Source organism: Peromyscus californicus, unplaced genomic scaffold (genome assembly GCF_007827085.1).
Source record: "Peromyscus californicus insignis strain IS unplaced genomic scaffold, ASM782708v3 Scaffold_4__1_contigs__length_199733344, whole genome shotgun sequence".
NCBI lineage: Eukaryota > Metazoa > Chordata > Mammalia > Rodentia > Cricetidae > Peromyscus > Peromyscus californicus.
Genome location: NW_026294562.1, coordinates 62,994,830 through 63,134,426, shown reverse-complemented (window position 1 = coordinate 63,134,426; position 139,597 = coordinate 62,994,830). Strand labels below are relative to the sequence as shown.

Sequence of the window (139,597 nt, the reverse complement as noted above, 5' to 3'; positions counted from 1 at the left end):
CGGGAAAGGGCAGGTGTTGCTTCTGAAAATGGAAAAGCATTAGAAATAGTCAGCTAAAAGTGATTATTAAACCATTACTGTTGTGGTTAAAAGAAGACAAAGAGGAGACATTTGCCAGATAAAAGGTAAAGCTCATATCAGTTTCACAGAAAGCCTGCAAGGAGGTAGAAAATGATGGGCTGGGAAACAGGTACTTCCCATGGAAAGTGTCTCCCAGGAGCTCAGGCTGCTCAGAAGAAGGCTGGGAGGATGGACAGCTAGGTGCCAGCCATCACTAGAGGTGACATCTGGGTAGGATTGATCTCTCTTGTCCCTAGGAGATCCAAGTGGGACCCAACCAGGCAAGCAAGACCTGAATTGCTCATCTAGCCTCTCCCCTGCTCTAACTTCCCACAGTGAGGGGTAACATACTTACTCTGCGTCCTTCCTCTGTTTGGCAGGCCAGCCTTTGACCCTCCAAATCTGCAAACTTCTTTGGCTGGTCTGAGGAGGTAAGCTGATAGTCTGTCTGTGTTTTGATGACCACCTAAAGGAAGAGACAATGTGGCATTGCTGGACAGCCGGCAGGGACCCAGGAAAGCCCTGAATTGAGGGGTTGGGGAGTTCCTCACTCTACAGGCGCCTTCCATCCAGGGTGCTGGCTCTCCTACATGAACTTCCCTCTCTGCTGCTCCATAGTCTGGCTCCTCTCCTTCAGGAGGTCTGACCTGACTTCTCTGATGGCTTCCAGAGTCTTGTGCCTCCAACTACATGGGGCTCAGACATGGGCAATTCTAGGCTGTCTGTATTCTTGAGGGCAAAGGATAGATCTTCCCTCAGCATTCATTGTTACAGTAAATGCAGCTGAAGCCCACCCAGATCATTGAAGAGCTATCCTGGGATCCTGAAGGGTCAGGCTAGGCCAGCCTGTGCTACTTTTTGCTTCTCACGACTTCTGCTGAAGGTCACCTATCCCCGCCCCCGTTCAGTCACCTGCCTATTTTGTGCCCTAACCTAGAGCCCTGCCCAGAAAAGAAAGAATGGTGTCTTAGTTTGGGTTACTATTGCTGTGATGAAATACCATGACCAAAAACAAGAAGGGGAAGAAAGAGTTTATGTGGCTTACACTTCCACATCATTGTCTATCATTGAAGGAAGTCAGGACAGGAACTCAAATGTCTGGAATCCGGAGGCAGAAGCTGATGCAGAAGCCATGGAGGAGAGCTGCTTCCTAGCTTGTTCCCCATGGCTTGCTCCTCATACTTTCTTATAGAACCCAGGACTGCTAGCCCAGGGATGGCACCACCCACCATGGGCTTAGCCTGCCCCATCAGTCATTAAGAAAATGCTCTGTAGGCTTGCCTACAGCCGGATCTTATGAAGCATTTTCTCAATGGAGCTTTCCCCCTCTCAGATGACTATAACTGCTATCAAGTTGACATCAAACCAGCCCACACGAGTGGCAACTGCAACTTGCTGGTCCCTGTTAGATTACATCACAGTCTGAGTGCTTAAATTCTGAGGAATCCAGTGGTTAGTTTACCCTGTTTCAGATGAGGTAGGAGCTCTGGATATGAGAGAGCTAGCCATGAGGTCACACTTGTCAGTGGTTAGTTTGGATTTTTGCCCAGCTTGGCCTATTCTCAGGGCACTTTGGAGGAGGCAACATCTGCATAAACCTTACCCACACCTCTTTGTCCCTAGGCAGTCTGAGAAAGCCTCCCGCACTGACTCAGGCTACTCACCTGGTCAGAGAATGATGGCTGGAGCTGGCTGACATCCAGGGGACTGATAAGAGGGACACTGTCCATGGCAGCCCCATCCTGGCCTCCTGTCTCCTTGCCTGAATTCCCAGAGAAGCTGAAGCCCAGCTTCACCATGGTGGATGGTGGTCCTTGTCCCAGCCTAGAAACAGCGTTAGAGTCACCACTTATGAGTCATCCTATGGACAGCCACATAGATAGATCTGGAGTAAGGACCCAAAATGGTCCCAACACTCCTCATACAAAATCCAGGGATTTGCTCAAGGTTTTACATCCCTTCCTGACCTCCCAGCAGTGCAGAATGGTGCCTCTGGCCAGAGACTATCTCAAAATAGAACTGAGGCATCTTCCTCCAGCCAGCCTGCTCTGGCATGTGCTTTAAGGACACATATTCCACTGGGAGGAAAAGATTCAGGGAGCAGTTGAGAGAGCTGGACTGCCAGACTAAGCAGGAGGCCCAGGTTAATGTGAATTTGTTAACTGTTGATATTTTAAAACAGAACAAAACACAACAAAGAACATCTATCCCATGCAATATGGGATATGTCCATATTAATTCCCATTGGTTGTCTATGTGAAATTCAAAGGAAGGTATCAAAAGTATGCAGTCTGGTGGTGCAGGAAGACCAGGCCTTTGGTGAGCTGAGCTTGCATCCTGCCAGTCAGGTAGTGATTGCAGTCTGGAGGAGGGTGCAGGTCCCACTGACTCCGGGTAAGTGCAGAATAAACATGTTCAAGGCTGGAGAGATGGCTCAGCAGTTAAGAATGCTTGCTGCTCTTGCAGAGGACCTAGGCTGGGTTTCTAGCATCCATACAAAGTGAGGACATAGGCTGGGTGGTGGTGGCACATGCCTTTAATCCCAGCACTTGGGAGGCAGAGCCAGGCGGATCTCTATGAGTTCAAGGCCAGCCTGGTCTACAGAGTAAGATCCAGGACAGGCACCAAAACTACACCGAGAAACCCTGTCTTGAAAAACAAAACAAAACAAAACAAAAATGCCTTCACAACTTCCTGTAACTCTGGTTCCAGGGGATCTGCTGCCCTCTTCTGGCCTCCACATGTTTCTGAATGCATGTAGTATACATACACACAGACATACAAATGTAAACATAATAAATAAACAAATATTTTTTTTGTTTTGTTTTGGTTTGTTTTTTTTTGAGACAGGGTTTCTCTGTGTAGTTTTAGTGCCTGTCCTGGATCTCGCTCTGTAGAGCAGGCTGGTCTCGAACTCACAGAGATCCACTTGGCTCTGCCTCCCAAGTGCTGGGATTAAAGGCATGCGCCACCACTGTCCGGCAAATAAATATTTTTTAAAAAGGAGTGTACACTCTGATCTTGTGGCTGCTCTCTGTGGGGAAAGGATCTCTAAGCTGACAGATGGAAAGTGAAACATTCCATTATTAAAACCCTCTCGGAACTGTGTGTGGTGGTGCTTGCTTTTATTCCTGGCTCTTGGGAGGCAGAGGAAGGTAGATCTCTGAGTTCGAGGCCAGCCTGTTCTATACAGCAAGCTCCAGGCCAGCTAGTGATGCACAGTGAGACCTTGTCTCAAAAAATAAAATAAAATACTACAAAACAAAACAACCTCCCATCTTACATAGAACTCCAATCTCAGACAAAGTCATGCCAAAAAAGGTAACCATTTTAAAAAGGAAATGCTGCCAATGTGTTGCAAAATTTCCAGAGAAAGAACAAAGGAGCCCTCATCAGCTCCTGAGGTAACCCCTCCTGGCCCCTTCACAGCTCTCAAGCACATTGGGAGGGAGGAAATCACAGGTCAGCCCCACCCACAAACGGTGGAGACTTTAAGTGAAACCTAAGCAAGCTGAGTTCAGCAAAAAAAAAATAAGTTGTGTGTAAGAACCAGGGAGGCTCTATAGCAGGGGGGACCCTAGGATGACTGTGGCTTATAATAAGTTTTGGTTTTACTCAATTACTGGGCAAGCCTCCATGAAACATTTCACAATTAGGATAAGAATTTATACTGTATCAAGCTGATAATAGAAAAATAAATAAAAAGGTGAAAAACAAAACAAAGCAAAACGTTGTGTGTATTCTGGTGCGAAATTTTGAAGACAATTCCATGGGGCTGGGAGATGGCTTAGTCGGTAAAGCACTTGCTATGCAAGCACGAGGACCTTGTTCCGACCCCCGGCACCCACAGAGAAGCTGGGCCAGTGGCTTGCGTCTGTAACCACAGGGCTGGGAGGAAATGGGCAGAGACATGTGGATTTGGTGGCCCAACACAGCCAGCTTGCCAGCATAGCTGAAACGGAGAGCTTGAAGTTCAGTGAGAGACACTGTCTCAAAAAATAAGGTGCAGAGTCATAGGGGAAAACACCCAAAGTGACCTACATACACACGGGTGAGTGTACTTGAACACACAGGCACATATCACACACACACACACACACACTGGAGCTGGAGAGATGGTTCAGTAGTGAAGAGCACTTGTTGCTCTTGCAGAAGACCTGGGTTCAGTTCCCAGCACCAACGTGGTGGCTCAAAATAGTTTATAAAACCAGTTCCGGAGAGCTGACACCCTCTTCTGACCCCTACAGGCACCAGACACATAAGTGGTGCACATACATACATGTAGGCAAAACGTTTACTCTGACACACAAAATAAGATAAATCTAAATTAAACAAAATAAGAAGGGAGCCGGGCGGTGGTGGCGCACGCCTTTAATCCCAGCACTCGGGAGGCAGAGCCAGGCGGATCTCTGTGAGTTCGAGGCCAGCCTGGTCTCCAAAGCGAGTTCCAGGAAAGGCGCAAAGCTACACAGAGAAACCCTGTCTCGAAAAACCAAAAAAAAAAAAAAAAAAAAAAAAAACAAAATAAGAAGGGATTGGAGAGATGGCTTAGCCGTTGAAAGCACTGGCTGCTTTTACAGAGGTCCTGGGTTCAGTTCCTAGCATCCACATAGTGACTCACAACCATCCATAATTCCAGTTTGAGAGGATCTGATGCCCTCTTCTGACCTCCACAAGCATGAGACACCCACATGGTACTCAGACATACATTCAGGTAAAATACCTATACAAATAAAAGAAAAAATTTTAAAAATAAGAAAAGCTGGTTGTGGTGGCATATGCCTTTAATTCTAGCACCTGGGAGGCAGAGTTCCAGGACAGCCAGGGCTACAAAGAGAAATCCTATTTCAAAAAACAAAACAAAACAAAAACCCAAACCAAACCAACCAACCAACAAACAAAAAACAACAAAAACCCAAAAAATCAACCCCTCCAAAACCAAATAAATAAGTAAATATAAAAAATAAAGTCAGACAGCGGTGGTTCATGCCTTTAATCCCAGCATTTGGGAGGCAGAGGCTGGAAGATCTCTTTGAGTTTGAGGCCAGTCTGGTCTACATATTGAGTTCCAGGACAGTCAAGGCTACACAGAGAAACCCTGTCTTGATATTCCCCAATCCCCCCATGTCCCCCTCCCCCAGAAAAAAAAGAAAAGAAAGAAAAAAAAAAAGAAAAGCTATCTCTTCATTAACAGCCTAAAGGAGATAATCATCTGGGTGGTTTTATCAGGAGTCAAAAAGATATTTGGTTTGACTTGAAGTTCATTCACAAATTAAAAAAATTTGTTTGCACAATGAGGGCAGAGGGAGAATGTTCTGAAACTCCATGAAGGTTAGACACACAAAAAACCCAACAGATTAATGAACATAAGTTTTGTTATTATTTTTTTTTTTTATTTTGTCTTTTGAAACAGAGTCTCATATAGTCCAGGCTGACTTTGAATTTCTAATCCTCCTTCCTCAGATTCCTGAGTCCTGGATTACAGCTGTGCATCATCACATATGGCTTGAATTTGGGCCTTCTGTTTTGGAGACCATGGAGATGTAGATGACCTGGGCTGATGTGGTGATTTGCATAAGAATGGCCTGCATAGGCTCATATAGTTGAATTCTTAGTCACTAGGGAGTGTCACTATTTAAAAGGATTAGAAGGATTAGGGGCTGTGACCTTGGTGGAGGAAGTGTGTCACTGGGAGTGAGCTTTGAGGTTTCAAAAGCCCAAGCCAGGCCCTGTGTCTCTCTCTCTGCCTGTGAATCAGGATGTAGCTCTCAGCTGCTTCTTCACTACCATGCCTGCCATTCCTGCTGCCATGCTCCTCTTCATGATGATAATAGACTAAACCTCCAAAACTGTAAGCAAGCCTTCAATTGAATGCTTTCTTTTGTAAGAGTTGCCTTGGTCATGGTGTCTCTTCACAGTAATAGAACAGTGACTAACACAGCTGATGAAGTCCCAGAAACTGTGGTCCTGCGTGCTCAGCCAGCACAGTTTCACCAGGCGAAGGAACCAGGCCAGAGGTCCAGAGGGCAGTGCAGAGTATTCATGGGTGAAATAGCTTTTGTGTTTAAATGCAAAGACAAATCCTCCACATAAAAAATGAAAGAGTCCAGGGTCAGTGAGATGGCTGAGTGGGTAAGAGCACTTGCTGCCAAGTCGGAAAACCTGAGTTCAATCCCCAGGACTCTCCTGGTAGAAGGAGAAAACTGCCTCATGCAGTTGTGCTCTGACTTCCACATGTGTGCTATGCTCACTCACACACAATAAATAAATGCAATAAAAAATTTGAAGGGCTCAGTGGTTAAGAGTACTGGCTATTCTTCCAGAGGACCTCTGTTTAGTTCCTAGCACCCACAAAGCAGCTCACAGCTGTCTCTAACACCAGTTCTAGGGGATCCAATGGTCTCTTCTGAACTCCAAGGGTACCAGAAATACATGTGGTGCACACACAAACATACATGTAAAACACTCATACACACAAAAATTTTAAAATGACAAAGTCCAGTTAAACTTAAGTTCTTAGAAAGCAGATATATTTCTATGTCAGTGGCAAAAATATTTTTGAGAAAAAAGTGTGTTAAAAATTTTTTATTATTTTTAATTATATGTGTCTATGTGCAAATTTATTTTATTATGTTTTGCCTGAGTGTATGTCTGTGTCCACTTGCAGAGGTCAAAAGAAGGCGACACATTCCCCCCGAACTGGAGTTTGTGTGTATCTATCTATTCATGCAGTTGTCCTCAGAAGCTAAAGGTATCAGATTCTCTGGAACTGAAGTTACAGGAAGCTGGGAGCTGCCTGATGTGGGTGCTTAGAATGCAACTTAGGTCCTCTCTGCTCTCAACCACTGAACTATCTCACTAGATCCAGTTTTTTTTTTTTTTAAATGAAGTTGGGTCTCACTATACAGTCCTCTATAGTTCAAGGCTGATCTTGAACTCAAGAGCATCTTGCCTCAGCCTCCCCATGGTAAGCCAGCTAAGATTCTATTTAAATGGTTTCAAAGCCCAGGACAGAGATTATGGGCAAGTGCTCCACATAGAAAGCCATGAAATATTGACTGGGGGCCAAGGAACATCGGAATCTTCCATCAGATAGGGAAGACTCTCTAGGGCAGACTTTGGAGGTCTTTATGCTTAAACATCTCTGACTGTATTTGTAGAATCAACAACTCCCAATCAAAATTTCCAACAAATTTGTTTATGAATTGCTAATAATAAAGCTGATTGGCCAACAGCAGGGCAGAAAGAGATTGGGCAGGGCAGTCTGACACAGGGAGAATGCTGGGAGAGAAAGGCCGAGTCAGGGCAGTCAAGAGAGATGCAAGCCAGCGCCCAGAAAGCAAGATATGCTAGAGGACAGGTAAAACCACGAGCCACATGGCCATACATAGATTAATAGAAATGGGTTAATTTAAATGTAAGAGTTAGCTAGTAACAAGCCTGAGCTATCTATCAGCTGAGCATTTATAGTTCATATTCAGTCTTTGAGTTGGTTATTTGGGATCGGGCGTTAGGACAGGAAATCCCACTTACAATGAACTTGAAACATCAAAATTTTATGTATAAGGTAGAAAGACAGGAACACACAGATGTCTTGACAAAAGAAATCTATCTGCTTGGTGCTTGCCTTGAACACAGCAATGTACATTAGTGCTGCTGATGCCTTGTGGAGAGAAACACATTTGACACATTCTGTATATTAACCTCAGTTAATAGCAGAGAGGCTGCTTGCGTCTTAAAGTCCACTTGGAGTGAAGCAGATTTCATCACTACATGCATATTTGGACACACATAATGAGCACACATGTGTGTACATACAATGCACACATGAACACAAGAATTTACTCTGGGTGCGTGAATATGGAAAACTGAGACAACAAAGCACTTCCGAGACAATGCAGGAGAATGTTTCCAATCTCAGGAAGAGAGAGATTTCACCAGCAACATCCAGATTTCACCGGATTTCCTTTCATACGAGGAAATCTCAATAAAATTATCTTCCATGTTGAAATTAAAAACCCCTGCCTATCAAGACAAGACCTTTAAAGAGGAGAAACAGAAACCTTAACTGGGCAATATTTACAATGCACAAGTGACAACAGGATGTTGTGGGTCAACTGATGTCCCCACAAAGAGGACACCAAGTTTTAACTCTTACTATCTGTGAAAGAGACTTTATTTGAAACAGTCCTTAGAGTTGTAATGGAGTTAAGATGAAGTCTTATTAGAACTGGTAGGGGCGGGCGGGTTATTCCACTGTGGGCAGATGGAGGCAGGCTGTAGTGACGCAGATGCTATCCAAAGACTGCTCAGGACAGCAGAGACTGGAAGGAGCAAAGGAAGACCCTCTGGAAGCTTCAGCAGAAGCAGGGCTCTGCTGAAATCTGCTTTTGGACTTCTTGCCTCCAGGATGGTAAAAGTTGTAGTTATTTTGGACAGCCACCCTCGGAAGGCCAGCTGCCCTCCAGACCTGCAGATAACCACTGCTGCTCCCTCTCTACTGGCGGGGCCACATAGATGTGACAGCCCCGAGGAACACAGAGGAGATGGTGTTTCAGAGCTGTCCAGTGTTAGGGACAGCTGGGTGCAGAACTTCCCAGGGCAAGAAAGTAGAGAAGGAAGGCTGGGTAGGGGATGAGGGAGGTATGGCTACGAGGAGGAGGGGAAAAAATAGCATCTACACTCTCTCCCCCATCTCAGGCGGGCCCTCGAAGACACTGGTCCCTCTGATGTGTGTTACACCTGTGACCTTCCGCCTGGCCCAGCCTTTACAGAGATCAGGCAGTTGTCAACAAAGAACCTCTTTAAGAGGTGGATCCAGTCCTAAGGAGGGAGCTGGCTCTATCTACGTTGGCCCTGGGTACGTGGGAAATCGGATGGCTTAGGGGCAACCCGATGGGCATTGTGATAGAGATGGACCGGAAATTATTATAAAGAACATAAACGGCTGGCCAGGTGATACACGGAGGCAAAAGAGCCAGGAAAATGGAAACCGACAGAAGATGGCGTCCTCCCCACGCATTCCAGTCTCTACTACCATCAGCAAGAGACCCCTCCCTCCCTTCCTTCAAAATCCGCCTTCGGTTGCCACGGTGACGCAGCCGAGGGCTAGTTTACGTCACCGTGGGTTCCCATGGCAACGGAGGCAGTCCCCCCCCCCCCAGCACCATGTCAAGTTTCTAGTCCTCCATAGCTAGGCAGAACATCGCAAACCAAGGGCTCTGTGTAGAAAACTCTCCCCTCCTCTCAGCACACCAAAAGAGTCCATTCTGGATCTTGGGGACACCCGCTGGGAGATGGCAGGGGTCATAAAGCTTTAGAATCAGGAAGGCGTCCCAACACCACCCGCGGGTCCTTCCTCCATCCTACTCTGTCATTTTGTCTCCTAAGGATTTGCTGCTCATTCGCAGTGCTCTCTGGGGGGCGGGGCGGGGCATCTCTGGTCACGATCTAGGGGTTGCGCACAGACAGGATGTTGACGGACAAACGATGAGGGATGCGGACTCTTATTTGAAAGCCCATAAAAGCTGGGCTAGAGGTCACAGACTCACTTTCACACGCACTCTTTCATGCTGCGTCACACGGAAGGGCATGTTGGTGCAGACTCCTGCCCTCGTCCTGCTCCCCAACCAACCCCACGCCACAGCCCTGCCGCAGCGCCCACCCTGGTCTGCTTGCATCCCAGTCCTGTAGGTAGTGGTTTGCCTCTAGTTTTAAGGGCTGTTGTTCTGCGGGGGCCCAAGCAAAGGGGGACAGAGAGGAGGTACACGGTTACTCGCAGTTCCCCACACTCACCAGCCACCTGTGGCCCAGCATCCGGAGCCAGCCGAGCCGCGGCAGGTGGTTTGAGACAAGTGGCTGCCCTACCTCCTACCCTCCTCGAACCTTCACGCAGCGACCCCCATCATGCCCTCCTATGCGCAGACAGCAGACAGACTCAATGCTCTGGTCAACACCCCTTCTGCTGACCTCTTTCTCCCCATCCGGCTGTTTCCCCTTTTCTTCACCCCACCCCCACAGCAGATGGAACCGAACAGGAGCTGAGATTCGTGCCCCTGGGCCACCTTGGGGATGTACAGCTCCCACTGGCTCTCCCGGACCTGCAGAGGTGGAGCCAGCCCACAGGGAGGGGGCTGCAGTCACCATGAACTGGGTGGGCTGAGGTCCAACTGTCCCACTGCCTCTGCTACCCTACTGTGCCCAGGATGGGGAATTCCAGCCTCATATGAGATTTGTGCTGTCTGAGTAGCCATAATTCTTTATAATGTCCAGGCTGCCATTGACCTGTAGGGGTTTCTCGACATACCTCGAGGTCTAGGGACCACTCCACCTCAAGTCAGCAGAGCTTCCCCCAACTGTCCCGAGAGGTCTAATGATCATCCTCCACCCAAGCCAGCAGGGCCAGCCCGATTTCTAGTGGAGACGGGGAGGAGATGGCTGTGCTCCATCGCTCTGGCAGCCATCAGGTTAGCCAAATTACTCCCACATAGACTCTCATCCCCTACACCCATATCCTTGCACATACATCCCACACGCGCACACTCGCACACTCTTGCACCCGCTCCCCCATCTTCACACCTCTCACATCCCTGCACCCTTGCACACCCACGCACACATTCTGGCCCCCTCGTCCCCATTCCAAAAGGAGAAACGTGGAAATGGCTCACAGGCAGCTCACAGGCAGTTGCTGCAGGACGCAGTCGCGGGAGGACGGGGATGCGGTGTGGATGCGGAGGATGCAGTTCCAGACGCTTCACCACCAGGCGGGGCGGGCAAGGGGCTGGAGCCTGAGAACGAGGCTGTGGTTGCCATGGAGATGCAGGCTGGAGGAGGGACCACTGTGACTCAGGTGGCCTCACACCCCCTCCCACAGCAGGACTCTGCACTGTCTTTAATCACAATCACACACCTGACACACACACTTCACACACCTCTGACACGCATTTCACATATCTGATACACACTTCACCTCTCTCCATCTCACATCCTGCTAAGACACACCTCACACACACTTTGCACCCCTGACACAAAGCATGTGGAGTCATACACCACACCAGATCTCACACTTCATCACTTTGCTGCAGGGTGCAGACACCAAACCAGAGGAGCCCTGGCTGCTCCTCTAGCTGAGATTCCTGGATTTAAGGAGGATCCAGAACCTTCCCCTGACCATCTCACAGTAGAGCCTGGGGTCAGGACAGCTGAGGTTGGCCTCTTGCCTGGAGGGTACTCCTCTAGGTGCCAGTGTCTGAACTCCTGGGCTGGAAGCTTTCCTAGGACTGGCCTTGTCTATTTTGGTCACTGTTGTCTGTGTATAATATACTGTACATAATGCCAGTATGCAGAAGGCACTGGACAGATGTTTGGTTGAGTGTATGCCATGCGTCACCCAGGACATCTCTAGTGGACATGCTTCTCCATGAATGGTGGTGAACAGTGAGTGCACTCTGTACCCAGAGCTCAGTCTTGCTGTTAACTGGAATATTGTTGCAGTCATGCATCGTGATTTGTTCATGGACAGATGTCTGGGTTGTTCTCCTTTGTGTCTGTTGCTTGAAATGTAACAACATCCCTGACCAAGTCTTTGTTAGTTATTACTCTTGGGTAGATGCTGGGAACTGTTGTGAGCTGCCAATGTGGGTGCTGGGAACTGAGCTCTGGCTCTCTCTGAGAGTGCCAAGTGCCATCTCTCCAGGCCCAACACTATTTTACACTCTTGTCAGCGGTGTAGAGGAGCCCTATTTGTCCATAGCCACCATTTATTATTGTCTTATAATAGACACTGACACCAGCCTGCCAGCTGGCCAGAACAAACTACCGCAGATGGTTAGTCTTATTATTCTGGAGGCCAAAGCTCTGAGATCAAGGTGCTGGTGCGGGTCCTGCTGATACCCTGTTCCTTGACTTGTGTAGACAGTGTCTCTGTCACTGTCCCAATTTCTTCTAAATAGGACACCAACCATACTGGATTAGGGCCTACCCCACTTACCCCATTTTAAATTAACTACTTATCCACTTCCTCCTTCTCCTCCTCTTCTTCATCTTCCTGTTCCTCTTCCCCTTCTCCTCATCCTTCTTCTTGAGACAGCATCTCATGTAGCCTTGTTGGCCTTGAATTCTCTGTGTATCCTAGAATAATGATGAATTCCTGGTCTTCTTGACTCCACTTCTTGAGTGCTGGGATTACAGCTATGCACCACCATACCCATTTATGTGGTCCTCATAAATGACTGGGACTCAGGTCTCTGTGCATGTTTGGCAAGCATTCTACCAACTGAGCTACATCCTTGCACTAGTCAGTGTTCTCGAAAGGAACAGAGCTGATAGAAGGAATATACACGTATGTATGAGATTTATAAGATTGGCTGGGAGTATGTGATCCTGGTAGTCCAACAATGTTGTCTCACATCGGAGGCTGAGAATCCAGTGATTTTTCAATCCGTGCGGCTGGATGTCTCAGCAGTCCCAAGTTGGTTCTGGAAGCCTGGAGGACTCCTGAAGAGCTGCTGATATCCAGTCTGTGTTGGAATCCAGAAGTTGCTTCTGACGCCAAAGCAACAGGATAGACGAACTTGTCAGTGAGTTAGGGCAAACAAGCAAAAGGTGAAGTTTCTTTCTTCCATGTCCTTTTACTTGGACTGCTACCAAGATTTAGGGCTTTTCTTCTTGTACTCAGCAGCTTGGGTTTTAATTGATCCCAGATGCAGTCAAATTGATGACCAAGATTATTCATCAAAATCCTCAACTCTTGTGCTGGCTAAATTTATGACACCTTGACACAAACTTCTGAGAGGAGGAAACCTTGATTAAGGAAATGCTTCCACAAGATCGGGCTGTGGCCGGCCTGTAGAGCATTTTCTTAATTAGTGATTAATGGGGAGGGGCCAGCTCATTGTGGGTGGGGTCACCCTTGAGCTGGTGGTCCTGGGTTCTATAAGAAAATGGACTGATAATGCCATGTGGAGCAAGCCAGTAAGCAGCACCCCTCCAAGGCCTCTGCCTCAGCTCTGGTCTTCAGGTTCCTGCCCTGTTTGAGTGCCTGTCCTGACTTCCTTCAGTGATGAACTACAATGTGGAAGCTTATATAAGCCCATTAAACCCTTTCCTCTCCATCTTGCTTTTTGGTCATGGTGTTTCATCACAGCGGAAGAAACCCTAACTTAAGATAGCCCTGAACAGCCTTTTAAAAAGATCCTGTCTGCAAATACAGTCGCATTCTAAATGTTTAGGACTTCAGTGTAGGACTTTAGGGGAGACACAGTCCAGGCAGGAGCAATATCCTCCCAGGCATGCGTGGTGCACTTTGCCGTTTGCATCCATATTACTCTAACGACAGAAGCTCAGCACCTTCTCATGGGGCCGTTAGTCATCTGCATGTCTTCTTTAGTGAGAGATCAACTGAGATGTTCTAAATATTTTTCGGTGGGGCTGTTTGAGTTTTTAAGAGTTTTTTTTATTTTTATTTTTTTTTTGAGATAAAACAGTTTTACTGGCCATTGTCAGGCTATGCAAAAATCTAGAAATGATAAATTTTGCACAAAAACCCTCCAAATAAATAGTAAGCGGGAATGTAACAGCAATATGTAAATTTGCTGCTTTTCCCATGATATGAGGTTAGTAACATTTCTAAGGGTCTATCTGGTGTGAGGGTTGGTTTGGCTCACTGGCAAAAACCTTTGGAACCTTCAGCATGCCCGGGAGCTCTATAGACTCTGGCCAAATCCTTTGAGATTGCCAAGGAAGGTGTCCTTATGGCACTTGACTGTGCTGAGCCCCATCCACTCAGCTGTGAAAGCACTGTCCAGCTCCTAGTCCCAAAGGAAGTCTGCTAAGTGATCATAGGAGGTCCAGTCCAGATCCCTGTTGAGTGTGTATCTTAGTATCCTTCCACTCAGTCACCAGTGGCCTAAAAACTAACTTCTCTCATAGAGAAAATATCACAGCCTTTGTCCAACCTTGTCTTCTCAAAAAAAAAAAAAAAAAAAAAAAAAAAAAAAAGAGTTAAACAGGCTCCCTGGTAGGCAGACAGGGAGAGAGGCCATACCTCGCAGCTTCTTCCCCCTTCTGACCTGAGACAAAAGCCTTCCAATTTAAAACTTGTAGGCTTTTTCTCCCTTCAGCAGGCCCTGCCAATGGTCTGGTTCAACAAGTTCAAGGCCCCAGGACATGTTTACATAACAGTTACAGACCGATCAACCACCCTATCTTTCTTCAAACTTAGCAACCAACCATAACTTAGGGGAGGAAGACTCTCCAGAGACTTTAAAAATCCCAGTTCTAGAGAAGAGACTGCATTTTTGGCTTCCCAAGTCCTCCCTCTGCTTTGCTGAGGGTCTTGTTTTCTGTGTGTCTGCTGTATACGTGTGTGTCTCCTCACCCCCAATAACCATCTTTCTACAGCTGATGGTTCTCTCTGCTGCCGCCTGTGATGTTTGAGTTTCTCAGCTGCTACCTGCTACCTGCTGTGCTCAAGATTTTTTCCTGCCTCTCATTTCTTTTTGGGGGGGCAGGGAGTTCACAACAGGGTTTTTCTGTGTGTAGCCCTGGCTGTCCTGGACCTCGCTCTGTAGACCAGGCTGGCCTCCAACTCACAGAGATCCCCCTGCTTCTGTCTCCCGAGTGATGAGATTAAAGGCATGCACCACCACACCCAGCTGCCTTTCAATTCTTTAACTGGCAGAGAAGACCCCTAGACCTCTCAACAGTGGCAGTTCAGTACAAAGGTCTTCCTGCTCATTCTTTCCTGCTACAGCCATGAAATGAGGAGTCGGCCTTTGACCAGGCTCGTGTGCTTCAACCTCTGTCCTGGTCATCGGATGTTGATGGAATATTAATGTTGTTAATTATTAATTATTAGAAGTAGTTATTAATGTTGAAAGCAAAGGTGTCTCTCTCCCCAAGCAACTGCACTGATTTGTTTTCTGTCTTGTTCATTTCCAGCTCTCTGCGTCTGGCATCTTGGCAGGGAACTCAAGCTTCTGGATTTTCTTTTTCTCATTTCAGGAGTCAGGAGTTCATCAAAAGCCTTGTCTCTCTCTTCCATTTTTGGATAGGTATGCTTTGCTTGCACGACAATTTTCACCCCTCCCAAAGTTACATTATTAAGAGATTAAGGATAAAGATACCTTGGGGTATAATCTTATCTATGTAGACCAGGCTAGCCTTGAACTTGTTATTCTCTTGGCCTCGCCTCCTGAGTGTTGGGATTACAAATATTCTCCACAATGCCCAGTTCTTTCCTTTCTTTTTCTATCTATCTATCTATCTATCTATCTATCTATCTATCTATCTATCTATTTTTATGTAGTTGGAATTTTCTTTGGACTGCCAACCAGCTCCCAGATAAAGACACAGAGACATATTACTAATTTTGAATGCCTGGCCTTAACTTAGGCTTGTCTCAATGGCTCTTTTAACTTAATTTAACTTGCTTTTATTCATCTACATTTTGCCTCGGAGCATTTTTCTTATTATTCCTAGCCACTTCTGGAGTCACATGACTGAATGTGCTGTCACCAGTCAGGCAAAATGCTTAGTTATTCCAGGGCCTCATGTTTTACATAATCCGTGTGCAGTGTGGTCACATAATCTGCACACAGCGTGATCACATAATCTATGTGCATGTGTGGTTTAGCTATGTAAGCCCATATATACATGTGCCAGGTGACCTATAAAAGCAGGCTCTATCCACTCCCTGCTCTCTCTCCTTCTTGCTAGAAGTAGCGCACCCCCCCTCCCTGCACCTTTCTTTTCTGTAGGCCTATCCACCTCCATCCTTTCCCTTTCTTAATAAAAACTCTTATAGTGGGTTCTGTTATACCTTGTTTTCTCATGCCTGGTAAATAATGTTGCCAAATAAATAACAATTTTACTTTCCTTTCAGTCTGTATGTCCCACTTTCCTGCTTCCTCCGTGTCTGTCTGTCTGGCCCCTGGCATCTCCTTTTCTCTCTTCTTTTTCAAGCCTAAATTCCGCCTCCTACTTACTTTCCCTGCCTGGAAGTTCCACCTATACCTCCTCTCTCACTATTGGTCATTCAGGTTTTTATTAGGCCAATCAGACAGGCAAGGCAAAAACAGCAACACGCTGGGCAGTGGTGGCGCACGCCTTTAATCCCAGCACTCGGGAGGCAAAGCCAGGCAGATCTCTGTGAGTTCGAGGCCAGCCTGGTCTACAAAGTGAGTTCCAGGAAAGGCGCAAAGCTACACAGAGAAACCCTGTCTCAAAAAACAAACAAACAAACAAACAAACAAACAAAAGCAACACATCTTTACATAGTTAAACAAGTATTCTGCAACATTTTTATTTATTTTTTTATTCCTATGTAGCCCCAGCTGTCCTGGAACTTGCTATGTAGTGTTAATCCCATCGATCAAGAATAAGACCACTACCACAGTTAAAGCCAAATTTGAAACAAGCTTTAATTAAATACTAGCCAGGTGGATGGGCTCTGGCCAGTCCATACCCAGGTTTCTGGGAAAGGACTACAAATCAAGTTTTGCAGCAGCTTAAGTATTTCCCATCAGGTCCAATCAGGGGCAAGCATACTTCCTGATGTACCTCTAGCCTACATCCAATCAGGGGTAAGAGTACATCCTGACCTATTTCCTGCCTGTGAACCTTCGACCCACATGTGATCAAGCACATCCAATGGAGATGGGTCAAACAAGCTTGTTTAAGGGAGTGAAAACACGTGGCTTGTTATCTCCCATAAACAACAGCCTCCAGCATTTCAGGAACTATCTGTCCTTGGGCCAGGGGCTTGTGGATCAAAGGCATTTTTGTTTCATGGATCTCTAAGGGATAGCAACTAAAACTTAAAAATGTAACTTTGGCTCCTACAGTAGACCAGGCTGGCTTCAAACTCAGATCCACCTGCCTCTTCCTCCCCAGTGCTGGGATTAAAGGCAAGTACTGCCACACCTGGCCATTTATTTTAAAATAACTGGTTGAAAGAGGTGAAAATGTAGCTCAGTGATAGAAAGCTTCTCTAGAAAGTCTCTAATAATAATAAACTATAAACTATAATAAACAGCTAGTTGATGAAGACTGTATACATTCAAGAAACAAGCACTACATTTCATATATGCAGGCATTGTTTAATGATCTCCACAGTCCTACAAACTAATGCATACATCACTACCCACACTGTTCATTGACTCCCCCATCATAAATTGTTCATCTTTTCCACTTGTAGTTAGTGCCCTGTGACAACACCTTCCTACTCCATAGCCCTGGCAAGCACCCTTCAACTTTCTTCCTGATCCCCACATTCTCCATTCCAAATTAAATTGGGTTTATCCAGTATGTGTCTTCCTGTGTCTGTGTTATTTGATTTGGCCTAATGTTCTTGAGATTCATTGCTGAAGCTCCTGCACATACAGAGTGGAGAGAAAGCAGTGTTCCCGTCCTGCTCACAGTCTAAGGTGAGCTCTGTCAGTCATTCACCACTAAATCAGTGTTCTCATCCTGCTCACAGTCTAAGGTGAGCTCTGTCAGTCCTTCACCACTAAAGCAGTGTTCCCATCCTGCTCACAGTCTAAGGTGAGCTCTGTCAGTCATTCACCACTAAAGCAGTGTTCCCGTCCTGCTCACAGTCTAAGGTGAGCTCTGTCAGTCCTTCACCACTAAATCAGTGTTCTCATCCTGCTCACAGTCTAAGGTGAGCTCTGTCAGTCCTTCACCACTAAAGCAGTGTTCCCGTCCTGCTCACAGTCTAAGGTGAGATCTGTCAGTCATTCACCACTAAAGCAGTGTTCCCGTCCTGCTCACAGTCTAAGGTGAGCTCTGTCAGTCCTTCACCACTAAATTTGATGTTTTCAGCACATGAATGTACACACCTATATTCCCAGTACTCAGGAGGTTAATCAAGGAAGATCATGAGTTTAAGGACAGTCTGGGTTACATAGCAAGACACACTGTTCCAATTAAAAAAAAAAGCAAGCACAAATAGTAAGTAAGAAAGATGCTTGCTGTGTGTTTCTTGGGGGAAAGTTTTTTTTATTTCATTAGGTTTAGGAAGCTCTCTTCCTAGTCTCCTCACTTTCAGTGCTGAGAATTAAAAATATAGCCTAGCCCTAGTTAAATGTCTTTTCTTTAAAAAAAATTTACTTTTAAATTTATGCATGTATATATATGTGTGTGCACGTATGTATTTACCTGTGTAGGTAGCCATGGAGGACAAAAGTGTATTAGATCCCCTAAAGATGGAGTTACCAGAAGTTACAGGTGAGTGTTAGCTGCCCAGGATGGATGCCCGGAACTGAATTGTGGTCCTCTGCAAGAGCTGTACACCCTCTTAACTGCCGAGTCGTATATCCACCCTGTAGGCAGAAGTTTCTGTCCTGTCAGCAACTCCCAAGTACCCGGCGGCCACTTCCTGAATAATTGACTCAGGGGCTAATATTAATTATAAATGCTCGTCCGGTTGCTCAGGCTCATTACTAACTAGCTCCTACACTTAAATTAATCCATTATTCTTATCTATGTTTATCCACATGGTTTGGTACTTTTTCTCAGTATAATATTCTCATCTTTCTTCCTCTACATCTGGCTGGTGACTCATGACTCTGCCCTTCCTCTTAGTTTGGTTGCCCTGCCTCTACTTCCTGCCTGGCTACTGGTCAATCAGTGTTTTATCAAACCGATTAGAGTGACAAATCTTTACAGTGTACAAGAGGATTATTCCACAGCACCACCCCACCCTCATTTCAAGCATAAGTGGATACTGGATTTTGTCAAATGCTATTTTGTCAAATGCATGAGGCACACACACACACACACACACACACACACACACACACACACACGCACACACACACAGAGAGAGAGAGAGAGAGAGAGAGAGAGAGAGAGAGAGAGAGAGAGAGAGAGAGAGGTCAAGTGTTCTGTGTTGTGTGGGTTGGTCGAAGAAAGAGGTCACTCCGAGATGAATTCTTCAGACAGCAGGGAGGGGAGAGCCTCTGATGGACTGAACCTCAAGCAGCCGTTCAAAGGCATATTTATTGATTGTCACACAAAGTTGCTTTTTGGGTAAACAAGTTCTTCATACCAAAGCCCCTGATCTAATCTTTCTGTTTTCTGAAGGAAAACATCACATCCCTGACACTTCAGTCCTTACTGTGTACGTTTACAGTACCAAATAACCCAAGAGCTTCAGGTGTGCTACAAGTGTCTTATGGCCATTGTCATGCAAAGGCTGTAAAGCTCGCTCAGAAAAATAATTCTATAAATCATGGAAAACAATCACTGTTTTTGTTGTTGTTGTTGTTTTGTTTTTTGTTTTTCAAGACGAGGTTTCTCTGTGTAGTTTTGGTAGCTGTCCTAGATCCCGCCTGGCTAACCATCACTGTTTTACACAATGATTTCTTCAAAGTACTTCTAGAAAACAACTACTCATTCTAATGTTTACCCTAGATACAGTGACTCTGCTAGACTCACTCCTACAACATTTCCCCCTTTTGTTTAAGCTATATTAATTACATTGAAGATTATACTGCCACACAGTGAAGACAGCCTTTTTTCTTTTGTGGTCTCATGGTCTTACATAAATAAGCCAGAGAACATTTTAAAGCCAGTAAAGTTATCACAGCAAAAACAACTAAAACAATCGCTAGGATAAGAAATCTATTAAAATGATTTATAGGATTAAAGGAAGCTATGGTATCTGTAAGGCTTTCCATAACAATAATCCCAGATACATCAGGCAACTTATTTGAAAAAGCTTCCTTAATTCCTTGTTGTAAATCATAAATCATTTGAGAAGAATTAGGGTGACTCAACAAATGCATTTTAATATTTTCCCAATTGTATTTGCTTTCATTAAACCTTAAAGGTATAATATAGTAAGATATAATATTCCAATCACATTTTACTTTAATTTGTTCTTTCAAAGTCACTAACTGATCCCCCAAAAGTAACACAGCTTGTTTCAAGTCTATTTTATTCTGTTGAGTCCAAAGTTCTGCAGAGTGCTGATGCCAGTCTCTAACAAAATCAGCAGTGTGAATTTCCTTACGAAGGGCCAATCCAGCTGGTGCCGCAGGAGCCGTCAATGCAATAATTCCCATAACTACAGCAATAACCAGTCCAATCATCCAATGTGTCCTTCCTAATATTCTTTCAGAAAGTTTCTGGATTAGAATCAGCACAGGTGAATATTGCCATGGCCTCAACAGCTTCACCAGCATCCAGACTGCTGGCCTTGGCTCTAAGAATATATAAACTTTCAGAAGTGACATCTAATAACATACTAGCATTAATACATGTATGAACATGTATGAACAGTAGAGCTAATTTTTCTAGTTCCATTCAAACTATATCATTACCATTTCAGCTTTGAGTGAGAATGTTTTCCTCCAAGGAAGCCATAAGAACTTCAATCAATGACTTCCCCTTAGGAGATATTAACAAGCTCCTGAGGGTGTTCTCACTTTTACATTGTTGCCAATGTATCTAGTCAGATTCCTTGGTGATAACCTACGTCTTCCAAAACATCAGATTTATGGAACTAGTAGCATTAATCTACAGTCCTCTAAAACTAGATGCATGAAGCATATAAAATTTATTATGGAAATCCTTGGTAGGATAAACTATAAATAACCAAATTTGAAAAGTTATATTTAGACAGTGAGTTCCATTACCAATACAAATAGGAATTCCTTGCACTTCCACAGCATAATTTTTAATTTCCTTACCCTCTTCCTCAGGCTTATCAGGTCCTCTGTGGTCATGAGAACCAGGTAGCTGCCAGTGGCCATGTCAGAAGAGCAGCAGGTGGCAATTGAAGTTTGAGGTGTCAGCCCACCAGGAGGAAAATCCTTGATGGATGGATGAATCTCATAGGCAAGTCCCCGAGTCCACAGACTCTAGAATGTCTTTTGCTTTTGCTGTGTCTTTACATGTTTGCTGCTTCCATCTTTCTCTGGTATCTGGCATGGTGTGAATGGGTGTGTTTTGCCTATATGTAGTGTGTTATCTCATGGAAATATCCCATTCTACTGGGTATGTTTACCTGTGGATTATTATGAAGATGATTTCTTCTTAAACTGTACTGTCGAATTGATAACAATAATGTTAGTTTAAATAGAGTTTTGATGATTAAAAATATAAATAAGGAAGTGTTACACAGCTCGAACACATGAGTTTCTATTGAGGAGCCTTATAGACTGTGGCTTAGGTTAATGATTAAGAAAAATGATTGATTCCCAGTAGCCCAGCTAGTTTAAATTCTTTTAATCTTAAAGTTGGGAGATGTGTTCACAGGTTTCATAGTGCATCATAAGTGAAACAAATCTTTGAAAGTAACTTAAAGTAAGACTAATATGTTTCTGTCAAATAGCTTTGAGGTGGAAAACCCAAGAAGACAATCTAAAGTTTTAGAAAGGCACATAGTTGAGTGAGGAACTCTTTAAGATCAGGGAACAAGAACAAAGCAGCCCAATTATCATTAACTGACGTGCCTTTCTTGCTAAGATTGGTTGATGACCAAAGGTGATGATTAATTCCTTGTATCCATTTCTGCCCTCAATCTTCTGATATAAAAACTATTGATGAATGGGTATGCACCCTAAAGATTTAAAGTAGAGCTGACTGATTGTTTTTCATGTATAAAAGTTTAGGTTTGTGATTCCTTTAAAATTCTTTGTAAGATTACCTTTCAAGATAAGTAGTAAAGTGATTTAGTCCTTTCTTTTTAACTGCAAAATGCAGCCTGCCAGTAAAAGAATACCTTGCTTGCTCACACTCTGTTAATCTATAACAAGTTGCTTGGGTATGAATGTATGTGGGTTCTTGGGATAATTTGTTTTTCACCTATAATACATAAAATGTTTAATCACATTAAGGGATATGGAAAACATGCTGTTTTTTTACTTGTGTTCATTGCAATCATTCACTTGAAAAATAGGCTGTAACCACATTGTAATTTTTATATTGCCTGAAAGATTTTGCTGTGGTATATAAGCTGTAAGGGAAAGAATAAAGACAGAATTAGAAGGACTTACAAGGAAAACATCAAGAATAAGAAATAAAAGCTGGCTGGTGGCGGCGGCAGCGGCGGCGCACACCTTTAATCTCAGCACTCAGGAGGCAGAGGCAGGCGGATTTCTGTGAGTTCGAGGCCAGCCTGGTCTGCAGAGTGAATTCCAGGACAGCCAGGACTGTTTCACAGAGAAACCCTGTCTCGAAAAACAAAACAAAACAAAACAAAAATGAGAAATAAGGAAGAATAAAGATAGAGTTAGAAAGAAAACATCAAGAATGAGAAAATTAGGGGGAAAACATCAAGAGAGTTAGAAGGAATACAGCAAGAGAGACAGAGGGACATTTCTGGATAGAGATAAGAAAAGAGAAAGGAGAATACAGATGAATAAAGGAAACCATCAAGAGAGCGTGTATGTCTTTCCCCTAAGCCCCTCAGATAAAAAAGTCACAGTAGGCCGACTCTGGATTTCCCTTCAAATTCTGCGCTGCTGGAGGCTGACCCCAGGCAACAAAAGGTAGCTGAGAGGATTCATTGAGCACAACAGGAATATCTCTATCTCCCCAACTTACCCCTTGTTAATTGGTGGATTCTGAATATAAGCACAGTAAGTACGATTCGTCCCTGTTACCTGTACAGTTACCACAGACAACAGAGCAAGGCACCAAGTTGTAGCATTCAAAGGTTTGCTAGCCAGCTCAACTGTTGCTTCCCCTTGTTCAGTCAATTTCTTAAGCTGTCCCATGTAGGAGGACCAGCTGTCTGCTTTAAGGGCTTCCTGTATCTCTTTCTTCCACAACTTTTTGTCTCTATAGAAACATAAGCATAACCTCAAACTCCATCATAACACCTTCCCTGGTTTCCATTCTGATGTTAAAACATCCATGTAATACACAGGCTGACTCAGTCCAGCAGATTTTTATGATTCAATGCCTTTCAGCAGCTGTTGTCTCTGCTTCATTAGTATTTAAAAAATTTAAAGTTAGTAAAGCATTATGTAATCTATCCCTGGGAACCCTCGCATCCCCCTTCTGCGTACAAAGCATCTCTTTTAGAGTGTGAGTGATTAGATACTTTGACAATTGTTTGTCCTGTAGGATTATACGATATTCCTGTAATGTGTTTTATGTTACAATGTGTAAAAAATTGTTTCATTTTACTGGATGATAAGAAGGAGCATTATCAGTTTTAATTTTTATCAGTGTGTCCATTATAGTCATTGTCTTCAATAGATGTGTAATTATACAATCAGCCTTTTCAGAACCTAAGTCAGATGTCCATTGAGATCCAGAGTGTATATCAATAGTATGATGAATATATTTTAATTAAAAAAATTTGTTAAGTGAAATACATCCATTTGTCAAACTTTATTTTTTTAGTGTCCTTAGGATTACTTCCTACAGGTAAAGGAATTTGATTATGTAAAGAACAAGTAGGACAGTTTTTTAATAATTTTTTTAGTTTATCATCAGGTTATGAAATAATTTTCAAGCCTTTACTATTAACATGATGTTTTAATGAAAATTTGAAGCTTTTAATACATTTTTTATTAATAGTTAATTTAATTAAAATTAAATTAAAATAAGTTAATTTCATTTCCTTTTGTTAATACAGTATGAGATGAATGAGTAATATAAAGTGGGTAATGTCTTTCTGAGATTGCCTGTTGCAGTTGTATAAATAATAAAGTTAATTCCAAATTATCAGGAATAAGTTCAGCCATTTCTATATGTGACACAACTCCTTCTGCATGTTGAAAATCAGTAATTATATTAAGATATTCATTTGGGTGCCAAATATTGGGCGTTCTGTGTTGTGTGCGTTGGCAGAAGAAGGAGATCACTCCAAGATGAATTCTTTAGGCTTGTGTGGCAACAGGGAGGAACAGCCTCAAACAGTGATGCAAAGGCATATTTATGTATTGTCACACGAAGTTGCTTTTTGGGTAAACAAGTTCTTCATACTAAAGTCCCTGATCTAATCTATCCGTTAAAGTTCTTCATACCAAAGTCGTGATCTAATATTTCTGTTTTTCTGAAGGAAAACATCACATCCCTGACACTTCAGTCCTTACTGTGTACATTTGCAGTACCCAATAACCCAAGAGCTTCAGGTGTGCCACAAGTGTATTATGGCCATTGTCACACAAAGGCTGTAAAGCTCGCTCAGAAAAGTAATTCTATAAATCATGGAAAACAATCACTGTTTTCCACAATGATTTCTTCAAGGTCAAAATACTTCTAGAAACAACTATATATTCTAATGTTTACCCTAGATACAGTGACTTTGTTAGATTCCTACAACAGAGAGAAAGAGTTGGGGCGGGGGTAGGAAAAGGAAGAGAGAGATAACTGGGAATGGCATAGGCATTATAAACCTTAAAGCCTACCCTCAGTGACACAGCTCCCCCAACAAGGCCACACCTCTTAATCCTTCCTAAACAGTTCCACCCACTGGGGCCAAAGTATTAAAATATACAAGCCAATGCAGGGGGCATTCTCATTGAAATCACCACACAAGGTAACCTTGGACTCACAGAGGGAGCGTTGGACTGTGGTGGGATGGCGCGTGCCTTCTTCCAGTGCTGCTGCCTGTCCCCATTACTCTGAGGAAGATTGTTATAAATGGATCTCTGTTACTGTGAATTCAAGTGGTTTCTCAATATTGTCTCTTCGAATTTCAACAGTCTGGGGCATACCCAGGCCAGATGGCTTCCTTGCTTTTGGGTGTCCCTGAAGCTCTACTTGCAGTGACTGCCTTATCGCCACCAGGGGACACCAGTTCCCTGAGTCTTTCTGAAGGTGATGTGCCCACTTATCCATGATTTGGTGGGAGCGTCCCAAGGGGCAGCTCTTTCTTGGAGTGACAACTGCTTTATCCTGAAGTCCCAAAAGAAAGGGGTGGGGCCAAGAAGCCTTGCAGAGCCTGGCGTTTTTATGATCTTTACTCTATCCTGTAGAATCCCCACCCTGAGCCAGCCCTGGGGACACTCAGCTACAGTGGTATTGTGGCTGTCAGTCTGAAGCTTAGCCCCATAGGGGGCTGAGGGGTAACATTTGAAGGCACAGAGCCAAGTGTCTACCTATGCAGAAGACTTCAGCTGTGGTGGCCAGAGGGAACAGGAGCCAGTGGTGCTGTGGTGGGAGATCTGGTGCTAAAGTGGGCAGGTCATGGTAGAACTGACAGGTAAGAAGAGATCAAAAGTCTCCCGGTGGCTCAGTCTGTGCTCACGGCTCAAGTTATATGGTGGGGCAGGGCGGCCTTTGGCTAAGCCATTGCTGGCCCCTGACCTCTGGTCAGACACACCCACGTAGCGGCAATAAAATCCTAAGCAGCCAGGGTTGGGAGAAAGAGGACCAGGCACCTGGACACTGGAATCCGCAGCTTCTCTACTCGCCTAGAGCTCCTCAGCACCGAGAGGGAGCCCCAGTCATGAAGAGGTGATGCCATGGCCCCTGGGTCCTAACTTTCCTACCCATAAAAGTTGGCAGCTGGGCATTGGCCAGGGTGGGGCTGGCTGTGTGGTTAAGGTCACACTGGGTCTGAATCCAGGAGCTCTGGCTTAGAGATAGGCCCTGGGTGTTAGTCCATCCCCATCTGAAGCTTGATTACAGGGGAGTATCTTAGGGGAAGAAAGGGAGGAAGGAGAGAGGGAGGGAAAGACCCTCTCTTTTCTGTAAAACACCCACCCTCAGGTCTGAAATCCAGGATTTATCTATAATAGCAGCCCAAGTGGCCTCCAGATATGCATGCGGGTGAGTTGTTCCATGGGGTCCCTAGGCCAGTAGAACATTAGATACTAAAGGCCCCCTGGCAAGAGGCAACAATTTGAGGCTGTGATGGCCCAAAAGAAAGGGGACAGTGGCAGGGGAGGGGAGGCAGGGGAATATGTAGCAGGCCTTTGAGGACTGGCGGGAGTATAGGCAGGGCAGGAATCAGGCTAGAGCTTAATTTTCAGGGAGACCTTGGACCCCTGTAGGACCTGAATTATCATGGAGGTAGAGGGGAGAGAGGACAAAAGGCTAGCACGAGGTTCTCCATGTTCATCTCTCTCTGCCCAGCATACAAATAGGCCTCTGTCTAGTGGTTCTAAGGTAAGACAGGGCTACTCAACCCTATCTGGCCAGATCCCCACCTGCTGTCTTTTGACCCCTATTGTAGTAGGAAGTTTTCTCAGGTCCTGCCCGGCCCTGCGGTCCCTCAGTCATTTATAAAATAATCATTCAGAGGCTTAATATTTATTACCAATTATATGGCCTATGGCAGGCCTCTTGCTAGCTAGTTCTTATATCATAAATTAACCCATTTCTGTTAATCTATATTTTGCCATGTGTTCCGTGGCTTTACCAGTCTGCTGGCATCTTGCTGCTCCTTTGGCTGTGGCTGGCATCTCTCTTCCTGCCTGTCTCTTTCCTGTCTCTTTGCTTGGATTTCCCTCCTGCCTCTAAGCTGCCTTGCCGTAAGCCAATGCAGCTTTATTTATCAACCAATCAGAGCAACACATATTCACAGCATACAGAAAGACATTTCTCAGCACCTATCACAAAGTGCTGAATCACAGAGAAGAGAGAAGGATTCTTTGAGGCTTTAGTACACACACACACACACACACACACACACACACACACACACACCATGCACATGATGCATACACATGCATATCATATAACATAAACACATGCATACTTCACACACATGAATATCTTTCTACAATCACATGTTCAGAAATACCTGCCATTCCTTCTGTTCTGCATGATGGGGCTGGGGCTACTGGCCACCTGAAAGCCTACTAGAAGTTACCCCCAATACCATGGGTTGTGGCCTCAGGGGTGTTGTGGCATGGCATTGTGCTAGGGCCTCCATCCATCCTGTCGATGCTGTCATGCATAGGTGTGTGCAGGCCCACATGTGTGTCCTTGTATGGCCTCTGGAATCCTCAGCACTGACTGCCAGTGTCCTGTCACAGTAGGATCTGCCCAGGACATGGGTATCTTGGCCACAGGTGGAGAACTTGGCCTCAAGACATGGAGCAGGAGTGCCCTGAGCATCTTGCTTGCTTATCCTGCCTGCAGGTTCTTTCTTGTGAGATCAAAGTCAAAGTCTACCAATGGATTATCAGGGACCTACCCTTGGTCTCACTCTCCAAGACACATGCCACCAGCCCCAGTAGGTCTTGACTGGAGCGTCAGGAGTTGAGGTGACCCCTCACCACCTCACATTCCTTCTCTGGTCCCTCAGGTTTCTCCTGGCCACCTGTCTGGTGGCTGTGCTGCTGCAGGAGGCAGGTGCAATTCCAGCACTACAGGTATGCAGGGGCCCCTCTACCTCGCCCCATCTCTGGCTGCCAACCTCTGCCCAGTTAGCATGGAGTATTGGAAAGGGCCTCTTTTTCTCCACCCCAAGCTGGGCAAGGAGAGGGGAGGCAGGGCAGAGGCCATGTGGTGAATGTGGTAGCTGCACCATGTGAGCATTGAGGAGGGGCCTCAGGAAGAGAAGGGCATGGACCCTTCTGGGGTCTAGTGGACAAATCTCCATGACACTCAAGGTTACTAGGTGAGGATATGGGCTTCCATAACATCCAAGTGACCCGAAGGACATGGGTCTCCATCACACCCATGTAACCACATGGGGATGTGAATCTCCACGACACCCAGGTGATCCCAGGATGAGGGAACATGGTCCTCCATGGCACCCATGTTACCAGGTAGGGACATGGGTCTCTATGACACTCAGATGACCCCAGGATGGGAGGATATGGGCTTCATGACACAGATTAGAGGTGGGGACATGGACGTTGAAACACCTAGGAAGACCCTGTATGAGGTGAGTCTTCTTCATACTTACCCTGGCATACTCACTGAGGGTGTGGTCTAAACTGGTGACAGAGGGCCCAGTATGAAGAACTGAGCTTGCTCTGGGCCAAGTCCACTCAGTCTGCACACGTGGCTATGAAGGAGGATGGGGAAGGCACACCCTTCTCAGCCATCCACGGTTTCTTAGAGCTGGTCACTTCCGCAGGGTCATCCTTTGCGTCACTTCCCCTGGTACTTTGTCTCAAAGGTGTTAAATTCAGAGGAGCTGACTACCTTCTGGGCCACTAGCCAGGATTTGGGAGGGGCAAGCACAGCTTTAACTAGTGCAAAAATCCGGGGTGTAGTGAGGGTGCAGAGTCCAAGGTGAGCCCCAGGTACCTGCTAAAGAACTCTACTTTCTCCTAAGCTGGCCAGGTTTTCAGGTAGGCTGGCCATTTGGGGACAGGCTGGGGTCCTAAATTCCTTACCTGTAATCCTGATAGCCACAGTGACCTTTATCCCCCTAGAATTAAACACAGGTTGAGCTGAAGCCCTGCCTGTATGTGGGTCTGAGAGTGGCCTCTCCCTGGGTGTCTTCCAACCTTGGGCTACTAACTGGCAAAATCTCCACCTGTGACTTACTCTCCTAGGTCCCTGTCAAGACCAAAGGCAAACATGTGATCCTTGAGCAGGAAACAGAGAAGTAAGTACCCCAGAAAGCAAGTGTGGCCTGGTGCAGTGGGGGATGGAGAACATGGCTGTTCAGAAGCTTTTAGGAGGTGATACTCAAATCCTACAGATGTCTCCTTGGGAGTTCCCTCCCAGGAGCCCCAGGCCATCTCCCACGGCCCCCAAGCCATCTCTCAGGAACTCCTGGTCATCTCCCCGGGACCCCTGGCCATCTCCCAGACTCAGTTCTCCCTGCAGCCTCCAATGAACTAAGTTTTAGAACAGCACAATATATTACCTCCCTTGCCCTTGAGGACCCTGCCCAGGGAAGGCTCTGATCTTCTCAGACCCCACCTCTGCACCCAGTGCTTTAGAGATGCTAGGGGCACAAAGCCATGTACTCGTCCCGGGTCTTACAGGGCAGTTGATAAAGTGGGTGGGTATGGAGTAGCTTCCCAGGTCCATCAGCTGCCGGGGGGTGGGGGGGCAGAGAATGTCTTCTGAAGTGGGGCTGGCCATGTCTAATTCTTCCCACCTGTGTGTGAACCTTACCCTACTCGTGGTGGCAGGGCCTTGGGTGCCAGAGCTGTGGAACCCCTGGAGAAGGACCGCCAGCTGGGGGCACTGCTGCCTGTGTCCAAGGAGAAGCTTGCAGCTGCTGAGGAAAAGCGTTCAGGTCAGAGTGGGACCAAGGCCACATCATGGGGGCCATTTGGACAGAAGGCCAGTGAGGAGGAACTTGTGAGGGAGACTGAGGCTACATCTATTTCTGCCTCTCCCCAGATGCCATGACCTGGGTGGAGACTGAAGACATCCTGAGTCGCTTTCGGAACCCTCACTACGGTCCAGAACTAGATCTTGACAGCCTCCACCATCCGACGTATGAGGAGGTCCAAGAGGAGGAAGTGCCCCAGCCGTGGCCCGTGATGTATCGTCAGGTGCTCCAGGGGCCAGAGGAGGACCTTGACCACATCTTCCACTCTCTGGAGGACTCCGAATAGCTCTAACCACTCTCCCACTCCTGTTCTGAGGCCCAGACTGTTGTGACCACTGACTCCCCAGCTAGCAAAAAATAAACACCTGCAAACAGGTAGAAGCCTTGAGTATCTTTAAGGTCAGCAGTCCTGGGGCACAGCAGCTGTGTCTAGGAGGAAGCAGTATCACTGCCCTACTTATGGCTCACTAAAAGCTTTCTATGGGGCACAGGGTCTAGCTGACATTCAACTCATGAACAGTTCTCCTCCTTGGGCCCATCTCTCTGAATGTGGAGATGAAGTGATATTACATCAGCAGTCAAGTGTGTGGGAACCAGTTGGCAGCAGCCGCCTCAGCAGGGAAGTGAAACCTCTCTGGGAATTCGCACAGAAGAGCCTGAGAAAGGAAATGTCTGATGAATGGGCAAGAGGTTAGGTGGGACTCAGGTTGATGACTGTATATGGTATCACATGTGTATAGGTACACACGTGCACAAACGCACAGCGAAATGTTCAGACACATAGGTACAGGCATGAACAGGTACATAGTTACAAAGATGTATATAGGTGGTGCCCATGTGTAGTTCCATAGAGTATGTAGGTAGTTACACAAGCACAGAGGTATGGGGTGGCAGGTACATAGCTGCATGTGTGCACAGGTATAGAGGTGTGTGGCTGCGCATATGCATATAGATACGTAGGTAAACAGGTCCACACAGATGTAGGTGCTCAGAAGAGTGAGTCAGGACACATACTTTCTGTCCTAGTTTTCTGGGCAGCACTTGGATCTTTCTGGGGTGCCTGTCCACATGGCCTCACTCAGGCCTAAGCACCTAAGATGAATTACTTCACACATGGCATATAGGTACCAGGGTGACTACCAATCCCACCCTTGCAGTGGGAGGGAGGCACTAGGGGCCGCAGAGCCCCACATTTTTCAGCTTAAGAGAGGCCATCAGCTCTCCATCCCAATGCACCCAAACCCCAAGCAGCCATGTAGGTTATTTATTGATCTCACGCACCCGAGAACTCGATGTGTGTCTCATGTCCCCACTCCTCCAAGGACATGAGTGGGAGGAGTGACGGCTCACATGCACCCTGGCCTCTAAGCCCCATGAAGCAGGAGCCAATGCTCCATCTCCTAGATGAATCAGGGGTCTTCATATTACTTGAGTCCACTGCCCCCACACTACAGGTGAGTCCACGTTATAGATAAATCTAGCGTCTCCACATTACAGTCCAGCGTTCCAAGTCCAGGGTCCTGAAGATGAATAGCAAGGCTCTGACAGTGACCTCAGGCACAGTTCTCATCTCAGGGTACTCCGCCTGCCATCCTGGTAAGAATCCGAATCTAAATAAATCTATTCATGGTCCCTTCTCAGCAAAGCAGAGGTGCCAAAATCTTACCCAGGTCCCAGGTAGCACCAAATCCCACATAAGGACACCACGGGTGCTCTACTTTCCCACTTTATCACTTCTGGCCCCTAGCCTAGTCCTGGAAACATGCAGGTCTTCCCATGCACAGCAAATCCTCTCTGGAGACACTCTAGACCGACCCTGGGGTGCTTTATTAATTTTCCAGGCACTTCTTCACCCAGTAGTGTTGACAATAGAGATTATTACCAAACCTTTCAATGGCATTCCTCCATCAAGTTAGAGATTCAGGTGCAGGTGGTCAGGAAGCAGTTCCCAGTGAGCACTCGGTCCAGTGCCCGTGAGGTCAGATCCATGGTTAAAATTTGAGCTATCCCACCTTCACATTCCCCGGATCTAAGCAGAGGACCTGCAGATGCTGGGGTTCCAAGTGCCCGGTGTCTCATTGGGACCAAAAGCATCTACCTGCCCAGGGTATTATTGTGGCCAAGTTCCTTTCCAGCTTTGCCTGAGCCAGGAAGCTCTGTGGGCATTTCCTCCTAAAGGAGAACTGGGGCTGGAGAGAGAGCTCAACCGTTAAGAGCGCTTGCTTCATCACAGGGCCTGTCTACTCACCTGCTCGACTCTTGGTTGTCTGCAGCGTTTGGCTAGTACAGACAAAGCCACTATGAACATTCACCAAGAGTCGGCAGACATGTGGTGCAGACACATCCAAGCACTCAGTAGGGAAACTGTTTCAGGCCCTCCTAAGTTCCTCCCCTCCAATCTTACTATTTCCTTTTGCAATTATGAGCCCCAATTGATCCTTTACCACCTGGGACAACTGAGGATTCAAAGCTGGAAGCAGCCAGGTTGCATCTGAGTTCCAGGGCTTAACAGCTGCTCATGCATACATAGGTAGTGGGTGCTCAACCTGCCAAACATAGGCATGGTGGGACCCAGACCTCTCTGACCTTGAACCAGGGAGGTCAGCATCACCCTCTCTAGCAGCTGAGCAGTCATATCTGAGTGTCAGCACCCTCCCATCTAAAGTGTCCAGCTCAGCTCTGCCCTCTGGCCTAGAACTCAGATTGGCCCTCCCTAGTCAAGAGTCATTGTGTGTTGCAACCCAAGTGGGTAATGCAGAAATTCTCAACCCCCACAAGCACCCAGTGCAGCCACATCCAGCTCCCTGCTGTGCATCTCACCCAACACCAATGACCAGCCTAGCCCTTTGCCTAGGCCCAGGCCACAGCCACAGACCCAATCCAGCTCTCAGGTTCCTACCCAGGCCTAGCTCCTGCCCAGCTCCCAGCCCTCAAAACCAGCCCCATGCTTTATTCCCCATGCGGATTTTCCACCTGAGGATTCAGCAAGGATGGGGAGGGGGTGCTTATTTGGAAGCTAATGGCCTCCCAGAAACTCACCACAAGACAGGTTTCCGAGTACAAAACCTTTAAAGATTGACAGTGATTGCTCTCCCCTCCCCTCTCAATTTCACAAATCAGGGAAGGGGAAATCTCTGTCAGGGTCAGCAGAGTCTCTCAAGATCTGCCAACCTCTTGAACCCCAGGCTGGGGTCCAGGTCTGGGTGCTGTCAAGGGGTAGCTTGCTGATTGGGTTCAGGTGGTCTCTATCAGGGTCCGAGGTCAAGAGTCCCCTTCTTGAGGATGATGTTTCCATAGAGTGCCGTCTCCCTGCGGGAGGGTCAGGGTGCCGAGATTCTAACTTTGCCCTTTTCTGCTTCTGTCCCTCCTGCTCAACAATGTCCTGGAACTCTGCCACCCAAATCCCTCTTGTCTTTCTGGGGAAAGCAGAAGTGGAGGCAGTTCCCAGGGACCTGGATAAGGACTTGCCCAGGTCACCTGGATGCAGCAGAAACTCACCCAGTTGCAACAACAGCAAATGCCTTTTTTGCACGTTCATAAAATTCAAATCTCTCTATCTTCATCAGAGCTTTCTGGAAGACAAAATGGCAAGGTTGGAGGGACCTTGCCTGAAAGTCCTCTGGGTGGACTCCTGAGTTGAGTACCCTATCAGGAAATAGTTAGGAGGTAGCAGCAATGGAACCCTCTGGTCCTCTAAGCGCCATTCCTCTGGTTCTCCTGATGCTGGGGTCTCAGGGAACCAGGGACGAGGGGGCATCTTTCATATCTCTGTCTGAGTCTGTGATGGACAAGGTGCCTGCCAGATGTGGACTCAGCTCAGCCAGGCTCTAGAGCAGCGGTTCTCAACCTTCCTAACGCTGCGACCCTTTAATATAGTTCCTCATGTTGAAGTGACTCCCAACCATAAAATTATTTTCGTTGCTACTTCATACCACTGTTATGAATCCTAATGTAAATATCTCTGTTTTCTGATGACCCACATGTTGAGAACTGCTGTCTAGACCCTCTAAACTGCCCTGGAAGTCCCCTGCCCAGGACAGGAATCCTCAAGTTGGTCCTGCTCAGGCCTGCCAATGGCTCCTTAGGGAGAATGGGTGTGTCTTCTGCCATCTCCATGCCCATAGTTCCTTCTTCCTGAGCCTCCGGGGAGACAGAGGGTCCCATGACTGGGGCTGCGCTCACCTTGCAGTCAGCTTTGAGCAGCAGGGATTCATAACGGTTCCATATTGGGGTCTGCAGGCCCCTCTCCTTGTCACTGGGCACTAGTTCCATGACAGCAACCTGGGGAGAGAGGGATCAGCTCTGTGGCCCTAGGCACCTCCGGGGCTCCTCTGAGGGAGGGTGCCCTTAGGGGACACGTGAAGTCTGGCAAAGAGGAAAGTGAGGCCCAGATCAGCAGCACAGCTTTTGCTCCTCACCGGGCTTTCCACATAGGTGTCCAGGGGCAGCAGCTCCAGCACAGCCTCCAGGAGCTGTGGGATGTCCAGGCCTAGGAGGGCAGAGCAGGGGTCAGGCTTCTGCTCTCACCCTGACCTGTAACCCTACCTGTCTAAAACTGTCATTTGTCAGTCAGCAGCCAGTCCACAGGAAGGAGGGGCCAGGACAGAGAGGTCACAGAATCAGGACGGTGTCCGCCTATGGTGCTCACCATCTGCTCGGATCTCCACAGGCCCGCACTGGCAGATGGAGGAAGTAGGGAAGTTCGCATCTGCAAGAACTGAAGGGAGAGGAGGGGAAAAACGGTTTCCAGTCAGTGCGGTTCTCCCTCCCAGATGGTCAGCTCACATGTCACAAAGCCACAAATCCTTGTGTATTATCAGCACAGTCCACCATGTGGGATGTCCACACGCCCGGCCAGTATATCCCTTCCACTCCAGTTAGTGGGGACAGATCATGGGTCACCCCATTATCCCCCTTCAGAGCAGTAGAAAAAAAAAACCGAGACAATGAAACTAGTGTCTGGGAGGAGGAACCAGTAGTTTCACTCCAGCCTCTGGCTGTCCTGCCTTGCCCTAGGGCACCAAGCCAGGGACAGAGAACAAGGCAGACCTCAGGGCAGTCTGGGAACTACCCTGCTGCTGAACTGGGAACCTGATTTGCCCTTTTCAGAGTTCTGTGGCCTGGGCCAATGGTAGGCCTCAGCTCAGCTCTTTCCTGAATCAGCTGGATGGCTTCCTGTTCTCAAGGGCAAGGTGACTACGGCAGTGTCCCCAGCCTTTCCTGGACCCTGCCGGTCAAACGCTCCCGGTGCGGATCGCACCCCTGCTAAGAAGTCCGCACTGCGGGCTCTCTACAAGCTCACCAATCTCGTCTCCATGCCCCATCCGCGCAAGCGCAAATAGCAGCTCCGGGGACAGCACTTTCGGGATGCCCTTGAGCGCAACCATGGCTGCAGAACGGGTGGTGGGCGGGAGTTGTGGGCAGGGCGGTGCCACATGGATTGGGGCGGGGCCAGAGGAGAGGTGGTTCCAACAGCTGGAGAGCCCTTAGGCGCTTGGTTCTGGGGTGACACGCAAATCTCTGGGGCCTGACAGATTGTGGGAAAGTTCAGGAAGTAAGTCCGTGTGGGAAGGACAAAAATGCCAGATAAGCACCTTCGAAAACAGGTCAGGCACAGCCTTGGCCCTAGGATCTCTGATGCCCCAGCCCAGATGGCCCTGGTATGGCCACTGCTGCCCAACTTGGTGGCAGTGATGGGTGAAGGGTGAGAAGTAAGCTTTCTGCTTCAGTTTGTGAGTGGCTTCATGGGATTAGGGCCTGTACAGGAGGCCAGCCCGTATAGAGGCAAAACCAAACCAGAACTCCTAAATGGTGCTGGGGCCAGAGACCAAATAGTTTAAAATGGCTGGGAGCTTCACCAGGGCTTGGAGGAGCTCCTTTTTGGGGGCAGTCTGTATACATCCCATTGTCTTGAACTCTCTGAAGCCAAGGGCTGTGGGTTCCTGTCCTACCAGGATGAAACCAATGAGAACCCAGCACACACAGGTCTGGGTGTGCTACGCTAGGCCCAGGACTGAGACAGATCTCCCATAGAGCATCTTAAACCCTGTTCCAGCTTTCAGAACAAATGGCTGCAGTATGTGCTCAGTGCACCCACAAAAATGAAACCAACAAGAGGTTGGAGAGACGACTCCTGGGGTTTGGTGGCTCACAACCATCTGTAATTCCAGTTCCAAGGGACCCATTGCCCTCTTCTGGCTTCTGAGTCACCAGGTACATGCATGGTACACAGACATAAACACAGAGAAAACACTCATACATTTTTTTTCTTTTTCTTTTTTTGGTTTTTTGAGACAGGGTTTCTCTGTGCAGCTTTGGAGCCTGTCCTGGAACTCACTCTGTATCCCAGGCTGGCCTCGAACTCACAGAGATCCTCCTGCCTCTGCCTCCCGAGTGCTGGGATTAAAGGCGTGCGCCACCATCGCCCGGCCATTTATACATTTTTTAAAAGTTAAAAACAAATAACCAATGAATCGATTGCCTCAGTTTCAAGATTTCCCCTACTGAGTGGTCACCTCCTCTGCTTGTTCCTTCTAGAACGTGGGTGAAGCAATGGCTAACACACACTTCCCTGTGTTTCCACATTTAATAAGTGAACATTGGGACTGGAGAGATGGTTCAATGGCTAAGAGCACCAGAGGACCCAGGTTTGATCCCCAGCACATGGTGGCTCACAACTCTCTGTAACTCTAGTCTCAGGGAGTCCAGTGCCCTCTTCTTGGGGGGACTGGGCTTCACCAGGAGAAAGGCCCTGAGACTTTGCTTCCAGAATAGGGAACTTTGGTTGAGCAGTGGGTAGTGACCATGCCAGTTACCATGGTCTGGGCTGTGTGTTAACAACATAAAACAAACTTTGAATACTTGGATATGATGTATGTGTTCATCTGGAGTTTAGACAGGCCTCAGCTGTCACCCCTCAAGCCCTCCAACCCCTTGTTTGTTTGAGTCAGGATCTCACTATGTAGCCCCAGCTGGCCTGAAACTTGCTCTGTAGACCAGACTGGCCATGAACTCAGAGATCTGCTGGCCTCTGCCTTCTGAGTCCTGGGATTAAAGACTTTCCTCACTAGGTGCATTTTACCCAAATGCCCTGAGGTTCAGATGGAAACTGCTTCCCTATAGATCTCCATTCTCACACTGACAGGTGCTGAGGGTGCTGCGGAACAGCCCTGACGTCATACTGCCACAGCAAATAGGCAGTCATTTCCCCACACCGAAGCTCTGAACAGAGCAGATTTTGGGATCCTGGGTACATCCCACTGAAATGCTAGGGCTAGTGTGGATGGTCAGCTGTCCTACTCACTGTCCATTGTAGCCCAGACAATGAAAACCTGGGCATGGTCATACGTATTACCTGGCTGGGGGTGGTGGCATACAACCGTAGTCACAGTTATCTGGAAGGCTGAAGCAGGACTGTCTGCACCCAGGAGCTCAAGACAAATATATATTGAGCAATATATTGAGATGGCTTCCAAAAGAGAGATCTATCACATTACTGTGAGAATGGCATGTCCTCATCTCAGCATAAAGCATCAGGCTTTTTCTGTTTTTGTTTTGTTTTGTTTTCAAGACAGAATTCCTCTGTGTAGCCCCAGCTGTCCTGGAACACAGTCTGTAGACCAGGCTGGCCTCGGAACTCACAGAGATAAGTCTGCCTTTGCCTCCCATACTGGGATTAAAGGTGTGAGCGACCACTGCCCAGCAAACATCAGGCTTTAAACAAACGTACTACAGCCTGAACGAACTCAGAGGGTATTTGTCTTAGTTTAGGCTTCAATACACTACAACTTAACGGCTTGCTTCTCGCAGTTCCAGAGGCTAGAAGTTGAAGCAAGGCAGATTTGCTGTCTGGTGAAGACAGACTTCCTGGCTCATCCTCATGCCTTCTCATTTCATCCTCACAGGGAAGGGCTTGCAAGCACTCCCTTGGGGTCTTACAGACCCACTTATGACCCCACTCACCTTCTAGCATTTTAAGACCACCACTTTTAGGATGTCAACATAGGAACTTGGTGGGGGATGTTATTCATTTCCTTGTGCTGGTGAAATAACAAACACACAAAAGAACAAATACTCTAATTCTAGTCATGAGGAGCCTGGAGTCATCACCTTGTCATAGAAAGTAAAAATGCTGGTGCCAGGGGCTGGGGAGCAGGGGAGGGAGTCAGTGTCTGTTGGAGAAGTTTTAGCTTAGGAAGATGAAGTCCTGGAGATTGATGGTGGGATGGCTGCACTCTGATGCGAAAGTGCTTGATGGTGTACTCAGATGTGGTTAAGAGGGTAAAGTTAAAAAACACACAAACATCTGGGCAGTGGTGGCCCACACCTTTAATCCCAGCACCAGGAAGCAAAGGCAGGTGGATCTCTGAGAGTTCGAGGCCAGCCTGGTCTATATAGTAAGTTCCAGGCAGCCAGGGTTACACAGTGAGACCCTATCTATAAGAAAATAACAGCAATAATAATTAGAAAACACATTCATTCTTTAGAGACTACTACAGGTGAGTTGAAACTAAACTGAAGTAGTCACTTTGAATTGAATTATTCTGCACTTGGAAACAGCAGACAGGGCCACTTCCCACTTGAAGCCACACCCTGAGCTGTGCACTGTGGACACTGTGGACAGGGGTATGGGTGGTCCAAGCATGCACCTGTCCCTGAAGTGAAGTAAAAAAAATAAAAAATCAAGACACCTTGAAAGCTTCCCAGATTTCTGATTTAGAAGCCTGTGAAAGATTGACTTCCAACAGTGGTGAAGGTAGCAGGCCACACCACGAGTACCTGAGCTGTGGCCACAGCCCCAAAGCCTGCGGTAGGAACCTCGGCTTACGCTACCCTTCAGGAGAATTTATTTGCCTCTCAATTGACAGGCTGAGCGTTCCTCTCCAGGGTGGCACAAAGCTCAGCTGCCAGCTCTCAGTGGTCTTTGAAGTTGGCCTTCCTCTTCTCCACAAATGCGGCCATTCCTTCTCTCCGGTCATTCTGGCAGGAAAAGGAAGAAGGGAGGTGAAGTTTACGTCTTCCTGGTAAGCCCCTCGGCTGATAGCCTGCATCTTGAGGTAGTCTTCCGTCCTCCTCCTTGCCTGCTTTCCAAGTTCATCGATAGGACGTTTTGATTTTGCAGTGGGTCCACCAGCAGCCCGTGAAAGATGGGATTCCCCACAAACAGTGCTATGCTTGGGGATGGGGGATGTATACCACCCAGGATACAGTCCATTGGGAGCCATGACACGCGCACCAGTTAACTCGTGTTCACAACACCTCTGTATCTGGCAGGGTCTGAGTTGGGAAACTGTCAGAGCTGTGGGGCAGCAACAGAACTCTGCTTTACACCTGCCTCTTCCTTAGCCTGTGGACACACTATGTGCACACACCTTCGATTCTTCCCTAGGGGCCCAAACCATTTAAAAGCTTTTTTAAAATTTTAAGTGTGTGTGTGTGTGTGTGTGTGTGTGTGTGTGATGAGTGTGTGCAGATACGTGCAGGTGCAGCACAGAGAGCAAAGGTGTGATATCATTCTGGATCTGGAGTTGCAGGTGACTGTGAGCCATCTGATGTGGGTGCTGGGAAGTGAACTCGGGTCCTTTGGAAGAGTAGTACATGCTCTTAAATGCTGAGCCAGTTCTCCAGCTTCTTAACTTTTTTTTTTAAAATAAAACACTTAGCACTGGACCAGTGGTACAATGGATAATGCATCTGATGATCAGAAGACTCTTTAAAACACCTAGATATGAGCTTTTGATAAAAGGTGAACTGTAGTCAAACATGGTGGCACACTCCTTTAATCTCAGCATTCAGGAGGCTGGGGCAGGTAGAGTTCTATATGTTCAAGGCCAGTGTGATTTACACAGTGAGTTCCAGGCTAGCCAAGTCTACATAATGAGACCCCGTCTCAAAAACAAGCAAACAAATAAATAAAATAAAATAAATAGGGTTGTGGGATAGTAGTTAGAGATGGCCCAGCAGTTCAAAGTACTTGTTACTCTTGAATAGGATCTGGGTTTGGTTCCCTACACTTCTATGGTGGCTCACCATAGTCTGTAACTTCAGTTCCAAGGTATCCAGTGCCCTTTTCTGGTCTCTGCATGCACCAGACATGCATACAGTATTTTACATACATGTAGGCAAAACACGTATACATAAAGGATAAACAATATTTAGAGATGGTTTCTCTGTGTTGCACAGGCTGGTCTCAAACTCCTGGGTTCAAGCAATTCTCCTTGTCCCCTGGCTCCTAAGTTTTGGGACTACTGTGCCCAGCTATGAATTCCACTTTAAATACAGAAGCTGCTGTTTAGTGGTGTAATTCACGGGGCCCTTTTGCAGTAAGAAATTCTCTACAGCTTCTGCAACAGAAACGAACTCGAATCCTAAGCAGGATATTTGTTACTCACAGTGGCAAAGGTGGAATAGAAGAGCTTCTTCTCCAGCTTATTTCCTTCTGTTAAGGTCATTTCAAAGGCTGAAAAAGAAGCCCTGGAGTTACAAACTGAAGTGCTGAATGTTGGGGCACCCATGCCGGACTGACTGTGATCCACAGAGAGGGCTGCAGGCTATGTGGCCCCCATGCTGATTTAGCTCTCCCCACTTCTCACATGCACGGCCCATATTGAGGTAGCCATGGAAACAAACAGCTCTCTTAGGCCTCCTAAACACCTTCGTGGTAGTCCAGGGCCCTCAGAAGGGAAAAACACCAGAAATGAACAAAGGACAAATAGTAGAATCTATCCAGCTATGAGGACCTGAGGTGGCTGATAAAACTGAACACAGAAGCCCAGTAAAGCATGAATAATGGAGGAGAATGGCTAGGCAGCAGGGACAGCATCTGCTCTGGGCCTTCTTTTCCAATGCAGAACACTGGATGGCTCTTTAAACACCAGCACATCTAATCATGGCCAGCAGCAACCCCGAAGGGCTGGTGGCCCTTCTGGAAGTAGCAGCAACCTTTCTAGGTCACATCTTTTGCCCCTAAGCTGGCTCTACATGTGACACTGAGCAGAAACACAGTGCCGTTCCAAATGCTGAGATAAACTATTACATTAAGACTCCATTCCTGGGGCTGGAGAGATGATTCAGTGGCTAAGAGCACTTGCGCTCTTGCAGAGAACCCAGGTTCCCTTCCTAGAACCCACAGGGAAGTGCACAGCTGTCTGTAGCTCCAGTTCCAAGGGGTCCCATATCTTCCGCTGCACCATGCACACATGTGATATACATACATATATGCAGCCAAACACTCATACACATAAAATAAAAATAAGTAAAATCTTTGAAACAACCACAAAAACTCCATTCAGGTCTTTGTACCTATTTGACAAGCTGGGTATCCCACAAATCCTTGTAACTCCCCCTCTGTTATTACCCTGTAGGTCTTGTACCTGTTGGTCACAAGGTTAAACAGGCTAACTGCTAAGTTCTGCTTTTGTATGAAATACTTGCTTGCTTGGACAGCTGAGGCACCTGCTGGATGTCTGTTACAAAATCAGGTCTCACCTAGAGGAGTCACAGGAGCCAGGTTTGGTCCTGGCCAGTCTCTTTTTAATAAAAAGCCTCTAATTTACTAAAACCAAAACTTGAGTCAGACTGGTGACTCTCTGAACAACCCCAGGCCCTCCAAAGTGAAAGGTACACACACCCACATACATACACACATGTATATAAATTCACACACATGTTAATAAATAACTAAATGTATTTTTTTAAAAAAGACTCCAAACTTGGTGTGGTGATACATATGTCCAATCCTAGCAACTGAGGCAGGTGGATCCAGAGTTTGAGGACAGCTGCAGTTATAGAGTAAGACCTTGCCTCACAATCCAAACAAAGGACTCAGCCAGATGGTTCAGTGGATAAAAGTCCTCATTGCCAAGTCTAATAACAACTGGAATTCAATCTCTGGAACCCATATGGTGAAGGAGACAATTGACTCCTCAAATTATTCCCTGACCTCCACATGTGCACCATGGGATAACCCCTCAATAAATTAAAATGTGAAATAAAGAAATAAATGAGTACGTTTAAAGAGAAGAAGAAAGAAAAGGATGAGGCAGCTCTGAGGAATGAGCTGAGAGCTGATAAAGATGCTTCATATAAGCTGTGCCACTGCAGACACCAGGCTACAGCCCATTTGCATAACCAGAGCATGGGCTCCAGGTCCTCGGAGGCGCTTTCCCTTGAACCACAGACCAGTGACTTCAGGGGCTGTGGCTCTATTCTTGGTCTTGCCTGACACTGCATCGCCATTATGTCCTAGGCCTGGCCTAGTCTTGGGTCTTGGTATAAAGAGATACACAGAGTATCTTGACAGACGTTTGAGTGACCAAAACCTGGAACACTATGGCAAACTACAATTCCGAAAACTTTCCCATTGCTGCCTGGGACAAGGTGGGGTAATCTGGAACCTCACAACTTCATCTATGCAGTCATGTGGACTCTTCCCATTTTCTTTTCCCAGCAGACCCCCTACCTGCATTCACCGATTCTTTCGCCATGGTTACTATAATTTTGGAATTGCTGGCAATTTTTTCTGCACATTGGATGGCCTCTTCAACCAGTGTTTCAACAGGAAAAATCTTGCTTACAAGACCTAAAATATGAAAAGTATGAATAGCATGCAGGAATAGCATCGTCCACTTCCTCTGGAACCCAATGACAACTGAGAGGCAAGTCCTCTGGGGCCTAAACAAGGGATGGCTATCCCTAATAGCGGGTGACTGTGCTCTCCACTGCTAGGTTCCAGTCCCTGAACTCTAAATTACACAGGCCATGCTCTCTACAGGATCAAATGGCACAGAGAACCTGAGGTTTATGGTCACTGCCAAGGGCAGGGGAAGGGCTGGCCTTTAAGGGCCTTCAAAGGGCAGTGGGAAGAGATGTTTTGTTTTGTTTTCTTTTTGGTTTTTTGAGACAGGTTTTCTCTTTAGCTTTGGAGCCTGTCCTGGAACTCACTCTGTAGACCAGGCTGGCCTTGAACTCACAGAGATCCACCAGCCTTTGCCTCCCAAGTGCTGGGATTAAAGGCGTGTGCCACCATCGCCCATCAGGAAGAGATGTTATTATTTCTAACCTAAACATATGTTGCCACTCTCTTGTGCATAACATATTTCAAGATATAAAACCCAATGCCAGAACCTTAGGGCTCTAAGGCCAGTTACCCATGGGGACACCAAATACAGCCCAAGTCTCCCCCAGCTCACAACATTAGACATCACCTGCTTGCTTGGCATCCTGGGCTGAAATGCGGTCACCAGTGAGGACCATCTCCATTGCTAGTGACTTGCCAACTGCACGCGTAAGTCTCTGAGTGCCCCCTGCACCTACAGGGAGAGATTTGTGGTCTTAGTGGCTCTTTGTCAAGTGACATTGAGAAGAAACTCAGGTCTGGAATGCAGCCCAGTGACAGAGGTTTAGAATGCACGAGGTCCTGGGTTCCTTCTCAGCATTAAGAAGGAAGAAATAAAAATTAGATTAGCTCTTTCCCCACCATCCTAGAAGGTTCTAGGTCTCCCTGAAAGCATGTGCTGGACGAAATCCCAGCATCAGTCATCTTCTCTACAGACCTGAATCAAGATATTGAATCCACTGTCCAGGATCTCAGAACAAGCCTGGTCAAACCCAGAGAGCAGTGGAGGCCTCCTCTCTGAGTGCGGTCTCTTTCCTGAGGGCTCAAGTCTTTTCTCTTTGAGTGTTCACCTTCTCCTGCCAGGTCTAGCAGGTGGCCCTCTCTGCTATCCGCCCCCCCCCCCCCCCCCCCAGAGCAATGGGATGCTTTCTCAACATCTCAGAGCTTTCCCAGGCAGTGGGGATTGAGATTCCACAGTCTGATGTGCTGAACTCAGGAAGGCCAGCGACATAGGAGTGTACAGAGCCAGAGTCATATGGGACAGAGTTTTTGGTGCAAGCCCATGGCTACTCATCTTTCTCCCAAGCTCTGGGTGTACAAAACTCTTAAGGGTATATGAATCATGAGCAGGAAAGAACCGCCGTGGCTAAAAGCCAGTGCCCACTCGGTGTGATATTGTCAGATTTAGGATCTGTATATTCATAAGAGCTGGACATGGCCTGAAGCTCTCAGACTGTGCTGAGCTTCATCTGCTCTGTCTTTCGGGTTCTAGTTGGCAGAGAGAAACCTCAACAGACAAGAGCTGTCCATCTGGGGCCTGTGTTTGGATGCAAGCCTTGGTGCTGAGACTCAGGCTTGCCTTGTTACAGCTGACACATTCTCACCTGGGATGGTCCCCAGCAGGATTTCTGGCTGTCCAAACTGGGCTTTCTCACCAGCATAGATGATATCACACATCATGGCAAGTTCACAGCCCCCACCAAGCTGAAAAAAAAAGAAAAATTGTTCATAAGCCGGGGGATTTTACCAGAGGAGCCCAGGCAGAAAAATCATTCTATTTGCTTAAGGAACTTTTCTAAAACCATGAAACAGAGTCAGATAACAGCAAATGTTAACCTAGCAGGACAAAACTAGATTAAAGTGGTAGAATAAATATAAGAGAGATGTTGCTTACCAGGGGCTTGTAGACTTTTATGCAAAGGGCCAGGCAGTAAAGACTTTTGGCTTTGTGGTGAATAACTCAGCCTAACACAGTGACTCCAAATCAGCTAGACAGGACAAGGGCGTGAATGTGGGTAGCTGACCACCCCTAGGGACGGGTTTCACTAAATAATCAGCATGTGTAATAATCACAGGTTTTTTTCCACTAGCCCTGCATTTCTCAATGGCCTAGTGAAGCAGGAACCCTAGTGTGCACACAGACAAAGTACTCACAGCCTTCACACGAGTAGTATAGCCACTGTAGCAATTGAACAGAAACAGAAAAGCTCATTAACACACCTGGGAATTAGTCAATGAGCCTCCATCAAACAAAGCAGTTACCAAAAGACACCATGGGCCTTTTAAAGACACACATCTTTGCTATACTTTATTTACACAAGCATAGTTCCTTCCACCTTGCACAGGAGACCTCTGGGACTGATACTTACAGCATAACCATTGACAGCTGCAATGACCGGCTTCTTGACCCGGGTGATCTGGTCCCAGTGGCTCAGGAACTTGCTGCTGTAACAGTCCTGGAATGTCTGGTTCTGCATTTCCTTGATGTCTGCTCCAGCTTGAGGCAGACAGAAGTAAGGTTCTAATTACCAGACATCAAAGAACTTCTCAGTCCTGTATCCCCATGCACAGGGCCTGGAGGCACTTCCCACAATAGTGGGAATAGCTGATACATGGACCAACAACTCACCAGGCTGTCTGTTATAGGAAGGTAATGTTGGGGATTGCGGCAGGCAGTGGATGCCAGGTACACTCAGAGGAGGCTGGGCTTATGCTGGTTATTTCACCTTACCAGTGAGGACCTGAACATCCCTGAACGTTCAACACACAGAACTGCTCTTCCACACAGCTTACTTTACATGTTAGTATATCCTAAGCCACCCCTCCCATCACTGAGAAACTGGTCCATTTTGCTGCTTTCCACAGGCCACAGCATCCCCCTACCCTCTACCACCATGGCTGCCCAGCACACCTGCAAATGCCTTCTCCCCACCAGTGAGCACAATGGCCCCCACAGCAGGATCTTTCTCAAAGGTCTCCAGTGCTTGGTTGACCTCCTCCATCAGGCCATTGCAAAGTGCGTTGAGTGCTTTGGGGCGGTTTAACTGGATCAGCCCCACGCTGCTATTCTTTCCTTTCTTTTCTATGATGATGTACTGAAAGTTAGCACCTGGGTCGAGAGGACAAAAGTGGATTGTCATCATAAAGATATTAAAGGCACTGTGGTGGCCAATCGTGGTTGTCAACTTGACCACATCTGGAATCAACTAAAACCCAAGCAGTTCAAGCTACCTGTGGAGGATTTCCTTATCTGGATCATTTGAGATAAGAAGACCGGACCCTAAATCTGGTCCACACCTCTGGTGGCAGCCTACATAAAAGTACGTGGAAGGAAGCTTTCTTTTACTTTTTGCCCTCACTCTCAATGGCAAGCTCATCTAATCTATTCTTTTTCCCCCCAAAGATTTATTTATTTATTTATTATATATACAATGTTCTGCCTGCATGTATGCCTTTATGTTAGAAGAGGGCACGAGATCTCATTACAGGTGGTTGTGAGCCACCATGTGGCTGTTGGGAATTGAACTCAGGATCTCTGGCAGAGCCGCCAGTGCTCTTAACCACTGAGCCATTTCTCTCCAGGCTCAATCCAATCTATTCTTAGGCATTCCTTCTCTGGTGTTGGAACCTATTTCTTTGGGATTCCAGTGTACACTGAAGACCCTCAGCTCTCTAGGACTTCCCTGGGCTCCAAAACCAGATTGAGACTGCTGAAATATCCAGTATGTTGGACTGAACACCTACTGAATCCTTGGCCTTTTCGTCAGAGGACAGCCATTGTTGGACTACTCAGACTGAAGCCTGTAAGCCACTCTAATAACCCACTATTAATATATATGTATATTATACATTAGCAAATATAATATATATTCATTCTATCAGTTCTGCTCTTTTACAGAACCCTGGCTGATACAGGTACAGACCGGGGACTCAGTACCATCCTTACTGTGTCAGCCTGGAGCTCCGGCTATGATCTGCCTAGGCATGATGGCAATGGCACACACCTTTAATCCTAGCACTCAGGAGGCAGATGCAGGTGTATCTTTGTGAGTTCCAGGCTAGCCTGGTCTAGTTCCAGGCCAGCTGGAGAGCTACATAGTAAGATCCTGTCTCAAAAAACAAACAAAAATAACAAAAAAGAAAACCCTAGCACAGTCGTCCCCCCCCCCCCCCACACACATCCACACCCCATATGCCAGCACTTTCCAGACCATGACACCAGGTGAGAGCAGGACAGAGCCTAGGCCCTGCTAGAGCAATAAGTCTGGTGGGACAGAGGCTCATGTAAAGCACCATTAGGTGACCTGGAGGAGCAGCCAATTCAGACTTGGGGGGTGCAGGCCATGGATTTAGGAGGAGGAAGATAGGCCTGAAAGTGAGGGTCTGTGTTCTGGGTGTTTTGTTCCTTAACACAGTGCTTGTGTGAAGTAACTTAAGTGAGGTGCACTGTTGAACAGTAGGATGCCTGCCATTCAGTGGAGCCAGGACAGGACAGCCAATCCAGGTTGAGGTGCAGAAGCCCTAGCTAGCCTCAGGGCATGGCCAAGAATTCCTGGTAACACTGGAACACCAGATGGCTGCAGGAGAGTCCAGCCAAGGAGAGAGAAGGCAGGGACTATCTGGCTGGCTGGGAAGGAAAGTGGGTGTGTCAGTATGGTCTTCGCTGATTGGACGGTTCGAAGGACAGGATCAGGCGAGGGCAGTGGACCAAGAGGCACTGGACAGGAGGCCCTGTAGGCAAACCTTCCCCAATACTCAGATTGCCTTGCTTAACCTACCTTCATAGTCTCTTAAAGCTACCTAAATGCACATGGAGTTCCCAGCTGGCTAGAGGTCCTGGCCCTTAATGAAGTTCTAGGGTTGAGAAGCTGCCATTACAGCCAAGACCCTCCCGACAGACAGGGCTTCTAGGTGCTAAGCTCGGGTTGGACTTGTTAGGTGAGACTAAGATCAGATTAAGGGGGGTCAGGAATTGAGTGGGGTATGGAATTGGGTAGGGGTCAGGCGAGCAGTGGAGGTGGGGGCTCCGAAGGAGGGGCAAGGGTGGGAGGAGCTTCAAGTTAGGAATCTGGGTTTAGGTGTGGGGATTGAGTACTCGAATCCAGGGTCTAGGTACTTCCGAGTCAAGCGTCGGGAGTGCATGCTTGTGGAAGTGGAGGTCAGACAAATGATCTGGAGTCAGGAGAGACGGTCCAGGATCAAGTGAGGGTGCGTGGAGGCTGGGGTTTAAGAAACCAGCCGGAGGCTCCGAGGAGAGAGTCCACCCAAAGTGGGGTGACGGATCCCGCCGGCGTGCGCACTCACCCGAGGCGAAGCGCCGAAGTTCTGGGTAGCGGACCGAGGACAACAACGAGCTGCAAGCTCGGGGCAGCAGAGCACGCAGGGCCGCCATGGCGTAGAGACACTAGTCCCGCCTGCAGAATCGCCCCGCCTGCAGAATCGCTCCGCCCCAGATCCCAAGCTAGCCGGAGACGGAAGCCGAAGGGGACAGACGGGTGATGCCGTAGGCAGGGTGGGGCGGGGTGGGGAGGATGGTCGCCGATGCAGGGCTGCAGTTCTTTGAGAAGGCTGCTAATTGCTCCGCGTTGGTGTTGTGCCCAGTACCAAGGGACAGGCTGGAAGAGGCAGCTGTGTCTTTTCCCCTGCGCTGGCCGTGTGCTGTCGGTCTTGACCGCTGGAAGGCGTGATTGTAGATGGAGCCGTAGAGCGTAAAGCGGTAAAGTGAGAGGCGGTTTTGTTTAGTTTTGTGACAGGGTTTCACTACATAGCCCTGCCTGGCCATGTGGGCCAGGCTGTCTGCTGGTCTCACAGAGATCCGCCTGCTTCTGCCTCTCAAGTGGGGGGGATTAAAGGCGTGTGCCACCATACTCCGCTTGAGAGGAATTCTTTACGTGGCAGCTAACTAGCTTCATAACACCAGGTTAGGAATAGCTGTGTTTTTACAAGATGGGAAGATTCGCATACATTTAAAAGAAAGCAGAGGTTTTGTTCACGTAAATTATCTTGAATTATAACTTTGAAATATTTAGCAAGTCTTAATTAGGTCTTTATTTGTATTCTTGCCCTGGTCCTGCAAACACTGGGATAGCATCTACAGACAAAAGCAAAATTGATAATGTAAAGAAAACAGTTCAAACCAAGAGAAAGTCAGCAAACTTTATTTCAAGACTAAGGTAGAATAGAAACAGAAACAGATCACCAACAAACTTTTGCTGATGAGGGGCTTTATACAGGCATAGGCCAAGCTACTGTGACAGTAGTTCCAAAATGAAGTGGCTCAAACACAGGGGTTATCTAGCAACGCAGGGCTGGTGTTAAGATCTGTCCTCTGAGTTTAGGGACAGAAGAAGAGTGAGAGTATTGTATTTGTCAGGGTTCTCTAGAGGAATAGAACTGATAGAAGGTATTTCCCCTGGCTTCTTACATGCATGGGCATACCTGGCCTGAGAGGAGAGATGCGGTATCATATGTGAGGGTCACTGGCTGGGTGGGGCCTGAGATGACTTCTAGACACAGATCGACCCCAGTATCCAGGTACTTGGCACCTGCCTATAAAACCCTTGGTGGTTCTGTGGGCTTGGAACCCCTGATCACAAGGGGTCTGCTGCATATGACCCCAGGTTAAAGAGGCAAAATGAAACAGTCTTTCTTCAGCAGGAGGCAGGATGATCACACTGCTTCTGCCTGTTCCTGGGGGAGATTCCCATGAGAGAAAGGGGAACAGTTTCTGGGGTACCTGCCTGGAGGAAGGGATGCCCCCCATGTCTCTCAGGGTTCCCTGTGCATTCTGGGGCTTGCAGGCTGTGGTCCAGTTAGTCCAACAAAGACTGTCTCCTGAAGAAAAGTTCAAGAATGCAGTACGTGTTCAGTCCATAAGACTGGAGGGCTCAGCTGGTCAGCATAGTCAGAATCCAGAAGAAGTAGGCTCTAATATCAGTGAGGGAATGCCTCAACAGCAGGATATATGAACTGGCCAGTGAGAGTGAGGGTGAGCAGGCCAAAAGCAAAAGCTTCTTTCTTCTATGTCCTTTACATTAGGCTGCCACAAGAGGGTGTGGCCCAGATTTAGGGTGGTCTTCCTACTCAAATCATCCAGTCAAGGAAAATCCCTAACAGATGTGCCCTGTGATGTAGTCACATTGGCAAACAAGAAGAGCCATCACAAGTATAAACTGGATTCCACCAAAAACTCTGTTTCAAAGGAAACCATCAAGACTGGGGACACAAGACACGAGCAGGATGAGAGAAAACTCTCTGCAAGTCTTACATCTGGTGAAGGCCTTGTGTCTAGAATATCCAACACACTCTCACAACCCAATAGTAAGAGTCAATTGAACTGTAAAGAATGAAGGATGAACATGCATTTCTTCAATAAAGATGTACTGTCTGAGGGATATGAGAAGATACTCAACACCATTAGTCATTAGGGAAATACAAATCAAACCCACTTCATACCTATAAGGCTGACTGTAACAAAAAGTTAACAGTAAGTGTGGGAAAGCATGTGGAAAAGTTGGAGCCTTCAACATTGGTGGTGGTGTGGGGAATCTTTCTGGAATAAGCACTCAGACACCAATGAAAGTGGAAGAGAGGAGATGTCACCGGTGGACTGAAGCCAGGACGGCTCCTGAAAGGCTTAGAGCCAGGTCCAGTTTGTTTTCGTTTTATACTCTAAGACCACGGGGGGGGGGGGGGGCGGGGGTGCAGGCAAGCAATCGAGCTTTTACAGAAGCCTATGTGGCAGTCAGCAGGTTGTTAAGGGGAATGACCCATTGTTTCAGCGATTTCTCTAGGTCATTCTGTTCCAGACAGCAATTGAAGCATGCTTGGCAAATAGGCAATACAAGCAATGCTTTATGTAAATCAATAAATAAATCACTATATCTAATAGTTGGTCTTTCCTACCTCATTCAACTTCAGTGGTGGGAGTACAAATTGGTGTGGTCACTTTGCTTTTGTGAGGTGTATGTGTGTACATGTTGTTGGAGATTGAACTCTGGCCTTGCACAACATAGCCACAAGAATGGCCACTTTGGAAGCCTGCCATTGTCTCAAAAGTTAAAACATCAAACCAACTTCTAGGTGAATACCCAAGAGAAATAAAAACACAGCCTCATAGCAGCTTGTAGGTACATAAGCAGCATTAGTCACAAGGACCAAAAAGTGGAAATAGCCTAAATGTCCATCAAAGATCCTATGTCTGTATAGTGGACACCTTAGATTTTTTTTTTTAAGACAGGGTCTTCTATATAACCCTTGCTGGCCTGGAATCTGCCTATCTTTTGTAGGTGGATTTTTTTTCCCTGTCCCTCCTGCAAGCTCCCAAATCACCACATGGAGACTTATTATTCATTATGAAAGCTTGGCTAATTATGAAAGCTTGGCTGATAGCTTAGGCTTGTTACTAACTAGCTCTTACAACTTAAATTAACCATTTTTATCACTCTACTTTTTGTCTCGTGGCTTTACTCTGTACTGCCCATGTTGCTTCTCTGTCTGTCTGTCTACTCCCCCTTTCTTCTTCCTAGTGTTCTCTGTGCCTGGAAATCCTAGGTACTGGATGTTCAGCTTTTTATTAAACTAGTCACAGTGACATTTCTTCACACAGTGCAAAGGAATATTTCACAACAGTCTTTGTCTCACAAATGCTGGCATTAAAGGCATGTGGTACCACACTGGGCCAATGGATGCCTTTTAATATGTTAGAATATACTGTGGAAACTGAAGGTACAGCTCAGTGGTAACATTCTTGCCTAGCGTGCCCAAAGGCTTGAATTCCACCCCAATATATGATGAAAAGGAATAAGTACTGATACGCAATGTAATGTGGAAAAACCTTGAAAGCATCATGATCAATGACGGCCATTCACAAAGGCCTCATCCTGTCTACCTAACTCTTCATATGAACCATCCAGAATAGGGCGATGAAAACATTTTGGACTTTGTTGTGGCTGTACAACTCTGCCAGTATGCTAAAAGCCACTGGCTTATACACATCATGTGGGGGAAGTACATGCAAATTCTATATTGATAAGTCTTGCTTTGAAACAAAAATGAACAAGCCTGATTTGGTTAAGTCACATAGGAGGTATCATCTGTGGTGTCAGACATGGCCCTCCTGCCTTCGGACGGACAAGCACGTGACTGTATCTGCCTAGTCTCCAGTGGTCTGTTTATGAGTATGTGACTACCCCAGCTGCAGGGCAGCCTTTAGATTAAGACTGTGGTGCTACATCTAGGAGACAAGAAACACTACTGTCCCTGCCCTGTACCTCTGGAGGCCCAAAGTGTTATCACCCGGCACTTCATTCAAAATTTCTACTACGCCGGGCAGTGGTGGCGCATGCCTTTAATCCCAGCACTTGGGAGGCAGAGTCAGGCGGATCTCCGTGAGTTCAAGGCCAGCTTGGTCTACAGAGCGAGATCCAGGACAGGCACCAAAGCTACACAGAGAAACCTGTCTCAAAAAACAAAACAAAGTTTCCACCTCAATTTTCCTGTATCCCAAAGAAATTAACATAGGAATTGGAAAATGAAAAATAGATGTATTTGCAGACTATGCCTCTCCTGTAGCAGGGTTACAATTGCATAGGAAAGGTCAGGCATGGTGGGGTACACAGCAGCCCCACTAGGGAAGTTCAGGAAGGAGGGTCAGGAGTTCAAGATCAGTCATGCTGACATAGCAAGTCTGAGGCCAGCCTGGACTATATAAGCTCCCCCTTTAATCCCGCCCAAACAAAAAAAAAAAAAACCAATTTTATAGAAAAGATGAAAGAGAAACCAAAAATATACATACCAGCTGAGACAGGCTAACTACTCAGTCTGTGCTTGAAGGCAAGGGCACTGGGTCCCAGGCTGCTCTGTTCACAGAATTTTTAAAGATCTTTTATTTATCTGTTAACAGTTTCATAGTATAAATGATGTATCTTGATGATATCAATCCCTAACTATCTTTCCCACTTCCCCAAGCACCTTCAACGCATCCCCCTTCATGGCACCTCCTCCTTTTTGCAATACACTGTGTCCAATTAGTGCTACCTGTTAGAATGTTGATAGATATTGGCTTGATCTTGTGTAGGTCATCATTGCTGCAGCCTGTTCATGAATACAGTGGCCATATAATGTCCAGAAGACAGTGTTTCATAGCATGCCTCTGGTTGTTACATTTTTTTTAATTTCAAAAATTTTATTAGCTTTTAATTCATGTGTGTATGTATACCATGTATGCATGGGTGCCCACAGAGGCTAGAAGGGAGAATCAGATCCCCGAAGCTAGAGTTACAGGTGCTTGGGAACCACCTGATGTGGGTGCTGGCCTGGGAACTGAACGCCAGTCCTCTGGAAGAGCAATATGTGATCTCTGGCCCCCAGGGCTCATATGTTCTTTTCCTTCCCTCTCCTTGATGTTCCCTGAGCCGTGGGGGTGGAGGATGATACAGATGCTCTATTCAATGTTGTCACTTATTCTCAGCACTTGGACTGGTTGTGAGTCTCTGCATTAATTGCTGCCCACAGCAGAAGAAACATCTCTGGTCAAGGTTGAGAGCAGCACTAACCTGTGAGTAAAAACATAAACACAAGCCAGGCAGTGGTGGTGCACACCTTTAATTCCAGCACTTGGGAGGCAGAGCAGGCAGATCTCCAAGTTTAAGGCCAGCCTGGTCTACAGAGTGAGTTCCAGGACAGCTAGGGCTATACAGAGAAATCATGTCTTGAAAAAACAAAAACAAAACAAATAAAAAAAAACCCCAGACCAACCAACCAAACAACAGAAAAAAACAACAACAAACAACCAAACAGAAACATTTAGAAGGCAGTTTGACAACATGGAGATTAAGCAAGATGGCAGTAGGTCCCTCCTTCCCACCTAGGGCCCAAGACCTGCTAAACTTTAGATCTGGTTTACCGTAATAAGCATGAATTCTCTCCTTTGGAGCAGGTCTTTAATCTAATCCAGTTGGTTATCTTTATAACCTTTGTGCTCCTATTGGGCCAGTGGGCACATCTTGGCAGTCAGTGTTGTAGTATGTGGGAACTGACACTGTAATACCATTGATGACTTTTCTCCTACAGCAGCAAGCACAGCAACTTTTGACACTATGAAAACCAGCCAGCAGGAAGGACGTTTTCGCATCAGTTCCAACTCGATTTTCTATGTCCAGTGAAACCAAGTTGTTAACAGAAGTTTTAAGACTGGGTAGAGGAAAATGGTGGGTATTAAAGACTGGCATTTTGAGTGAACCAGGCCTGGTAGAGTTCTTTGTCTCTAGGTCCATTTCTTTGATAGATGTAGGGTGGGATGCCTTTGCTATCTTTTCTTTGGAGGTCAGCTTCAGCTCCTGACTCCCAAGAGCCTGTTAAACACACTAACTGTGCAAGTGAACAAGGGTGATGTTCTAAGAGCTGAGTGGAGAGCACATACCACCTGCTTTTTAGAATATACCTTCTCCAGAAAGGGATTCACGCATAGGATCACGATTCCCATCCCTGTCAGAGCCATCACCCCTTATCCGTAGCATACAACTGGTTTTATTTCCCTATACCACTTCTACTTGCTCTCAGTGGGCGGACTGAGTGAATGGGGCAAAGACATTTTGCCCCTCTGTTGTTTGCTTGTTTTTTACTCTTTTGGGCGGCCCAACACCCAGCTCTAAATAATAAATCACGCATGGAGGCTTATTCTTAATTATAAACACTTGGACTTAACTTGGCTTGTTTCTTGTCAGCTTTCCTTAATTTTAAATTATCCTATCTTTTGCCTCTGGGATTTTCCCGATCTCTTACTTCTGTAAATCTTACCATGGCTTGCTGTGTACCTGGGTGGCTGCCCCCTGATGTCCTCCTCTTTCTCTGGCTCTTTCTTCTTTCCTCCCAGATTTCTCCTTCTATTAATCCTCTCTGCCTACCAGCCCCACCCATTTCTCTCCCCTGCCTCACTATTGGCCGTTCAGTTCTTCATTAGACCATTAGTTGTTTTAGAAAAGTAACACAGTTTCACAGAGTAAACAAATGCAACATAAACAAAAGTAACACACCTTAATATTCTATAATACCCCTTAGCCTGTGAGTGCTGCTCTAGCAGAGCTTGGCCAGATCAGTGTTCTCAGCTTAAAGGATCCCTGTCTTCACGCAGCAGGTTCCTGTGAGCAGATACTCCAGTAGAAAGGTGACTAGAGCTATGGTGCACTCTCTGCTTATAGGAGCCTGGAAGGATGCCTCTGGAAGACCAAGTACCCTTGTAGGGATGCTGGCTCACATTGACCCATGGCAGCCACACCCACACCCCTCTTAAGGCGACTGTGGGCGGATCCAAACAGGAAGGGCGCGGCTCAGAGCACCTGGAGCTTGGGCGCATCCGGGAGCCACTAGCCTACGTGGATCACACAGTGCTGACACAGTGCAGGCCACGGGACATCCACCTCCCTCTCTTCGGGTCCAGTTCCGAATGTTCATCAAGGCTGCCCGGACCTCGCCTGCCGTCCGCCTGGTCCCTCTGGCTCCCCATAGGCCCCACCCCTCACCCCACCTCCAGTCCCACGCACACTCTCTTGCTCCTTCTCTACATAGCTCCACCTAGTTCCCCGCCTCTGGCCCCGCCCCGCCCGCCTCCGCTGGGGCGGCCTAGGGCCACCGGTCGCTGGAGGACCCTGAGCAAGCTATGGCTACCGGCGGCCCGCGGGTGCTGGTGGTGGGAGGCGGCATCGCTGGACTGGGCGCTGCGCAGAGACTCTGCAGCCATCCGGCTGCTCCACACCTGCGGGTCCTGGAGGCCACTGCCGGCGCTGGGGGCCGCATCCGCTCGGAACGCTGCTTCGGTAACCGCCCCTTGGGCCCCTTGACCGACCCCGGACCCCATCGGACTGGTACTGATCCAGGAAGCTTTTTCAGTCTCTTGGGGTAAAGGAACACACACCCACGTTCACCGGACCCCGAAAGTGAACTGCCCAAAGCTAGGAGAGTACACACCAGAGAAGGCAACTCTGCAGTTTCCTTGCTCAGCCCTGGGGGTTCCTCTCGGTTTCTCTTTGAGTGTCCTCCGAAGCCGGTACAGGCCGACTTGCCTCTCCCCAGGATTTCCCTAAGTTTGATCTGGCCAAGCTTTGCCTTTGGGAACCACTTGACCCTGAGGGCTCCTGAGGTCCTGGTATACAATGGGACCGTGTGACTCTCAAGATGTCCTCGAGAGTATGCTTGGGAAAGGGTGGGGCTGATTTTTCTGGAGAGGGAACTTACAGGTAGCATTTCCTGTGCCCTCCTAGGTGGTGTAGTGGAGCTGGGTGCACACTGGATCCATGGGCCCTCCCAGGGCAATCCTGTCTTCCAGCTGGCTGCGAAGTTCGGGCTCCTGGGGGAGAAAGAGTTATCAGAGGAGAACCAGCTGGTGGAGACAGGAGGGCACGTGGCCCTGCCCTCTGTGAGCTATACCAGCTCTGGAACATGTGTGATCCCGGAGCTGGTGACAGAGATGGGCAATCTGTACTATGAACTAATAGACCGAACCAGAGAGTTCCTGAATGCTCCTGAGACCCCAGTGGCCAGCGTTGGAGAGTTTCTGAAGAAGGAGCTAAGTCAGCAGGTGGCTAACTGGATTGAGGATGAGGACACGAAGAAACTCAAGCTGGCTATCCTGAATGCCTTCTTCAATATAGAGTGTTGCGTGAGCGGCACCCACAGCATGGACCTGGTGGCCCTTGCGCCATTCGGGGAGTATACAGTGCTGCCGGGACTGGATTGCACCTTGGCTGGGTATGGGTCACAGCTCTGCCCACTCTGCCCATCCTGTCTGGGCAGAGGCACTAGGCTGGAGAAAGGAGGGAAAAAGGAGAGAGAGGAGGCCCGGAGTGGGCAGGTGAGGGAACTGCCCTCCCCATTCAGAGAAATTGGTTGCTTTTTCTCCTAGTTCTGTTTGTTTAAGCAAGAATGTTTCTAGGAAATTGAGAAGGAAATATCTCGAATGCTCATTTCTTCTGATTTCCTGGGGCCTCTAATGTGCCAGGTGTTACACAAGGGGGCTTCAGGTACAGAGGAGCTAGAAGGTTCCTCCCCTATGGTAGACAGGGCTGTGCCTGTTGCCAGGCACATAAGCATTTGGCAGGGCTGGTCCCCACTCCCCCCATCAAGCCCAAGGCTTCTTCTGTTCAGCTGGTAGGCATTTGTGACTCAGGAAGTGCACAAACATCGGGCTGGTGTGGTAGTGGGGAGCTCTAATTCTTATGTGACCCAGTCACTTTTGTGACCCTCATTAGCCAGGAAGTAGATGTTAAATGGTCTTGTGTTTTAAGGGATTGCCCCACCAAGGCACTCTGCCTCTGCCTCCCTTTCTGGCTCTGAGTGATGCTCCCATTGAGACTGGTGGGTGGCACCTTGGATGGCTTATTTCTGCCATGGCTACCCTTCCAGGGCCTGGTTCGCCACATATCGACTTCTGTCTCTTCTAGTGGTTACCAAGGACTTACCAACTGCATACTGGCTTCCCTGCCCAAGGATTCGATGGTTTTTGACAAGCCGGTGAAGACCATTCACTGGAATGGGTCCTTCCAGGAAGCTGCTTTTCCAGGGGAGACCTTCCCTGTGTTGGTGGAGTGTGAAGATGGTACCCGCCTGCCTGCTCATCATGTCATCGTCACCGTGCCCTTAGGTAGAACTCACTTTTTCTGATCAAGTTTTCTGTCTCTATCCCTACCCCAGGCACCCGTGGCCCCTGGTTTTTCCTACCCTCCCCTGGCTCTGGGTATTTGCTCAGCTGTTGACTTCATGTTTTCATCTAAGGATTTTCAGATGGATGAAAGTACTCTATTACATTTTGTAGCACTGAGTGCTGGGGTTACAGGCATGAGCTGCCACACCTGGCTAATAGTTTCTTGTGTAGAGATGTCATTATTAATAAATACTGGTGGGAGTTTAGGAGTTCTCACTTCCCTGTTTCACATGGTGTTTACATGTAAATTTCCAAGTGCTTCTGTGGCTACATCTTCATAGATTGAGGAACAGTTTGTTCTTGAAAACCTAGATAGAATGCCTCCTCTCCCATGCCCGCTGTGTATGGGGAAATTGTCCCTGTGCCTGCTCGTGGCCTTGCTGGCTTCCTGTTCTACTGATTTCCTTCCTTCCTTTTTTAAGTTTTAATTTTTATTTTGAGACAGGGTCTCACCATGTAGCCCTGGATGGCTTGGAACTCACTGTGTAAACCAGGCTGGTGTCAAAAACTCAGCTCTACCTGCTTATGCCTCCCACATGCTGGGATTAAAGGCCTTGCCCTTCCTTTCTTACTGGCTTCAAGCAAATGTTCTCTCCTCTGCTTTGACTGTTGTTTGACTGTGGGCTAATTTTTTTTTTCTATTTAGACTCATCTAAGTGTGTTCAGTGACAGAGTGCTTGCATGTATGAGGCCCCGGGTTCAATTTCTACCACAGTAAAAGGCAAAACAAGCCTTCTGGGTGAAATTTGTGTGGTGACTACTACAGACTGACCCTGAGCAGTGTGACTGGCAGTTAGAAGTGGAAGGTCAGGAGTGAGATGTCCCCACAGAGTCTGTAACGAGGGGTCTGTAGTACCCCTCCAGTATTTGGTAGCAGTCAACCTTGAGTCCTGATGGTCTAGCTTTTGGAATTTGTCTCCAGGGACCTGAATGAATGTATGAGATGCTTAGAAGCCCTTTGTATAATCAAGTCAGGTTCCTGTTGATGGAGATTCTAGTTAAAACGTAACTTTTTGCTGTCCTGGAACTCACTCTATAGATCAGGGCAGCCTCTAACTCACAGAGATCCTCCTGCCTCTGCCTCCCGAGTGCTGGGATTAAAGGCATATACCACAGGACCTGTATCTTAAACCACATCCAATTCTGAATTGCAGGTTTTCTCAAAGAACATCAAGATACCTTCTTTGAGCCACCACTGCCTGCCCAAAAGGCAGAAGCCATCAAAAAATTAGGCTTTGGTACCAACAACAAAATCTTTTTGGAGTTTGAGGAGCCCTTCTGGGAGCCCGACTGCCAGTTCATCCAGGTGGTATGGGAGGACACATCACCCCTACAGGACACAGCCCTCTCACTCCAAGACACCTGGTTCAAGAAACTCATTGGCTTTGTGGTCCTGCCTCCTTTTGAGTATGTATGCATCAAGGAGCTCTAGGGAAGCTCTCACCTGCTTACTCACCTTAGCCTGTCGGAGGACCCAGCTGTGTGTGCTTCATTACCGGTGTTTCTGAGGGCTTCACTGGAGGAGGGACAACAACCAAGTGTTGGTTACGTACTGCAGCCTGGCTCTCTGAGAGACCAACGGGGGCCTAGAATGTGTTCTTGGATTCCTGGAATGTCTGTTCTTAAAAAAAAATTGAAATTCTGTAGGAAGTTGTGATTTGTAGATAGAAAGAAATTTGAAGTATGGATCTGTCTATACCTGGAGAAGTAGTACTTAAATGGGATGGAAAGACCCTTCTACATACGGAAGCAGAGACCCACAGTTAACCAGGCATGGTGATATACTCCTGTAATCCTTATACTAGGTAGGCTGAGGCAGGAGAACATGAGTTTGAGGCTAGTCTGGGCCATATAGTGAAATCCTATCTACAAAAGATAGACAAGCCCCACAGATGAAGGTCTCAACTTATGACTCAGCCATCCTATAAAGCAGTGTATGTGGACTAGGTACTAATTCAGGAAGTACCACCATGCATGGTCTCAGATGGGACTGATTCTGATAGCATCAGAACACACTGAACTAATGTGGTGTGGAGGAAGAAGTCCACATTCCACTTAGAGACCTGGCAGGAAAGGGCCGTGTTCTTAGCCTAAAAGACTAAGTGGCAGCAGGATCCCACAGCTGCAGAGCAGCCTTCTTCCTGGGAGGGAAGGAGGGAAAGAGGGAGCCATTTCACATGAGTGTGACTGACTTTCAAGGAGTGTGGAAACAGGCCATGGCTGCCGTGGACTTAGACTCCGCGTCCCACTAGCATTGAAAAACAACATTTTTTGAAAAATTACATGAATGTTATTCCCTTTTTCTTAATATTTGTTGTGTGTGTGTGGAGGTGTTTTCTCTGCATGTATGTCTGTGCACCACATTCTTGCAGAGCTTGAGGAGGCCAACAGAGGGCAACTCCCTGGAACTGGAGTTAGAGTTGTTAGCCACGATGTGGGAGCTAGGAATTGAACCCTGGTCCTCTGGAAGAGAAGCCAGTGCTCCTTTACCGTTAAGCCTTCTCTCTCACCCCACTGTTCCTTTTTCCTAACCCCAGATCTGTCTAGATAAAGTTCAGTATAAATGAGGACGGAAGCAGCTGAGACTCTTGTGTCTTCTGTTAGGCCAGGTATCAGGGAGAATTGAAGACAAGCAAAACTCTGCCACCTTTTAAATTCAACTTGTTTGAGAAAATATGCTCCCCCCACCATGTGTGTTTGTATATATGTGTGTATGCTTACTATGTGTGGAGGCCAGAGGTTGACTTCAGGGATTTTTCTCTGTCACTCTCTACCCAGTTTTTCAAGACAGGGTCTCTCATGGAGCCTGTAGCTAATTCACTGGCTTTTACCTTGGCATAATTTGTGTCATTCAGAAAATGTTGGTTCATGCAGTAATGTCCAAAGTTAAGTTTATCAATATCACCCCTGACATTTGAAGACTGTCAGTAACATGAAGCTGTTACACTGTTGGCAACATGTACAATTTTGCTGAAATTCCAGGTTTTGCTTGAGAGCTTAGATTTCATTGTTATCAATATATACTGTGCACCTTTTTTTCCCCTGAGAAAATATATGCTCAGTATCATGTTTGATGAGGTGTCCCTGTATATAAAGAAGAGGTATGGGCTGGAGAGATGGCTCAGAGGTTAAGAACACTGGCTGTTCTCCCAGAGGTCTTGAGTTCAATTCCCAGCAACCACATGGTGGCTCACAACCATCTATAATGAGATCTGGTGCCCTCTTCTGACCTGCAGTCATACATGCAGGAAGAACACTGTATACATAATAAATAAATCTTTAAAAAAAATAAAAATAAAGAAGAGGTGTGTGGAGGAAGTGCTAGGTCTGCTGGCCCCAGACTCACTGACGGCATTCTAAACGTTCTTTATGCCTCTTCTATTTCTTCACACAGATATAGGGAAATGCAGCCAAGGGTCAAAATTTAATAAAACCAGCAGCTTTTCCTATTTCATCAAGGACCTTTTCAGGTGAAATCAGAACCCTTCACCCTCCTCCCCCAGTGTGCCTGGTGGTGACGAACATGGAGCCTACTGGTATGGCTCGCTGAGACTTCCATTCTCTGAGGGACAGTTTACCCCCTCTTCTCTTGCACATTGGTACAAGTGACGTAGTGGAAGCGGCACATGCTGCCTTAGTGTTGTGTAAATAGCTGAGACCCTGGGAGAACTCTAGGGACTCTTCTGGGTGGTGCTGGCCCTGGCATAGTGTGGGTTGTGGCCAGCTGATCCATCTCTGTCTTTCTGTGCATTCAGGTCTTCACATGTGCTCTGTGGGTTTATTGCTGGCCTTGAGTCGGAGTTTATGGAGACGCTGTCAGATGAAGAAGTGCTTCTTTCTCTAACCGAAGTACTCCGAAGAATGACAGGTACTCCCCAGCCATATGTTCTTATTGGCCAGTCTCTAAAGAGTAAGTAAACCCAGAACGGAGAAGAATAGATTCTGCTCTGCACATTTCCAAGACAGCCTTTTTCCTCGGCAGTGGGCTAGTAACGGTTTGCAAACACTTGCTAGTTTTATTTTCTAAAATCTTCCACCCAAAACACATGCCGTTGTCCCTAGTCAGGTGCTTTCAGGTAGGGAAAGTGAGGCTCAGAAGAGCATGTCAGTTCACTTTCAGGAGGCATCTCATGGTGTTGCTTATTGGCACCAGCTGTCCCTGTGTGGTGCTGGAAGAGCAGCTGAGACAGGATGCCTTAGGAAAACACACACTGGCTTGGTTTTCTTCCAGGTTAGTGAGAGTTCTAGGTTAACATGCCACATCTCTGTGTTTCAGGAAACCCACAAATGCCAGCGGCCAAGAGTGTGCTGAGGTCTCGTTGGCACAGTGCCCCATACACCCGAGGTTCCTACAGCTATGTGGCTGTTGGCAGTACTGGCGATGACCTAGATCTGCTGGCTCAGCCCCTCCCTGCTGATGAAACTGGTACCCAGGTATAGTGGCCTGCCTTGGTGTGAGCCACTGGGGATCCTGCTGCTAAGGCCTAAACATGATGTGGTGTGAGTGATGGGTGGGGCAGTGATCTCAAAGACTCAGAGCCATTTTCTTTTTGAAAATAGAAGTAACGTAAAGTTGAATGTGCTGGCATATACTCATAATCTCAGCACTCAGGAGGCAGAGGCAGGAGGACTGTTTCGAGTCTACAGCCAGCCTGGTCTATAGAACAAGTTTTGGACTAGCCAAGGCTAGTAAGACAGTCTCAACAAATTCAGACCCAAATGAAAAATGTGTTATTCATATCAGAATCACACATACCCATGGTTTAAGGACTTTTACAGTGCTTGCTACAGAAATAAAATGAAACAAAGGTAGCTGGTAGGAATACCATCTTCTCCCCAGACTCTGCTTCTGGCTGTTTTAGTTCTTTTTCTTTGTGTTGGGGATGAAGCCCTGAGCATGCCAGGCAGGTACTCTGCCATTTACTGCCACTTCCCACAGCTCTCTGTCTGATTCTAATATTGAAAGCACATGTTCACACTGTCACTTTAAGACATTTAGCTGGGCATGGTGGCTCAAGCCTTTGTAATCCCAGCTAGAAAAGTCACCACAGGTTCTAGGCTAGCCCGGTATACAAAGTGAGAGTCAAGTCAAGCCAGCCAGAGCCACATAGTGAGACCCTGTTTCAGAACAATTTAATTATGGAAGTCATCAATTGTAGAGCAGTAGGTGCTCCACCCCCAGCAGTAGGTGCTCCACCCCCAGCTCCACCCCACGCACCCCAGGGTCTGCCCATTGTCCCTTAACTTATTGAGTATGCCGCCATTCAGATATCCCGGTGCGTATCTCTAAGACAGCTAATCAGTATCACCTGGTAGTCACTGTTCAGTTTTCAGGTGTCTCATGGTCCTTTTCAGCTTGCTGTTGCCATGTCACTTTTAGTTGTAGGCAGTGACTTCTCACCACTGTGTGGTGTATTTGGTTTAGCCCCACTCTCCCATGGTAGTTCAGCAACCCTTCTGATGATGGTTCAGGGCCCTACCACCTGGGCATCTCTTAGTACTCACACCTGCCTGGTGCGGGCAGTGATGTCTTCTGCACATTTGCAGATGGGTGGCCAGGGTCTCTGTTTTCGGTGTAGTTCTCCACAGCTGTCCTGCTCACATCCCTGTTCTAATTTGGTCTGTTTTCTGCAGCTCCAGATACTCTTCGCTGGGGAAGCCACACATCGGACATTTTATTCCACCACACACGGGGCCCTCCTGTCTGGCTGGAGGGAAGCTGATCGCCTCATTGGTCTGTGGGACTCACAGGTGCAGCAGCCCTGGCCCAGGCTGTGAGTGCCTGCTGCTCTGCTCTGCTCGTCATGGGGGCTGACCGAACTCCTCCGTCTGTTGGGTACATGATTTTCAGTCTGGTTTGAGCTTTGGGGATCTTACTGGTAGCTTTAATTTTGGGGAAGTGGTCTCATTTCTCATATCTGTGGTTGGAGTCTGGCTTGGTCTGATCATGGATGCCTCACAGTGTTGTTGCACACATAAAGCACTGAATACCGCCTGTGTCTAGAGTACTTCCCATGCTGCATCCAGTTCTCAGCCTGTTCCCACCCAAGTCCAGGTCCTGTCTGCCCCTTCTATTGCCAGTTCATGGCTTTCCCCTCTGGGTTCTTTGGGCCTTAGGTTCTGTGGTTACCCTTTGTTCTGTTTTTGAAGGTGTTTCCACTACTTTTGTCCAGTACCACAGTATGGCTAATGAACCTCCCTTTGATCGTTCAAAATGGATCTGTGTCAGGTATCCTAGAGGGGTGTGCTGAATGAACGTGTAGAACTGAGAAGACTGGGTAGGGCAGGGAAAGGCATCCTATCCTGGCCTGGCTTGGGGTTTTTTGGAGGTGAAGAAAAAAATTCTTTAGAGATTATTGGGGGAGCAGATTGACCAAGCACAGGGAGGTTATTGGGGAAACAGAATATGGAGGTGGGGTTAGGAAGGGTGCTGGGGAGCCACGAGTGTTGGAGTAGACATGGGGAGTGTGCTGGGGAGCTAGGCAGTGTTGGGTAGGTCTCTTGGATATTTGCAGTCTGTCTCACTGCATCTTCCCAGCAGTTCGAGGACAGGTCTCTTGCTCCCGCTTACAGAGGAGACAGAACACTTAGACTTGTTAACTCCCCGTGCGGCATCTGTCACAAGAGCTTGCACATCTCCTCTGGATGGTAGAGCTGGAGAGGCTGGTGCAGCCACTGGGGTGGTGCTCCAGAGGGAGCTATGGGAACTGCAGAGACCCTTGTCCCACCCTTGCACAGTTCAGTCCAGCTCTCTGCTTGGCTCCTTGTCCTTCAGGTCCAGGCTTGCCCTTACTCCACAAGTCTGTCAGGAAGCATGTTACATCATCAAGAGCACTTCCTGCTTTATGTCACCAGACTGTCCTTCATGGGATACCATGGAAGAAAGCCAGAATCCAGTGGGTTTTTAATTGTAGGCTATAGCCTGAGGATTGTGAAAGAATACAGATCCTTCAAGGGCAAAAGTCTTTGCTGTTGACATGGAGGGAGGCATTTCAGTTTTCAGAGACAGACCCAGGTGACTTTGTGGGAGAAACAGGCTTGCCAAGGAGGGAGCCAGGAGGATTTGAGCTGCTGGGGATGGGGCTCCTCCATGGTGGAGAACTGGCCTGACATTTCTCCTAGAGCTTTAAATTTAAAATGTGGCACATTCCCCGCCCCCTTTTTCTTTTGAGACAATATTTCACTCTGAAATATTTGAGACAATATTTCACTCTGAAAGTACAGGCTGGCCTTGGACTTTCTATTCTGCCTTAGTCTCACAAGTGCTGGAGTTCCAGTGTGTGTGTGTGTGTGTTACCAGGATTAAACCCAAGGCTTCCTGCATTCAAGGCAACGATTATAACATTGAGTTAAATGTCAGCCCTTTTGAGATAGGGCTCTTTTAAGGTAGCACCCTCAATCATTAGCTGGTATCACAGGCCTGTTCTAGGAGCAGTTATGTTTATATTTGGTCTTGTATCGATGAAGAACACTTCAGTTTCACTGTATTAATGGGATTGTAGTCAATACTTGGAACAGTTACATTAAAATGTGTCACACTTGAAAAGAAAATGAAGGCATTACATATATAAAGTGAAACATGTGAAAGTTCTAAGAAAGGCCCAAGAACTGATAGGGGACAACTAAATTTCATTACATTGATTTATATGAGGGAAAAAATAGGACTTTATTTTTTTAGAGAGGGTCTCATGTAGTCCAGACTGACCTTGAACATCTGACCTCCTGGCTTCCAGCTCTCATGTGCTAGGATTACTGGCGTGTCTATCATCCCTGGCAGAGACTTCTAATCTAAAGTTTTCTTTTTAGTTTTTGTAGAGCAGGCTACAAAGTGAGATATGGCCTTAAAAGGAAAAAAAGAAAAAAATGTGCCCAGATTTTAAAGTTTAAATTCCTAGGCTTGTCAGGCCAACTTCCCACTGTGGAGGAACCCCATCCCTACTGCCAGCAGCCCCAATCCTCCTGGCTTCTCCATAAAAACCTAGAATTTGGGGCATGCTAGGCAAGCTGTCAGTCCTATATCCTCAAACCTGAAGTATTTGAATGTAGTGAAAAATCTCCAGATTGGGACTGGAGAGACGGCTTGGAGGTTAAAAATGCTTGCTGCTATTACAGAGGACTCAAGTTCCGTTCCCAGCACCCAGTCAAACGACTCAAAACCACCTGCAATTCCAGGTCCCGAGGATCCACTGTCCTCTGGCCTCTCGGGGGACCTGAATACGTGTGGCATACACGGACACTTCAAATAAATATAAACAAAATTAAGTCTTGTTGCTGCTGTTTTTCCGGTCTCACCATGTATCTCTGGCTGACCTGGGATCCACTATGTAGACCAGGCTGGTCTCAAGCGCAGAGAGCCACTTGCCTGCCTTTGCCTCTCCCGTGCTGGAATAAAAGGTGTGCGCCACCACATCCGATGTAAAAACAAATATTACAAAAACGCAATAATGTCTCCTAATAAAAAAAAAAAATCTTCAAATTACTCAAAAGAACCTCACGTAACCTCAGGAATCCAGAGAATGGGACAGCACGGGACTACCTAGACACACGGGTCCCGCCCACCCTACGAGCTCCGACTCAAGCGCATGCGTAGTCGCGCACGGAACTCTAGCGCTCCGGAACTCTGAGAGCTGATTCAGGTTTTTGCGGTGTCGGTCCGTCAGGGAGCGCTTCCGACACCAGCGCTACCAGCACTATGAGGTTGTGGCCGCAGGCATGGGGTGCCGTCCGCGCCGCGTGGCGCGAGTGTTTCCCTCTGCAAGGTCACGACGTAGCACGCTGGTTCCCCGGCCACATGGCCAAGGGTGAGGCCAGCGGGAGGCGCGGGCGGCCAGGACGCTGGCTTTGGGGCCTCTTTGGTCGCCTTCCTGGCCTCGGGTTGGAGAGTTGTTCTGTGATCATTTGAATCGCACCGAGTGGTATGCGAAGGCACATGCAAGCCGTTACACCCGAGTAATGTCTGAGTTTAGAGGTCACAACGTGGCCCCAGACAGACACCTGGCATAGTGCGTCCCTGGGCTGCTGGTTGCTGTGGTCTTGCTACCGCTGCCATGCGAGCTGGTAGTGTGGCAGGAAGGCGCCGGGAGTGTGACCAGGCGGGTGGCTGTTGTGGGGCGGAGCCTCTGTGTTTTTATGTGTTGAGGTCATTAAGTCAGCAAAGTATCAAAGGCCTCCAGATCAATACCCAAGACCCTTATATGTGAAGGGTTCTGCTCAGAGCCATCTAGGGCACCCCAAGGCTCAGTATGCTGCTTTTTTAGCTCTGTGTGCCCTGATGGGTTTTCAGATGTATTTCCTTAGGAACACTTAAATCTGCCACCGTGGGCTATTTCCTTAGTGCCCTTCTACCTTCCAGGACTAAAGAAGATGCAGAGCAGTCTGAAGCTGGTTGATTGTGTTATCGAGGTTCATGATGCTCGGATATCCTTTCATGCAGTAGGAGAGCACTTCTGCTAGGCTGTAGAGGCAGCAGGAAGATTTCCTGCTCTTCTTCATCCATCTCTTTTGGGCAATCTAGTCTGTTCTGCCTCTGGTCCATTCATATGTCTACAGCTGCCAACAGCGTCTTTTGTAATTACTGACACCTAAAGGGGTGCTTTCTGACTCTAATTACACATCAGAATTACTGGGAGGCTTTTACATCAATCACTAGGCCTCCTTTTAAATCAGAATCCCTGGGATGGGGTCCAGGCTGTGTATTTTTATTTTTAAGTCCCCGTTTGATACATTATTTGTCTCAGCCTCTGTCTGGTTTACTTTGGTATTTTTAGGAATAAATTATGAAACCTGAGATTAAATGGTCCTGCCAACCTGGGCTTTTCTCCTGTCCTTAAGAATTGGCAAATCATTATCATGTCCATTGACACTTGCTTCTTGGACCATTTTGTTGCATTTGAGCTGTGTTTAGTTTCTGTGATGCAGTCGTTGGCATGCGAGTTCTTCCTCATCCTACTTACTCAGCCTGAGGAGAGCATGGGGATGCCAGGCAGAGGCCCAGGCCCTTGGAACAGCTGGTGGTGGGTGTGAGGCCCTGCTGCCACTGGTGGGAGTCTCTGGAAATAGTAGTGGAGTATGAGGGACTATTTCAGCTTTCAGAGTTGGGACTTTAGCAATACTACATCTAGTGTATTTGTTTTAGGCTATAAATATCTATTAATTCACCTAATATCACATACTGCCAGATGTGACTATTATTATTATTATTATTATTATTTTGAGACAGAGTCTTGCATTATAGCCTTGACTGGCCTGGACTCACTATGTAGACCAGGATGGCCTGGAACTCACATAGATCTGCTAGGTGGGATTAAAGGTGTGCACTTCCATTCCTGGCTATATTTGATTATTAAAAAAGTAAAACATGGTTATTTTTCAGCATAGATAATGAGAAGACTGTTCTCCCTTTAGTCTCTGGAACATTCAACTGTATCTAGGAGGTGGCAGCAAGTCTGTGCTGCACAGTGGTTTCTGTAGCATTTTAGGAGAGGAGCCTGGAGACTTGGGTTTATGAATGGATTGGTCAGCCATGAGAGGACTGTTTGGGTGGAGATAGCAGCTTACCCAGGTGCCCAAATGGGGAAGGTGGAGGCCTTGGGACTCTTGTACTAGATCCTACTGGGAGGGCTGAAGGGGCAGCCTATGTTAATGTCACATGATGTAGCCCCATATCTGCTGGGGTAGCTGAGGATATCTGGAAGAAGTGGCATCTTCAGAAGCCGGGATGGGTGGTGTTCAAGGTAATTCAGTTAGGATTTCACTGGAATCACATTTTAAGTGTTTAGGTCATTTTATTTTAAATTTAAATTCCTTGGCATCTAAACAGTGGCTTTTCTTTTTTTTTCAATTTATTCATTCTTTCTTTCTTTCTTTCTTTCTTTCTTTCTTTCTTTCTTTCTTTCTTTCTTTCTTCCTTCCTTCCTTCCTTCCTTCCTTCCTTCCTTCCTTCCTTCCTTCCTTCTTTCTTTCTTTCTTTTCTTTCTTTCTTTCTTATGTATACAGCGTTTTGCCTGCATGTATGCCTGCAGGCCAGAAGAGGGCACCAGATCTCATTATGGATAGTTGTGAGCCACCATGTGGTTGCTGGGAATTGAACTCAGGACCTCTGGAAGAGCAGCCTATGTTCTTAACCACTGAGCCATTTCTCTAGCCCCCAACAGTGGCTTTTCTTAGAACTTTGCTTTTATTCTTCCCACCATCTGTTTGGGCCACAAGGGCAACATCAGGGTTGGCCTCCCAAGTCTGGGGGCAGGAAGATGGGTTGTATGGTTGTACTTGCTCTGAGATGGGGCTTCTTTGGTTTTGGCTCCTGGCTGAATGACAACTGGGAAAGCTCGATAGGGATTTTGCCTTAACATCAGCACATCCCACTTTCGGGTCGAAACCCTCTGTTCCAAGAGCTACTTGGTCTGAAGCCTCATTTGCTTGTCCTTAACAAAATGGACTTGGCGGATCTTACAGAGCAGCAGGTGAGTGCCATCTCACAGATGCTAGCAGCAGTGTGACAGAGCCACTGACACGGGAGTTCTGGTGTGTCTCTGGGTAGGCTATACTTAAAACAGCTCCTGGCTTTGCAGGATTCTTCTGGCCTGGCTTCTCAGCAACAGCTGTTTCCCTCAAACATGAACTTATGGCCCAAATGCTCAAGATGGACATACCTTAAGTGGGGAGTGATTTGGTGTGAGTGGGAGCCCTGGTGACCACCGTAGCCACTTTGCACCCTGAGTCTTTCTGGTGGAGACTCTGTCTATTGTGTCCCATGTGGTAGCCTTTGGCCACATGTGACCACCAAAGCAAAGGGACTGATTACATTTATTTAGCTTTAACTATTTGGGAGATTCACAAGGCTAAGGCTTGTAGCCCTGGTCATCTTTGGTGTAGCCAAAGTTCCCTTGTGGTGGCTGCAGTGCCCCCAGCTGGCTATGCATCCAGCCTGACCCCAGGGTTTCTGCTGCTAGTTGCTTTCTGCACACCCTGTGATCCAGAAATTGGAAGGGCTAAGTGTGGGACTGGGATATGAAAAGCCCAAAGTACCTGACAGTCTCTCTAGAGCAGTGCTTCTCAACCTTCCTGATGCTGTGACCCTTTAATACAGTTCCTCATGTTGTGGTGACCCCCAGCCATAAAATTATTTTGTTGCTACTTCATGACTATAATTTTGCTACTGTTATGAATTGTAATGTAAATATCTGTGTTTTCCGATGATCTTAGGGGACCCCTGTGAAAGGGTTGTTCAGCCTTGGAAGGGGTTGTGACTCACAGGTTGAGAATCATTGCTCTAAAGCCAGGCAGAATTGGGTCCCAGGGCAGTATATTTTCTATGTGGCCTAGAAGTAGAAAGTAATGGCAGGAAATGTTATTTGAAGTCTTGACTCTACTTTTATGGCTATGTTGTCAAATTCTTTGGAAAGAGGAATATCAGGGTCTTGAATTCAAGCCAGTTTTAAAAAAGCTGTTAATGATACAGAAACTTTTCCTTTACTGAAGAACAACAGAACTTGCATGGAAGGTCAGAAGGATAGCCAAGGCGGTGGATGTCCAGTAGCAGCACCTGCCGCGAAGTCTAGGGAACTGGTCCCGAGCTCCACTTGCTGTGCAAGCTTCTGGGCTTTGCCCCGTTTGGTTGTTTATCTGCAAGTGCCTTCCAGTTTTCATTAGTTGAGACTTGATCTGTTAGAGATTGCTTCTCCACTTCAAAGGCTAGCCACAGGCTGGTGGACACTGCCCTCTACTGGGCAGGCACAGGAGGTGAGAGAAGTACCCAGCTTCTGAAGGACCTTGGGCTCCACCCCCATGGCCTATATCAGAGGGACACCTGAGAGAATCTTCACGGAAACCAGAGATCATTGTGTCTCTGTCTTGACTAGTAACTTTTCTTCCCTCAAAGATTTATTTTATTTTATGTGTATGAGTGTTTGGCCTGTGTATGTGTGTGTTTGTACAACACGTGTGTGCCTGGTGCTCACAGGGGTCAAAAGAGGGTGTTGGATCCCCTGGAATTGGAATTGAGAGTTGTGTGGGTGCTGGAAACCAAACTTGCAAGAGCATCAAGGGCCTTTAACCTTTCCATTGTCCTTCCAGCCCCCAAGGCAAGTGTCTTAATGGTATCATATTAATGATGTGTAGTATAGTAACAAATAACTGGAAGTAACAAAAACTGACTGCACTAATGAATTACTGTTCGTTTATTTAAGCATTGACTACATTTTGTGGCCAATAATGACCAAACACAATATTGATTTTCAACATGTATTGATAGATACGGATATAAATAAAATATGTATACTGATTATACTGAATGTTAAGTCTAATGACTTTATGTCAACTTTAGTTTATTTTGGGTTTATGGTACTACTTATTCTCTGTAATCAGACTGGGTTCAATACCATTTCAGTTTAAAATGAAGTCTCATGCTTGGTGTGGTGGTACACACCTTTTATCCCAAAATGTGGGAGGCAGAGGCAGGCAGATCTCTATGAGTTCCAGGACAGCTTGGTCTACCTGGTGAATTCCAGGCCAGCCAAGGCTACAAAGTGAAAGCCTGTCTCAGCTTTCCCTCCTCCCCCAAAGGGAGTCTCATATGACAGGGCACATGAAAGTGATGGCATTCCTCAGAGAAGCCAGCACCCGGGACCTCAGTGCTGAGGCTTCAGAGTGACTTGGTTCAGTCCCATTTTATCTCCAGAAGCTTGGAAGTCCCTGTGAGCAGGCTGCGCCTCCTCATCTTCACTCTGGCAGAGCTTGAGGTACACAGGCAGCACAGCTGTGTCTGCCCTAGGGCTCTTCCCTCTTGCTCTCCAAGGGGCTCTTTAGAGCCCCTTGTCCTCAGAGGCTCTTCACTGTGTCTGCATCCAATCCAGAGTTCAAGTTGACTCTGAGCAGACGAGTCCACCTGTAGTGTCTGTTCAAGCTTAGATTCTTACTTAATTTTTTTATTTATTTTTGAGACAGGCTCTCACTCACTCACTGTAGTCCTTGCTGGTCTGGAACTTGCTGTGTTGAGCTAAGGGTAGCCTCAGACTCACAGAGATCCACCTCTGTCAGCCTTCTGAGTGCTGAGAGTAAAGGAAAGTAACACCAGGGTCAACCATATTCCTTTTTTAAAAGCATATTTTTTACGTTTATTACTTATTTACTCTGTATATGGGGGTGTGTATGTTCCATGGCATACATTTGGAGGTCAGAGGACATCTTGGGGGTGTCAGCCCTTTCCTTCTATTGTATAGGTCCCGGGGACTGAACTCAGATTGTTAGGCTTGGCATCCAGTACCTTTCCAGCTGAACTGTCTCCCTGTCCCCAAGTTCAGATTCTTGAGTTTTAGTATCACACTGTGTGTGTGTGTGTGTGTGTGTGTGTGTGTGTGTGTGTGTGTGTGTGTGTGAGAGAGAGAGAGAGAGAGAGAGAGAGAGAGAGAGAGAGAGAGAGAGAGAGCATTTTTTTTGTTATTTGCTTGTTAACCTTTTTTTAAATTTTATGTGTATGGGTGTTTTGCCTGCACGTATGTCTGTACACCACACTTATGCAGTGCCTATGGAAGCCAGAAGGCGGCATTGAATCCCCTGGGACTGGAGTTATAGGCTATTGTCAGTTGCTATGTGGGTGCTAGGAATCAAACTCTGGAAGAGTAACCAGTGCTCTTAACCATCTCTCTGGCGCTGATATGTACACACAAACACATAAACATACACACATACCTACATACCTGCCTACACACACACACATACACACACACACACACACACACACACACACACACACACACATTTAAAAATTTTATTTTATTTTAGACAGGGTCTTTGTGTAGTATTGAGTTTAAAGGCATGTACTACCTACCATTCCTGGCATACCATCCATATTTTAATTTAGTGTTTAAAATAGAAACTAAAATTCTCTTTCAGAAAATTGTCCATCACTTAGAAGGAAAAGGCCTGAAAAATGTCATTTTTACGAACTGTGTAAAGGATGAAAACATCAAGCAGGTGAGCTTGCTTGATAAATAAGTGGAATAAAATCCTGGAATTGTCTTTAGCTGCCCAGGGGTGCAGGATCTCCTGGGCCACCTGTGTGGTTTTGAGGGAGTATTCTGGGATTCTAAGTAATAAGAGCCTCTTGCAGAACCCAGTAACTCATTTTCCCAGTTGTTTTGATGGAACTCCATGAGTTGATGTGTGTACTGTCTAGTAGGTGGTTACAGTTGCTGTAGAAGCCCTCCTGAGGTAGCCACCCTACTGTTTCATGGTGTGTGTGGTCAGTTGGGTTGAGTTGAGTTGGGAGTACGTGGGTAAATCCAGTTAGCTGTGGCTCAGGTGGACAGTTGGATACCTGTGATCTGGATGTCCAAGTTTTTGTTTCTGCTCCCAAGTGAGGTATGTATGAGATCTTTGCCCTTCTAATCAAAGGCTAAGTATAAAGACAGAGTCCCTGACCCTGTTGTTTGGAAGTGGGTCAGTGAGGGGTGTGTGACCAGAAGATGTGGCTTGTTTGTTGCAGATCATCCCGAAAGTCACGGAACTGATCAGGTGCAGCTACCGATACCATCGAGCAGAGGTTGGTTGGATGGAGAGCTGGGTGGGGGTGGGTATGTGGAGTTACCCAGTCCCTTCCTGCTTGTCCATTCCAAGCCTTCTTCAATACAGAGGACTGGGCTGTGTCCCAGCCAGGACCCAGGCTTTGTTCTTGCTTTCCTTTAACGGGAAAAGCTGGGCCAACCCTGTTGGTCAGCACAGGGCCTCTGTGTTGATGTCCCCTTCCCCTGGGCTGTGGGTTCACAGCCTGGGTGGGATGGTGTTGAAGCTCTTCTGCCTCCACAGAATCTGGAGTACTGCGTCATGGTGGTTGGTGTCCCCAACGTAGGCAAATCCTCCCTCATCAACTCCCTGAGACGGCAGCACCTCAGGACAGGTAGGCAGTCACTGGTGTACTGACTTCCGCTCCTAAAAGGCAGTGTAGGAGAGCGTGGCCAGCCGTATGTTGCTCTGAGGCATTCCTTCCATAGCTCATGTCCTGTTCTGTTTGTTAAAAGGACAGTTAATGGTCTGAAGGAGGTCTGTGTGGTGAATAGCCATTGATTACACAGTGTATACTTACCACACTTTTTTTTCCAGACTTATTTATTTATTATGTATACAGTGTTCTGTCTGCATGTCTGCCTGCAGGCCAGAAGAGGGCACCAGATCTCATTACAGATGGTTGTGAGCTACCATGTGGTTGCTGGGAATTGAACTCAGGACCTCTGGAAGAGCAGCCAGTGCTCTTAACCACTGAGCCATCTCTCCAGCCCAACTTACCACACTTTCACATGCTCTTGGCTTTTATGCATTTTAGACTTTGGGATAAATTTATATTGGCTTCATTTTTCACAGCAACAGTACAGTGTTTATTTAAAAAATTTACAAATCGGGATGTGTTGGTACATGCCTTTAATCCAAGCACTTGGGAAGCAAAGGTGAGGCAGGTGGATCTGAGTTTGAGGTCAACCTGATCTAGAGAGAGAGTTCCAGGACAGCCCGGATTACAATAAAAACCATTTATAGCTGGGTGTGGTGGTGAACGCCTTTAATCCCAGCACTTGGGAGACAGAGGCAGGAGTATCTCTGTGAATTCAAGGCCCGCCTGTTCTACATAGCAAGTTCTAGGCTAACCAAAGCTACATAGTGAGATCCTGTCTCCAAAACAAAACTACAAAACAACAGTACCACCCATTTGTACTGTAAAGGCTGAGAGTTTGAAATCATGTTGTACCTTATTTTAGAAAGCGGGTGTTTTGGGCATTAATTGGAGAACTGTCAAAATCATCTAATTTTTTAAGTTTATTTTCCTTTAAAGTGTGTATCTTCTTGTTTAGGGATAGTAAGTTGTTTATAGGGTTGTGCAGGCATCCCACTATCCAAACTTAAATTACCCGAGACTGAAGCTTCAAACATCTCCTCTTGTTCTGTGCCCCAGTGCCTGTCAGCCCTGTCCTGTTTCTGTCCACCTGTGTCAGCAAAGCTTGCTGGGACTGGCTTGTCTCACTTACTATAATGTTTCAGGTTTGTCCATGTTGGAACAGTTCCCTCCTCCGTAGGTCCAAGTTATTCCACTGTCTATTCCTCTGGTCATCTGTGATGGACACTTTGACTCCTGTGGTGTTTAGCAGTGAATAGGTAGCCTCTCTGGGGTCCCCTGGGCTGGGTCCCATGCCAGGCAGCACAGTGCCGAGATCAAGGGTGGTGCTGGCCTGCCTGCTGTGGAGTAGGTGAGTCTAGGAGAGACTCTGAGGTGGAGGAGCAGGTATGGTATGACCTTTGCACCAGGGGGCACCTTTCTGCACTGGGAAGTGAGCTCTGGGCATTTGTTAGCCCTTGGCCACTGTGCCTAGCTTTTGAAAACCCTTGCCATGTGTTCTTCGGGACTCAGTAAGGAACAGATTATAATATGACGGCTTATTGACCTCTGGTTTCCGTTCTGCTTGCTGGATATGTTAGTTAAGTACATTCCATTACTTGTTCTGTGGCTGTGTAAATATTGGATGGCCTCTCGCCCGTCTTTTCAGGAAAAGCTGCCAGAGTGGGCGGTGAGCCAGGGATCACCAGAGCTGTAACATCCAGAATCCAGGTAAGACCCTTGGTTGCTGAGGCCAGAGCTCTGCTGGCTCCACTGAGCCTGGCACCTCCGAGTACAGAACTGGCGCTGCCCCTGCCCTCCCTGCTTTCCCTCCTCTCCTGTTCCTGCCAGGGCCGCTGCGTTCTTATGGAAATGTCAGGAAGGCTGCCTTCTTACCTCACTCACAGCCTTCTTGCCACACTCACGTGCACCCTGTGATTTTTCATGGACCCTGGACTTGTATATGTCCTTCAAATTAGGCAGAAATTATACCTAATGGGGACTCTAAACCTCAGTGCAAAAGACAACTTATGTGGTGGGTTTATCCGAGGCCTGCCTCAGAGTCTCTGATGGCGACTTGGCTGCTGGGCAGAGGCTGCCTACCTTGATCCACCTTCTGCTGCACAGGTATGTGAGCGACCACTGATATTCTTGCTGGATACTCCTGGGGTGCTGGCTCCTCGGATCGAAAGTGTGGAGACAGGCCTGAAGCTGGCCCTGTGTGGTAAGTCCAGGCGAGGGATCGGTGTCCCTCTGCCTCACTGCTGACTTGGACTGTCCCCTAGGCAGGTGGAATTGTTACTTTCTCCACCTTTCCTGCTACCAGATGCTTTTCACAATTTCGAGAGGGAGACTAGGTCACAGCATGCATGTGCTGGCTACCATTCTGCTCTGTAATGGGGATGGACAGAGAGGTCATGCTTGGCAACCAAGTCGAATACCATATAGGAAGAAGGGCACAATTGTGAGCCATCCTGCCGGGACGTTCCTTAGTCGCTTGAGGTCTTCTCCCTTCAACTGGGAGGCATTTGGGCTTGGTGGGGCACAGATGTCCACTGTTCCATGGGGTTGCCTTAGCTGCTTGTCTTTCAGGAACTGTGTTGGACCACCTCGTTGGGGAAGAGACCATGGCTGATTACCTCCTTTACACCCTCAACAGGCATGGGCTATTTGGGTGAGTGGCAGTGGGTGTGGGTGTTGCATTCCCCTGCTCACTTATCCTATCTAGGATTTAGAATTAAGTCATTAAAGTGTTATATAATCTTACATAATTACAAGTGTGTGATTTGGTAAGTTTTGACATATGACCATGTCATATTGTCAGACAAGATAGTGAACATTCTGCTGGCTGTGGTGGTTCATGTCCCAAATCCCAGTACTTGCGAGGCTGAGATAGGATCATACGTTTGAGACCAGTCTGGGCTACATAGTAAGACCCTGGTTCACTTTGTCTCTTTCTTAATTTCTTGTGGGTGGGGAGAATTAGATAAGCATTCTGTCGATGAAATTGTACAGGATACATCCTCTCTCTCCCAACTTCCTCTACTGAGCATGATTGTTCTGAGTTATCCATGCTCTCCATTCCTTTTGGTGGCTGAGCTCCTTGTATATCACCCAGACATCTTGTACTTGGTTTATCTGTTCACTCTGGTGGACATGGAGTGTGTGCCTTTCTTGGCTGTCACAGTCAAAGCTTCTGGAAACATTCATGTACAGTCTTTATGTGATGTGAGTATCTACTTCTCCTGGGTAGAGTGCAGGAGAATGTCTTGGCCACTTTGTAGAGGTGAACTTTAGTTTCCTACAGAACTGCGGCGCTGGTTTCCAGAGCAGCTGCACTGTGCCATACTTCACCTAGCAGAGAATGGGGGCCCAGGCTTTTCTGAATCCTCTTTACACTTGTGGCTAGCCTTTTATTTTATTATTTTAAGATTTCATTATTTTATGTAATGTTTATGGATTTTGGCTGCATGCATGTCTGTACACCACACACATGTCTGTGCACTGCATGCATGTCTGTGTACCTCATGCATGCAGTTCCTGTGGAGGAAGGCATCATGTTTCCTAGAAGTGGCATTATAGATAGTTGTGAGCAGTCATGTGGGTGCTGGGAAGCTAACCCAGGTCCTCTGCAAGAACAATAAGTGCTCCTTAGCCACTGAGCCATCTCTCAGCACTGACTGGTTTTAAATTTAGTCTCACAGGTTGCAGTGTTTGCTGTACCTTCCTACTAGGTGATGCTGAACACCTTTTTCTGTGTTCGTTGGCCATTGATGTGTCTTCTCTGGGAAAATTTCTGTTCAAATCTTTTTCTCATTTAAAAATTTTATATTTTATTTTATTTTAGGTGTATGGGTGTTTTGCCTGCATACATACACACACACACACACACACACACACATACATATGTCTGTGCACCATTGCATGACTGGTGCCCATGGAAGCCAGAAAAGGATGTCCACTCCCCTGGTATTACTGATGGTTGGGAACCATCATGTGGACACTGGGAATTGAACACAGGTCCTCTGGAAGAGCAGTAAGTGCTCATAACCACTCAGCCATTGCTCCAGACCTCCCCTCCCTTTTTGTTTTTGTTTTTTGAAACAGGGTCTCTCTACAGACAGAGCCCTGGCTGCCCTAGAACTGACTACATGTACCAGGTTGCCCTGAAACACACAAAGATCTGTTTGCCTTTGCCTGCTGCATGCTGAGATTAAAGGCATGAAGCACAATGTTCATCTTCTTTCTTTCTTTTTTTCTTTTTATGCTGGGGATTGAACCTGGGATTGAATACAGTGGGCACATGCTCTACTGCTGAGCTACCTCCCAGTCCATTTTCTTATTTTTAAGTTGCACTTTTTTTTTTTTTTGGTTTTTCGAGACAGGGTTTCTCTGTTTCTCTGTGTAGCTTTGCGCCTTTCCTGGATCTCGAACTCACAAAGATCCGCCTGCCTCTGCCTCCCAAGTGCTGGGATTAAAGGCGTGCGCCACCACCGCCCGGCCAAGTTGAACTTCTTTACCTATTCTGAGGGATAAGTCTAGGCCTTGTCTTTTCTTGTTATCGCCGTGTTTTAGGGAGTAATTTTGGAAGTCTGATTTAGTAACTAGATGCTTTATAATGGTGGTGCTTCCTATCTAGAAATATGCCTAGCCTGAAGTCACAGAAGTTTGATTTCTTCTTGAAGAGCGAGAGCTTGGGTTTTACACTTAGGTTTATGACGCTCTTCTGATATGTATTAATATGTGCTTTGTGTATGGCACAACTATGAAGTTCTTATTTTGCACATGGATGACCAGTTGTCCAGAAACATGTGTTGAAGACTTTTCCCCACTAACTGTCCTTCTGCCTTTGCTGGGAATCCGTGTTGTCTGTCTGTCTGTCTGTGGACTCTTCTGCCCTGTTCTGTCTTGGTGATGGTACCTTTGATGTTCCTCAGCCTCGCTCTTCTTTGAAGCGTTTTTGTCTGTTTTATTTCCTCCATGTTCACATATGAACTTTACAAATTTATCAGCTTCTACAGAGACCTATTTTTAGAGGCGAAGTGCTTATAGGTTAAAAAAAAAAAAACCTTGCCTGGCGGTTACAAGGACATAGGTTCAATCCCTAGCACTACCAAAAAAACCCAAACCAAACCAAAACTCAACACTGTTTTCCTTGGGAAGGCCAATTCCATTAAATTTATAGGTCAGTTTGGAAAAAACTTGACAATATCATAACACTATTGAGTGCTGCATCTCATGAAGACAGTGTCTCCTACCATCTATTTAGTTCATTTTTAGTTTTCAGCAAACAGATTGTTTACATCTTTCATACGTTTAATGCTTTCATGCTATCATATATAGCGTTGTTATTAATTTTAATATTGTAATTGATATTGATAGTTTATTAAAATTGTTGAATTTTGAATATTGCTGTTGAATCCTAGAATTCATTTGATTTTTTTTTTTACCTAGATAATCATGTTATTTACAAATAGGATTTCTTAAATTTTTCTTTGAAGATTCGGGTGCCTTTCCTTTCTTTTTCTTGCCTTACTTATTCCTGTAGCAGAATCTCCAGCTTGGTGGTGAGTGGCGTGATGAAGACAGGGGGCTTTGTCTTGTCTCCGTATCAGGCAGAAGAGACTCGTACTCTTGGGTAGGATGTTAGCTGGGGTGTTTCAAAGATGTCTTCCCAGGGTGAGGAGGTCAGTCTGGCTGGAAGCATATTGCTTTTATTTCCTGAAAGGATCAGCTTAGTTGGTGTTCTCTATTTTCTTTATTTTGAACTTTTATTTTGCCAAGACCTGCTCTCTTGCCTCTGCTGCCTTAGTGCTGGGGTCACAGCAGGCCTCACCACACCTGGCTTGATTTCCTCCCTCCTCCCCTCCCTGGCATCTTTCACATGTGGAGCAAGCACATTTTTTGAATTGTGCTTCCAGACTTTAGTTCCCTTGAGACAGTCTCACCATGTAACCCAGGCTGTTCTCAAACTCGTGCTCCTCCTGCCTCAGCCTTCTGAGTCCTAGAAATGACTACCCATGTTTACCATGCCCAGCTACAACTTCACAATTTCTGTTTGGTCTTTACGGGCTTTTCCTCATTTCTGTGTTGCTGGTTATCTGCCCATCTGTGCTGTGAATCATTAAGAAGAACATTTAAACTTTCAGCCATTACTGGATCTGCCGACCTCCTGTTGGCATTTGTAACTCCGGTTTTCTATACTTTGAGGACGTTGTTAGGACACTACCACTGTGGAGTCCTTTTTGGTCTATTACCTGTGACATTTTGTGAACAGGGTTCCCAGAGCATCTCAGTTATCATCCTGTAGGAGCCAGGTCCCATTTCCCTCACCCTGTCCTGTGCACCACCATCATCATATGCTGCCTTGGCATGTTCTGTGAGCCCCAGAGACACTGTTGTTATCTCCTGCTATATAGACAGTTACCATTATAAGAAGAGAGAGCCTTCCATACTGAGCTAGCATGTTACATACATGGTGTTGGCTGTCTTTGTGGAGACCCAATGAAGTTTCTGCTTGTGTTTTCTGAACATGAGATTTTCCTTAATATTTACTGTGGTGTAGGTCAGTACCAAATTTCCAAATGACCGAATTTTACCTGTGCCATAGTGCACAGAGTTCAGCTGTGACCTCTCACCTCTGTGGTGGTGGGTGACTCTGACCTCTTACCTCTGTAGTAGTGTCGGTGACTATGACCTCTCACCTCTGTGGTGGTACAGGTTGTCTGTGACCTCTCACCTCTGTGGTGGTGTGGGTTGTCTGTGACCTCTCACCTCTGTGGTGATGGGTAGCTGTGACCTCTTACCTCTGTAGTGGTGTGGGTGGCTATGACCTCTCACCTCTGTGGTGGTACAGGTTGGCTGTGACCTCTCACCTCTGTGGTGGTGTGGGTTGTCTGTGACCTCTCACCTCTGTGGTGGTGTGGGTGGCTGTGACCTCTCACCTCTGTCCCATGCAGGTGCCTGATTCACTAGTGGCCAGGCCCCTATGCACTGCTCAAGATACTTTATTTCTGGCCTGCATTTGTAGTGTTCAGTCAACCATCTTCTCTGGCTTGGTGTCTATCTGTCTCTCTATTCCATTGTTCTTCAGCGATTTCCCCTAGAGAAGTTCACTTCAGACCCTTTTCACATGCGCTTTGTCCCAGTTTTGTGACTGTTCAGTGTGCAGTTATAACAACTGACTTGCGATTGCACTCACCATTGAACATCTGGTCACTGACGGGTCAGCTGAAGCTGACCGACTATTCTTCTCAGTTTTGGTCTGTCCTACTTCAAAGGCCTGGTCACTTTTGACTGGGTGCCAGACATTTGAATTTTACCTTGTTGGGTGATAAGTCTTTACTTTGTAAGAATTTCTGAGCCTTGTTCTGGAACCCTAAGTTTCCTGGAAGCAGTCTGGTCCTCACAGGAGCCCAGGAGCTGGCTCCTCTGAGGTGTGGGTGAGTGAGGACCCTCCTCAGGCTTGGCGCCTCACAGAAGTCTGACCTGAGCTGTGGGCTTGCAGGTATGTGCAGCACTATGGCCTGGCCAGTGCCAGTGACCACATAGAGTGGGTGCTGAAGAATGTGGCTGTGAAGCTGAGGAAGACTCGGAAAGTGAAGGTACTCACAGGCACAGGTGAGTGAGGCTGCGCCAGATGGCATGGGACCCTTACTCTGTCCCCTGCTGGGACTCTCGACCCTCTCTGGAGGACAGGAGGGAGACACAGAAGGGAACCCGTGGGCAGCTGTCCTAGCATTAGAGCACGGGAATGGGAACTATGGAAATTTTAGGAGGAAGGACTTTGTAGTACAGGCTTCAGAGGGTGGTCCTAGCTCTGGACAGTGCTGGGTGGACATGCTGCTTGTGTTCTTTCTGAACATGCCCTGTCCCTCAGGTTTCACTGATGGTGCCCCTAGTGGTCCCTTAGAGCTGGGCTATCCTTTGAGGTCCCTTTCTCATCAGACCCTCTGTCCTCAGGTGATGTCAATGTTATCCAGCCTGATTACGCCATGGCAGCCCGGGACTTCCTCCGGACCTTCCGCAGTGGGCTGCTGGGCCAAGTGATGCTGGACCGTGATCTTTTGCCTGCTTGCTGATGACGCTGACCCCTGAACTGGCTAGCTGGAGTATAGTCTCCTGGATACTCCATGGAACTGTAGCTGGAGTGTTTAATGCTTGGAACTGTTCCTCACTCCAGACCTCTATGTGTGTTGGTACCTGAGACTCAGGCCCCAGCTCCAAAGGGCACTCTGTTCTTTTATCCACTAGAGCTGGATCAGTCCTGGTTACTACCATGGGCTCCCAGGAGTCCTGCATATGTGGCTTGGTCAGGGAGGGTTTCTCTCAGTCTCAAGGAGAGGTTAATGCTATCTCAGAAGAGTCAAGGCTATAATCTATAATTTAAGAAAACAGGGTTAACAATTTTAAAATCTTTCTCTAGCTGTCTCTCATTTTTATTTATTTATTTATTTATTTATTTATATTTTTATTTTGAGACAAGGTTTCATTATGTGGCTTGGGCTGGTCTCAAACACGGATTCCTCCTGCCCCAGCCTCTAGAGTGCTGGGATTATACACATGTGTGCCATGACACCAGGTTAAAGGCCCATTTTCTGATGGCTTTTCATTGTGCACTTAGTACTCGGAGCCCGTAAATTAAATCCCCTCCTACCAGTGGATGCTGGGGATAGGTAGATGAGGGACTGGGGTTCCTAATTCACATTCTCAAGACCTGCAATGAGGAAGAATTTTGCTACCAGCAGAGGGCTTTATTTCACAACGAAGTCTTCACTGACACATGTGTGCACAGACATCAACAGGAGGTTTGGAATAGAAAAGCCCAGGAATGTCCTCTCCCCTTGTACTTCAGAGCCTGTACCTCGGGAGGTCATGTGCTGTAGGCTCGACTTTGCACAGGCCAGAGGATCACTGGAAGGGGATTACCATCTAGCCATTGGACCCATGTGGTGCAGGATGTGGTGCAGAGGGTGTCCCAGCATGGTTGACCTCCAGATACCTGTAGGCATCTAAAGGATGTTGTTGCCAGCAGCTTGCTGTCTAGAAAGAAAAAGGGAAGGGGCTGGTTGATAGAGACAGGAGGTGCTGTTGGGCCATCTGGGCTATACCTGCTCAGTAGTTCTAGTTTCTTCTGTCTGGTATTGATCTGGCCTTCCCATAGTTGCCTGAAGTAGTGCTTGCATGCTCAGCGGGCTCTCAGCTTCTTCTGGACGGCTGATAACGGGCTAGCCTTCCACTGTTGCCTCTTGTGGTTGTAGCATGATAAGCCTCCTCTGAGATTCTCCCTTAGGATCTTATGGCTCCTGCTGGTGGAGAAAGTATCCAAAGATGTGTAGCTGTGCCAAGTGCTAAACACTCTGGAGAAGTGAGATTGGTGTGTGAAATAGTAATTAAAGGCAGTGTTTCCATTATGTCCAGAACTAACACATGGTGCTCTGGTACGTGAAGGTCAGGTCCACATAGTGCATCCTCATAGGTGTTTGACCAGCTGAAGGGGCCCTAGTGGGTCTTCCTATACCAGACTTGATGGTACTTGCCTTTGAGGCCCTGAGTGGGCTTGGCCCTTAGCTTGCTGGTCTTGGTATTGAGCTTGGTCTGTAAGGGACAGAGAAGCATCTGGGCTGGCTGTGCCTAAGAGCACCGGCAGTGTGGAGAGAGGGTGCAGGGAACTGCACCCTGCACCTTGTTAGTCAAGAAATTGCTTGGCTAGGGTCCCGCCAATAGCCTTGAAACCTGAATACTACCCAGAGGTTTGCCAGGCTAGCATTGCGTATACTGACTGAGCCCAGAGACCCATCACTCCATGGGGCAAGGATGTGCTGGTGGGCCCTGGAGCAGCAAGGAGCCAGTCTGCCCCAATGTAGATCCATGTGAGGACTGTAGTGCATCTCTTTGAGGCCACCCTGGGTATCAGCTTTGTTCTCAGGATGGATATAGATGGTCAGAAAACTTTTAGACCACACTCACCCACAACCTGCTGAGGCTGGCTTTGCTGTGTCTGTTAGCTTTCCTCTGACGTCAGTGGGCCTGAAGAACTGTTGCCTTCTCCAAAGTGCAGGCTGCCAGCTGCCAATGGTGCCATATTCTCTTACCTCCCCAGTCCCTCTGTTTCCAAGGGAGAGGGTCTCCCAACACAAGATGCTGCTATCCACTGGCATTGTGGGAATCTTGCAGTTTGGGTCATGTACAAAGAAGGTTCCAGCAGGATTGGTATTGTATCCAAGTGACCCTCACTCGTGAACCTAAAGTCAATGGAAATGGAATGTTTCTGAATGTGGAACCCCGACTCTCAGTGGATCTTAGGAACGGTTAAGTGGTCCTTATGGTCAAGTGACTCCAAATGGGGAACGCTGTTGACAGAAGGTGTCTCAGGCAGTCTGTGAAGAAGAAACATACTACCTTGGCCTTGGTAGCATGTTCAAGGAGGACACAGTGGGTGTCCTGGGATGGGTATTTTCTGCTCTGGATGTTCCTGAGCTGTGACATCATTAGGACCTGCTCTGGGCAGGTGGTTAGCACCTGACATTTCTCACACTGCAGTCCAAGTGAATGTTCTCTTCACCAAATTGTAAAGTCCAGAGGGAAGTGGTTCCTTCCTTCTACTTCCATGGAAGGCGCAAGGTCTTTTGGGCTTTAGTGGCAGAATCAGGCAGGCCCACCTGAGAATGGCCTCTTCCTGGTGGTCAGCATTAATTTATGTTCGTGTGTCCAGTGCAAGCACACAGGCATGGCCCGACACTTCCTCTTGGGCAGCTCTGGAGAGTGGAGGGCAGCCTGCCTCTCTGGCAGTGGAGCTGTTCCTGCCAGGGTGGAAGATTGGGAGACTGGGATGGGCAAGAGAGTAGACAGTGTCCACAAATTGCAAGAGAGCTTGTGGGCTCAGAATGCCCATACTGTCATCTGGGCTGGGGAACCATAGTCAGCAAAAGGAAGTCACTCTCTGAGCTAGAGGCCACTGGGATGGTCCCTAGGGCCCCGATGACCCGGGCTAGGAGCCAGATCTGGGGCGGAGCTCAGCTTGATCTAGGGCCAAAGTAGTTCTAACGCACCAAGGGTGCCGCCCAGAAGCAGGCAAACACGTGGGCTGGGAATGGACCCGGAGCCCGAAGTCCAGGCCCAGTAGCTGTAGACTCCCCGGTCAGTTCCGTTGCCTCCGGTTGCCCCGTTCTCATCATCCTCCAGGCCTAGCTCGCCAGGCCCCGAGGTCCTCCTCCAGCCAGAGCCGGTGGCAAGGCCTGCAGCCACACCTGCCGCAGCACCGGCGGCTGCCCCTGCAGCGGCCACACGCACAGAGGAGCCGTAGCGGGGTGCCGGCCTTACGCGCACTCTCGATGCCCCGCGCGCGCCTCCGCGTACCCCGCGGGCGCTGCCCCGAGCACCTCCCCGGCCGCCCTTGGCCGAACAGCTGTCACAGAGGAAGGCGGCGGCCAGCAGCAGAGCCCAGCACGTGGCAGCAGTCCAGTTCATCCTACTGGGCAGAATCTATGAGAAGAGGGTGGAAGGGGCTTCAGCTTCTGTGAAGGGGGTGGAGCTTGATTTAGGGCCTGGGCAAGGGGTTATCGGGGCCTGGGAATAGGCTCATCCGGTCCTGGGAACACCGACATCAGCCTGAAGGCAGAACGAGCCTCTGATTTTGTGGTAATCTGACAGAGGGCTCCCAGCGTTTTGGAGGACTGTGGGCTCAGGGCTGGGAAAAGGGCTCTTTTAATCTCCAGCACCAGGACTTTGGTTTGGGGTTCCTGCTATGTAACCGAGTGGATATGGGGTGGGGTGAAAGGGCTCAACAACAAGGCTGCCGTTTTACTGCTGTGGTAGGGTGGAGATGGGGTTCGCTGAGCTCTCTCAGTGGGGTTCAGGCCTTGGGGGAGGGGGTGGAAGGCACAAATCCCTCACTCTGCACACGGATCTCTGGAATGGCTGGAGATGGATTAGTGTATGGAGGACGCTAATTAGGAATTGAGAGCCCTCAATACACCCAGATTAGGGTTAGAATGGGCAGCCTTGTGACTTGCTCTGGTATCCTAGATCTCCTGATGCCTCCCTCGCTTGAGCCTTTCAGCCAGAGGCTGCGGCTGCACGCACTGGTGGTGGTGGTGGGGAGGGGGAGCAGAATCTAGATCCGCGATCCTGGCAGCACAAACAACCGGCGCTGGGTGAAACACTCGGCAGGCCGGGACCCTAAGTACGTCTTTCTCTTCCCCGCCCCAGCTCCACCCTTCCTGGGTTTGCTCAGGCCGTCAGTCTCGGCAGGTCACTGATCGGGATGGGTTCCGGCTGGCTGTGGACCAGCAAGTCTGGGTGGCGACTCCATCCTCCTCAGATCCTCTCTCCCCGCCCCCTCCCCTTTCCTCCCTCCCAGCCTCACTGGGTTCATCCACCTCCCCGACTTACCGGTCACAGGTCTAGGTCGGAACAGCGGTACAGCGCATAGCGCATAGGGGCGGTGGCCAGGCAAGCGGAAAGGTGAGACGGCGAGGACCCTCTTCCTGAGGCAGAGCTCACGACTGGATTTTGCTGAAACCTCCGCCTGAAGATTAGGGGCGGGCTGCCGCGGAGGCTCAGCCCCGGGAGACGCGAAGGGAGGAGGTACTGCAAGCTCAGAAAGGCACAGCCCCAGTCCTTCTGTTGCCCGGCCCCCATCCTAGCTCTGCTGCATACTGCTTCCTCCCACCCCATCTTCCCCCAACCCTCCAGCCCTGCCCGATCTCTCATTTCCCTATGTCCACTAGCCCCACCACCCAGGACATCCAGCGCGTTCTTGTCCCTGTCGGTCCAGCATCTTTGTTCATGGCCTCTCCCTCTTCGGTTCGCCTTACCTGCCCATCTCATGAATTTCCTACCTCCTTTCCCATTTCTTTGATGTAACCCCAGCTTCACTGACTCCTCTTCTCCAGCCAAAAGGACCACTGCACTGCCTTTCTAGGTATGTAGGGCTCTCAATAAATTGGGGTGTGCCCAACACCCTGCCATATGACCCTCCAGGCAGTTTGAGCCACAGCCATGAGTGTCCCAACAGCACTAGAGTCCCTGCTGATCTGAACTTCTCCTGAACCTTCTGGAAACAGGCCCCTGGAGAACCATCCCTCCTTTATTTTCAAGCTGACTGACCTGCCTTTGTAGGGTTAGGTTAACTTCAGCTCTAGACAGCTATGAAGGTTTTCATCTGCACTGGACTTGCTTTCCAAGGCCCAAGATTACAGTCTGAGCTGCCAGAGGCAGCCCTGTCCTGGACCAGGCTTAGTAGAGAGCATTACGGGAATCTGAGATGGATCCAGTGGGTAGGGGCAGGATCTGGAGAGGAAGGGAGGTGGTCCTGGTAATCTGGGCTCAGCAATCCCTGGTTAGTGTATGGAGCTCCTCTCATTGAAGCTACTGTGGTTTTGAGCTTTCTTTCATGTGTAGTTGAAAGGCCTTTGCCCAAAGCCTGGCTGATGACCCCTTTTAGTTCAGGCAGGGAGAGCTCCCAGGTGTTCCTTCCCACCCCTACTTCATGTTAAATGTGAAGGACAAACACAGTTTGTTAGACAGTCAAGGCCCACTGCAACACACAAGAACAAGGCCAAGTATAAAACAGAACACAAGAGGTTTGAGGACCCAGAGGAAATCTTAAAATCCCCGCCCCCCCCCTCTCTCTCTCTCACTCTCTCTCTCTCTCTCTCTCTCTCTCTCTCTCTCTCTCTCTCTCTCTCTCTCTCTCTCACACACACACACACACACACACACACACACGCACACACACACACACACACACACACACACACACACACACACAAAATGACCATGTAAAACAGGAATAAAAGCAACTAAAAAGGAATTTTCAGATCAAAACATTTTGTTCCCCTCAAAAGAAGAGAGGGGTTGAGTTTACAAAGCTAAGGCCATATCCTGTAAAAGATGAAGACTGTGAGAGGAAAGGTCATCAACCCAGGGGTCCAGTTTGGGGTTCTGACACTTGACAGTTATTCCAAAGATGAGAGTGGAGAAGAAAGGATCAGAGACACAGTAGGAAACACGTGGTGGCTTCCCACTGGACTTTGACTAGCCTGCACATGGAGGCAAGAATAGCTTTTAGGACTTGATATTTGAATAGACATGGAAGCTCTTAAAATATTAGCAAAAAAATCCTATTGGGCATTAGAAAGTGTTATCACAGAGTCAAAAATCTGCCAACACATGCTCCTGCTTGTGGACTAAGGAAGAAAAATGACCTTAATTGTTTCAGAAGAGAAAGATAAAGCTTTTGATTTTAGTCAACACCCCTCTATGGGGTTGGGGGAGCCAAGAAAACTAGTCATGGAAGTGAATTATTTACTTGAGAAAGGCTGTCTTAAACCCTGCAGCAAATATGCATCATACAGAAATGTGCCATCAGTCATGGACCACCAAGTTTGGTTATGTGGTCCTGGGGGTAGAATCCAGAGCTTTGTGCATGTGAAGCAAGCACTTTACAAACAGAGCTGCATCCCTAGCCCTAAACTGGGTGTGTTGCTCAAGAAAGTATAGAAAAGCTAAAAGGAGAAGAAGAAGAAGGAGAAGGAGAAGGAGAAGAAGAAAAAGGAGAAGAAGAAGAAGAAGGAGAAGGAGAAGGAGAAGGAGAAGGAGAAGGAGAAGGAGAAGGAGAAGGAGAAGGAGAAGGAGAGGGAGAAGAAGAAGAAGAAGAAGAAGAAGAAGAAGAAGAAGAAGAAGAAGAAGAAGAAGAAGAAGAAGAAGAAGAAGAAGAAGAAAACAATACCTCAGGGGCTAGAGAGATGGCTCAGTGGTTAAGAATGTTTTATTACTCTCAAAGACAGCCAGGACTGGTTTCCAGCACCCTCCTTATGGCTCATAACCATCTGTAAATCTAGTTCTAGGGTAACAGCTGCATATAAACTTACACAGGCAGACACACATAAAAAGAAATCTTTAAAAAATACATTATAGGAACTGGAGAGATTGCTCAGTGGTTAAGAACACTCACTACTCAATCACGAGGACCGGAGTTTAAACATCAGCACCCACACTGGGTTCACAATCTCCTGTAACTCTAGTTCTGAGAGATCTGACACCCTTTCCTGGCCTCCTTGAACTTGTGTACACATATGTGCACATGCGCACACACATGCACGCATGCACACAGACAGACATACATACCACAAATAAATCATCATAAGGAATGTGGGGAAATGTACTGATTTTAAAAAAGAGGATAAGATTCTAGTCTTATTCAGGGGCCAGTCATATGGAGAGCAGTGAAAGATGTTGACCTATGCTGACCTGCTCTTCTGTGGCCATTTGGGCTCATATCACCCGGCGAGAATGGAGGCTCTGTCCTGTATGTTTTCATTTTATTATCTTGGTGTTTGCTCAGTAACTAGAGCTTTTCTCAACTACCTTGTATCCCAGACTGACAGCTGGTCCTAGTTTTTTTCATCTTCAAATGCCTGGTTGTGGGTTGGGGAAGTCCTATGGGGATGCAGCCTTTTGAACAGGTCCTGCCCTCCAAGAGCTGTGATTTCGCACAACTCAGCTCCCTATATAACGATATGCAAGTGCTCCTGCCTCCTCTGGGAGCTCTTGCAGCAGCTTCCCTGACTGAAAGCTCCAACCCATAAGTAACTGCCACTTCTCTCTTTAACCTAAAGCAACTCCCTACCATGTTTGTCATTCAGCCTCTCCTCTGTAGCTAGACCAGCTCTCCAGGTTGGCATCCCGTGGCCCAGAGCAACCGTTCTTGGAGTTCTTGGAGATGGGATAATGCCAAGAACCTTCGACTCCTAAGGTGGCAGACTCAGCCCCACCCCAGATGGTTTCTCACACTGCATCATGTTGTATGTGCCGCTTAGAGTCTACAGTCCCTGATCTGAGTCAGACTGCAGTTCTGCTTAGCACTGACAGTGTTAATTGTTTTTGGACTTTCTGTCTCCATTCTCCTACTTCTGCCTCTGGGAGTATTCCCGGTGTGGAGATGGTCTTTCTCCATGCTTTCGTGCTTAAATTATTGTTCTTAGACAACTCCGTATTGAAACTCCAGTGCCTGCCTATTAGCCCCTACCAAGGGTGGCTGTTGTTCAGCTGTCCTGTCCTATTCCTAGAGGTGCCAGTCATGGGAGTGCTGCTAGTCCATCTTCTCTGGACATTGCTAAGAACATCATTCATTTTTGACTCACATGTTTCTGGAAGATTCCATTTCTTGCCTGGAACTCACTATTTAGACAAGACTAATAGAGACCCACTTGTTTCTGCCCCCCAAGTTCTGGGATTAAAGGTGTGTGCCACCGCGTCCAGTTTGGCCTATGAATTTTAATGCTGCCTCAAGAGTCAGATCGGTTCAGAACTTAGCAACCCTTCCCAGAATGTCTTTAAGAGGCACTTGTTAGAAGTTGAGTTGCCCCATATGTATGTTGGATCCTAATCCCAAGCACCTCAGAATGTAGCTGTATTTCATAATAGGATCTTTAAGGAAGTAACAGGGTCACAATCCAAGGATATTAGGCCACAGATTATATAGAGACAAAGGGACCACTATGCATGGCATCCTTAAGGGAAGAAAAGGGTCCTTGGAAGACCCCAGTTATTAAGTTAAAATGAAAATTAATTTCTGTTGTTTAAACCACCTTGTTTATGGCATTTTAAAATTGTACTAGCAAGTTAATAAAGAATCCAAGAGATTCCAAAGGTGACAAGGATAGACTTGGAACACTCAAGATAACTTCTAGAAGACCAAAGAAGAGGGGCTTATGCAAGATACTAAAGCTTTGGCTGGAGACATGGCTCAGCAGTTAGGAGCATTTTCTGCTCTTGCAGAGGACCTTGCTTCAGTTCCCAGCACCCATGTGGCAGCTAACAACCATCTATAACTCCAGTTCCAAGGGATCTATTACCCTCTCCTGGCCTCTATGGGCACCAGGCACTCACATGGTGTATATACATACATGCAGGTAAAACACTCATACACACAAAATAAAAGTAAATAAATCTTAAAGATATTAGGCATTTGCATATGGTTCTAGAAAGAATGCAGTCCAGTCTGGGTAAGGGATAGATAATCAGTTCAGGAGACCCAGGGTACCACTCACAGACTCCTTGCCCACTGTATCTCTTCATCTGTATCCCTTGTGATTCTTCTTCTATGCTGTCTGTGTGTGTGTGTTCACAAGTGTGCAGGCACACATGCAAGTGCATGTGTGTATGTGGGGGCATGTGGAGGCCAGACAAAAAGCCTCAGGTGATATTTTTCAGGAGTAATCATTTTGTGTTTTTGAGACAGAGTCTCTCCCTGTCCTGGAGCTTGCCAAATAGGCTGAGCTGGCTGACTAGTGAGCTCCAGGCACATGCCTATCTCTACTTCTCCAGCACTAAGACTGCAAGCATGTAGTACCATGCTTGGCCTTTTCTTTTAAATGTGGGTTTTGGGGACTAAATGTATGTGTTTATGTTTGCAAGGAAAGAGCCTAACCAGCAGCCTTATCAGTCCTGGTGTGGTTCTTTTAATAAGCTGGCACATGTAAGCAAATGCTCCCCAGAGTTTAGTGAGCTCTCTAGCAAATTAGAAGATCTCAAGGAAGGGATTATGCAAGGCCCCATTTATAGCTGTTTTATGAGAAATGCAGGTAAACTCCTTGGGCTTGAAGCTGGATTCTGAATTGGGCAGGACCATCTGAGCATTCAGCTAAGACCTGTGGGAACTGAGCTACGTCCAAGCAGTCAGTGTCAGGGTTGAACTGAATTAGAAGACCCTACCTTGTATTAGCTGCAGAATTGCTTGATTGGTAAATGAGGACACTACCCTACACATTTGGTCACAGGTATGTTCTGTGATGATTGATGATTGTGAAAAAAATGAGGTTTTTTTTTTCACTTAGAAAAAGAACAAAATGAGAATTCTAGAATGAACAAAATAAAGCCAAATATCCTGAATATTAGACATAGTTGGAGAGAGACTTGGGAACCTGGAAGATTGGAAGAAAGTGTCCAGAAAAGGGAGTATATAGCTCAGACCACGAGGAGACAGAGGGGCTGTAGGAAGATCTGACACACATGTAGTTTTGGAGCAAGCAAAGGGGAGAACAAGGCAGATGCAGTGTTTCAGAAAGTTATGCCTGATGTGTTTCAAAAACCGATGACAATGCAAGCCTTGAGTTCTGGAAGCATTACACACACCAAAGGCAGCAAATACAAAGAGAAATACACACTTAAGACTGTTGCAAACCAAACAAAGCTCAGAGATTATCTACAAAGCCGAGTTCTCAACAGAGAGCAGTTGGTGTGGCAGAAGCATGGTCTGTGCAGGCCCTGCCTGGGTCACAGAGCCGGCTGCAGATGGTGGTCAGGAGTGGAGAGAGTAGATTCAAAACCGGCACAGAAAGTATGTATCACACAGTTACCGGAAGGAAGGTGACGCGGCTGTATTAAATCATAGCAGAGTTCAAGCTTTAGGTGTCGAGGCAGACAGACGTGCCAGAGACAGAGGGGTGCTTCCTCATTGTGAAGGGCTACATTTATGAACAAAACAATCCTAAATATGGGTGCATCCTGATGTAACTTCAGAAGTGCAAGGTAAAACATTGAGACACAGGCCACAAAGGCAATGTTAAATTCTTCCAAAGATACATGTGAAGCTCATCATTCTAGGTGACTGTCCTGAAGGAAAAGGACAACCACAAAACCAAGAAAGAACTTGGCCAGGCTAACAGTGATAACTGCTGGGAAGGGAAATGCTTGCATTACTGTTTCTACCCTCATGCCCCACAAAAGAAAGAAAAGGCAGACACATGCATGCCATTTACTCATCAGACCTACCAAGCTTTCTGCAAGAAGCCGTAAGAAGCCATCCTTGTTTCTGAGAAATGGAGAATCTGCATACTCAGTAACACTGCCTGGACTTGCTGGAACCCTCCCACCTGGCCAGGAGCTGGGACCTTATTCGAAGAAGGCCAAATCTCAGGGTCTCAGAAGTGGGGCATTCAAGGCTGGTCAGGAAAAGGTTATAAAGGCCAGATCCTGACAGTAGACAGGGAGCTTCCTTTAGGTTCTGTACTGAGATTTTAAGAACAAAGGACTTGCCTGGGCTGCTAAAAAGAACAGCTGAGTTTTCTAGAAGGGCCCAGAGTCTCTAGGCCGTGGTCACCTTTGCTTCTTGTTTGTTGCTGGCTAATGGCCGTAGTGTGCCCTTGGATACTCTTAATTGTGGGGAAAGGAGGGACTTGTCCACAGTGACGAGGAAGAACACAGCCTTGACTGGCTGGTGGGCATGTCTGAGAGCAGAGAAGAGGGACCCAGGGTTCCAGCAGGACCCAGCAACTGGTGTTCAGGAGAACCTGGGGGTCTGGAGGAGCTTGGTGAACGCCTCCCTGATGTCACGATTCCTCAGGCAGTAGATTATAGGGTTCAACAGGGGAGTCACTACCGAGTAGATCACAGATACCAGCTTGTTGAGGTCGAAGGAGCTTATGGCATGAGGCCGGGCATACATGAAGGTGGTGGTGGTATAGAAGATTAAGACTACCACCAAGTGGGAGGCACATGTGGAGAAAGCCTTCCTGCGGCCTGCTCCTCCTGGAATCCTCAGGACCGTGGCAAGGATGCGAGCATAGGAGACTGAGGTCACCATCAGAGAGGTTGCAAGGACTGCCAGAGCTGCCACAAAGTCCAGCATTTCAATGGCAGTGGTGTCTGAGCAGGACAGTTGCAGCAGGGGTGAGACATCACAGAAGAAGTGGTTGAGGGCATTGGGGCCACAGAACCTGAGGCGGGAGATGAGAGCTGTGGACACAAAGGAGGCCAAGAAGCCCCCAAGCCAGGCACTGAGAGCCAGATGTAGGCACAGTCTTGAATCCATAATGGCTGGGTAGTGCAGTGGGCGGCAGATGGCCAGGTACCGGTCACAGGCCATGGTAGATAATAAGAAGCATTCAGAGGAGCCCAGTGAAAGAAAGAGGAACAGCTGGGTGAGGCACCCTGAGAAGGAGATGGCTTTTTCCCCTGCCAGGAGACCAGCAAGCAGCTTGGGCACTGTGACTGTGGTGTAGAGGGTTTCCAGCACAGACAGATTGGCCAGGAAGAAGTACATGGGTATGTGTAGCTGCCGGCTAGTGCTGATGGTGCCCACAATGACCAAGTTCTCTAGGACGGTCACCACATAGATGGTTAGGAATAACCCAAAGAGCAGCCCTCGAAGGTGGCACAGCTCTGGGAAACCCAGAAGAATGAACTCTGTCACCAAAGTGTTGTTGCAGTTGCTCATGGCCCTTTCTGGCTGGGAGGCCACTTCTGAGCACCATGGAACAGCAGGGATTCAAGCTCCCTGTGTGATGGGCCCAGGCCACTGTTCCATTGGTCCAAGTTGTTGGAGGCTTTGTGGCCCCTGCTAGGGTCTCAAAGGCAAGGGCCACCACACTGTCTCAGGACCAAGGGACTTCTCTGTGGGGCCTCCCAGGGCTGACCAGCCTTGTTTTCAGGGAGAGGTCAGACAAGCAGAGAGGGCTCTCACTGTGTACTTTCAGGATCTGCTGCGGTACTCACCTGTCACGTCCACTGTGAAGATCACTTTCACATTTACCAAGAGCTAACAGCTGAGCAATGACTTAGGATCTGTGAACATCAGCATGAACAGAAACACCCCTCTTACATATTTGTGAGTATGTGCTACCCTCCTTGACTCAATACACAAGTACATGCTTTCCAGGTGCACATGCACACACACACACTCCTTTCAGGTGTGTGCATGCATACACATGCACACTTGTATACACATGCTTATACCATGTTACATGCACTCATACAGTTCCAAGAAAGCTTGCTTTGCCTTACATGTTGCTCAGAGGCTATAGGCCTGGATTTTGTATGCTATCTTGTCTGAAGACTCAAGTACCTTGGCAGGTTCATACATTTTTTCTGTGGCTAGAGGATCCCTCATGCCGCAGGAAGGTCAGACTGAAAGGCTACACCTCCACTGGTCACAGGACCATCAAATGGAGAGGGAAACAGAGCAAAGGGTTGCAGAGGAGAAGGCTCACCCTGCTTTGTAATGGCGTCTCCTTTCCTTTCTTCTCCTCTCCCTGAGACAGTTTCTGTAGCCAGGCTGACAGCAAACGCAGTATCTTCCTGCGACAGCCTCCTGAGTCCTGGGGCTACAGCGTGTGAGTCCGTCTGACTTCACGTTTGATGTTCTACCATGGCCCAGACTCTGCTCAGCCAGAACTCATTTTTTTCCCAAGGAGCAAACTTAGTGGTGGAGAATGAATGGAAGGTGTCGTCACCAATCTTCAAGTGAAAAAAACAGTTTGGGAATTTCCCGTGGGGACACCTCTGTAGCTAGGTGTCTGAGGGCACATGGGGTGACCTGGAGCAGAAACCAGGCAGGGGTCCCCATGCAGTAGTACTTCCTGGTTTCCTTGGCCCATCTTGGAAGGGGTGCAGCCCCAGGTCCCTCGATCACATTTAGCACCAGGCTGTCTGTTCCTGGACAGGCAGAGGAGGTTGGTGGAGGAACACAGTTCTTTACACACTCAACAAGCAGCGCTTGCCACAACTGGTTCTTACCTGCTGGGTTGGGCAGTTGGCTCTTCTGATGAGTGAGTTCACTGGCACCATGCAGTGGCCCCTGATGAGTGCCGAAGCTGGTAGTTGGCACTGGAGCCTGGAGTCTGCTGAAGGGGGCCTCCACAGCTCAAGGTCTGTGGGAATCCTGGCAGGTGGGAAGAGCTGAGCTGGGGAGGAGCCCAAGGGCTGTCTCCAGTCTCCTTTCAGCACTTCAGAAAGAGAGTGGGCCAGCCAAATAAGAAGGGGGACTGCTTGCAAGCTGAGGGTGGAAGTCTGTCAGCCTGATCCCACACATGCTGGTGATGGGGTACCTGAGTGCCATCTAAGCCAGAGCAGCCTGGGACAGGGTGGATGCCCCCCTCCTCTGGGCTGGGGGCTTTCCAGTTCTCAGGTCTGGTGTCACGGACTGGCTAGGCTTGTGGAAGCAGTTGACGGGGAGGCCCTGGAAGGTCTTGCTTTCCCTGGGCCCTTTGTCTCAAGGTCTCAGCAAGCCAGGCAGGGTCCCTGCAGTGTCTCTAACTGCAGGTCTGGGGGACAAGCTCCTCATCTCACAGGCCCTGTTGATTTGGGCCTCCCTGATCTTTACACACTCCTTAGTGGCCTTGCTCTCCCCAGTTCTGGGGACTGTAATTGTTCTCAGGACAATTTGTGGAGTTCTGTGGAGGTTCCTTCAGGCCCAGGGGGAATTGTGCTCAGCTGGGAAGCTTCCTCCTTCTCTTCAGCACCAGGCTTCCCACAGGGTAGTCTACACCAGAGAAGTCTGAGAATCAAGACCGTTTCCCATCAGATTTTTCAGTGCCCTTTCGTTGTATTCCCAGGACTGCCATCTACCCACTCATTCATCTTATGAACTGATAGGAACTCAACACAAGAGGAGAAAAGTGCGAAGTGACCCAGGCTGCCAGCCCCAGTCCCCTTCCCCTCAGGGAGCTACTTACTGCTTAGCATAACTGACCTGTTGACAGCATATGGCTCAGCTTGGCTCGAGTGGCAGACGGTGCTACTCTGTGTTGTCTTTCAGTTCTTGCTTTTTGCTACCGAGATTCCTATCCTTCTGGCCCACTCACTTCACTTTACCGTGTGTGCTGTCTGAAGTGTGGCCGTGATACACTTGGGTTGTTTCCAGACTGTGACTGTTGGGGACAGCATTGGGTGACATTCCAGCACACAGGTCCTGTTTGCTGTTTGAATGCTGCTCTTGGATACCTGAGCTGAACTTTGTCTGAAATTTTGCAAGAAAATGCCAGAGTCTTTCCCAAAAGTCACCACATTAGTAGTGGTGACCACATTAGTAGTGGTGACCATATTATTAGTGGTGACCACATTAGTAGTGGTGACCACGTTAGGCCACACATCTACCATTGGTCCTTGCCCAGGTGGCATAGCCAAATTCTGAATCTTTGCCACGTTAGTGGGTATCAAATATCTCATTGTTTTGGGGCTGGCCCAAAGGTTGAGAGCACTTGTTGCTCCTGCAGAGGACCTAGGTTCGGTCCCCAGCACCCACACAGTGGCTCAAAACTGGAACTCCAGTTCCAGGGAACCAAATGCCCATAACTGAGCTCCCTGGGCACCAGACACACATGCTGTGCCTACACACATGTGAAGAAAATAAACTCCTATATGTAAAATCAAGCAAATAAATGAAAAATGTTTTTAAAATGTGTCTCACTATGGTGATTTGTAAGTTCCCACTTCATGTTTTTGATTTCTGTGAGATGCCCCTTTTTTTTAATCTTTTGCCCACTGCTTCCAAAGCTGTCTGTCATCTTTTACTCATCATTTTTTAAAGAGTTTTTTCATGTTTTCTAAGTGACTCTTTTTTTTATTAACATTTTTAAAATTGATTCTTTGGGAATTTCACATCATTCACCCCAATCCCACTCATTTCCCAGTCTTTCTATGTCCACCCTCCACCCTTGTAGCCTCCCCATACTCCAAAAGAAAAACAAATAAAAAAAAAAACAAAAGCAATAACAAAACACTTTATTCCTCCATCTTTCCTGTCTCTCCATGACATTCATTGTGGTAGTGGCCCTGGGAGCTTCAGTATGTCATGCAGTAGACCCTTTTGCCCAAACAGCTTTACTTGAAAATGTTCATTGCAATGAGTTGTTGGTCTGGTTCAAGGCCTCTGGCTTCTGCTACACCATCAATACTGGACCCTCACCAAAACTTGTCTGGGATATCCTGCTGTTGCCCTGAGTCATGGAGATCCTGTGGCTATGGCTCTTTAGGAATGGTCCCTTCATGCACTCAGCAGGTCATAACTGGGTTAGATGTTGGGGTGAGCCAACTCAAAGCCTTGGATGTTGGCCTGGGTAGTAGCTGAGTTGGTCAGTTCCGGCTTCCACTGGGACCACTCCCCTCAGGCAAGGGTCAGGGCTAGATCTCCTGTGAGGAGCAGGGCCAGCTCTTCCAGACCCACACCATAGGGCCAGCTCTCCACCACTCATGGTGAAGGATGAGGCCAGTTTCTCTGCATGAAGGGCCAGTTATCCCTGTAGGGGCCAGAGGGGCAGTTTTCCCATGGAGGCAGAACCAGCTTCCTGGTGCCCAAACCTCCCAGAGCCAGCTCTTCCATGGTCCCCATGGTAACATAGGCCATGGATATCAATACAGACCCTGGATACAGTAGGACCGCAGACTCAGACATGGCCCTGGGCCACAACTCTGGCCTGGACATTACCATGGCTCTGGTTGGCTGCACAAGTCATGCAGTTCAGTATGGCCCCAGCAGCAGCATGTCCCTCAGACACCAGCACGGCCTCAGACAGTGGCCGAGTTCATCGGCATCTGTATGGCTCTCAGTGGTAACATGGTCCATGAACATCAACGTAGACCTTGGCTGCAGTAGTGCCATGGACCCAGACAAGGTCTTTGGTGGCAGCACAGGCCTGGACATTACACGGTCCCAGGTGGCAGCATAGGCCACCCCTATCAAACTGTTCCTCACTGCCTATGCATCTTCAGTTCTGCATCTCTTCACAGTGCACGAAGCACTCCACTTCTCCTTCTCTTCATTTCTCCACCACAAACCTGTTCATCATAGTAGTGCCTGCCTGGCTTGTGGCTGGCTTCCGCCCACCCAGGCTGCATGGCGCCAGGTGGGCCTATGTGTCCAAAGTCACTCTTTAAAGTTGTATTAGTCTTCTTTTCTTGTCTCTGTGACCAAATATCTGACAAAACAAAACTTAAGGAGGGAAGGGTCTCTTCTGGCTCAGTTCAGAGGAATGTAGCCTATTATGGAAGGGAGTCATGATGGCAAGAATAGCTTGGACCATGGCATGGGCAAGGAAGCTCAACCCTTGATTCAGTATGTATCCAGAGCCCTTGGGATGGTACCACCTACACTCAGGATGGGTCTTCCCTTCTCAGTTAAATCTCCTTGGAAAGACCTACAAAAACACACTTGGAGGTATGTCTTCTAGGCTGACTACTTTAGTCAAGGTTTTATAGAAGAACAGAACCAAGGACTGAATATATATATATATATATATATATATATATATATATATATATATATGCATAAAATATAGTTATGTATCAGAATTTAATAAGTCAACCTCAAAATCACATCTGAAAGCTAAGAACCCAGTAATTTCTCAGTCCTTGAGGCTGGATGCTTCAACAGTCAAAGTAGTCCCACAATAGCTGTCTCTCACTGTGTGTGTGTGTGTGTGTGTGTGTAAACTGGTAGTTAGTCTACAAAGCAAGGTGCCTTAGTAGTCCCAGTTTGGTTCTGGAAGCTCAAAAGGTCCCTGGAGGGCTGTTGGTTCCTACACCATGATGACAGCTTGGACACACTGGTTTTGCTGTCAATGAAGGAACCAGCAGTAGCAGCAACAGAACAAACCAACTTGTAGCAAGAGGGAAGATCAACCAAGTGAATGGCAAGATGATCTTCTTCTGCCCCACCTTCTTATCGGGGCTGCTGCCAGAATGTGGCACCCAAAATAGGAGCGGGCCTTCCTATGTCAATCAAGGCTATCAGGACAGTTCTTGAGGTGACTCTCTCTACTCAGATGATTCTAATTTGTGACAATCTGACATTTGAAACAGCCATAATATTGACATTGAAGATTAATATTGCCTTGGAACTGAGTATTGACAGATTTGTATATGGTGAAACTCACACACAACTTCCTTCACTACAGAGGCATCCTGCATGCCCTTTCTCAGTTAAGTCTTTGTCAGTCACTACTAGGCAACTACTTCTGCCTTGTGGCTCAGTTCTGTTAACTCTGGAAGCTAATGTGAACACAACTACCCAGGGTCTTTTATCTCTGTCTTCTGTTCATCATGCTTTATTTTATTTTATTTGTGGGTGTTTACATCCATAGTGTGAGACTGCTCAAGAGATTGAGACCACGAGAACAGAACTAAGGCCAAAAGGCAAAGCTTTATTTAGGGTACAAACTACCAGGCTGTCTCCAAGAGAAGGCACCTGCCCAAAGGGTGGGGGCAGGTGCCATCACACACACACACACACACACACACACACACACACACACACACACACACACACATATAATGGCAATTAATGAAGAGACTCATTATTGATGTTCAGAGAACAAGAGACTGGGACATCTATATCACACTCCAAGTCTCAGGGATCATGTAGGAAGAAGAGTCAGAAAACATTGTAAGATCTAGAGGGAGTAGACGTCTGTCAGGGGACAGTATTTGCTGGCCATGAAAGTGCAGTTGCATGCATGAACTCACAGTGCCTGGGACTGTATGGGCAAGACCTGCACAAGATCAGGCCAGCCAAAAATATAGCATGGTTGGGGAAGGGGCTGTTGGTAGCAGCTTTTTTCCATATCGAAACATTCCATCCTGCAATCAAGCTCGTTAAGACAGGAAATGAACAACTCAAATTAGCATCAGGAAGTCCCTGAAACTGACCAGATTTACTAGGTCCCTCCCTCCCCAAGGGTATATAAAAAGAAAACACTGCTGAGAGATTCAGAAAAACCAAATTGCAAAGAAGCCTTAGACAAGCCAGACAGCCTAGAAGTCTAGACCAGCAGAGTAACCCAAAAGTAGCAGAGACCAGCTGAACTGCCTAGAAGAAAGAAAAACTAGCCAATCTACCTGGAAGAGGTTCAGACTAACTGTGCTACCTGGAAAGGACATTCTCCAGCCTGTTGAGCTGCTTGCAGGCTGTACAGTGTGCCCTATGCTTCCAGCTTTTGTGAGCTGCTATTCATGCTGGAATGGGCTTTGGTGATGAAGCTGTCTTTGAGTCATTTCTGTTCCTGTAAGTAACCACTCCCCCATACACCTGTAAGTAATCCCAATAAAATCCATGGGTTCATCAAGTTGGGCTTTGGTCTGTTATGGGCTCCCTTTCTCAAGTAAGTAGACATATGTATTGCATCTCCCGAGGAAAAGTCAATCACACAAGATCTGCATGAAATCCCAGCATAGATGGGGAGAGGCTCATGAAGTTTCATCCTATCTCAGGAACTACTGGCAGGTGATTGCTGTTGGGGGAAGGAGAGTCAATTTTCTTCAGTGATGCAGGCTCTCAGGGACTATTAATGCTATAGTGATTGTCCTACACCCATGTACACATAGATAGCATTGAATAGATTCAGTGGGTATTAAAAAAGCACATAAAGTTGAGAGGAAAAGTGGTGGGGGGATAGGAGAGGAAGCAGAGGGGAGGGAATGTGGGGTGGATTTCATTCTCACTGGCAAAGATCACAAAGACTGAATGTGAAAGGATGGAAAATTATATGCAATGCAATCACGAGCCCAGAATAAGCAGAAGCAGCTGTACTCAAGTCTGCAAAAATAGAATCCAGGGAAAACTCAGCCAGAAGAGAGAAAGAACATTACTACATACTAATAAATGGAGAAATCCTTCACAAAGATTAAAACAAATATTGTTCCTTGAACAAATGTTCATAAAGTTTCATAAAGTGAATATTATTGGACCTAAGGGGACAAATAATCCAAGATACAGCAATCATAGGTGGCTTCAATGCACTAATGTCATCAGGAGATAGATCTCTTGGGCAGGAAAGTCAATAAAGAAACCACATAATTGAACTGTACCACAGACCAAAAGGCTGTAACAGGCATCTACAGCACATTCCTCCCAACAGCTGTGAATATTCATTCTTCTTAGTAGCCCACTGCTCATGAATTCTTTTAGTTTGTGCCTTCATTAGAAAGTCTTTATGCCTGCATTTATTAAAAAAGATAACTTGGCTGGATAGCATAATTTGTATTAGCAGACACTCACACTCAGGACTTGAGCTATGTACACCCACTCTTTTCTGATTTTTAGAATTCCCACTGAGGGGTCTGATAGCATTCTGATGAGCTTGCCTTTGTAAGTTGGCATTATCTGGAAGTTTTTCATACTGTTCCTTTGTAGTCTTAGCATTTTAACTATGACACAAGAGAGTTCTTTTTGGTCATATCTATTCAGGGTTCAAAATGTTTCCTATACTTGAATGTCTGTATCTTACCCTAAATTTTGGAAAATTTCTTCTATAATTTTGCTAAAGAAGTTTCTATGCCGATTATTATTATTATTATTATTATTATTATTATTATTTTATTATTTTGTTTTTTGCAAGACAGGGTTTCTTTGTATAACTGCCCTTGCTATTCTGGAATTCACTTTGTAGACCAAGCTGGCCTCAAACTCAGAGAGATTTGCCTGTCTCTGCCTCCTAAGTGCTGAGATTAAAGGCTTGCACCCCATGCATGGTTTATAATTATTGTTGTTATTGTTTTTGCTATTATTATTATTATTATTGACATAGTCTCATGTATCCCACACTGGTCTTGAACTCTCACTATGTAGGTAAAATGACCTTGAACTTCTCCTGCCTCCATCCCCCAAGCCTGGGATTATAGGCAAAGGTCACTATGTCTAGTTTATGTGGGGCTGGAGATTGAGCCTGGGATTTACACATGCTAGGAAAGAACTTTGATCCTTGAGCTATATTCCCAGTTTATATTTAGCTTGTATTTTACTTCCTCAGAAGCCCATAGGTTTTTAGGTTTGGTCTCTTGAGCATGTCTTAGATTTACTGAAAGCTATGGTTATGCTTTTTTTTAAAAATTTTAAATTTAAAATTTTAGTGTGTGTGTATGTATTGGTGAAATTATTAAGGCCACTCCACGTAGTTAAAAGGAGATTTATTTAATGGCGTAACTTACAAATTAAGGAATAGGTAGGTCGCGGAGTCTGGGGAAGGTGTATCACAGTCCAGCGGTGTTCTCTGGAGCTCTGCTCGGTCCACCTCTCCAGTCCAGGGTCCCGCAACAGAGAGAGCGCCCACCGATCCAGCTCTCGGGTCCCCAGGCGCCTCCCTTGGCCCCGCCTTGTAGGCGTGACATTGCCGAAGTCTCAATGGGGGTTGGAACTTCCAGATCAAAGCTGGAATGGCTACCCACTACATCTCCCCCTTTTTGTCTAAATAAGAAAGTTCTGACCTAATACAAGACTATATACAAAGGAATGGTTATCAAATATTGTCCAGGAATAATGAGGGATAATGACCTAGATAAGATGGAACTACAACCAATGCAAACAATATCAAGCAAGAAACACATACTAAAATCCAGAGAAGTATAGAGCATAGGTAAATGGCATGTTACAAAGATCATTCCAAAAGGTGTCCTATCCTAAAGAACCTGAATCTAATACTTAATATATTCTATCTACTAAGTTGTAACTATAACTGCTAGTCTTCAATCCCATCAAAGACCTGAGAAGGAATATAATGGTACCTGAGAAATGGTAGATGGATGCAAGCAACTTTCGGGAAACTTGCGAGAGTAGACGGAGACAGCTGGCAGCCTGGACAGTCACCTAATGTTTCTCAGCATTGTTGGTGTATTCAAATTGGCTACAGGCCTAAAGTATCTGACAGACCATTTTCAGAAGCAGGAATTCTGAAAGACCATCTTACCCTGTCTTGGCAGAGTACAGTGGTCGCTTTCCTTGTGTCCCACTTGTCCAGAAAGGATAGCATTGCATTAGTACTGTCAGCCGTCGAGGCAAGGGCAGTTCTTTGCCCAGTAGGCCATTTTGTGCCAAGAAGACAAATTTCCAAATGGAAATGTCTTAGAAGCCCAACATTCTCTCGGGATCAAATTGGTGCAGCCAGGAGCAATTATGTCTCACATCAACAGAATTCTAAGTTATTTAAATGCCATATTCTCTAGGTCTATGAAGTGTTTGAAGATTACCTGTCCATCTGACCTATGTATCTGTAAATCTGGATAACCTAACTAACGTAACTATAGAGATGACAAGCATAGGTGACTATTAATCTATAAGTCTTATCTACCGAAATAACCTAAGGACTAAGGCTTCACAAGTGTATGGTAAAGAACGATGACTTCAAAATTGTGACAATACACAAGATGTTATAACAGAGGTAGGAGTATATAGTGCGATTGCAATATGACAATAATCTTAAATATATATCGATATTTATAACAGAGGTAGGAGTATGTAGTGTGATATGCAATATGACAATAATCTTAAATATATATCAATATACTGAATATCCTAAACAGAAGTAGAACCTACATAAAGTATGACAGATATAAATTTACATTTGTATCAATATACAAGTATTTCAAATAAGAGTAGAAATATATGTACATTATAACAAATATAGTTCCGTATTTGTATCAATATACAAATTATCTTAAACAGGAATATAAAAATAGTTTACATTTGTATCAACATATAAGAACCCATAACAGTGCAAATTACAGTGCAAATTATTTAAGGCTACTATTTTACTAAATTTGTTTACTAGTATACATAATAATCTAACATAATATCTTATACCTATCCATTCCATTTCTTCTTTTCTTTTTTTTTTTTTTTGAATACTGAGTTTAATATTTCCTTCCACCTCCAACCCTATAACCATCATCCATAACCCTGAGAATTATGAAACCTAAGGGAGAAGGGGCGTCGTTTTCTTAGAATTGCTTCCTGCTGTTTAGGGGGTGATGTTATCTCTGTTGGGTACTGTGAGAAAGCTCAGATAGTTAAATCTCAGTTAGACTAACTGTAGGTTCTGCAGTAAGTCTTAGAGTAGTGGGTAAGATTGTCTGAAATTCCGGTAAGAAGTGTAGTATGATGATGATTACCATCGCATCATTCTGGATTGGGTAGAGTTGTTGTTGGGGCCCCATCTTCCTTCTGGAGACTTCTAAGATTGCTATTAGAAAAACTTATTTGTTATCAAAATGGAAGATTTGGATTTAAAGAGGACATAGCATGTAAGAAAGGATTCTGAGAAATCAAGAGTAAGCATGGAGAGAATTAGAATCTAGAAGACAATGGTCCCTTTTATTGGTTTCCTTCTGTCCCACACCAGAGGGCTCTTCTGATATGGAACTGAAGAATCTTTCAAACTTTTCTTTTAGCAATGTGCTTGGGTTTAGAGAAGGAGTGAGCCAATTTCATCTCCAAAGCCAGCTTGGCTTATAATTGAATTGGAACCACAACTTTTCTAGATTGATAGAGAGATAGATGTTAGACAGTGAGATTTTACCGTGTGTAGATTGGTACCAATAGATTCTTTCTTTCTGCTGTAAACATCCGGATATCCAAGGCCTTATGATTTTTGGAAGATGGGTATTTCCATTATCCTGGAAAGACAAAAATAGAACCCTACCCCAACCTTGATTGTTAAATTTTTCTTACAACTTGTAGAGATGTCACATTGGTGGATGATCTTTTACTTCACCTCATCAAGGGGTTTTTCCTGTTCAAATCGAATTTTTATTAATTTTGTTGGTATCCATAGCTTCTCTTCTCCTGCAGAAACAAAGGCAAAACCCCTTCCCCAACGTAGAACATATCCAGGTTTCCATTCTGAGGTCAGCACATCCTTGAAATAAACTGGTTGGTTTAGCTCAGGAGTTTTGTCTGTCGTCCAATGTCTCTCCGCAGCTGTTGTTCCTTTCTCATCAGCATTAAGAAAATTCAAGGTTAATAAAGCACTATGCAATCTATTTCTAGGAGTCATTGTTACCTGTCGCTGTTTATTTAGCATATCCTTTAAAGTTCGATTGGATCTTTCTATGACTGCTTGGCCTGTGGGATTGTGTGGTATACCCGTAACATGCTTTATATTGTAATAAGCAAAGAATTGTCTCATTTTATTGGAGACATATGCTGGGGCATTGTCTGTCTTAATTTGTACAGGTATTCCCATGATGGCCATAACTTCTAATAGGTGTGTAATCACAGAATCAGCCTTTTCAGAACTCATAGGAGTTGCCCATTGAAATCCTGAATAGGTGTCAATGGTATGATGTACATACTTTAATCTTCCAAATTCTGCAAAATGAAACACATCCATCTGCCAAATTTCATTTCTTTGTATACCTTTTGGATTGCTCCCTGCAGGTAATGGAAGTTGGTTATAGATGGAACAAGTAGGACATTTTTTCACAATATCCTTAGCCTGTTGCCAAGTGATGGAGAAATCCTTCTTCAAACCTTTGCTATTTACATGGCATTTCTTATGAAATTCTGAAGCTTCTAGCACATTACCTATTAGTAACTGATCAATCTCATCATTACCTTGTGCTAGAGGTCCTGGCAGACCTGTATGGGATCTGATATGTGTTATATATATAGGATGTTCCCTTTTTCTGATGATTTCCTGCAATTGTATGAATAATGAAGTTAATTCTGTATTATCAGGAATAAATTCAGCAGTTTCAATATGTAAAACAACTCTCTCTGCATATTGAGAGTCAGTGACTATATTGAGGGGTTCTGTGAAGTCCTTCAGTACCATAAGAATGGCATACAGTTCTGCCTTTTGTACAGAGCTGTATGGACTTTGTACCACTTTACTTAGGTCTCCTGATTTATATCCTGCTTTCCCTGATTTATTTGCATCAGTATAGAATGTGAGGACTCCAGAAATTGGCTTTTGTCGAACAATGTGAGGAAGGACCCATTCGGTCTTCTTTATGAATTCTATTCTCTTGCTTTTGGGATAGTGGTTGTTAATCTCTCCCAAAAAGTTACTGCAGGCTCTCTGCCAGTATTCATTATCTTTCCATAGTGATGAAATTTCTTCATTAGTTAAAGGTACTACAATTTCTGCTGGGTCCATTCCTGTCAACTGGCGAAGTCTTAGTTTACCTTTTTGAATCAAATCAGAGATCTTTTCTATATAAGTCTTTAATTTCTTATTTGGTTTACGTGGTAGGAATATCCATTCCAATATAATATCTTCCCTCTGCATCAAAATACCTGTTGGGGAATGTCTGGAGGGGAATATGACAAGAATGCATTTAAGTTCTGGATCCACACGATCCACATGTGCTTCTCGAATTGTCTTTTCTACTAGAGCCAATTCCTTCTCAGCTTCGGCTGATAATTCTCTTGGACTATTTAATTCTTTGTCCCCTTCTAGAGTATTAGCCAAATTTTGTAGTCCATCTTTGAGTATTCCCATGATACCCAGTAAGTTGGAAATGCTTCCTAATAACTTTTGAAAATCATTAAGAGTCTTCAATCGATCTCTCCTTAGCTGTACCTTTTGGGGTCTAATTTTTTGTAGCTCTATCTTATATCCTAAGTAGTTAATAGAATCTCCTCTTTGTATTTTTTCAGGAGCAATTTGCAGTCCCCAGCGAGGTAAAACTTTCTTTACTTCTTCAAACATGCTTTCTAATGTATCTAACTTTGGATCAGCTAATAGGATATCATCCATATAGTGATAAATTATGGATTGTGGAAACTTTACACGAATTATCTCCAATGGTTTCTGCACAAAGTATTGGCACAAAGTAGGGCTGTTTAACATTCCCTGTGGGAGAACCTTCCATTGATATCTCTTGACTGGCTGAGAATTGTTATAATTAGGTACTGTGAAGGCAAATTTTTCTCTATCATTTTCTTGTAAGGGTATGGTAAAGAAACAGTCTTTTAAGTCAATAACTATTATAGGCCATTCTTTAGGTAGCATAGAGGGCAAGGGCATCCCAGTCTGTAGGGAGCCCATTGGCTGAATTACTTTATTAATAGCTCTCAGATCTGTCAGCATTCTCCAATTGCCGGACTTTTTTTTAATAACAAATACAGGAGAATTCCAAGGGCTGGTAGATTCTTCAATGTGTTGAGCATTTAACTGCTCTTGAACCAGCTGTTCTAAAGCTTGTAGCTTGTCTTTTGTCAAAGGCCATTGTCCAACCCAGACAGGTTTATTAGTTAGCCATTTTAAAGGTAAGGCAGTTGGTACTTCTGAGAGTTCAACAGCAGTTGTGCTCTGTTTGTGAACAGCCTGAATGGTTGGTGCCTGATTTTTATAGCATGTGATGATATTATTCCTAGAAACATGCATTGGTCTGTATTCTTTTTCTGAAAGTGTAGGAATTTTAATCTGGGTATTCCACTGTTGTAACAGATCTCGGCCCCAAAGATTTACTGCTACATTTGCTACATATGGCTTCAGCCTTCCTCTCTGTCCTTCTGGCCCTATGCATTCAACCCATCTCGAACTCTGTTTTATCTGAGATAGGGTGCCAATCCCTAAAAGTTGGACATCTACCTCTTGAAGAGGCCAATTTGGATGCCATGATTTTGGTGTAATTATAGTCACATCTGCACCTGTGTCTACCAGTCCCTCCATAACCAGGCCATTAATTCGGATTCTAAGCTTTGGTCTTTGATCATTTATGGAAGTCTGCCAAAATATTTGTTTTATAGTGTTCTTTGTAAACTATGATCCATCCATCAGAGCTGTTTTATCATCCATTGCAGTATCGGTTTTTACATTAGGCATTGGTTTATTCAGTTGTCTTGGAGAGGAATTTCTTCCACAGTGGCTGGGAATGTTCGTACTACATTTGATTTGGGGGCCTGCAAGAGGCCCCCTGAGGCGTTTCCCGCCAGTAAAGGGTTACCTCGTATATCTATTTTTGATCTGCACTCACTGGTCCAATGTCGGCCTTTGCCACACCTTCTACATAATCCGGGAGGTGGTTGGGGTCTCCTGTTTAGGCTATTCCTAAAAGGAGTATTACTCCTAGGAGTACCCCACGTACAGTTTTTACTTATATGACCTGGTGTACACATTTAAAACATTTGGTAACACGGGGCCTTCTTTCACCTCTGGGATTTGTCTCTCCTATCCAAGCCTCATTACTGTAGTTACGAGACTCAACACCATTAGTATACTGAATCCACTCTTCCAAAGGAGCTGATCTGATCTTTAATGGTGTAAGTATTCTTCTGCATTCTGCATTAGCATTGTCGAATGCCAAGGACTCAGTTAATACTTTTCTTAATTCTTTATCTGATACAGCTCTTGTTATAGCTGTGTTCAGTCTTTGTAAAAAATCAGTGAAGGATTCGTGTGGTCCCTGAAATATCTTTGTGTATACCTCAGTTGGTTTTCCAGGTTCTGGAATTTTTTCCCAAGCATTTAGAGCTGCTGTACGGCATAGGGATATTGTATGTTCATCATAAGTGGCTTGTACATTCCTGTCAGCGAAACATCCCTCACCAAGTATTTGATCTTGGGAGATCACAAAACCTCTGATTTTACCTTGTTGTTCTAAATTTTTTGCCTCTTCTCTCAACCAGCTTTTCCACTGTAGCTGCTGACTATATTCTAGAACAGCTGAAATTAACTGATGCCAGTCATCTGGGATGATTCTATGTGAGGTAGACCACGAATTTAACAATTGTTTTACATATGTGGAGTGTATCCCATACGTAACTACTGCTTCCTTTATATTTTTAAAGTCCCTTGTTGAAATTGGTTGTACTGTATATGTAGTATATGGCTCGGGGTGTGTGTCATCTGCTGGCTTCTCATGGATGATAACAGGATAAGCCATTGTGTGAGAGCCATTTGGAGATGTTACAACCTCTATGGTCTTGCCCTTCTGCTTATTAGGTCCCTTGTCATGTTTACTGAGAGTTTCTTCTAAGGCTTGCAAACGAGCACCTAGAGTCTGTTCTATGGAGTGAACCTCCTCTCTGGCAAGGGACTCCAGATTTCTCATGGAATCATAGAAGTTTTTATGTTCCTCAGAAACACATGATTCCATGGACCTTATCTTATCAATTAATGATAATCTTTCTTCCTTATATAGTGTCTGGAGAGTTAGTGTTCTGTCCATTAAATATTCACATTTATTATCAATAAGATCAATTTTTGGTACAAGCCTGTTTTGTAAATCCTGATCAGCAGATTCCAGAGAAAGAATCTTTTTCTCTAAGGTCTCATTGCTATCCGTTAAAGCAGATTCCAGAGATAGAATCTTTTTCTGTAAGCCTTCATTGTTAGTTTTGAAAGCCTGTAAATCCTGGTTAGCAGATTCCAGAGAAAGAATCTTTTTCTCTAAGGTCTCATTGCTATCTGTTAAAGCAGATTCCAGAGAGAGAATCTTTTTCTGTAAGCCTTCATTGTTAGTTTTGAAAGCCTGTAAATCCTGGTTAGCAGATTCCAGAGAGAGAATCTTTTTCTGTAAGCCCTCATTGTTAGTTTTGAAAGCCTGTAAATCCTGGTTAGCAGATTCCAGAGAAAGAATCTTTTTCTCTAAGGTCTCATTGCTATCTGTTAAAGCAGATTCCAGAGAGAGAATCTTTTTCTGTAAGCCTTCATTGCTCTCGCTTAAAGCCTGTATCAGTCCCAATAATGACTCATCTTTGTTCTTGCTATTAAACCAGTGTTTGAACACTGTGTGGATTATTACAATGAATGCCAAAATGGTACAGGCCAGATATGCCTTAGGAAGGTCGTATATTTCCAGGAAGATGTCATTCATCATACAAGCAAAAAGGTTTTCAAATTCTTGTGAGGTAATGTTGTCAGCCATATTACAAGAATTACTCAAAATTTGTTAGTCAGTTTTAAGGTGTAAAATTATCAAGTACTTCTACTTGAAATAAAACGCTGGTTTGCCTATCTTACCTTTCGGTGGGGGGGGGGTGTAGTGGCGCTTTTCAGCCAGCAGGAGGCGCTGGTACAGCTCCAAAGCAGGGCCTGCTGGCAACCTTGGCGGGCGGCAGCTGGAGGCAGGAGCCGGGATGTCGGGGAGCCTGATGGCGGGAGCCGGGATGGCGGGGAGCCGGATGGCGGGGAGCCGGGATGGCGGGAGCCGGGATGGTGGGAGCCGGGGCCCGCACTCGGGGAGGAGGGGGATTGCCTCACTCACAGCGGTTTTTCGCTGGTCTGGGGGCTAAGCTAGGGAGCTGAGACCGGACTAGCTGCTCCCTTTTTTGGGAATGGAACCGTGTAGGCTTTCCCTGGTTCTATGGAACTCTGCAGGCGGGTTTAGGTACCCGCCAGCCGGGGAGGAGGCTGAGGGCGGGAGCCACCCAGGCCTTTGGAACTTGCCCCACGTGAGCGCCAGATATTGGTGAAATTATTAAGGCCACTCCACGTAGTTAAAAGGAGATTTATTTAATGGCGTAACTTACAAATTAAGGAATAGGTAGGTCGCGGAGTCTGGGGAAGGTGTATCACAGTCCAGCGGTGTTCTCTGGAGCTCTGCTCGGTCCACCTCTCCAGTCCAGGGTCCCGCAACAGAGAGAGCGCCCACCGATCCAGCTCTCGGGTCCCCAGGCGCCTCCCTTGGCCCCGCCTTGTAGGCGTGACATTGCCGAAGTCTCAATGGGGGTTGGAACTTCCAGATCAAAGCTGGAATGGCTACCCACTACATGTGTGTGTGTGTGTGTGTGTGTGTGTGTGTGTGTGTGTGTGTGTGTATACCATAGAACTTGTGGAGGTCAGAGGACAACTTGTTGGAGTCAATTCTCTCCTTCCACCATGTGGACTCCTAGAATTGAATTCACCTAATCAGGCTTGGTGGCAGGTACCTTTACCTTCTGAGCAATTTCATGGATGCTTTTTTTCTTTGTCACTGTCTTTTTGTTCCTTTGTCAATCATTTGAGTATAATATTTCCTTGATTTAACCTCAGTCCCTGTCTTAGTTAGGGTTTCCATTGCTCTGGAGAGACACCATGACTTTTGAGACTTCTTTTATTGCTTTGTTAAAAAATAGAACTCAGAAGTTAAGTATTAGAAAAATAAACCTGAGAGATCCATGGAGCACCAGAGAAAATATCTCTCTTCTTCACTTTCCCCACTCTAAAATGGACCGCACATCTCCTCAGGCCCCTCCTTCTTCCTCCTGTGTGTCTAGCATCTCAGTCCACCAGAAAACTCTATGGTCCACTCTGGCCAGCCTAGTGTGTACTCCACCCTTTGAACCAAGGCCTGACTCTATTGGCAGTCTTAGAGTGGCAACACAAACAAATCTTCCATAACATTCCCCTCTTCTTGTCTAAATTAAAAGGAAGAGCTTTAACTTTAATATAGTAAAGCTTTATACAATAAGAAATATCGTGCAAAGCTACACAGAGAAACCCTGTCTCGAAAAACCAAAAAACAAAACAAAACAACAAAAAAAAGAAATATCTTTACGGGGCTGGAGAGATGGCTTAATGGTTAAGAGCCCTGACTGCTCTTTCAGAGGACCAGAGTTCAATTCCCAGCACCCACATGGCAGCTCACAACTGTTTGTAACTCCAATTCCAGAGGACCCTCACACAGACATACACACAGGCAAAACACCAATGCACATAAAATAAAAAGAAATCAATTATTTAAAAAATACCTTTACAATATCCAGTCCATTAATATTTTGCAAATTCAAAGAAAATACTACATTATCTATCCTATCTTGGGGAGTCCAAAGTTTTGTACCTGATTTACTTTCTATCATAACTATGGAAAACTGTAACTATAACTATCTAATCTTCCATCCTATCAGATACCCGAGAATGATACAATATTACTTGAATAAATAGGACGTGCAGAGCAAGCCACTTCTTCCAAAACTCAGAAACGACAAAGACATCTGGCTGCCTGGACAGTTACCCCAAGGTTCCTCTGCAGGCCTAGAATATCTGACAGACTCTTCTGTAAAGCAGGAATTTTGAAGGACTGTCCTACCTTGTCTTGGCAAAGTTCAGCAGATGTTTTCTTTTGAGTCCTCCTTGTCCAATTGGAACAACATACTGTCAGCAGTTGAGGCAAGAGCCGTTTCTTTGCCCAGTGGCTAACTTTGCCACAAATGAAAGCAAATTCCATATGGAGGTTCTTTGATGTCCATCACCCTCTTTTCAAGTAATTTGGTGCTGCCAGGAGCAGATGTGTCTCATTGTCATGAAAATCTTTATGTTATTAAAACATCTTAAATATCATATTCTGTAGGTGTCTGAAGTGTTTGAAGTTTGAAGACCATCTATCTATTTAAAATATATCTCTGTTTGACTTTGAAAATATACCTAACATGGCTATAAGTTTGATTGTTGTAGATGACTAACTATTAACTTATCTTTCCTTATTATCCTTAAGAGCTTTCAAAGACTAGAAATTTACATTACATTTTTAAAAGAGCTGTTTAGGTCCAATACCTTAAACAAGAATAGAAACATATACAGTATAACAAAAATAACTTTAAATTTTTATCAACATACAAAAATATCTTAAACAAGAGTAGAAATATATATAGGGTATAACAAAAATAACCTTAAATTTGTGTCAATACACGAAAATCTATACCATTGTAAACTATTTGAGACTGGTAGTTGCCTTTTTAATTTAAAAGTAGATTCAAAAATCTACTCTTTATCCTATCATTTTTATATTTCCCCCTTTTCTTTTTTAGAAGATCTCTGAATCTAACCTCTTTGTTTAGTTTTCTCCCTGACCATGACCAATAACAATCAACCTCCCCAAACAATGACAAAATCCACTGAACAACAAAAAACTACCCACCCCACCTCTTGAGAATGTGGAAATCATGTTTTTAAAATTACTTCCTGTTGCCTGTGGATCATGGCTTCTTTAGGGGGGCCCTGAAAGATTTGAGATAAAGATCAAGTTCTGGGAGAGCTAGCTGTTGTCCAGTCTTGGTGTGATGGGAAAGTGTAAGGCTTATCTGAAGTTCTGGCTGGAGTAGTCTATGATGCTCTACCATCTTAGCTAACTGAGCAGTTTGTAGTCCAAAACTGATCTTTGAGTGGTGTTTGTCAGCTTAGTGGCTTTACCACAATCCAGGTGGAGTCATCATTGTGGGTCCCCATATCCTTTTGGAGATTTCAAAGGGCACTGTTAGGAATGGTCACAGTTCCTGGCAGAAAACTTAGACATTTTAAATGTCATATGCAGCAGATCTTGGGGAGGTTAAAGGATCACAATCTATTAAATACACCCGGGATACACAAGCTTAATTCCTAGTTAACTGATTCAGACTCAAGCCAGAAGCCACAGGAAGCTAGATGAAGCCTATTTCTAGAATTAATTAGTACTTTTATAAGTCCATTAATATTATGACAGAAAGTTTAAATATACATATATATGTTAATCTTATAAATTTTGAGATCATATTTATACTTTAATAAAGAGTAAAATTAAGAACAAAGGATCATGAAATTAGTGACAATAGAATAGTCCCTTAATTTTTGTTTCCTTTTGTCCCGTACCAGGTGGCTCTTTTGACATGAGACAGAAACTTTGGATTTTCTTTTAACAAGCATGCTTAGGTTTAGAGAAGAAGAGAGTCACGCTCCAACTCCAAAGCCAGCTTTAAATTTTAATTGAGTTGGGACTACAAAAAGACCATTTGCCTTATATGTCTGTAGAGAACAGCAGAAACAAACATTTGGGATGATTTATGACTTTTTTCTGTTGGAAAATTTGCTGTTTTCCTTGGGACATTTTCACTGGATGATTTGTTCTCTTTTTCAGATGTCTTATTTGTCCAGTGGCCTTCAGATTCTTTAGTTGGGTGCTTTTATTCTCCTGGGAAGACAAAAACAAAACCCTGCCCCAACTCTAACTTTGGGGAGTTTCCTTTTTTGGCAAGTTATGTCTGATCAAATGAGAGACATTTGTTAGTCTTAAAAGTTAATTTAGATGGAATGTCCATGCAGTTTGATGAACTATCTCCTTTCCTAATCAAGAGGTCTCTCCTGTTCGAATCTAATCTTTATCAATCTTGATGGTATCCATAGCCTTTCTTCTCCTGTGGAAACAAAAACAAAACCTCTTCCCCAATGTAACACATATCCTGATTTCCATTCTGAGGTCAAGACATCTTTAAAGAACACAGGCTGATTTAATTCAGCAGTTCTTTCTATTATCCAATGTCTCTCCACAGCTGTCATTCCTTTTTCATTAGCATTTCAAAAATTTAAAGTTGACAAAGCATTGTGCAGTCTATCTCTAGGAGTCTTTATTACCCCTTTCTGTTTATTGAGTGTATCTTTTAAAGAGTGATTTGTAACATGAATTGCTAAATGTTTTTTTTTTTCAATAAAAAATTCAAGATCCAGATATTGGGGTAAATGCTGAAAGATCAGAGAGACAAGGGACAAGCCACTGCCACGTCTTACCTCTAGGACTCCTCAGCTTGAAAAGGCTTCAATTCATGTCTCCTCATGCCTTATATACCTTTCTCCATGCAGCCATCACTTCCTTCTTAGTGCTAGGATTAAAGGTATGTGTCCTTCCCAAGCAAAGGTATGAAATCTCAAGTGCTGGGATTAAAGGCATGTGACTTCCAAGTATTGGGATTAAAAGTGTGTGCCACAACTGCCTGACTCTGTTTTTCTCCTAGACTGAGTCAGTGTCATGTAGTCCAGGGTGGATTTGAACTCACAGAGATCCAGATGGATCTCTGCCTCCAGAGTGCTAGGATTAAAGGTGTATACCACCACTACCTGGCATCTATTTTAATCTAGTGGCTTGTTCTGACCTCTGATTTTCAGGCAAATTTTATTAGGGTACATAATATATCACCACATTGATTAGATTTTTTTATAACTGCTTTTCCTGTAGGATTGTATGGTATAGTTGTAATATGCTTTATATTGTAGCATGCAAAAAACTGTTTCATTTTACTAGGGACATATTCTGGAGCATTGTCAGTCTTAATTTGTACAGGTATCCGCATCATGGCTATAACTTCTAATAAATGTGTAATTACAGAATCAGCCTTTTCCAAACTCAAAGCAGGTACTCATTGAAATCATGAATAAGTATCCATGGTATGGTGCACACACTTTAATTTCCCAGACTCTGTAAAATGAAACACATCCATTTGCCAAATTTTATTTCTTTGAGTACCCTTTGGGTTACTTCCTGCAGATAGTGGAATTTGGTTATATAAAGAACAAGTAGGACATCTTATAATTTCCTTGTCTTGTTGCCAAGTGATAGAAAAATATTTTTTCGAACCTTTGCTATTAACATGGTGGTTCTTAAGAAATTCTGAGGCTTCTAGCACATTTCCTACCAATAGCTGATCGATTTCATCATTACCTGGTGTTAGAGGGCCTAGTAGGCCCTTATGGGATCTGATGTGTGTTATATACAAGGGATGATTTCTATTCCTAATTATTTCTTGTAATTGAAATAATAAAAAAAAAGTTAATTCTGAATCATCAGGAATAAATTCAGTGGTTTCACTATGTAAAACAACTCTTTTTACATATTGAGAGTCAGTAACTATATTAAGAGCTTCTGGGACATCTAATAATACCATGAGAATAGCATATAATTCTGACTTTTGAACAGAATTATAAGGGCTTTGATCCACTTTACAAATTTCCTGACTTATAACCTGCCTAGTTCCTGGTTTATTTGGCAGTCTAGGAGTGGCAACAAAAAGAAATCTCCTGCAACACATGACCGTGGCAACTCTTATAAAGGTAAATATTTAGTTGGGGCTAGCTTACAGTTCAGAGGTTTAGTCCATTGCTATCATGGCAGGATGTGGTGGCATTCAGGTGCTGGAGAAGGAGCTGAGAGTTTTACATCTTGATCCTCAGGCAGCAGGAAGTGAACTGAGACACACTTCCTCCAACAAAGTCACACCTATTCCAACAAGGTTATACCTCCTAATAGTGCTATTTCCTATGAGCCTATGGGGCCCAGTTACATTCAGGCTACCACGGTTCTCAATGATCTTTCTTTTGCTTGATGTAGTCACTTGCTGGGTTTTTCGTCATTCTATAATATCTGTTTGATTTCTTATTTTTAAAAATTATCTATCATTTGTCTCTCTATCTCTATCTATTTTTTTTGAGATAAGGTCTCTCTATAGAGCCCTGTCTGCCCTGGAACTTGCTGTGTAGACCAGGCTGGCCTGTATTCACAGAGATCCACCTGCCTCTGCCTCCCAAGTGCTGGGATTAAAAGCAGGTAACACCATGCCTGGCTTGATTTTTGTTGTTGTTGTTGTTATTCAGAATCTTACTTTCCTTTCTGTAGTTCTCATGCATGTTGCTATCAACCTTGAGCCATCCTGAGCTGGGTGGGAGGCCTATGGCTCACAGACATTGTTCTTAACTCTAAAATGGATTTTTTTTTTTTTTTGCCATTTTATCATAGAACTTGGGATGGGCTCAGGATAAGCCTTGTTCTAATGCCTTGTGGCAGGTGTGTTTGTTCCCTAACACACACACACACACACACACACACACACACACACACACACACACCCTTAAAGGACATTTATCTGCACTGTTGTGTACTGTTCTTTACAAAAACAAAGCCAGTACATGGTAGATCCCTTGGTGTTCTGTTACTGATCCCTGGGGCTGAGATTTGGGGAGGGCTTCCACCTCATTTTATGAAGAATGGAATTCCAAGAGTATCGTGTCCTGTGAGTGCCAGGCTCCTTGTCCCCCAGCTTTCCCTTACGTGAGGATAGTCATGTTAGTGGAGAGCTATGGACTTAATTCTAAATTAAACGATTCAACTGTCATGAGGGAATGTGTAGGAGCATCAGTCACAGCTAAGAAAGTCACAGTCTCCCATTGCCAATGTGTCCTTAAGCCATTGAGGTGACTGCATCAAGGTGCCTGAAACTTCGTGTGAAAGGCTGAATGACTCATGCTAAATGAGAGAAGAGCTTAGGGTGTGTGTGTGTGTGTGTGTGTGTGTGTGTGTGTGTGTGTGTGTGTGGCACGAACCTTGAAAGCTGACATGGGAAAAATAAACCTAGGTCACGTGGAAGCAATAGTCAAAGTTCTGAGCTGTCTGCTGAGAAACCTTCCTTCTATTTCTTCATCCTTGAGATGCTGGTGATGTCATCGTGGTGGGGAATAGCATGTCCAGCCTAACAGAAGGCAGTCCTGTGTTTCCCCAGACCAAGCAGCTCCTGTCGCAGGTGCCAATTGATGGGGCCTTGGAGAGACTTCGCAACATTTTTTAATGAGCTACCAATTATGCGTCCAGGGTCCTGTGTGGAGGTTGCATCCCCAGGGCAGTATGACTCTTGATTGTGGCCCATTGAGGTCTTCATATCTCCTGAACAGCCTGAACTCACTGTCCTGGGATCCCAAAGTTGTAGGGAAGAAACGGACTTCGGGTGGCAAGGGCATTCATACTACCTCCAGGGTCCAACTTCGTGCAGCTTAGTCCCTGACATGAGGCCCAGACCCCATGTGATCAACTCCATACAACTCTGTGGCTATAAGCCTCATGGTGGTTCGTGGTACCCTAAGGGAGTTCCAGAGGGATGGGCCTCAGGGTGGGGGTGGGGAATCTCAATGTTGATGCTCACCGAGCTCAGAGTTGGGCCGTGTCCCAAGCCACATGCTCATCAGTGGCAGCTCCTTGCCTGGATCACAACTTTTTCCTGTGCCCATGAGCAGAGGTGCTCTGCCCTCAGAGGAGCAGCCCCAGTATGGACCAGGCAAAGCCAGTCTGGATTGCTGTGTGTCGCAATAGCTCTTCCTAAAAGGCTGTAGCAGTGCTAGGAGAGGGGGACAGCTCACAAATTGTTTCCCAACCTGCCCGAGTATGCAGGATGTCACTGCCCTATTTACATAGAGGGAAACTGAGGCACAGAAAATCTTCCAGTGGCACCCAGCATCTGGTGGGCAGGTAAACTGCACCCTGTGTGCATAGATCTGGCCACTGCTCCACAGGTGTGTAGGCACCTGGCCTGGATTTCAGTGCCAGGAGACAGCCAGTGTGGGTGAGAAGTGTGGTGCAGCCCAAGGGCAGGAGGCCGCCCTCGGGACTCCTCTAAGCCTCCAGGGCCTGGCTGTTGCCAGATACATAATTGGCAAAAGTGTCCTCACAGGCCTGGATTGGGGAAAGGCATAAAAAACCAAGTGCAAGAAGCTCTGTCTGCCAGGGCCAGGGCTGGCCTGGATCTCACAGGCAGGTAGAGACACCTGCCACCTGATCCGATGCTTGTTGGCTGGGCTAGAGAGGATCACAGCAGCCTCAGGGTGGGTGCTGGCTACTACACTACATGGCTGACTGCTGGAAGAGCTTGGTAGAGACACTATCTGCTCAGGCTTCTTCCCTGGAAGAGCTATGTGGCTGCTGTTTGAAGTGAGACTGGAGGACAAGCAGCAGAGCATTGGAGATGCAGCAGCTCCCTTTCATGGTCCTTTATGCATCAGGCCTGACCTGGGTGGAGCTAGTAGTGGTCACTCTCCAGTGACCATAGCCAGGGCTGCTTGAGCAGGGTAGTCTTGTGCACCTGGGGCCAGGCAGTCTGCCAAAGAGATATACTCAAATGCCAAGTAGGGAGCACATCCCAGTAGTTTTATTGGTAGGTCAAATCTACTATTGGCCACAGCAATGGATGACCAAGGCAACAGGAGGAATTTAACTGCTCCTTAAATATCCAGAGTGGCCTGTGACTATGGCAGGTAAGCAGCAGTGTTGAGCCCATAGAAAACCCCAGAACAAGTCAGAGGTCAGCTAGGCTGGAGGCTGCTCTCTGTGCACTTGGCCCAGTGTATCTGTGCCCAGAGAGTTTGGCATTGCTAATGCTGACCTTTCTGAACTCCAGGATGCTTAGGAGGCCATGCTGAAGACCTGGGTGGGTAGTCCTGCATCCCTTACCTCCATGGGGACTGAGGTAGTCCCTGAGCTAACTTGGACAAGGGAGTTCTCATACTTGATCTCTCAGGAACCAGGCCACTTTAGGGTATATGGTTAGTCATATTGCCTCTTGACTCATATGCACTATGCATTAGGTGATGGCCTCTACTCTGGCTTGGGACCAAGATCTGCAACTTCAAACTTGTCTTCTGAGCCTCAGGGAACACCTGCCAGCTGCAATTGTGTGGGATGATGGCTGGGGTGACTCTAATGTCTGGGTGTCCTTCTGGCACAGGTAAGTAACCCCCCCCTCCACCCATCCACACGTGGCTTTAGGGTGGGAGGGAAATGAGAAGACCTGAAGCTTATCATTGTGTTTTGGGTATAAGAAGAAGCGGGAGGCTAAATAGTGCAAATGTCACACCGAAGAGTGTTACCTTCCAGGTGGATCGGGGTTGTCAGTTTCTTCCTCTTTTTGGCCCTTGCATTATGATTGGCAACTGTGAAAAACATTTTTCTAAATGAGAAACTTGTCTGAGTCTGGGCTGAGAGAGGACGACAGTGTCATGGAGGTCAAGACTGACTCCCTGAGCAGGTCAGATGCCACTGGCATGATGGAGGTACCCATGGATGTGGTGGTATTGTGTTCCCCAAAATATTGTGTACCTTAATAAACTTATCTGGGGTCAGAGAACAGAAAAGCCACAAGATACTTAGGCTAGAAAATGTTAGCACACGCCTTTAATCCTAGCATTCCAGAGACAGAAATCCCTCTGGATATCTGTGAGTTCAAGGCTGCATTGGAAACAGCCAGGCATGGTGACTCACGCCTTTAATCCCAGAAAGCAGCCTTTAATCCCAGGGAGTGGTGGTAGAAAGCAGAAAGGTTTATAAGGCGTGAGGACCAGAAACTGGAAGCATTTGGCTGGTTAAGCATTTGGCTGGTTAAGCATTTGGCTGGTTAAGCATTCAGGCTTCTAGCAGCAGTTCAGCTGAGAGCCACTGGGATGAGGACACAGAAGCTTCCAGTCTGAGGAAACAAGACCAACTGAGGAATTGGCAAGGTGAGGTAGCTGTGGCTTGTTCTAGTTCTCTGATCTTCCAGTTCACCCCAATACCTGGCTCAGGTTTGATTTTATTAATAAGACTCTCTAAGATTCCTGCTACACATGGGCTTGCAGGGGTGATGGCCAGGGAGGCTACTGGGGATTCTCTCAAGCAAGTGTCTGGAATAGACCTAAGGTGGTGCAATGTGTTTTGGTTGCAGATTGTGCAGCCAAGGCACCCAAGGCACCCAAGGCACCTTCAGGTCTTCTGGGTGAGGAACTGTTGGCTTGTGGTCAGTAAGAGGGTAAGTACCAGCAAGTAGAGCATGGTGGTCCAGGAGGTGGGGCACGGGCCAGAGGGGCAGTTTAGGTGAATGCATGTGAGTGTGTATGTCTGTGTAGTGTGCATTTGTGCATGGCTAAAAGAGGGAGAAATGGCAGGAGGATGTCTCTGGGCTCTGAGCCAGAAGATTAGCTGATGTCTATGTAGTCAGCCCAGGAGCAGCTGGCTCTGGGAAGGGGTTAGGGGAATGCGCTGATACCCTGGGTATTTTGGGTTGCAGGGTCCATTAAACACCCTTTTTACCCACTAACACATCCATGCACACTGTAGCGCCTCAGCCTTACCCATCAGCCTCTGGCTAGAGAAGTGAGCGACAGCTCAAAAATTATTTATGTTATTCCTTTAAGAGTGTGTGTGTGTGTGTGTGTGTGTGTGTGTGTGTGTGTGTGCATGCGCGCGCGTGCGTGCGCGGAGATGCCTTTACCCACTGAGCCATTTCATAGGCTCAGAGTGACAGCTTTTTAAATGCAAATTTTAGGAAGCCTGGCTCATTCCTTTCTCAACTAACAGTTTAAGGTTAGAGCCTGAGACAAAGGGGAGCTAGAGGAGAAGGAGGAGGAAGACGAGGAGGAGGTTTCCTATGGGCTCTCCTACTGAAGGTATTGTTCTCTGTGTGGGGCATTTCCATGGTGAGATAGGGATGCTCTACAGGGGCCTCATCTGTGTGTGGGACGACAATGCTGGAGATCAAGGCATTTATAACTTCACTTGAGGAAACTCAACAGTTCCTGTCTTTTTCTAGGTTCCTTGACTCTGGAATTAGGACCTCTCTCCCCCAGGTGACAGGCACTGCAGGATAAGGACACGGTGTCCCCTTCTCCCCTAGGCGACAGGCACTGGCTAGAAGGCATGCACACCGGCTGAGTGGCTCCCTGCTGCATGGACATGGTTTATGCTGCCTATCCAGTTACTCCTAAGGGGGACTGGGCTTACCTGGGTCCTGGGATTGTAGGACAAGGTGAGTAGACTCCTCAGAGAACAGAAAAGGGCCAGACCCTTCACTTTCTGAGCCCCCTTCTTGGAAGCTTGGTAGTCCATGTCCCCCAAATATTCAATGGCTTGGGGTGCTGGCCAGAATCTGTCCACACCTGGACCGTTCATCTTGCTGGGCTTCCCCGGGCCACGGAGCCTGCGCATTGGGCTTTTCCTGCTTTTCCTGGTCATGTATCTGCTCACAGTAGCTGGAAACCTAGCCATCATCTCTCTGGTAGGGGTACACAGATGCCTGCAGACACCCATGTACTTCTTCCTCTGCAACCTCTCCTTCCTGGAGATCTGGTTCACCACAGCCTGTGTGCCCAAGACCCTGGCCACTTTTGTTCCCCTGGGTGGAGCCATCTCCCTGGCTGGCTGCGCCACACAGATGTACTTCGTTTTTTCTCTGGGCTGTACTGAGTACTTCTTGCTGGCGGTGATGGCTTATGACCGCTACCTGGCCATCTGCCTTCCACTGCGCTATGGTGGCATCATGACACCTGGGCTGGCAACACGGTTGGCCCTGGGATCCTGGCTGTGTGGCTTTTCTGCAATCACAGTGCCGGCTGTCCTCATCGCCCGCCTCTCCTTCTGTGGCTCCCGTGTCATCAACCATTTCTTCTGTGACATTGCACCCTGGATCGTGCTGTCCTGCACTGACACACAGGTGGTGGAGCTGGTGTCCTTTGGTATTGCCTTCTGTGTCATTCTGGGCTCCTGTGGTATTACACTGGTCTCCTATGCCTACATCATCACTACCATCATCAAGATTCCCTCTGCTCAGGGCCGACACCGTGCCTTCTCGACCTGCTCATCCCACCTCACAGTGGTGCTGATTTGGTACGGCTCCACCATATTCTTGCATGTGAGGACCTCGGTAGAGAGCTCCTTGGACCTCACCAAGGCTATCACAGTGCTCAACACCATCGTTACACCAGTGTTGAACCCTTTCATATATACCCTGAGGAACAAGGACGTGAAGGAGGCTCTGCGCAGGACAGTGCAGGGAAAGTGAGCCACTGCCCACCTTACATTTCCCCTCAGACGCTGCTCTGCAGGACTTGCATTGACTGTCCTGCGGGCCAGTGTCAGTGTTTGGTGCCTTTCCCCCTACACGGCTTAGAACAACAACCGTCCCAGTTTCTACCCTCATGGCTTTGTCCAGGGATGCTTGCTGAGTTGCTCCTCCCCCGCCCCTCCCCCAGTTTCAGGAAGATTCTGGAAGGGGAAAAGAGAAACAGGGTTCTGGGTCCCTAGGAGATCCCTCTCAAGGAATATAAAAATTGGATACTACACCAGTTCTGGCCAGACTCCCTACTAGGTCTGCCTCTTGGTCCAATAAAATCTTCACCAACCGACAGATGCCAGCAAGCCATATCTGGAGTTGCCAAGAAGGATACGCTAGGCTATCAGGAGTCCATGCTTGCAGAGATTAACCATGGTGGCAAAACCCCAAACCAAACCAAACCAAAAAAGCCCCCAAACGAAGCATAGAAAGCTGAGAGGAAGCTGGCAACCTGCAAGGGCTCTTGGGGCTCACGCTAGGGTCTCAGGGCACGTCCATCACATGTCATACCTTTTTGGGGGTGGAGGTACAGGAAGGGGTCAGAGGGATCATAGGGCCCTGGATACCTGTGTGGCTTCAGGCTCCGGTTGGAATTGAGGAAGGAACTGGGGTAATTCTCTCATACATTGGTACTCATTCTTGGAGCGGCACAGAAGGGGTTCATCACATCACTATTCTGAACCCGTGTCTTCATCCACAAATGGGACCATGACAGTACTGTCCCAAGGAACCCTTGTGAGTATGAATGACTGAGTGTGTCCAGAGTGCTTCGAGCCAGGGCCAGAAAATGCCATTAATATTGTTTCATAATTTAGTAGATAAAGCCGTGTAGACTATTCTATTTGTTTATTTAGAGACATTGACTAGTATGTCTCAGGCTGGCTTCAAACTTGCTGTGTAGCTGAGGATGACTTTGAACTTCTGATCCTCCTGCCTCCAGCTCCCAATTGTTGAGTTTACAGGGGTGCACCACCAACGCTCAGGTTGTAGTACTGCGACTTGAAGCCAGGGCTTCGTGAATGCTAGACAAGCACTCTACTGACCAAGTTATTCCCCCAGCTCGCAGACTGTCCTGTTTCCTCATTTTATCTTAGATAACCAATAGAGCCTGTGAGCTCTAGCTTGTCCACCCTGATCTCTCAGCCCCGAGGGACCCCAGAGAGAACTGGACTCCTTAGGGGGGCCTATATTGAAAACAAGTGGTTGCTCACCTGAGTTTGGAGAGGCCCCGGTGGCTCTGAGAGAGTTTGCACATGGGTTTTTGAGGGCTGTGGCTAGATCATCTCTTGTCCAGGTTGAGACATGAGCTGCCTGAGCCTGCCTGGCCTGTATATAGGGCTGCCGTGTGATGGGTCCAAGCTCAGCACGCAACTTACTCAGGAGGGATTATTGGGTCACAGGGTGCTGGAGCAGGTCTACTGGTAGGCCCTCCATATCCTCTCCAATATCACTTCTGGGGCTAATCACAGGCTGCCTCATTTAACACTCCTCTGGCCCCATGTCCTAACCTTTATACTTCCCTGTTCTGTCTGATCCAAGGCCAAGGCCTATATGATCCACTTTTTGACTTTTCTCTTTAATGTCTTCCCGAAGGGAAGCTCAAGTAGGGCATAGAAGCTCTTCTCTGCAGTGACCCCTGCCCAGAATGGAGCGTAGGTGCAGACACCACCCACCTAGAATCCCCCATCATCCAAGATCTGGAGCCAGAGGATGTGTTGACCCTGAGGCTTACACACTCAATTGGACTTGTACACTCAGGCATCTCTGCTGCTGGCACTTGTATATTCCGTTTTTGTGGTTACTTTCCAAATGATGAATTAAAGAGCATCGGGTTCAGCCATTCATGTTTGATGGAGATGTCAATCACACACTACACCAATGTGGTTTCATGACCTCCAGCCACTCTTGGGGGACAGGAGTAGTGGCAGGGATAGAGGGAGCTGTTCAGTGTCTGTGTTCTGCTGTGCAACAGCCTCTTTGCTGCTGGCTAGTCAGACACTCTGAGATCCCTAGTGATGCACCTGAGGCATAGAGCGGGAACAGCACTCAGGGACTCCTTAGTCCCCTCCTCTGTCATTCTGACATGGAACTGCTTTCACGGACTTCTTTACCAATTCCTCTCCTTGGAAACTGTGGCCACTAGTAGGTGGCCCCAAGAAAGAGAGACAGAGTAAGTGATTGGGGGCAGGGAGGCAATCAGTGCCTTCCTGGCCACCTCACTTTGGATCAAGGTGCTGGATGCAGCCTTGGGTGGAGGGTCCCACCCTTGGGCTTAACCTGGCAGAGGTCATCAAGTACCTCTCATCTTTGATAATGTCCTAGATTTTTACGGGCTGTGACAAGAGGCCACGTTGTGCAGTGCTCAGGGTTTTGAGTGGGCCCTGCAGTGTGCTCTGAACAGTAAGTTCTGGGGAGTCTGGAGCCCCCCCTGGGACCTGCAGGTCTGTGTTTCCTGGGCCTCACATTTCCCAAGAAAGCATCTCCTGGAAATTCAACATTTTGGCACAGAATTTATTTCCTATATTTGGAAATTACATGATTTTTGAATGGTGAAAGGGAAAACCTATTATTTTCTCGTGACTGATTTTTCCCATATGATGAGTGTATTAGTCAGGGGTGTCTCTAAAGCAGATGTTCTCAACCTGTGGGTTGCGACCTCTTTGGTGGTCAAACGACCCTTTCACAGAGGTCACATATCAGATATCCTGCATATCAGATATTTACATTGTGACTCATAACAGTAGCAAAATCACAGTTGTGAAGTAGCAATGAAAATTTATGCTTGTGGGGGTCACCACAGCATGAAGAACTGTATTAAAGGGTCACAGCATTAGGAAGGCTGAGAACCACTGCTCTAAAGGAAAAGAGCTGACAGAATGAACACACACACACACACACACACACACACACACACACACACACACACACACATACACACCCCACGGGATTTATTGGAGTGGCTTGAAGTTCCACATCACAGTCCTTCTCTAATGTGTTCAGGGCAGGAACTCAACGCAGGAAACTGGAGGCAGGAACTAAAGTAGAAGCCATGGCGGAGTGCTGTTTACTGGATTGCACTTTCTCATTTGCTCTGTGTGTTTTCTTATGCCTCCTGGGACAACTTGCCCAGTGGTGGACACCACCCATAGTGGACTAGCATCTTCCACATTAATCCTTAATCAAGAAAATGTCTTGCAGACTTTCCTATAGGTAATCTGGATGAAGGCATTGTTTCAATTTGAGTTCCTCTTCCCAGATAACTCTACCTTATGTCAGGTTGAAAAAAAATCTAACCAGGACAAAGAAGAAATCTCATAGCTGTGCTGTTCCAGGCCAGTGGGTAGGAGCCCTATTTCCATGGCAACAGGGAGGCTGTTTAGTGATTGATGATTTGTCTTTACTGATCTTCCTTGGTTGTCCATTCATTCATTCATTCATTCATTCATTCATTCATTCTTTCATTCATTCATTCACACATAAATACTTACTTATATTTTCAGGTCTTAATTTTTTTGAGAAAGGGTCTCATTATGTAGCCCTGGCTACCCCTAAACTCACAGAGATCTGTGGTATTGTGTTCCCCAAAATATTATGCACCCTAATAAACTTACCTGGGGTCAGAGAACAGAACAGCCACTAGATATAGAGGCCAGAAAATGGTGGCACACACACCTTTAATCCTAGCATTCCAGAGGCAGAGATCGTTTGGATTTCTGTGAGTTCAAGGCCACACTGGAAACAGCCAGGCATGGTGACTAGAGCCTTTAATTCCAGGAAGTGATGGCAGGAGCAGAAAGGTATATAAGGCATGAGGACCAGGAACCAAAGCTGGTTAAGCTTTTAGGCTTTTGAGCAGCAGTTCAACTGAGATTCCTTTGGATGAGGACTCTGAGGCTTCCAGTCTGAGGAAACAGGATCAGCTGAGGAATTGGCAAGGTGAGGTGGCTGTGGCTTGTTCTGCTTCTCTGATCTTCCAGCATTCGCCCTAATAACTGGCACCAGGTTTGTTTTTATTAATAAGAACTTTTAAAATTCATGCTACAGAGATCCACGAGCGTCTGACTCCATGTACGGGGATCAAAGATGTGTACCCCCACACCTAGCCCCACCATTTACAATTTTTAAACACTTGTTTATTTACTAATATGTATCTTTTAATTTTATTTCCGATTAATAATAATTGTGTGTACTGTTGAAGCTCAGTGTAATACTTTCAGGACATGTTCACATTTTCAAATGAGCAAGACATGTCAGTATTCTGTTGGGAATTTTTGTGTCTGTGCCCATGGGAGATGCTCACCTATAGTCCCCTCTCATAAAGTCCTAGTTGGGGTTGAGTGGTCAGGTGATACTGGTCTTGCGGAGTGAGTCAGGAAACGTCTCTCTGTTATCCTTAGAGAGATTTCAGAGAACTGTATAACTTCAACATGTTTGGCAGAATTCACTAAGGAACATGGCTGGGTCTGGGGCTTTCTCATTGGAAAGATTGTTGATTGGTTCAACAGGGGGACATGTGAAACTTTTAAAGAATTTGAGAAACACTAATTGATTTGCCTCATTATTAAAGCATATATGCCTATACATGTTAGTAGTTTAGTATATGTTTAGATGGTTTAGAGACATTTCCTTATTCACTCATAAAAATGCAATCACAGTGCTAGAATTTTGTACCCTCCTGGAAAATATTCATGTTTATTTGCCAGTATCAATTCTTCCTAGACAGAGGATCCTGAGAACAGATCAGCAGTTCTTATCTGTGTCAACCATCAACACTGTCATCCAACCATCCTCCAGCTCAATAAGTCAGCTACCTATCCAGCCACCCATCCATTTACCTATTTCTCTTTTTCTTCACCCACACATCCATCTATCCACTCACCAACCCATCCATCCATCCACCCACTTACCCATTCATCTGTCCACCCATCCATTCACCCACCCATACCTCCTTCCACCAATCCACCAATCTATAAACTCACCCACTTAACTATTTACACACCCATCCATTCACCTGCCTATTCATCCATCATACATCCTGTGGTGGTATTGTGTTCCCTGAAATATTGTGCACTCTAATAAAATTATCTGGGGTCAGAGAACAGAACAGCCACAATATTAAACATAGAGGTTAGGTGGTGGCAACACAAGCCTTTAATCCTAGCATTTCAGAGTCAGAGATTCGCCTGGATCTCTGTGAGTTCAAGGCCACACCAGAAACAGCTAGGCATGGTGACTCACGCCTCTAATCCCAGGAACTCATGGCAGAAAGCAGAAAGGTATATAAGGCGTGAGGATGAGGAACTAGATGCTGGTTAAGCTTTCAGGCTTTTGAGAAGCAGTTCAGCTGAGATACATTTGGATAAGGACTCAGAGGTTTCCAGTCTGAGGAAACAGGATCAGCTGAGGAATTGGCAAGGTGAGGTGGCTGTGGCTTGTTCTGTTTCTCTGATCTTCCAGTGTTCACCCCAATACCAGGCCCTGAGTTTGTTTTTATTAATAAGACATTTAAGATTCATGCTACAACATCCATTAATCTATCCACCCATATCCACTCTTCTACACATCCACTTGTTCATCTATCTATCTATCTATCTATCTATCTATCTATCTATCTATCTATTCATCCCCCATTCATCTACCAACCCATCCACTCATTGAAGGTTAAATCTTTTAGTCTCTAGGTTAAATCCACCAACCCACCCACTCATTGAAGTTAAATCATTGAAGTAAAGAAAGATTCTTCCTGCTGGACTCATAGACTCTGGATGCTGTTCATCTGCATCTGTTATTCCAGTATCATTTCCTTTAAGTGTGTCATAGTCTTAATCTTGAGCTCATGTGTTTCTTGTCAGTTCTTAGTTTAAAAGGGTATTGTTGGTAGGCTACTTTCTCTCCTAGGGCTTATGTGAGATTCGCTTGAACAAGCACTAATTTTGAGATCTAAGGAAGCTGTGTGCTCCAGTCCAATTTTATTTATGAGTTGTGTCTCTGTCTTTACTTTAATTATTGTTTATGGAGGTATCCAGTCAATTAGTCAGTCAATAAAGACTTTAATAACCCCGTGTTTGCCAGAGCCTAGGTTAAGGGAATGGGTTATTGCTCCAATTCCATTGTTCTGGCTCTGGATTCCTGTCTCATTACGGATGTGTGGGATGAAAGCTCATGAGTTAGTTTAAGAATATGCCTTTGCTCCCATTGAGATACAGAACATACTCATATTTAAGATAAGAATTCATAGAGTCCGATGTATTGGCACATGTCTGTAATTCTAGCCCTTGGAGGGGCTAAGGCAAGAAGATTGTCATGAGTTCCAGGCCAGCCTAGGCTACATATGAAGACCTTGCCTCAAAACAAAGCAAAACAAAACAATGAAACAGATCAGGATCCATATTAAATGTTAAAATTTCCGTCTTTGTTCATTGTTTTCTTTATTCTAGGTGCAGGAATGTTCCTCCCCAGGACAAGGTGGCCTTGGATTGCTCAAGACTGTGGTTCCTGCTCAGGCCTGTCCAGGAATGCAAGTGGTACACAGACATATATGCAGACAAAACACCTATACACAGTGAAAAATAAATAAATAAAAGAATCTCTGCGAAGGCTGCACTTGCATTATTGGGGACACAAGAGGATACTCCAGGTGCTCTTCCTGACAGGCCCCACAGCTTAAACTTCTGAGGTGGTCTCACCAAAGAGCGGGCCAAGTTTGCTCTTTTGACAATGGTCTGACAAGTGCCTATGGAGTTTTGGAGTTGGTCTGGGGGTTGAGTCCTTGAACTGAGGCTGAGCCCGTGACCTTCCACGCGCTGAGCTAGGGCCACACCACTGAGGTACATATCTATCCCCTCTTCCCAAATTAAAATGAAGTTATCTCACAAAGTCATGGATGTCTCTGTGGCATTTTCATGTGTGCATGCCATTCTACTTTGTTCTGATGTGTATCCCGACCCCCTCCCTGTTGCCTCTGTTCCTCTCATTGAATACATGTCCTGTGACTTGTATTTAACTCCTTAACCTCTGCTTAAGAGCTGTCTTAAGATCATGGCTTCAGCTCCATATATATATATATATATATATATATATATATATATATATATATATATATATTTAAATTTTCTTTATCTTTTTATTTATGTGTCTGTGGGTATCCCCCTAACCGTGTGTGTGTGTGTGTGTGTGTGTGTGTGTGTGTGTGTGAGAGAGAGAGAGAGAGAGAGAATGTCCGTGCACGTGTGCGTGAATTTGAGTGTGTATATGAGCGAATGTCTGTGTGTGTGTGTGTGTGTGTGTGTGTGTGTGTGTGTGTGTGTGTATGTGAATGTCCATGCACGTGTGGGTGCCAGTGGAGGCCAGAAGAAGGTTGGATTTCCTGGAGTTGGAGTTACATGCAGCTGTGAGCTGCTTACTGTGGGTGCTTGGAAGAAAATTCCAGTTCTTTGGAAGAGCAGCGAACACCCCTAACCACTTGTCAACATCTCCAGCCTTCTAAATTTATTTTAATTATTACTTTGAGACAATGATTTTTTTTTTTTTTGCTAACTTGCCCATTCTGAGTTTGAACTTTCTCTGTAAACAAGACAGGTATTAAATTTACAACCTTGCTGCCTTGGTCTCTGGAGTAGCCAGATTTCAGGTCTGTACTACCATGCTTAGCCAGAACACTCACTTTGTGGCAGAGATTTGAAGGTAGAGTTTGAAGGGACAAAAACAGGGCCAGGTGTTACTTGGGAAATAATCCAGGCTGGCAGAGGAAGGCACAGGATTTGCTGACTTCTGGATTCCAGGAGAGACAAGGGGTACAGGGGAGGATATTCTCAACATAGACTCTGCTAAATATACCTTTCTGGATGTCATCAGTCATGGTAAGAAAATGCCATCACAAACTCTATGAACCATATGCTTCAGTAATTATGAACAGTAGATGTGAATACTGCTCCCCTCTGTCTTAAGCAAATTGATATATGATAAAACTTACTTACACTGGGAACTCTGAGTCAAGGGCATGTTTTGTAAAGACAACAATATCATTATTGCTCCTGAAATAATTGTGGTGATCTAATGGACCACCATTATTCATATATCTTCAGCACCGAGACTGTTTTTCATGGCAGAACCTTCTAAATCAGGACCAAAGCATAGTCTGTGCACAGGAACCTCTGTGGCCCTGAGCATCTGGGATGGGTGGTGTGTCAGCTAGGGCATGGAGAGATGCTGGGGGACCCATCTGGGAGGCTGTGGGTGCCTCACACTTTGCAGATGGCAAGGACCCCTGCAGACTTTAGGGCCTGTGGTCACTTCCAGAGTTTCCTCATGCAGCTGGAAAAGTGAGCTGCTGAAGTCCCATGTGAATGACTGGGCAGTGGGTACGTTTGGCCATCTGCTGGCTGCCCATGGTTCCTGACCACTTTTATATATATTTTATATAAAAGTCCTTTTCCAATTTCTCTGCTGCCCAGCAAGTGGGTGCTCCTTAGCCCACAAAGCCAGTGATGGGTTACAGTTTCTTCCCCAAGTGGTCTATGGAACAAAAGGGGCATCCATTGATGGGACTCTTACTAAGGGGCAGCCCCCCGCCAAGGGGATGTTTGCTGAGGGTTCCGTAGCAAAAGACATTTGCTGAGCACACACTCACTAAGGCGACGCTTGCTCAGGCTCACTCTTTGAGGAGACATTGGCTGAAGGACACTTGCTGAGTAGGCGTTTGCTGAGGGGACATTTTTCTCATGGGACAGCCTCTCAGGGGATGCTGGCTAAGAAGGCACGAAGGAGCCACGGGTCGAGGGCCCATCTCTAAGCACTTGTTGAGGGACTTCTGCTGAGACACCTGCCCCTGACTGCTAGAGGGCCCTCGCCACACCTAAATCTACCTGACCCTTGTGCCAAGGAACCTCAGCATTCCTGCTGCTGCGGCTAACAGGCCTGTGTAGGCAGCAGGTGGCAGTAGTTCACCTCTGGGGAGCGGGTGCGGGCGGCTCTGCTCCCCGTGCACCAGCCCCTGCTACCATCACTCACACAGCCCACAGGGGAACCGCACCTTTGTCTCTTCCTTACCCTACTCTCCTCAAGGGACTGGCAGCACTGTGTGAGGAACGCTGTTTGTATTATGATTGTTTTATTTTGAGCTTTGTTTCTGGTAAAAAGTTCACGGGCTTTTGGTAACTGGGGAATAGTGTACAAACCTCTTGGTGCCCAATCAGATTTACAGCGTGCAAAGATTCCAGCCAACTTCTGTGAGAAGTTCTAAGAGCCAGGGGACTACCTGCTGCTTTCCCTGGGGCTCCATTAAAAAGCAGACAGGAGGGGCTGTGGGAGGCTGAGCAGCCATGGGGCCGGCCACCTTGCCAGACTCTGGGTCCATCAGGAAATCGGTACTTCTGGCTCGTTAGGCAAAAAGAGTCCCGGGTACCATCATGGATGGCGAAAACTACTCCAACTAATAATGCTTCAAATTCATCAAGGACTTAATTATTTCAGAGCATTTAATTAATTTTAAACAAGCAATTATGTGTCAGGCAACAAGCCTTCCTGAAGGGAAATGGCAGATTGAGATGAACTCATTTATGTAGAGGTTGTTCCTCTCAAAATGCCCCCCAGGGGAGGGGCAGTGAGAAGATGTGAGCCAAGGGTGTCCTGGCTTGGCAGCCATCTTGCTTCCCGTCTTCGTGGAATTTGCCTCCTGCCGGCTGGCTGCACTGTAGCTCACCTGGAGTCTCCAGTCTGTCACAGAATAAAGCATGCCCTCATGTACCTGGAATCTGGCCTTTCCTGGACACAACCAAGCCACAGAAAGGGCTCTGCATGCTACTCCTCAGGATGTTGGGGGTTTCCAGCCATTTCTTTTACAATCCACATTTTAAAGGAATCACATCCTTTTTCTAGGTGTGCAAACTATTTATTGAAGTGCATCATGCACTTAGCAAAGTGCCAGAGCTGTAAAGGTAGGATTTGATGAGTTTCATAAACTAAGCATGTGGACAGTACCCCGTGGAGAACTGGCAGAGCCAGCTGCTGGCCCCGGTCTCCCTTGCCTCCATCTGCATGGTCTGCAGGTTCTCTGTGGTGTTCTGTGGGATGGTTGACCACCTCTCACTGCTCACTGTATCTGTTGCCTTGACTGGGAGCAGTTGCATTTCCTCCATTATTTGGCTATTAAAAATGATATTTTGATGATTATTATATGAATGGGGGAGATGTGCATGTTGGCTGTGTCTGAGAGCACAAATATATGGCCATTGGGATGTAAATAGTTATCCAAAGTCCTATTCTGGTGTCCAGGCCTTTGGGAATGCATGAGTTTCTTATCCTCTCACTGACCTGGGTCTTGCAAATGGTAAGCCATGCAGTCATCACTTCATGCCTCCCTCTTGTTGTCCATTTGAAATCTAACAAGCTCCACTGAGGTCTTCAGACATGCTGTGTGGGGCCAGAGCCATCCATGAGTGTCATGAGCCTTACTATGAGTGTCTATTCAGAGGCAGCAGCTATGAAAACTTTCTTCATGCATGGACGGCCTGGGTAGAGTCGAGCTTCTACGGCCCTGAGCAAACCTACAGGCTTCAGTTGCTCATCTGGACTCCAGCCAGCATGGTTATCATACTGTGGTCTTTGTATTGACCCAGTGAGACAGAGATGGAATCTCCTTGCTGTGGAATCTCAGGGTCTGGGGTCCAAGCATCTGCCCACACATCCATTTCCACCGACGTAGAGCATTTCCTTTATGGCTGGCTTTGGCTGAGAGAAGGAAGGATGAAGACACACTGCTGTGTGGTCCCAGCTTGGTGATGGGAGGATCAAGGTGAGTTTTCTTCATTCTGGGGAAAATTCATGACCCTGGCTGCTTAGTGGTTTGAGAGCTTGTCTGGGGATACTGTTCGCCTGATTTGATGCTGGGCTGCTCTGCACACAATCTTCTATATAAAAACATTCTTTTCGGCAGAAACCTCCCTTTGATCTGTGCTTACTCATGAGCCATCATGATCACCGTTGCTATGATTCACACCTACATTAACCATTTTCTTATGTCATGGTGCATGTGAGCCTCTGTGCGGAGCAGGCTGGTGAGTCTAGCTCTGGGCTGAGAGGCTTTTGATATGAAGGGGTGCTGGGTCACAGGTACCAGAGTACTGGGTCAGACAAGTACCAGAGCCTCTCCCAGGCAGTGAAAGAAATCCCTGCTTGTCTCTGTTACTCAGATATCAGTTTATATAATACACTTTGTGATGGATAGATAAGTTCTCTAGTTCTTAAGTGAGGTGGAAGTAAACTATCTCTAGCCATAGTGGCTTACTTTGGAAATACAGCATGGAAATGTCCCACATAAGCATTTAAACACAAACTTAACGTGACCCAGCAACTCCATAGCCGGGTATTTACTCAGGAAAAATGAAGCTCTTATCCTTCTGTACAAAGACATTGAGTATGTTTTAAAATTATATTTTAACTAACAATAATAGCCAGTGTGAATATCATAGAGTGACAGATTAGGTTGATTAAAATGTCAGTCATTACAGCTACAGGCCAAATGCAGTCTACAGCACTCAGCCTGTGAGGTGCGTCACTCACAACATAGGTGGAACGCAAACAGCCTGTTAAGTGAAACACGAAGGATGCTGTGTCAGTCTCTTTGTGTGTGAAGAGGAAGATGGAGGGGGAGAGGCAGGACAGAGCTTGTGGGCGGAGGAAACTGGGTGCTTAGCTAGAGGGGGCTGCAGGATCAAGGACAATCCTGATGTGACTACAGTGCACACATTGTATTTTACTCAGTGACCAGAGTCCATTACACTATACATTTCACAGAGTGAATCTTATCACATGCCAATAATACATTAATAAGAACTGGGATGGTTTAAAGATGCTATTGCAATCTCATAAGATGAAATCCTCCAGTTTGCTGCAGAGACCGCCAGCTACCACAGGGCAGCTTGGCCACGTCCTGGCAGCTCAAGCCTCATTGGGCACCTGCAGGGCAGAGTTGGCTGCTATCAAGTGTGGTCTTTCTTTTTTCTGGCCTTCAGGTTATTTGTGACCCTGAATCTATCCAGTTAGTCTGTCTCTTCTCATGGTGTGGTTGGGGTCTAAGCAAATGGCAAGAGAACAACTTTGTAAATGGCAAATGGAAACACTCACAGCTCTGATCTTCTCCCCGAGGCACATCTGTAGACTTTCTGTTGGTCAAGATCATGCTGTGCCTGCACACAGAATCTGGGCAGAGGGGACTCAAAGTTTAGAGACTCAAGGAAGCAGGTCTTGGGTCATGTCATGGATCTTGACCTGAGGATGACAAAAACACTCGGAAGCAGAGGTGGGACTGTGACATCTCCACTGCCACTTCAGGGACTGAGCAGCTGGAACCAATCGCCTGCAGCTGCTGTTGCTCCTCAAAAACGCTCAGTCTTCATCGACTTATGTTGAGCTGTGCCAGCCCCCACAGCTCAAAGGTCCTGGAGGTAGCAGGAGATGACCCCCTTATAGACAAGCAGATCCAAACACCCCCGTGTTGACCTCCTCCCTCCTGGACCACTCATTTTCTTGAGATGATAATCTCGTAAGAGATAGATCTCTCTCAAAACCTAGCATGCTCTCAGATAAGAGGAAAAGGCAAGATGTACACCAGTGTCTCAATTCTTCTGTGGACTGCTTTCACACAGAACATACTTGGAAGGTTGGAGAGGTGGCTGCCTCGTTCAGGCTTTTGGAGACTTTTTCTGTGGCATTTGCTAATTATATCCCCATGATTCTTATTATCATATAATTATACTATTATCATCCTTGCTTTGCAAGTGGAAAGTGGAAGAAGCCATGCTAAGTGCTGTCTGAGCAATGTACAGCCAAGATTAAGTTGTCACAGCTGAGTGACAACAGGTGTGACCCAGGCAGGCTGTCTGTTTTCCACACTGCCCTTACACTATGCTGGAAATACCATGACTGCTTAAGACTTCATAGTAACTTCGTACATGGCATCTGGAGGTCACAGAGGCCACTGTTACTCTCCTGTAGATCAGGAAGACGAGGCTCCATGGAGTTATGGAGGAAGAGGTAGTATAATAACAGGAAATGCAGATTTTTTTTTTGCAAATGTTCCTTGCACATCAGTTACCCCAATGCACAGTATTATTTAATCCCCACAATGCCCACACCTGTCCTCAGCCCTGGCATCAACACAGTGGGTGGGAGTTGCTGATGTTGCTGGTGCCAAGACAGCAAAGGCTTCTCCCATGTGAGGCCAGGATGGATAGTCAGTTATTGCCCCTCTAAGAACAGGGTTAAATTGGTGCTGATGCTGCGCTCAGTGTTCAGTTGAGCATGGTGCTGTACCTCAGGGTAACTCTTCAATGGCTGAAAGTGGATTTGCAAGAGAAGTGCTTAAAGTTCATCGGTAGGCATGCTAGGGTCCCTTTTTTTTTTTTTTTTTTTTTTTGATAATCACATGACTTGATCTTCTCATGCTGAGAAATCTGGAAGATCAAACAGTAGCTATAAAAGCCCGTCTTCTCAAAGGCCTCAGAAGCTTGTAGTTACTATGTTCTAAAGCGCAAGAATACAAGAGAGGGAAGCCCTAACTGGAAACCCTAAAACCCAGGGCCACTTTCTCCTAGAGGTGACTTCTGACTGCCTGTGACAGGTGGAGAGGGCAGAAACTGGGACTCAGAGCCTGGGATTATCCCGGATTTGGTCTTGACAAGGAGGGACATGTATCTAGAGGGAGAGTAAACTGGAAGTAGATCAGCCTTTTGAGACAGGGCCAGCCTTGGGTTACGCCAGCTGCTGAAGGTCCCCGGGAATTTGGACCTGTCAGTGATCCATCCTAGTCACTGTCCAGGAACCAGGAGGGACCTTCTTTAGAGGATGACAATCCATTCAGAGCCTCAAATCATCTCTACAATTGAAAAAATGCATGCTGTCTGTGATATTAGTGGGGGCATGCCAACTGGAGAGAGCAAATTGTGTGACTCCCTCGGTGTTCAAGTATGTGTTTACATTTAGGCAAGCTAGACTTTGAGTTGTTGCTCACAAAGGGTTTGTTGGGGACCAGGAAATATTTTCTGGTATTTGTTAAGATTGGCAAGTGTTTATGGAGTTAAATCCACGATGTGCCAATTTAATCAAGAATATCCTGAGATAAATGCATCATACAACTGAAATGTGTCAGTGTGTCACCTTTCCACCTGGAAGATAGCTTGCATTTAGAAAACTTCTGTCCCTTAAATACATATGTTATCAAATGAGCCACACCATGGTTTAAAGAGTTGCATATAATTTCCTGTATGCCCCTTCAGAAACTAAGTAATTTGCATATTATTGATTTTTAGAAGATCTTGTAGCTAGGGTTTGTCTCTGTTATTAAGATCAAAGTATAAGCATATGTGTATTTGTATGCACATGCATTTGCATATTTATATGTATCTGTATATGCACGTATATGTGCATATATGTTTATATGTATATTACTGTATTTTCAATTTTCAAATGGAAATTCCCTAAACATTTATTAAAGAAAATGTTGTTTTGCCATGTGGTTTATTACAAATGCATATTCTATGCCAAACCCCATCAAAATAGCCAAAGTGATGAGCAAAGAAGACACACTGAAAACTAAGAAAACAGCAAGTGACAGAACAGTCCCCCTCAATGGAGCTAATCAGAGGGAATTTGATGCACTCATGTATAAAACATGTGGAGGGTTGAACAGATATGTGTATAGAGTTGAGCAGACACATGTATAACACATGTGGAAGGTTGAATAGACACATATATAACACATGTGGAGGGTTGAATAGACATATATAACACATAGGGAGGGCTGAACAGGGAATTGAAGAAGTTAGCAGAACACTGGAAACAAAACCAAAAATTAAACAAAATACTTCGTGCCTTTAGAAATCATAGAACTGAAAACCACAGAAGTTGAAATAAAGAGCGGAATGGATCGGTTTGACAGAGGATCTAGCTAAGCAGTGCATTAGGGAAGAGGAAGATGGATGAAAAGGATGCACCCTGACGGAGGCAGAGAGAAACACAAGAGTCATGGGAGGGTCCCTGAGATGGCTCAGCAGGCAAGGCGCTTGTTGCTGAGGCTGTGGCCTGAGTTTGGTCCTCGAACACTGTGGGAGAAGGGAGAACCTGTTTCTGCAGGTTATCTTCTGACTTGGGTATGTACACAGTGACACATGTGTGTCCCCCAAACAAATAAATGTAAAAAATAGGAAAGGAAAAGCACAGGAGGTGCATCCATCACCCCCGTGAGCCCCAGAACACACATTCTTTCCCTCTTTTGTATTCATCCAACATTTGACGTCTACAGTTCATCTCTGCTTTGTCTATGTTTTACACATCTGTATTCTCTCCTGCCGCATGGCAACCCCCTCCAAGTGCATAGACCCACAACGAAAACATCTGATTATTTCTCTGGATTCTGTAAACTGATGGGCATTTCCTAGGTTGCCCTCTCCCGGCTTCTTCTCTGGCATGGCCTCTGGGCATAGGCTGGGGTGCCAAGCTGCTCTTACAGTCTCTCACCTGGATACTTTTGTGGCATGGTAGTCTCAGGTCTTCCTAGAGCGACAGCTCATAGCAGAATGCCACTCAGTGCCATGTCACAGCATGTCCAAGACCAGCCCAGAATGCAGTGTGTGAAGAAGCAGTTTTCACCTCTGGGTTACCATGTTACCCCACAGAGGAGTTACGTGTGGAAACAGAACTCAGGACCATGTCTGGAATGGCATGGCACCTCCATCTAGGCAGTCGTAGCTGCCATGGCCAGACCCGCTTGCTTCCCAGGTTCTTGTGAGTCAAAGCTTTGCTCATAGCTACCTTCCCTCAGTGCTAAGCCTGTGGAGTTCATCTCTTAGATGTTGCTGTTCTTGACCCTTCATCGACACAATGTCTATCTACTGACGTAACCCCAGCCTGATGGGCATTAGACTGTTTCAGGTTTGGCTGTTCAGATGCTGCGACCAAGTGTCTTGTGTTTGGTGCCTGAGGTTGCATAGGATGGATGGCCTCTTCCTTGGGAGCCCTGTGGGACGAGGCCTCGCCTGTCCATGTTTAAAGAGCCTGACCATCTCCTGAGGAGCACTAGCTATATCCGCGTGGCCGAGAGGGGGTTGTCCTTGTCACTCTGTAGATTTGCCCCTGCTTGGCATTTCTGGTCTTTTTGCTTTTGTTGGTCACAGTGTCTCTGCACAGTTTCCTTCCTATTTCCTCAGTTCTTAGTGAGGTTGAGGACCTTTGAGTTTGTTGACCTCCAGCCACCATCTTTTGTGAACTGTCATTTTCCTAACAGATCACCTCTGTTAGAGATAATTCTGTCTTCATATCCTAGATTTTTGTCAGTTATGCAAGTAATTTCTTCTCCAACTTTGTGCTTGCTTTTAGACTTTAATGGTGTTTGTGGAAGTAGAGATGTTTGTAGTTCTATTTTCATTAATCTAATAACCTTTAAGGGCAGTGCAGTCCCCCCCTCTAAGATACTGTCACATTTTGTTTATGCAAAAAACCTCACTGTGCCCATGGGTGCAGCTAACGCACCACCAGGCTAAGCTCTGATGTTTGGAAATGAGCTCTTTCCCCTCTGTTCTCAAACCCAGTCTCCTCTGAGCATGGGGTTCACAGCTTCAGGTTTCTGCACCATGGCAGCACCACAACCACTGGGCAGTGCCACCGCACTGGGCAGCACCACCGCACCGGCTTCCGACTTCCCAGGGTGCTTTCCTTTCTGTCCCCGGAGCTTCTCCTTGGACGTAGTGCTCTGCATTTCAAATGAGATTCTGTTCATCCTACTAAGTATGCAATGCCTCCAGGAACCTATGAATTTGTCTTGTGTCAATTCTGGAATGTTTTCATTCACCATCAAACATTTCTACATTCTTACATTCCAACAAAGATTTTTTGGAGAAGGTCAGTCAGATAATCTCTGTTTTCAACGTTGGGCATCTCTCACTGGCATTCCTCTCTACCACAGGATGGACATTAAAATGTTTTCACCTTCTGCTTTTCCATCTTCTGGCTGTTTCTCTGTGGTTTATGTGAGCTTCTAAATAAAAAAATTAAAGTGTAGATGATGGGGTAAATTGAATATAATTAAAGGAATTGTTCTATGTCCCACCAGTGAAACTGCCATTAAAATGAAGACGATGAGAAGTCTGTGTCCTGGGTGGAAAGATGGGTCCTCAGTCTTCTTGTCACCTACCCCCAAACAACCACAGGCAGCTACTGATCTGTCACCATCTCTACCGATCAGATTGTACCTCCTAGAATTTTATATTGATGGAATCATGCACTGTCTGTTCTTCCTTTCAATTATTTCTTCCTTCAGTATAGTTACCCTGACTTCACCTCTGTTGTATGAATTGATGGTTCATTCTCCCATGGCTGAGTGCTCCACAAGTAACTCATGGTATGGATACATCAGGCTTTGCTTATCCAGACCCCCTTCTGATGGGCATCTGAGTTTTTTCCATTCTCTAACTACTCTATACGAAGCTGCTATGGAATGACAGTCTCACAACTTTACAAGGACATATGTCTTCATGTTTCTTGCAAGAAAAATGGCTGTGCTATATCTTGGCTGTATGTTTAAGATTTAGAAAGCTTCCACTGGTCTTTCAAAGAGGCCGATCTGTTTGTTTTCTGATAGCCATCCTGTGAGGCCCAGGTCTCCCAGAGCCGCACTCATACCTGAGTGGCCAGCCTGTAATCTAAGCCACTGTACCAGATGGCAAGTGGGTTCTCGTTGTGGTTTTCACTTGGGGTTCCTTAATGACTGGAGATGCTCATCATATTCTCGTGTGCTTACCCCTCATGTCTCTGTTTTCTTTGTAAAATGCTCACTCAAATTGTCCATTTAGAAACACTTGGATTATTTGTGTATTATTGAATTTTGCTTAACTCGAGATAGAATCTTTTTTTCATACATATTTTCTATTGGAAGTTTAGATTTTACATTTAGGCCTATGATCATATTTTTAAAAAATTTTTAAAAAATACATGAATCTTTGTACGTGTTCATGTGAATACAGTGCTCACAGGGGCCAGAAGCTAGAGTTACAAGTGATTGTGAGTCACCTGACATGGGTGCTGGGACCTGAACTTGGGTCCTGCTGAGCCATTTCTTCAGTTTCCTTCCTCACCCCCCAAATGTGATGTAACCCAGACTGGCCTGGAATTCACCATATAGCCCAAGCTAACCTTAAACTAACAGCACTCCTCCTGCCTCAGACTCCCAAGTGCTGCGGTAAAAAGCACAATCCATCCTGAGCTATCATACCTTTTACAGCTGCTGACTGTTCTGGGGTGCCTTACTACAGAGCTGCATCCCCAACCCTGTGATCTATTTTGAATTTACTTGTGTAGATGATGTGAGGTAT

At 46.3% G+C, this 139,597-nt stretch overlaps 9 protein-coding genes across 19 annotated transcripts in view; 4 read left to right on the top strand and 5 right to left on the bottom strand.

Moving 5' to 3' along the window:
- The window catches only part of Caly (calcyon neuron specific vesicular protein), a 14,093-nt gene extending 3,198 nt beyond the window's left edge, over window positions 1-10,895 (bottom strand). Inside the window, exons 1-3 of one of the 3 annotated variants that reach the window (XM_052713027.1) lie at window positions 10,728-10,895; window positions 1,725-1,884; window positions 416-526 (exon numbers count right to left, since the gene is read on the bottom strand). In XM_052713027.1, coding sequence (XP_052568987.1) covers window positions 416-526; window positions 1,725-1,859 — 246 coding nt within the window. In that variant the 5' untranslated portion in view covers window positions 1,860-1,884; window positions 10,728-10,895. Of the gene's footprint in view, window positions 1-415; window positions 527-1,724; window positions 1,885-9,855; window positions 9,985-10,366; window positions 10,502-10,727 lie in introns of those variants that run through there. The other 2 variants (XM_052713028.1, XM_052713029.1) reach the window with 2 other exon arrangements.
- Window positions 10,896-25,474: 14,579 nt separating this feature from the next.
- Prap1 (proline rich acidic protein 1) lies at window positions 25,475-29,511 on the top strand. The gene is made up of 5 exons (XM_052760121.1): window positions 25,475-25,482; window positions 27,281-27,347; window positions 28,485-28,537; window positions 29,073-29,179; window positions 29,287-29,511. Exons 1-5 carry the CDS (start codon window positions 25,475-25,477, stop codon window positions 29,502-29,504), a joined length of 453 nt encoding a protein of 150 aa, XP_052616081.1. The 3' UTR covers window positions 29,505-29,511.
- An 85-nt stretch (window positions 29,512-29,596) lies between these two features.
- Fuom (fucose mutarotase) lies at window positions 29,597-37,392 on the bottom strand. Of its 4 annotated transcripts, none has more exons than XM_052713034.1 (6): window positions 34,521-37,392; window positions 33,867-33,935; window positions 33,637-33,707; window positions 33,401-33,499; window positions 32,717-32,790; window positions 29,597-30,811 (listed from the first exon to the last, which is right to left on the bottom strand). In XM_052713034.1, the coding sequence occupies exons 1-6, from the start codon at window positions 34,603-34,605 to the stop codon at window positions 30,790-30,792; spliced, it is 420 nt and encodes a 139-aa protein (XP_052568994.1). In that variant the 5' UTR covers window positions 34,606-37,392; the 3' UTR covers window positions 29,597-30,789. The 4 variants fall into 4 exon arrangements, with proteins under 4 accessions (XP_052568994.1, XP_052568993.1, XP_052568996.1 ...); XM_052713033.1 differs by lacking the exon at window positions 29,597-30,811 and adding an exon at window positions 32,269-32,527; XM_052713036.1 differs by lacking the exon at window positions 29,597-30,811 and adding an exon at window positions 32,269-32,424.
- Window positions 37,393-37,522: 130 nt separating this feature from the next.
- On the bottom strand, window positions 37,523-47,269 carry Echs1 (enoyl-CoA hydratase, short chain 1). Its single transcript, XM_052713024.1, has 8 exons — window positions 47,139-47,269; window positions 44,746-44,943; window positions 44,204-44,331; window positions 43,439-43,538; window positions 42,424-42,528; window positions 41,679-41,798; window positions 39,610-39,677; window positions 37,523-38,197 (listed from the first exon to the last, which is right to left on the bottom strand). Exons 1-8 carry the CDS (start codon window positions 47,224-47,226, stop codon window positions 38,132-38,134), a joined length of 873 nt encoding a protein of 290 aa, XP_052568984.1. The 5' UTR covers window positions 47,227-47,269; the 3' UTR covers window positions 37,523-38,131.
- Window positions 47,270-54,381: 7,112 nt separating this feature from the next.
- Window positions 54,382-62,527, top strand: Paox (polyamine oxidase). 2 transcript variants are annotated; one of them, XM_052713015.1, is made up of 7 exons: window positions 54,382-54,697; window positions 55,094-55,580; window positions 56,273-56,472; window positions 57,687-57,939; window positions 60,288-60,400; window positions 60,809-60,966; window positions 62,167-62,527. In XM_052713015.1, the coding sequence occupies exons 1-7, from the start codon at window positions 54,493-54,495 to the stop codon at window positions 62,308-62,310; spliced, it is 1,560 nt and encodes a 519-aa protein (XP_052568975.1). In that variant the 5' UTR covers window positions 54,382-54,492; the 3' UTR covers window positions 62,311-62,527. The 2 variants fall into 2 exon arrangements, with proteins under 2 accessions (XP_052568975.1, XP_052568976.1); XM_052713016.1 differs by having other exon boundaries at window positions 54,396-54,649.
- A 2,644-nt stretch (window positions 62,528-65,171) lies between these two features.
- Mtg1 (mitochondrial ribosome associated GTPase 1) lies at window positions 65,172-80,821 on the top strand. Of its 3 annotated transcripts, none has more exons than XM_052713017.1 (11): window positions 65,173-65,333; window positions 65,885-65,951; window positions 67,892-67,994; window positions 71,425-71,505; window positions 72,017-72,073; window positions 72,337-72,427; window positions 74,061-74,122; window positions 74,519-74,615; window positions 74,984-75,065; window positions 79,899-80,011; window positions 80,354-80,821. In XM_052713017.1, exons 1-11 carry the CDS (start codon window positions 65,225-65,227, stop codon window positions 80,470-80,472), a joined length of 981 nt encoding a protein of 326 aa, XP_052568977.1. In that variant the 5' UTR covers window positions 65,173-65,224; the 3' UTR covers window positions 80,473-80,821. The 3 variants fall into 3 exon arrangements, with proteins under 3 accessions (XP_052568978.1, XP_052568977.1, XP_052568979.1); XM_052713019.1 differs by lacking the exon at window positions 65,173-65,333 and adding an exon at window positions 65,334-65,447; XM_052713018.1 differs by lacking the exon at window positions 71,425-71,505 and having other exon boundaries at window positions 65,172-65,333.
- A 292-nt stretch (window positions 80,822-81,113) lies between these two features.
- On the bottom strand, window positions 81,114-84,930 carry Sprn (shadow of prion protein). Its single transcript, XM_052713037.1, has 2 exons — window positions 84,785-84,930; window positions 81,114-83,875 (listed from the first exon to the last, which is right to left on the bottom strand). The coding sequence occupies exon 2, from the start codon at window positions 83,858-83,860 to the stop codon at window positions 83,417-83,419; it is 444 nt and encodes a 147-aa protein (XP_052568997.1). The 5' UTR covers window positions 83,861-83,875; window positions 84,785-84,930; the 3' UTR covers window positions 81,114-83,416.
- On the top strand, window positions 84,869-127,812 carry LOC128094580 (olfactory receptor 287). 3 transcript variants are annotated; one of them, XM_052713021.1, is made up of 4 exons: window positions 84,869-84,979; window positions 117,961-118,100; window positions 119,073-119,156; window positions 119,937-123,511. In XM_052713021.1, the coding sequence occupies exon 4, from the start codon at window positions 120,231-120,233 to the stop codon at window positions 121,182-121,184; it is 954 nt and encodes a 317-aa protein (XP_052568981.1). In that variant the 5' UTR covers window positions 84,869-84,979; window positions 117,961-118,100; window positions 119,073-119,156; window positions 119,937-120,230; the 3' UTR covers window positions 121,185-123,511. The 3 variants fall into 3 exon arrangements, 2 of the variants coding, with proteins under 2 accessions (XP_052568981.1, XP_052568980.1); XR_008213012.1 differs by lacking the exons at window positions 84,869-84,979; window positions 117,961-118,100; window positions 119,073-119,156 and adding exons at window positions 119,597-119,793; window positions 127,673-127,812 and having other exon boundaries at window positions 119,937-120,152; XM_052713020.1 differs by lacking the exons at window positions 84,869-84,979; window positions 117,961-118,100; window positions 119,073-119,156 and adding an exon at window positions 119,597-119,793.
- Window positions 87,081-97,315, bottom strand: LOC128094581 (olfactory receptor 226-like). The gene has a single exon (XM_052713022.1). It carries the CDS (start codon window positions 92,613-92,615, stop codon window positions 91,680-91,682), a length of 936 nt encoding a protein of 311 aa, XP_052568982.1. The 5' UTR covers window positions 92,616-97,315; the 3' UTR covers window positions 87,081-91,679.
- Window positions 127,813-139,597: the final 11,785 nt, after the last annotated feature.

Excerpts from the sequence above, each read along its gene's own strand:
- Prap1 (XM_052760121.1), top strand. Across the intron at positions 28,538-29,072 it reads CTTGAGCAGGAAACAGAGAA|GGCCTTGGGTGCCAGAGCTG; the intron begins GTAAGTACCCCA and ends TCGTGGTGGCAG. Across the intron at positions 29,180-29,286 it reads TGCTGAGGAAAAGCGTTCAG|ATGCCATGACCTGGGTGGAG; the intron begins GTCAGAGTGGGA and ends GCCTCTCCCCAG.
- Fuom (XM_052713036.1), bottom strand. The coding sequence starts at position 34,605 with ATGGTTGCGCTCAAGGGCATCCCGAAAGTGCTGTCCCCGGAGCTGCTA. Across the intron at positions 33,936-34,520 it reads GGGGCATGGAGACGAGATTG|TTCTTGCAGATGCGAACTTC; the intron begins GTGAGCTTGTAG and ends CTCTCCCTTCAG. Across the intron at positions 33,500-33,636 it reads ACACCTATGTGGAAAGCCCG|GTTGCTGTCATGGAACTAGT; the intron begins GTGAGGAGCAAA and ends CTCTCTCCCCAG.
- Echs1 (XM_052713024.1), bottom strand. The coding sequence starts at position 47,226 with ATGGCGGCCCTGCGTGCTCTGCTGCCCCGAGCTTGCAGCTCGTTGTTG. Across the intron at positions 42,529-43,438 it reads CCTGCTGGGGACCATCCCAG|GTGCAGGGGGCACTCAGAGA; the intron begins GTGAGAATGTGT and ends CTCTCCCTGTAG. Across the intron at positions 41,799-42,423 it reads CCAGGATGCCAAGCAAGCAG|GTCTTGTAAGCAAGATTTTT; the intron begins GTGATGTCTAAT and ends TTCATATTTTAG.
- Paox (XM_052713015.1), top strand. The coding sequence starts at position 54,493 with ATGGCTACCGGCGGCCCGCGGGTGCTGGTGGTGGGAGGCGGCATCGCT. Across the intron at positions 54,698-55,093 it reads CCCCGGACCCCATCGGACTG|GTGGTGTAGTGGAGCTGGGT; the intron begins GTACTGATCCAG and ends GTGCCCTCCTAG. Across the intron at positions 60,401-60,808 it reads AGTACTCCGAAGAATGACAG|GAAACCCACAAATGCCAGCG; the intron begins GTACTCCCCAGC and ends TCTGTGTTTCAG.
- Mtg1 (XM_052713017.1), top strand. The coding sequence starts at position 65,225 with ATGAGGTTGTGGCCGCAGGCATGGGGTGCCGTCCGCGCCGCGTGGCGC. Across the intron at positions 67,995-71,424 it reads CGGATCTTACAGAGCAGCAG|AAAATTGTCCATCACTTAGA; the intron begins GTGAGTGCCATC and ends ATTCTCTTTCAG. Across the intron at positions 72,428-74,060 it reads ACGGCAGCACCTCAGGACAG|GAAAAGCTGCCAGAGTGGGC; the intron begins GTAGGCAGTCAC and ends CCGTCTTTTCAG.
- Sprn (XM_052713037.1), bottom strand. The coding sequence starts at position 83,860 with ATGAACTGGACTGCTGCCACGTGCTGGGCTCTGCTGCTGGCCGCCGCC.
- LOC128094581 (XM_052713022.1), bottom strand. The coding sequence starts at position 92,615 with ATGAGCAACTGCAACAACACTTTGGTGACAGAGTTCATTCTTCTGGGT.
- LOC128094580 (XM_052713021.1), top strand. The coding sequence starts at position 120,231 with ATGTCCCCCAAATATTCAATGGCTTGGGGTGCTGGCCAGAATCTGTCC.